The sequence below is a fragment of the Dendropsophus ebraccatus genome, chromosome 2, assembly GCF_027789765.1.
Source record: "Dendropsophus ebraccatus isolate aDenEbr1 chromosome 2, aDenEbr1.pat, whole genome shotgun sequence".
NCBI lineage: Eukaryota > Metazoa > Chordata > Amphibia > Anura > Hylidae > Dendropsophus > Dendropsophus ebraccatus.
The window spans coordinates 93,282,484-93,389,531 of NC_091455.1; the positions used below are offsets into that span (position 1 = coordinate 93,282,484).

The 107,048-nt window shown below is 46.5% G+C and overlaps 2 protein-coding genes across 5 annotated transcripts; one reads left to right on the forward strand and one right to left on the reverse strand.

Annotated features, from left to right (window-relative positions):
• Positions 1–12,239: 12,239 nt before the first annotated feature.
• On the forward strand, positions 12,240–73,602 carry RANBP9 (RAN binding protein 9). Of its 3 annotated transcripts, none has more exons than XM_069957991.1 (15): positions 12,240–12,518; positions 44,801–44,912; positions 49,566–49,618; positions 57,791–57,958; positions 58,384–58,406; positions 60,453–60,628; positions 61,928–62,040; positions 63,373–63,481; positions 63,939–64,030; positions 65,264–65,411; positions 66,467–66,588; positions 67,994–68,068; positions 68,605–68,756; positions 70,053–70,164; positions 72,384–73,602. In XM_069957991.1, the coding sequence occupies exons 1-15, from the start codon at positions 12,260–12,262 to the stop codon at positions 72,512–72,514; spliced, it is 1,845 nt and encodes a 614-aa protein (XP_069814092.1). In that variant the 5' UTR covers positions 12,240–12,259; the 3' UTR covers positions 72,515–73,602. The 3 variants fall into 3 exon arrangements, with proteins under 3 accessions (XP_069814092.1, XP_069814093.1, XP_069814096.1); XM_069957992.1 differs by having other exon boundaries at positions 67,994–68,062; XM_069957995.1 differs by lacking the exon at positions 67,994–68,068 and having other exon boundaries at positions 12,243–12,518.
• Positions 73,603–80,668: 7,066 nt separating this feature from the next.
• On the reverse strand, positions 80,669–96,629 carry NOL7 (nucleolar protein 7). 2 transcript variants are annotated; one of them, XM_069960170.1, is made up of 8 exons: positions 96,455–96,626; positions 95,125–95,185; positions 91,712–91,770; positions 91,374–91,414; positions 86,660–86,711; positions 84,622–84,743; positions 81,570–81,647; positions 80,669–81,143 (listed from the first exon to the last, which is right to left on the reverse strand). In XM_069960170.1, exons 1-8 carry the CDS (start codon positions 96,571–96,573, stop codon positions 81,079–81,081), a joined length of 597 nt encoding a protein of 198 aa, XP_069816271.1. In that variant the 5' UTR covers positions 96,574–96,626; the 3' UTR covers positions 80,669–81,078. The 2 variants fall into 2 exon arrangements, with proteins under 2 accessions (XP_069816271.1, XP_069816272.1); XM_069960171.1 differs by lacking the exon at positions 84,622–84,743 and having other exon boundaries at positions 81,055–81,143; positions 96,455–96,629.
• Between the last annotated feature and the right edge of the window lie 10,419 nt (positions 96,630–107,048).

Here is a 107,048-nt window from a genome sequence, read left to right on the forward strand (position 1 = left end):
TCCAACAAAAGCTTTAACTGGCGCCTTAATGATAACTTGTTGAATGACGAGTCGTGCCTGACGGACATTAAAAAGGCCATTGGGGACTTTGAGGCTATCCATGCGGAGGATCCATCCAGCCACCCAATAAAATGGGAGGCCCTAAAGTGCGTCCTCCGGGGTGTTTTCATCTCCCACGGGGCCAGGCTCAAAAAGGCCAATGCCGCGAAACTGAAGAAATTATTAACGGATCTGGGTCAGAGAGAGGCTTCTAACAAGGCTTCCCCGACACCTGCTCTGGAGGCGGAACTCCTAACGCTCCGACAGAATATCCTAAATATTTTAGATAAGAGGTCGCTGTGCATGCGAGACAGGATGAAATGCAATTACTTTGAATACGGTGACAAATGTGGCAGGTTGTTGGCCAGGACCATTCACCCCAGGACTCAGCAGTCATACCTGTTCTCCATGAATTCCCCATCCAAGGGTGTTGTTTTTTCCACGGCAGATATCCTGGAGGAATTTAGGTTCTATTATTCTGCGCTTTATAACATAGGCCCCGGTGTGTCTGCTGACTCCGGGGTGGAGGCGGAAGTGAAATCTTACCTATCCGAATTTGCACCCCCACGGGTTCCTGAAGAGGCGGTAGGGGAACTGGATGGGGATTTTAGCTCTGAGGAGGTGTTGGGGGTCATCAAGGACCTGAAGGTCGGTAAGAGCCCGGGCCCTGACGGGTTCACTCCTCGATTCTACAAGGTCTTGGGGGACTTGATCACCCCCTTTTTAGTACGCTCTTTTAATGCCATTTCTGCAGGCAGTCCATTTCCGCCGCAGGCTCTAAGGGCACATATAACAGTCATACCGAAGCCCGGAAAAGACGCAAGAGTGTGTGGTAATTTCCGCCCCATATCCCTGATTAACATTGACCTTAAGGTCTACTCCAAGATCCTGGCTCTCCGCCTCCAGCCCTGGATACCCGGTATGATTCACTTGGAACAGGTGGGTTTTGTCCCTGGCCGTGTCGTTCTGGGAACCCCCTGTGCCTCCTGACGGTAGACGCCGAGAAAGCTTTTGATAGGGTGCACTGGGGGTTCCTGGAGGAGACCCTCCGAGCGGTGGGGTTGGGCCATAAAATGGTGGACAGAATTCTCGCCCTATATTCATGCCCGACAGCCCAGGTGCGCATAAATGGTTCTTTATCTAGCCCTTTTAGGGTATCCAATGGCACCCGTCAGGGCTGCCCCCTATCTCCCTTTCTATATATTCTGGTTATGGAAAGCCTAGCAAATGCTCTTCGGCGAAACGCGGCTATCAGGGGTGTGTGCGTGGGGCAGAGGGAGCATAAATTATCATTATTCGCGGATGACCTCATGATATACATGTCCTCCCCCAGGGTGGGTCTCCCTAATGTTATGTCTGAATTCAGACGTTTTGGTTCTCTTAGTAATTTTAAAGTGAACCTACAGAAATCAGAGATCCTAAATATTACTGTGCCGATCCGGGAGGTGAACTTGTTGAGTACCAGTTTTCCTTTCAACTGGAGATCGGATCACATCAAATATTTGGGCACTCTTATTCCGGCTGATCCCTCCCACATATATGACCTCAATTTTAAACCCCTCTTACCTGCCTTAGAGAGGGACCTTCGGAACTGGGGCGCCTTACCACTGTCCTGGTTTGGCAGAATTAGTGTGTTAAAGATGGACTCCCTTCCGAGGGTTCTGTACTATTTCCAGACCCTCCCAATCTGTCTCCCGTGTTCATTCCTGAGGCGAGTGAGGCGTATGTGTTCAAAATTCGTGTGGGGGTCGTCCAGGGCGCGCTTGCGGCACTCAATCCTTATTAGACGGAAAGACTGTGGTGGTGCGGGCTTGCCCGACTTCACCCTATACTACAGAGCTTCGGTTGCTGCTTGTGTCCTGGACCTCCTCCACAACACGTCTACCAAACTCTGGGTCGAACTGGAACACACCATCAATACTCATGCCGCCCAGGGTATCTTTTGGATTCCCAAACGAGTGGATGTGAGGGCCTTAGACCTTTCCCCGTTGTTGAGGACCCTATACACCCCCGGGAAGGGCTTTGCTGTCAAAGCTGGCCTGGTTTCTTCCCCGGGCCCCCTCACACCCCTCTTACATAATCCCCACTTCTCTGGGTTAATGAGCGGCTCCGCGTTGTTCCCTCTGTCTGCCGCGCACACACCCAGGGTTAGGGACGTGATCCTGGCCACTGGGCTAAGACCGCTCAGGGACCTGGTGGGGGACGGAGGTGCCAGATCAGGATCCTGGCTGCATTACTTTCAGCTACGCAGTCAGATAGGTACCCTGGCGCCAGTGGGGGAGCTTTGCACCGGTTTGACCTCCTTTGAACAGATATGTATGGCTGCTGAGCCTCCTGACCATAGAATTTCTCTGTTATATGGCATAATGTTGTCTGAGGGGACCGATGACCAGCTGTTGGGCTTCCAATCGGCCTGGCATAGAGAAATGGGTAAGACATTTACTGGGGAGGAGTGGCTGAAAGCCTTTACACTAACTCATAAACTTACTGTCTCCTCCAGATTACAAGAGTTGAACTACAAAGTGGTGTCCCAGTGGTACAGGACTCCTGAGCGCCTCCACAAATGGTTCCCCTCCGTACCTGATACGTGTTGGAGGTGCTCCCAAGCCGTGGGCTCCATGCTCCACATTTGGTGGACTTGTCCGCCCGTACACTCTTTGTGGCAAGGTGTTCAGACCCTGTACAACGCGGTCACATCCTGTAACGTGACTCTGACACCGGAGATGGCTCTCCTGTCTATCTTGCCTGGTTCTTTGTCTAAAATTAAGAAGGGCCTACTGGGCTCCTTTCTTTTGGCTGCTCAGCAAATTATTCCTAGGCTTTGGCGGACGACCACTCCTCCCTCTAGACTTATGTGGGCCGAAGCTTTTTCTGCCCTGATGCACATGGAAGAGATGAGAGCAGATGAACATAATATGAGCAAGAAATTTTCCACTAAATGGAGGGTTTGGATTCTGTTCCAATCTTCCCCTGAGATGGCCAGATGGCTGGCCGGAGATGACCCCCTGAGAACTACATAAAACATTTAGCTGAATCCCTGACCTGGACACCTTAGGCGCTGGGGGACTGAGCGGCGACGGGCTACTACTATCAAGACCTCTTCCTTCTCTCTTTTTCTCCTTCCATTTCTTTTCTTTCTCCGTTACTCCTCTTGCTTTATTCTACTCAGTCCTCGTTGGACCCCTAGTTAGCTCACCAACGGTCAGCTCAACACCTTTTCCTACTTCCTGTCTGATACTCCCACTCGTACTCTCTCCCCCCCCCCCTCCCTCTCGCCTTCCCCCCCTTACATGTTCAGTGTTTGTCGGCGTGCACTGGTTCCACAACTTTGTTTCCTGTTACTGCTGTGTGTTTTCAAGGTAGTGTAGAGTTCCATACTGCCTACACGGTTTATACGCCACAGTTATAGCCAAGAGCCGTTGGCAGCATGACTTACCATTCACGTCATGGCGGGCATTGTATTATAAGTCTTGAAGTTATTTTACCTACTCTTGCTTGTGTACCATTCTGTTAACATTTACTGCTTTATTGCACACACGCGTGGGGTGTATACCCTCTACACGCCTATCTACTTTGGTTGTTATGTAAACTTGTCTATTATGTAAATTCTTTAATAAAAACAAATTGAACCATAAACTAATTTTGATAGAAAACTATCATTGATTCTGATTGGTTACTATTAGAAAACAGGAGGCAGAACCCCATAATAGTACACATTGACATCCTTTATTTGACAGGAAACCAACACATACCTGGTACGTAAGGCAATAATGCTGTGTGAACAAAGCCTTATATTTGACATTTTACTGCTGTAATAGGTATAGCTGGTGGTGATAGTGGTAGTTGGAGGGGGATGTTAGGGTAGAAGGGCTTTCCTCTGTAAAAGTTATATTTACCCAGACCTGATTTGGTAAAGTTTGGTTTACATTGCCTGAAAGAACACTTGTCTCAGTAGTAAAAACATTGCATATTTCCCTGTAATGATGTGTAAAGTTTTGGTGTCAGGTACTATTTAGGGTATGATGCCAAGAAACAGAAGATAGTCAGCTCGGTTCCCTTTTGAATAAGGTGCGGTGTTCTTTTTCTGGCTGTATGCCACTCTGTAAGCATGTGAGAGTAGTCCCTGGACCCAAGGGCTACCAAATGAGGATAAACAAAAGATTCTCTCCAGCTCGCTAAAATTCAATCCTTTATTTGTATAATTTTCTAAAAAGGCTGACGCGTTTTGGGCTTACTCGCCCTTAGTCATGGCTCTGTTCTGTCGGGTCATCTGAAACTCACAGGCAGTGTTGGACTGGGGTATTTGGGGCCCACCAAAGAAGAATCATTAAAAAGCGACATGCTGACCCGGCCCTATCCTGGATTCATCTGGATCTGTGATAACTCCCTTGTAAATGACATGTTTTCAGTCGAACTATAACTCTCAGAATACCCTACACTTATGAAGCTTTAATGAAGGGTATGTTGGGAGTTGTAGCTTCAGACAGAACAAACCTTTAATAATTGATTGTTGTGCAGAAGCTTCTGGTGGCCGTAATCTGTTACATCCATCAGCCCTCATGGTCCAGCACTATATGTCTCTACAGTGGCAGCTCATATGTACTACAACTCCCAGCATATCTTGAGGGATGCAGACTATCAGTAAATGCTGGGAGTTGTAGTGCTTGCAGCTGTTGTACCTGGAGGATTCTTGGTGTATTGTATACTGGAGGCTTTGTGGGAGATCAGAATACAGAGTTATGTGGGGGCTCAGTGTGTGGAAGTGACCCCAGAACAGCACTAAGATATATATTATCACCATAGTGTACCACTCAACATACCATCACACTGTTAATGACCAAATCATCCATCATCATACTACTACCCCCTTCATCCTCCTGCACCTCCATCATCATACTACTACCCCCTTCATCCTCCTGCACCTCCATCATCATACTACTACCTTATTCATTCTCCTGCTCCTCCATCATCATACTACTACCCCTTCATCCTCCTGCTCCTCCATCATCATACTACTCCTTCATCCTCCTGCACCTCCATCATCATACTATTACCTCCTTCATCATCCTTCTGCACCTCCATCATCATAGTACTACCCCTCTCATCCTCCTGCTCCTTCATCATCATATTACTACCTACTTCATCATACTACTACCCCTCTCATTCTCCTGCTCCTCCATCATCATACTACTACCTCCTTCATCATCCTCCTGCACCTCCAAGATCATACTACTACCCATTCATCTTTCTGCCCCTCCATCATACTACGCCCTTTATCATCATACTACTACCCCCCTTCATCCTCCTGCCCCTTCATCATATTACTACCCATCCATCATCCTCCTACCCCCTTCATCCTCCTGCCCCTCCAACATCATAGTAGTACCCCCTTACCCTCCTGCCCTTCCATCATCATAGTAGTACCCCCTCATCCTTTTGCCCTTCCATCATCATAGTAGTACCGACTCATCCTTTTGCCCCTCATCAGCATACCAGTACCTCCCTTATGATTCTCCAGCCACTCCATCTGTATTTAAAACAACAAACATATATACTAACCTCACCTCTAAGGTTCCTCTTGTGCCCCAGCGACTCCTCTCCCCGCTCTGCTTGAGTGAGAACGAACGCAGGAGGAGGCGGGGCTTCCTGTGGCGGGGGCGGAGCTTCCCGGGACTACCCAGGACATGTTTTTGCCGGGGCTGTCTCCTCAGAGTCGGGCAGACCCAGCAAAACCATGTATTTATCCTGCTGCAGCTGCTGGACAAGCAGGGAGTGGGGGAGGGGCCCACCGGAGGATCCTCCAGTGGCCCAGTCCGACACTGCTCACAGGTAAAGCGGCCGTCACCTGGTATAAGGTGGGAAACAATCACAATTTAGTCCCTACAGCGATAAGAAGAAAGGCAGCATGCATGTTCACGCCACGTCTGACTCTTTAGGGTACGTTTATACTACGGAATCGGCAAGGAATTTGATTTAATGGGATATCTCAAGTGCAATCAGCCACATTTGCTTTAATTCCACATTGGTTGGCTGTAATTCCACTTTCGCTAATCGTTCACTAATCATTCAGTGAAATTCCACATCATTCGTTCATTTGCTGGGATCATAGTACCGATCGTAACTAACTGCTATTGTTCTGAGCAATATTGTGAACAATTTCAGGTAGCTCTTATGTATGTTTATCGTTAAAATTCGGACCCTATTACACAGGCCGTTGTTGAGGCGGAAACGAGCAGCAACCTGTAAGGGGTGTGGAAAGCTGCTCAGTGTGTATAGCTGAGTGTAAGTGCAAACACATTATAGCAGAAGTGTGTATATCTGAGTGTTAATGTGGGCACATTATAGCAGCAGTTTGTATAGCTGAGTGTAAATGCTGGCACATTATAGCAGCAGTGGAGAGGATAGGAAACACAAGGGCTGACAGAGACTGCAGGGAGCAGGGCCGGATTAAGGTTGGTGGAGGCCCTGGGCGACAATTTTTTTTGGGCCCCCCCCCATTCCCCCCCCCCCTCTCAAAAAAAATAAATAAATAACTATACTGCAATCTATACAGGTGGCTGATTACTGTAGGCGACTTAGCACAGACCCCTTCTCACTCCTGTCTGTGTGGCTCAGCATCCTCCTATGTTGTGCATGTGATGGTCACTGGAGGCTGCAGTGCAGAGGAAGATGCCAGGCCTAGAGACAGGAGCGGGGAAGGCTGACTATCAGGGTGTGGTCTCACATTGCATTATTATCACAAACACAATGTGAGAACCCAGCACCTTCTGTGTGTTCTTACCCACTGGGTAAGTAGCGTCGTTCTGCTAAATTGGCGCTCGCTTACAGAGCCTTTTATAAGGCTGGATCAGCCATCGGTCGCACATCACTATTAAACGTAGCGATGCACGGCCGGTGGCAGATTTTTGAACATGTGGGGACATTTTGCTAGGGAGAAGCAGTGTGGGTATTATGGCTTAGAGCAATATAGTCTAACATTTTTTTTATTTTACCCTGGGGCACCCCTACCGAATAATGTGCTAAAAAATACAAAAAACAAAACAAAACCATCATTTTAGTGACTCACAGGTGATGTCTTCTTTGATCTGAAGTGTCACTTTCCTTTTCCTCTCCATCTGGCCTGGACCACCATGATGATTTCTTCCAGCTACAATTCGTCTCTTTAGAACCTGCGCGACAAACATCTTAGGCTCCGCACTTTTTCAACAACTTACTTCCTTTTTCCCAACCTATAAGGTCTCAAACAGTAGTAATTCCACTTTTTGGTGTGATTTCCAGTAAAGTGAGTAAGTACTGTATGTGAGTTGCCCGTGTATGTAGAATTCCCTTGTTGTGCGCCCAAATAGTTATAAAGTCCCTATGTCCCCATATAGTAGTAATGTCTCCCGCTGTGCCTCCATATAGTAGTAATGTCTCCTGCTGTGCCTCCATATAGTCATAATGTCCCTGGCTGTGCCCTCCATATAGCAATAATATCTTCTGCTCCTGCTGTGTCCGCACTTAATGTTATACTGTGTGCAGATGTGCTGTGTGTGTGGGTTAGCTGCACCTGGGGCAAGGAAAAGTACTTGCGCCCCCAGTGCCCCTAGCATTGTAATTAACGATTTAGTGGTGCTCATGTAGCTATGTAGTTCTCCCCCCCCCCCATCCCCTGTGGTGTGCTGATAGCTGTAGTTCTCCACCCCCCAATCCCCTGTGGTGTGCTGATAGCTGTAGTCCCCCCCCCCCAATCCCCTGTGGTGTGCTGATAGCTGTAGTTCTCCCCCCAATCCCCTGTGGTGTGCTGATAGCTGTAGTCCCCCCCCCCCCCAATCCGCTGTGGTGTGCTGGCAGCTGTATCCCCCCCCCAATCCCCTCTGGTGTGCTGGTAGCTGTATCCCCCCCCCCCCCCCAAATCCCCTCTGGTGTGCTGGTAGCTGTATCCCCCCGCCGCAATCCCCTCTGGTGTGCTGGTAGCTGTATCCCCCCCCCCCAATCCCCTCTGGTGTGCTGGTAGCTGTATCCCCCCCAATCCCCTCTGGTGTGCTGGTAGCTGTATCCCCCCCAATCCCCTCTGGTGTGCTGGTAGCTGTATCCCCCCCCCCCCCCAATCCCCTCTGGTGTGCTGGTAGCCAGTGGCGTAGTGATCGCGGTCGCAGGGGTCGCCGCCGCGACCGGGCCGCTACCAAGGGGGGGCCCGCGAGGCCCCCCCTTACCACTGCACTGCCCGCCTCCCACTCCCTCTTGTGACCGCAAGCAATGTTTTGCTTGCGATCACAAGAGGCAGGGGCCCCCGGCTGTCTTGCGGCCCCCAGGGTGCTCTGTGTGCGGCGGGGGGGGGGAAGTACTTCCAGCGCAGGGAGCATCGCGTTAAGAAAAAAACAGGTCCAGCGAAGTTCCGCCCCCTCCGCGCTAAGCCCCGCCTCCCGACGGGGGAAGCCCGCCAGCGCCTGTGACCTGGGGGCTACAGAAATCATGCAGGTGAGTATAGATTTTTTTGTTTTTTAAGGGGATGATGGGGGTGTAGTGGTATGATGATGGAACAAGAGGATGATGGGGGTGTAGTGGTATGATGATGATGGAACAAGAGAATGATGAGGGGTGTAGTGGTATGATGATGATGAAGGAACAAGAGGATGATGGGGTGTAGTGGTATGATGATGAAGGAACAAGAGGATGATAGGTGTAGTAGTATGATGATGATGATGGAACAAGAGGAAGATGAGGGGTGTAGTGGTATGATGATGATGATGATGATGATGAAGGAACAAAAGGATGATGGGGTGTAGTGGTATGATGATGATGATGGAACAAGAGGATGATGAGGGGTGTAGTGGTATGATGATGGAACAAGAGGATGATGGGGGTGTAGTGGTATGATGATGGAACAAGAGGATGATGAGGGGTGTAGTGGTATGATGATGATGGAACGAGGATGATGGGGATGTAGTGGTATGATGATGGAACAAGAGGATGATGAGGGGTGTAGTGGTATGATGATGATGGAACAAGAGGATGATGGGGGTGTAGTGGTATGATGATGATGGAACAAGAGGATGATGGGGGTGTAGTAGTATGATGATGATGGAACAAGAGGATAATGAGGGGTGTAGTGGTATGATGATGATGGAACAAGAGGATGATGGGGTGTAGTGGTATGATGCTGATGATGAAGGAACAAGAGGATGATGGGGTGTAGTAGTATGATGATGATGATGGAACAAGAGGAAGATGAGGGGTGTAGTGGTATGATGATGATGATGAAGGAACAAGAGGATGATGGGGTGTAGTGGTATGATGATGATGATGGAACAAGAGGATGATGAGGGGTGTAGTTGTATGATGATGGAACAAGAAGATGATGAGGATGTAGTGGTATGATGATTATGGAACAAGAGGATGATGGGGGGTGTAGTGGTATGATGATGAAGGAACAAGAGGATTATGAAGGAACAAGAGGATGATGAGGGGTGTAGTGGTATGATGATGATGATGGAACAAGAGGATGATGGGGGGGTGTAGTGGTATGATGATGAAACAAGAGGATGATGAGGGGTGTAGTGGTATGATGATGAAGGAACAAGAGGATGATGAGGATGTAGTGGTATGATGATGATGGAACAAGAGGATGATGAGGATGTAGTGGTATGATGATGATGATGATGATGGAACAAGAGGATGATGGGGGGGTGTAGTGGTATGATGATGAAACAAGAGGATGATGGGGGGTGTAGTGGTATGATGATGAAACAAGAGGATGATGAGGGGTGTAGTGGTATGATGATGAAGGAACAAGAGGATGATGAGGATGTAGTGGTATGATGATGATGGAACAAGAGGATGATGAGGATGTAGTGGTATGATGATGATGGAACAAGAGGATGATGAGGGGTGAAGTGGTATGATGATGAAAGGGCAGGAGGATGAAGGGGTAGTAGTATTATGGTGGAGGTGGTTGTAGTATGATGATGGAGGGGCAGGAGGATGAAAGGGGTAGTAGTATGATGGAGGGGCAGGAGGAGGGGACAACATGGGGGGCATCTGTAAGGGGGATAAAATGGGGGGCATCTATATGGTTGATAACATGGGGGCAATCTATATGGGGGATAACATGGGGGGCATCTATAATAGGGACAACACAGGGGGCCATCTATAAGGGGGAAACATTGGGGGGCCATCTATAAGGTGGACTACACAGGGGGTGTATACAATAGGGGGATATGTACTATAAGGGAGTCACATAGAGTCAGGCTACCCACTAAATGAGGGTGTAAAGGGGCCAATACAGATGTGCAGTTTGTAGAGAGATGAGGATGGTGTCAGTGTGAGGAGCCTAATATGTTTGTCTGGCAGATTCTGTGGATTCGTGGCTCCAAAAAGTTCTCATAATGGCCCTGGGCAGATGGAGAAGATGAAAAGGGAAGAACTCCGATCAGAGAAGACGTCCCCTGTGAGTCACCTGATATATTTGCACTGTAATGTATATGGTGTATAGAGCCTGTGTAGAGCTGGGGCCACCTCTATATGACTGGATGAGGTGATATTGGTCTATGTACAGAGGATTTTATTCAGTAGCAGCGGTTGTGTTAGTCAGTATGTGGTAAGGGGGGGGGGGGGCCCAAGTTGACCTCTTGCACCAGGGCCCAAGAGACATTAGCTACGCCCCTGCTGGTAGCTGTATCCCCCCCAATCCCCTCTGGTGTGCTGGTAGCTGTATCTCCCCCCCCCAATCCCCTCTGGTGTGCTGGTAGCTGTATCCCCCCCAATCCCCTGTGGTGTGCTGGTAGCTGTATCCCCCCCAATCCCCTGTGGTGTGCTGGTAGCTGTATCTCCCCCCCCCCAATCCCCTGTGGTGTACTGGTAGCTGTATCCCCCCCCCCCCCCCAATCCCCTCTGGTGTGCTGGTAGCTGTATCCCCCCCAATCCCCTGTGGTGTGCTGGTAGCTGTATCCCCCCCAATCCCCTCTAGTGTGCTGGTAGCTGCACCCCCCCCCCCCCCAATCCCCTGTGGTGTGCTGATGTAGTAAAAAAAACAAAAAACACTCCACTCACCTTTCCTCGCTCCTAAGCTGGCCGGGCCCTCTGCCATCTTCTGCAGTGCACGTCTTCTCCGGCAGGCGGCGCACGATGAAATGACGTCATCGCGCACAGCCCGCCAGAGAGAAGAGGCGTGCGCCGCCTCACAGGAGCTCACAGGCACAGCGCTCTCCTGTGTCTAGCGGCAACCAGACACAGGAGAGCGCTGGATGCCATAGGCTGCATTCCCACGTCCGTGATCCGACAGGATCATGGAACGTGGAAATGCAGCCATAGATGCACCAATCTGAACCCGGAACTCTGCTTCGGGGTTCGGGTTGGTGGGGGCCCCTTTGTGGTGGGGGCCCAGAGGCATGTGCCCCTGGTGCCCATTCCTTAATCCGGCCCTGGCAGGGAGCATGAAGGAATGAGCAGGGCAGATGTGGGTACATACATACAGCACTCTCTCTCCGGGGAGAGAGGGGTTACAGCTATGGAGAGATTAGCTCCACAGTCCTGTCCCCTGATGTAAGCCCCAGCCTGAAGTGGATCTGCTATGATTTGAAAGGTGAGGGAGACTTCCTGGGTCAGAGTACAGGGCTGTAGACCCCACTATACGGATCATGCCCCAACCCCACTCGCCCTCCCACCCAGTACAGGGAGCTCTTACACCAAAGCAATGAATGCTCTTAAACCAAGTCACAATTTAGAAAAACTGTAAGCTCTTCTTGCAAAATGCTCTCAATCCAAGTTACTCTTAAACCAAGGTACCACTGTGTATCTATTATTTTAATAGTGACCAGGCTTGGAAACGTAAAAGGAAACCCATAATCACCAGCCATTTCCCTGAGTGGAGGCGTCACCCAGGGGTGGTGGGCTACGTGGACTGGGCACCGCCATACTGGCTTCAGCCATGAATTTCAGCTAGTGAGTGAGGATTTATTTTATTATTTATCCTTTATAATAACTGAATACAACGTCCATTAATCCTCATTATACACCTAATGCCAGTGAGTGGGGTGTATGACCGGATAGGCCCACAGCCATAAGCCTCTATTTCTCATCAGCCCCAGTGTATGACAATAGGTTTCCAATAAAAACCCCTGAATGTGCCGCAGGGTCTCCGGTAACCTATACAGGGAAATCCGTGCTGTGTGACCATCCCCTCCCGGGGCTGCTGGCTGGAGCCCTGTCCACGCAGGGGGGAGGAGATGGCAGCCCGTGGATGTGTCAGTCACAGTGCGCGTCCTGTGGGCGGCTCCTCCCGCTTCCTGTGCCGTGTTATGTGCTCCGCTCGGCCCCCGTGTGGTTGTGTCTTGTTGTGTTGTTGTGTCTCATGTCGTCTCCTCCTCTGCTCGCCCCTGTAGTCGGGGGATCCCCGGGACTTCTCCTCCCCCGGGACCCGCCACCCCGAGCCTGGAGCCCCCGGGACAAGTGCAGCTACCTGGGCCTGTCCCACGGAAACCTGCGGGTCCACTACAAAGGTCAGTACGGCACCGGGGGAGCGGGGGGGGCTGCCGGGAGGCGACGATTCGAGGGATCCGGGGCTCGGGCGGCGGTACGGGGGTGTCGGGGGGTATGTGGGAGATCGTTATGGGAGCCGGGGGGAGGGGGCAGCAGGATTGTCATGGAGGGGCTCGTGTTTACTAGGATTCCGTCTAGCACCTATAGGAGCACGTATAGTCAGCTGTACACAACAATGGAGGCCCGGGCCCCGTACACATTCGTCTGGTTACAGGCGCGTTTCTTAGGGAACCCTTGGCTGCCTGAGCTGGCGGATCATACAGCAGGGGGGGGATGGGTTGTTTGTGAAGCTGACAGCCTATAGCTCCTGCAGTACTAACCTCCCTATGATTCACTGCTAACCACCATCCTCCTCCTTACTACAGCCACCATCCTCCTCCTTACTACAGCCACCATCCTCCTCCTTACTACAGCCACCATCCTCCTCCTTACTACAGCCACCATCCTCCTCCTCCTCACTACAGCCACCATCCTCCTCCTCCTCACTACAGCCACCATCCTCATCCTCCTCACTACAGCCACCATCCTCCTCCTTACTACAGCCACCATCCTCCTCCTCACTACAGCCATCATCCTCCTCCTCCTCCTCACTACAGCCACCATCATCCTCCTCACTACAGCCACCATCATCCTCCTCACTACAGCCACCATCATCCTCCTCACTACAGCCACCATCATCCTCCTCACTACAGCCACCATCATCCTCCTCACTACAGCCACCATCCTCCTCCTCACTACAGCCACCATCATCCTCCTCACTACAGCCACCATCATCCTCCTCACTACAGCCACCATCATCCTCCTCACTACAGCCACCATCATCCTCCTCACTACAGCCACCATCATCCTCCTCACTACAGCCACCATCCTCCTCCTCACTACAGCCACCATCCTCCTCCTCACTACAGCCACCATCCTCCTCCTCACTACAGCCACCATCCTCCTCCTCACTACAGCCACCATCCTCCTCCTCACTACAGCCACCATCCTCCTCCTCACTACAGCCACCATCCTCCTCCTCACTACAGCCACCATCATCCTCCTCACTAAAGCCACCATCCTCCTCCTCCTCCTCACTACAGCCACCATCCTCCTCCTCCTCCTCACTACAGCCACCATCCTCCTCACTACAGCCACCATCCTCCTCACTACAGCCACCATCCTCCTCACTACAGCCACCATCCTCCTCACTACAGCCACCATCCTCCTCACTACAGCCACCATCCTCCTCACTACAGCCACCATCCTCCTCACTACAGCCACCATCCTCCTCCTCCTCCTCACTACAGCCACCATCCTCCTCACTACAGCCACCATCCTCCTCCTCCTCCTCACTACAGCCACCATCCTCCTCACTACAGCCACCATCCTCCTCACTACAGCCACCATCCTCCTCACTACAGCCACCATCCTCCTCACTACAGCCACCATCCTCCTCACTACAGCCACCATCCTCCTCACTACAGCCACCATCCTCCTCACTACAGCCACCATCCTCCTCACTACAGCCACCATCCTCCTCACTACAGCCACCATCCTCCTCCTCCTCCTCCTCACTACAGCCACCATCCTCCTCCTCCTCCTCCTCACTACAGCCACCATCCTCCTCCTCCTCCTCCTCACTACAGCCACCATCCTCCTCACTACAGCCACCATCCTCCTCACTACAGCCACCATCCTCCTCCTCCTCCTCCTCCTCCTCCTCCTCACTACAGCCACCATCCTCCTCCTCCTCACTACAGCCACCATCCTCCTCCTCCTCCTCACTATAGCCACCATCCTCCTTACTGCTAACCACCATCATAATCCTCAATATTACAACCACTACCACCATCCTCCTCCTCTCCCTCCTAGGCCCAGCTGATGGCTCTCTCTGTGTTACATCTGTCATCTTGTTCTCTACATGATCTGATCCCCTGCACAGTATTTGCCGCCGTCAGCCCCCTGACATGTCTGCTGGTGGGGTTGTCACTGTGAAGGAGGCTGGGGAAGTTGTAAGGCCTCATTCTCTCAAACACACACACACACACACACACACACACACACACACACACGCATTGTTGTAAGGGCGATTTGCACTGAACACCATTTTCATTGTGTTATCCCAGCGGTTCTAGAGGCGGCGCAGTGTTCCAGCAGGACTGGCCTCTGTTGCCTGTGTGCACATTACACAATCCCATGGACTTGCTGTGTGTTAGTGCAGATTTGCTGTGTCACTACCCAACACTAAAGATAATCCAGCAAACCCCTGTGTGCTGCCTTCCCCGAGCCCTGAGCCTTACATTTGCATATCATCTGTCATCATACATCTGACTCACATATGTTTGCTTTTCTAGTTTTCTGGCTCTGCCTTTAATTCTAGAGTTGTTTTCTCAGTGTGTCTGAACAGTCAGCTAGGCGATAATGTCCCCATCTGGAGCCGCTGTGTGGATGTATAGGTATGATGTCACCTATACCATGAGGGAGAAGAAGCCGCAGTGTTAGCAATGCCATTGCAGCAGAGAGGCCCTATAGCTCCTGGGTTCAGGGTCAGGGACAGTTTAGGAGCCATGATACTGAGGCACGACTAGGCTAGTGAAATCATGGCGTGTGACTAGTGACCCGCTCTGGGGTTATGGCAGGTCAGGAGAGGCTTTTGGAGGTCACTTCATAGTAAGATTACACGGCCATTTGACTCTCATCGAAGCGACCCATGATGGATTCTGGCACAGTCTGATGTCTGAAAGGGCAGAAAAATAGCATAGCGCTGCAGTGAGCAGGCCGGGGTTCACACGCTACCATTATTTCATGCTATTCACCATTTCACTATTGAATCTTGCTGTCCAAACATGTAAATGACTTGTATGGATTGTCTCATAGAATAGAGGAGTTTTATGGTTTCTGAATAGAAATGGCTGGCATCCTGTTTTTATGCGCAGGTCATTGTTAGGCCTCATTTACACAGTGTGTGAGTCAGTATTTTGTATGTGTATTTGTAGGCCAAAACCTAGGACCTATTTCTGATTTTAGCTTACAGATACCAATGCAGAATACTGCAATGTAAATTATTCTCTGAAAGGAATTATCTCCCTCTATCCACGCAGTTTTCTAAACAATATAAAATCACTAGATTGTGTTTTCCCCCTCTATATGGCTGACTGATTGGATCATGTATGTTATTTGGCCAATTTTTTAGGAGGCTCTTGTATACCTCTTTCCTTGTGCTGAATACAGCAATACTTGGCTGACAGCCTGCAGGGCTGTAGGGATTTAGGGAAAAATAGAAGTGTAAAGAAATGACTAATAAGGGTCTATTTACACAGAAAGATTATCTGCCTAAGATTTGAAGCCAAAGCCAGAAAAAGACTATAAACAGAGATCAGGTCATACAGGAAAGTCTGAGATTTCTCCTCTTTTTAAATCCATTCCTGGCTTTGGCTTCAAATCTTTGTCAGATAATCTTTCTGTGTAAATGGACCCTTACACTGTCTGATATTAGCCAAATTGGCCGATTATTGACCGTGTGAGGACTCTCATACCCACTGCAGTGGTGATAGCACGGCTTGTAAGAGTGTTTTTTTTTTTTTTTTTTTTTTTTTTTGTTTGTTTTTTTTTTTATTTATTTATTATTGCTGGCAGGGATGCTCACTGGCCACAATCGCTACCAGCAATGAGCTCTTGTTAATTGGCTGATTGCATCTTTTTTGCAGCAAGGTAAATTTTCTCTAGTCAGCCGCACATCTTTTAGTATAAATGTGTGGCCTGTGATGAAATGAATTGGCTGCACAAATGATCCAGTGATTATTTACTTTTTCCCCTCTGGAGTACCCCTTTAGCTAGGGATGGTCTGAACAGAGTTCGGTTCGGGTTCGTATGAACCCGAACTCTCGGTAATGATTCCCGCTGTCTGCCCGCTCTGTGCAGCGGGCGGATCCGGCGGGAGGACCGCCTGGAAAACTGGGATATAGCCATAGGCTGTATCCCAGTTTTCCAGGCAGTCCTCCCGCTGTATCCGCCCGCTGCATGGATCAAAATTTTACTAATAAAAACTAGAGATCATGACGCAAAAAATGACACCCCATACAACCCCATAGGAGAAAAAAAATAAATGCGCTATAGGAGTTACTATAGGGCCATTTTAAGGTTCACCCCATAAATTATATTTTAGGGGTTTCATCATTCATTTTATGGCAGATTAAAAGATATGTCATTACAAAGTACACCTGCTCCTGGAAAATACAAACCCTAAATGGCCCTGTAGGTGGAGAAATATGGGTGGAGTTATGGGTCTTAGAAGGTGAGGAGGAAAAAATAAAAACGCAAGTGTGACAATTGGCCCTGTCCTTAAGGCCATGTCAGGCCCAGTCCTTAAGGGGTTAAAAAAAAGCAGTATACAAAAGCAGACATTAACTATATATTTCCTATGGGTTTTTATTTATTGTTATGAAATGTACATGTTTATTTAAAGGGGTACTCCGGCGCTGATTTAAAAAAAAAAAAAAATCAGTCAATCATAAACATAGTTTTCCCATTTACCATCCCTCCTCAGTCTGTCTCCGTTTGAATTTCCTGCTGTTTGCAGGTCCCTGAACCTTCAGTTGGTGTCTTCATTTTTGCTTCACTTTTTGGTTTGGGCTTTCCCATGATGCACTTTGTTTCCTGTGATGTCTAACTGACTAGATGGCTTACATCTTGCTCAGCCAATCAGAGCTGAGGAACCTGAGTCATCTGACAAAGGGAGGCTGGCCTAACAGGGCTTAGACCCGCCTCCCTCTTGATGATGTCATTGTCACATAATGGCTTCCACAGAAAAGCCTGGGGTCAACAGTCATTAGGTAAGAATGAGTTTACTTCACTTCCTGGTGGGGGGTTGAGGGGGGGGGGGTAAAGATAGGGAAGAGAGGCAGATAGGTGATTAAAGCATATTAAAAAGTTATATAACTTTGTAATGTGTTTCAATTACTGGGAAAAATCTTTTCGCTGGATAACTCCTTTAAAGTCCCAAACTGCTGACCATGTTCGATAGCTGTTAGGTTAAGGAGACACATAGTACCTTTTGATATATCTGGCTGTGCTTCCATAATGTAGAAAAATGCTTTTATTCTATAGTATAAAGAGTCAAAGAGGCTGCCTGAGCTCCTGAAGAGCAGGAAGTTGTAACCCCTCCTTACTTCTCCTTAAGGTTACAAACACACTTGGCGGGTCTGCAGCGAGTCTCCATGCTGCGTTTTTGCAGCGAGACTCGCTGCAGATCCCGCCCTGTACTTTTAATGGCAGACAAACACGCAGCAGGGATGTACATCCCTGCTGCGAGTTTGTCTGCAGCCCACCCCATTAACCCCCGGGTTCCCGATGTCTTCAGCAAGCCGGAGCGGGGACCAGGTGAAGTATATGCTCCAGCCAGCCGCCCGCAGCCCCTGCCGTCCGATCGCCCCCCCCCCGCAGCACCGATCGCACGCCCCCCCGCAGCCCCGGCCGCTCGATCGCCCCCCCCGGGGGAGGGGGGGGGTCGATCGGGCGGCTGCAGGGGGGCGTGCGAGCGATCGGTGCTGCGGGGGGGGGGGGGGGGCGAGCGATCGGTGCTGCGGGGGGGGGGGGGGGCGTGCGATCGGTGCTGCGGGGGGGCGTGCAATCGGGCGGCCGGGGCTGTGGGCGGCTGGCTGGAGCATATACTTCACCTGGTCCCCGCTCCGGCTTGCTGAAGACATCGGGAACCGCCGGAGCCGGGATCAGGTGAAGTATCAGCTCCGGCGGCCGGGGGGTTAATGGGGTTGGCTGCTGACAAACTCGCAGCAGGGATGTACATCCCTGCTGCGTGTTTGTCTGCCATTAAAAGTATAGGGCCGGGATCTGCAGCGAGTCTTGCTGCAAAAACGCAGCATGGAGACTCGCTGCAGACCCGCCAAGTGTGTTTGTAACCTAAGGCTGGATTCACACACAAATGGATCTGCAGCGGATTTCACGATGCAGATTTGCGTCGGAGTCCGTTGTCGATCCTATGCCTTTCATTTTCAATGAGATTACATATCCAGAGCGGGACTGTCCTCCCGCTGCAAGTATGTAAAAGTCAGCCCCCTTAACACCCCTGCGGCCCGGTACATTACATTATATACAGTACATTATATATTTCATAATCTGATTCTGCCGTGTCTGTGCACGGACAAATATGGGCCCCACTGACTTCAATGGCCTAAACAGAATTGGATTTTGACCATGCCCTGGTCATTCAGAATTAGGGATGATCCGAACAGAGTTCGGTTCGGGTTCGTACGAACCCGAACCCTTGGTAATGATTCCCGCTCCGTGCAGCGGGTGGATCCAGCGTGAGGACCGCCTTGAAAACTGGGATATAGCCATAGGCTGTATCCCAGTTTTCCAGGCGTTCCTCGCGCTGTATCCACCCGCTCCACGGAGCGGGCAGACAGCGGGAATCTGATGCCGAGCGTTCGGGTTCATAAATGGTGTAAAAGAAAATCGCTTTGTTGCACATAACCATTCAGAGTATAGCTTTTATTTTTATACTGCTTTGGTTTGGTAAAATAAAAGCTGTGCGCTATGTCATCTGTGCACTGTGTTTGGTGTTTATGCTGGGATGGCTCTTGGTGCATGTGTTTAATACATCCATAGGCCAACATTTAACTGACAGGTCAAAAAAGTGTCCATCACACAGACGGACAGCAGTGCACCTTATTCCCCCCCCCCCCCCCCCCCCCAGCTTTCTTTAACGGATAACAAGAGGAGTGTTCTGTGCAATAGGCCATATTTATATAGAATTACAAGCAGAAAGCATATTGCTTTCCAGCTGTCTCCTCTTTATCATCACAGACAGAATTGCAGTGAAGCGTGACACCAGTGTATAAATAAAACACAATAACTGACAATAGCTCAGCCTCCCCCTGAATGACCTCTGTACAGATCACGGAGCATGACTAGAAAACGTTCCCATATGGCTACGGAAGTGCAATTCAGGCCTTAGTTTTTCAAAAAGCCTTACAAGCTGGGATGTCATGTCCTCTACATAGAATCCTGTAGCTGGGCAACCATTTTTTTCCCCATTGGTATTGTTCCTACATAATCCAATATAAACATTATATGTGAGCCCAAGCAGTCCAGTTAGGTGTGCTTGGTGACTCTACGCTCAAGGATTTCGTAGCTATGACTCCAGACATGTATATGTCTGATGATGTCTTCTTATATGCACGTACTAGTCTCTTGTAGTTTAGTAACTGCAGATTTAATAAACTGTCTAGTAAAAGCTTTTTGATGCATGTATGTGTGGCACCAGGCTGTCAAGGGGAATGATTGGCTGCATCAGTCATGTGACATCACTGCTGCATGACTGGCCGGGACAACAGCTTTAGAAGATGAGTAATGGTTATTTTATTAGTGTATATTATTTCCAGCAAGAAGTTCCAAGGAAAAGTCCTTCAAAATTTTTTTATTAAAGTATTGTATTGCCCCCCAAAAGTTATACAAATCACCAATATACACTTATTACGGGAAATGCTTATATAGTGCTTTTCCCCTGCACGTACTACTGTATCAAGGCTTCACTTCCTGGATAACATGGTGATGTCACGACGCGACTCCCAGAGCTGTGCGGGCTGTGGCTGCTGGAGAGGATGATGGCAGGGGGATGCTCAGTGTCCCTCCAGTGCCCTGTGTCCCTCAGTGTGCCCCTGCCATCATCCTCTCCAGCAGCCACAGCCCGCACAGCTCTGGGAGTCGGGTCGTGACATCACCATTTTATCCAGGAAGTGAAGCCTTGATGCAGTAGTAAGTGCAGGGAAAAAAGCACTTTATAGGCATTTCCCGTAATAAGTGTATATTGGGGATTTGTATAACTTTTGGGGGGGCAATACAATATTTTAATAATTTTCGCCAGACTTCTCCTTCAGTGAAGAAATCTCCTAGATTATGGTCTTCAATGTGCTCTGGTTGACATACTGTAGGTAACAGGCAAAATAATGTGGACATCCAAATGCTGAATACTCATGTGCTTGTTGAATATCTCATAAAGCACAGGCATTCTTATGGAGCTGCTCCATTCTGAAACATGGCTGTGGGGTTTTGCATCTATTGAACCACAAGAACATTCAAGTCAAGACAAGGTTTGCGGTTCATGTTTCAGTTTATCCCAAAGGCATTTAGTGGCGTTGTAGTCAGGGCTTTGTGCAAGTCAGTTTTACATGAAACTCCTCAAATTCTCATACATCATAGTAACAAGCGATCGGGCATCTTTATGGGCAACCCCGGGAGGAGTAGCCTTCAGCTGACGTACTCAGTATTTATACAGTCTTATTTCAGCAAACACTTGTTCTCAATGGATGAAACAGTCCTTTTCCCCTAAAAAAGTGTGCGTCTTCTCCTGTACTTTCACTAGTGTATTGTGCCCCAGAAGTGGCTGAGCTGCCAGTCCCTTTCTGCTTTTAGTAGCTCCTGTCTTTTGTGCCATAAATCTTCAGTTGTCTCTGCAGAAGATGTGTGGCTGTGGTGCCTAGGTCATTGGGGAGGCATGGCTGCTCTTATACTAGGGCAGAGAAGTATATTTACTTTTCCTTGTGATCACTAATCCCTATTTTTAGCACATCCCAAGCCCATCTGTGTTCTGTCAATTGCTGATGAACAGAACGCTGCGTTTAGTGGTAGTACACTCCATAATACAAGGTAGTCCTAGGAAACCATTAGATCCCATGGTATATAAAGGAGTTTTTACAGTTTTGCCATGTGAAGAGAAAGTTTGTGATAAAATGCATTAGGCTAGGGCTACATAGCGAATTTGTCTCTGACAGAAGTGGTATGACTAAAAACGGCTGCCTTGCTCGGCCTGGATCACACTGTATATCGGTGAATTGGTGGCCACTAGTGTTCAGTGGACTTGCCAAACTGTTCGGATTCAGCAACATTCTCTGAACCCAAATGCTTGGCATTGGACTCCCCGTGGCTGCAGAAGTTGTATGCAGCTCCATAGAGTCCTGGAAAACATGGATACAGCCATAGCCATGCTTTTCTGGTAGCCCTATTGGCGGCATCCAACTTTTCAAGCCGCCAGGAGTCAGATGCAGAGCATTTGGTTACAGAGAATGTTGCCGAATCTGAACAGTACGGCAAGTCCCCCCAACCTTAGTGGGCATCCCTTTACAGTTGAAGAAATACATCTCTCATAGATTCTTATGACTTCTGAGTTGCAACACAAACCCATTCACTGACCTTGGCTGTGATGCAACAAAATGCGCAGTGCAACAATCTTTTGTTGCTTGGCCGCTGTCAGGGCCACAATTGCCGTGTAGCCCTAGCCTAGGGTGTAGTTACATTCTTCATGGGATATGACAGATGTGCAGATTGAAGAAAGAAGACTCTGTGCACGAACCAGCACTCCCACCTGTGTAGACAAAAACATAACTTTTATTACATTTGTGCAGCTAAAATGTTAAAACCAATGCATTTTGTGCCATAGCGCTTAATCATGGTTGCATACAGCAATTTGGAGTCCTAGATTAAAAGTAAGCAACAACCAATAGATGGTTTACACTGCACCATATGCAAATACCATTGCTAATTGTGAGTATTCTTGTAGTTCCGTTATTTTATCCCTTTTGGATTGTTTTGGGGTATGTAGCATGCTAGGTGTTGGCAAGTCTCTGAGCGAGTGGCCTTAGTGGACGCACCGATGTTTTTGTTCCAGTATTTCTGCCAGAGTGCCATCCTGCCTCAGAATAGGTAAATTTTTTTAGGATATTGATGATTTCTCCATATTCTGGCGAGGATCAGGTAGAAAATGAGATGGGAGAGTTTTTGTGCCTGTCTTCATGGGATTCATTATTCTCCCCACTTCTATTCTTTAAAGTGACTCTGTACCACAATCTGACCCCCCCCCCCCCAAACCCCTTGTACCTTTGGATAGCTGCTTTTAATCCAAGATCTGTCCTGCGGCCCGTGCCAAACAGGAGTATCTGTGCCCTAACTTTGCACCACCCCTCCGTCCTTCCTCCCCACCCTCTTCATCATTAGGAATGCCACTGAAACATTTTCTACATGCTGAACATTGCACAGGTCCTTAACGATTCAGCCCATGTGCCGGGCTGCCACAGGTGGGGAATAGGAGGCAATCTGCCTGGATCATTCCTAATGATGAAGAGGGTGGGGAGGAGGGACAGAGAGGGTGTGCAAAGTTAGGGCACAGATACGCCCGTTTGGCACAGGGCTTCAAGTTATTTTAGGACAATAACTGCATCACCTGCCGAACGGACCGCAGGACAGATCTTGGATTAAAAGCAGCTATCCGAAGGTACAAGCGGTTTGGGGGATTAGATTGTGGGTCCAGAGTCACTTTAAGAGCCGACTTGCACAGATACGAGGTGAGCTGATCATTTCTCCCTATCACACAGTCCTTGCTGGTTGACCTAGAATAAAAACATTGTTTCACCCTCAATATCTCCAGGATGTGTCTGAGCTGATCAGCAGCAAATCTGGGAGTAGCTCTAGTCTAAATGTATCTCAGTACTTGAAGTTTTCATTACTCTATTACGTTACTTCATTGTTCTTTATGTGTAATCTGATTTTATTGACAACCAAACGCAAACAGCATATACAAAATCAATGCAATCTCAGTACATGACGACCTGCAAGTCGCCTGGTGTCACATTTTAAATTATTTAAAGAGCAAGAGAAAGAGCAGTGCAATGTCAACATTTCCAAACATCGGTACTACCAACACGGCAGTGCACTATAACGCAAACCGCAAGCCTAATAAAAAAAAAAAAAAAAAAGTCCTGCAGGTTGCAGGGGAGAGGAGGAAGAGAAAAGGAAAAGAAAAAAGAGGGGGGGGGAGGGGGGGAAAAGGGAGGCTGAGGAGGAAAACGGAAACTCAAAAAGAGGGGAGGAAAGGCGGGCAGGGGGCAGACCACTGAGCCAAGTGCCATAACAAGTACAGCGCTATAAGAGCATAAAGCACCCTTACCTAACGGGTGAGAGCAAGGAAGGCCTCTGAGTCCATAAACAGGCGCCAGGGGAACCACACCCTATCAAATTTAGTAGACTGCTCATGAGCCTCCGCAATCAGCTCCTCCATTCTACCCAATTCCCTGAGTTCACTAAGCCACTCCATTAGTGTAGGCACCCTGGGTGTTTTCCAGTGTCGGGGGATAACCATGCGTGCCGCAGTCAAAAAATGTCTCAACATCCCTTTCTTAATGGTAGCAAGGGAGCCCGGGATCTGTGACAGTAGGGTCAGCTGTGGGGAGTTGACGATGGTCCTTCCAGAATATGCATTGTAGATGGTCAAGATCTTATCCCAAAACTCTCGAATGCTCGGACATGCCCACCAAATATGTAACATGTCACCAGCTTCCGTGAGGCATCTCCAGCAGCGGTCAGAGACCTCAGGGAACATTGCATGCAAGGAGACTGGGCAAAAATACCATCGCGAGAGGATCTTGTAATTTTTCTCCTTTGCCTTAACGGCCATAGAAGCACCATGAGTAAATTCGCAAATTTTCTGGAAGGACTGACCATCAAGAGATACATTCAAATCGCGCTCCCACTTGTCAAAGAAGGAAGGTCTGTCAGGATTTTCGATACCAACCAGAATCTGGTATAGGACAGATATGCAATGTGGGATAGCTGAGGTGGAGACAACTAGATTGTCAAAGTCTGTGAGTGCAGCAACGTACGTGCCTCTTGGGAAGAGAGTACGTAGGAATGAAGCTAACTGCCCGTATTCCAGCCAGGACAGCCGATGGTCCGGGGACTGAGCTTGGAGTATCGCCACAGATGAGATGGCATCACCCGTCATGCAGTCCCTAACCCTAGGGCAATCAGACCGTTCCCACAGAAGAAATCTGTGTGTCCGCAGGCCAGGCGGGAATGATGGGTTCTGGAGTATCGGGGAAAGCGGTCCCGGTACCACAGATAGTTTGTATTTAGCAACGCTCCTATCCCATACGCATAGCGTATGTGGGATAAAGAAGGGGAGACCAGACAGAGAGTGGCGTATTTCAGGAGAAATCCATGGCAAGAGAGAGGGGGCAACCGGGCTCAACGAGAACTCTAGATCCACCCACCTCTTAGAGCCCCGACAATGTACCCTGTCCAGAACTCCACGCAGGACAGCCGCCTCATGATAGAGACGCAGATCAGGGAGCCCCATACCCCCCATGGACCGAGATTGAGTCAGGGTGGAATATGCAATCCTGGGCTTGCAGTTTCCCCAGATGAATTTTGAGATAGCCCTGCGTAGAGTCCTGAAGAAGGCAACGGGGACCACAATGGGAATAGTTTGGAAGATGTATAATAGTTTAGGAAGTATGTCCATCTTTACAATGGCCATCCTACCAAACCATGAGGTTGGTTTCAGAAAATAAGAGGTCATGTCTGCGAGAACCCTGTTCAGCATGGGGGCATAATTCAGATCAAAAAGAGAACTTAGCATAGGCGGGAGCTTTAATCCCAGATAAACTATGAAGTCCGTTTGCCACTGAAAGGAAAAGGAAGCCCTGACCGCTTCGAACACAGCCTGTGGGATGGAAATATTAAGCCCCTCGGTTTTTGTCAGGTTGACCTTAAAATTACTGAGGTCACCAAACCGTTGAAACTCCTGCAAAACAGAGGGAAGCATGGTGATGGGGGATGAGATGTAGAGCAGGAGATCATCTGCATATAATGCTAGCTTGTGGTGGTCCCGTCCAAACACGACACCCCGGATGACCGGGTTATGTCTAATAGCAACCGCCAGGTGTTCCATGGTTAGAATATAAAGCGTGGGAGACAAGGGACAGCCCTGGCGCGTGCCGTTATGAATCTCAAAAGAGCTAGACAACAGCCCATTGACTCGCACACGTGCCGAGGGACAAGAGTACAAGGCCATTATTCTTTCCACTATAAGTGGGCCAAGTCCCACTCCCCGTAGGACCATCCGCAGGAACCCCCAATGCACACGATCGAAGGCTTTCTCCGCATCGATAGAAAGAAGGCACAAAGGGGATCCCGAACGGCTAGCCCACGACATCAGGGTGAGAGTCCTCAACGTGTTGTCCCTTGCCTCCCTGCCGGGGACGAATCCCACCTGGTCAGTGTGAATGAGTTGGGGGATATGACAGTTCAGGCGCGTGGCCAGCATTTTGGAATAGAGCTTGAGATCACAATTAATGAGCGAGATAGGACGGTAATTCTTGCAATATTTAGGATCTCGTCCAGGTTTGGGCAGGACCACCACATGTGCCTCCAGTGATTGGCGAGGGAAAGGGCACGTCTCTGAAATACTATTGAAGCATTTAGTCATAATAGGCAGTAAAAGATCTTTAAAGGTCTTAAAAAAGCATGCAGTGAAACCATCTGGCCCTGGGCTTTTACCCCCCTTAGCGTCAACAATAGCACCCTTAAGCTCATTTTCAGTAAAAGGGGAGTCCAAACCCTCAACAGAGTCCGCAGGTACTTTAGGCAGCTCCGTATCGGACAGGTATGCAGATATTCTAGACTCCAAGGCCTGAGCCGGCATCTCCGAGAAGCGGCCCTTAATGTTGTACAGAGAGGAGAAATAAGACCGAAAGAGATCAGAGATCTCTCTGGGATTGTGTATAGCGTCGCCAGCATGGTCGAGGAGGCTAGGAATATGTGCAGCCTGTGTTCTCGGGTGGATCAGTCTAGCTAATGTTCTGCCACATTTATTGGCATGCTCATAAAGGTAGCTGCGGTACCGCTCCTGTTGGGAAGAGGATGCCTTATTAAGAAGGTCTTTTAGCTGTTCCCTAGCAAGTGTCAACGCGGTCAGAGCCTCGTCAGTGGGATTCTGTTTATGCGTCTTAGAAAGAGCTTCAACTTTATCTGCCAGCTGGACAATTTTAGCGCTCCTGTCCTTTTTGATCCTAGACCCCTGCTGAATAAGGGTCCCCCTGACAACAGATTTCAGTGCCTCCCACTGCATAGGAAGGGCCGTGTCATCGTTAGCGTGGTCAGTAATGAAGTTAGTGATCGTTTGAGTAACAGCCGCTTTACACGCTACGTCTTTGAGAAGTGATTCGTTCAGGCGCCATGTCCATTCCCTGGGTACCAACCCCGGCAAAGTCAATGATAGGAAAATAGGAGAGTGATCAGACCATAAGGCATTACCTATCGTGGCCGAGGGAGTGAATGTTAAAGCGTACTGGGCGATGAAAAACATATCCAGTCTGCCATAGGTGCGGTGTGCATCCGAATAGTGGGTAAAGTCCCTATCCTTGGGGTGAAGGATGCGCCAGACATCCACTAAACCGTGGAGACCAAGGACAGAACTCGCCATTGTATATTCAGAGCGCGGCACAGCTGTTTTGCCAGAGGAGGTATCCAGAGAAGGGTCCATGACCAAGTTAAAGTCCCCCCCCCAGAATCAACACGCCCTCTATAAACGTAGAAGCCACTCTGAGTATGGCCCTCAGGGAGCTGCCCTGACGGGAATTAGGGAGATAGATGTTGCCAATAGTATAGATCCGGGACTGAATGTCCAACTTGAGGAAAACGTATCTCCCCTTAGGACAAATCAAGGAATCAAGCAAAGTGTGCGGCAATGACTTGTGTAATGCTATGGAGACCCCCTTTGATTTGGCGTCAGGATTGGTACTATGTGTCCATACATTATAGTAGTTAAGCCGCATGCGAGGCGCACGAGCAGTCTGAAAGTGTGTTTCTTGTAGCAATAAGATGTGCACCCTCTGTCTATGCATGGAGTAGAGAATCTGAGACCGTTTTTGTGGGACATTCATTCCCCTAGCATTAATAGAGGCAAGCTTGATGTCGGCCCCCGCCATGTCGGCCCCCCTTCCACCCGCCAGGAACGCAGAAAGGGAGGAAAAGCAGAGGGAAGGAGGAGGGTGTAGGAAGAGAACAAGGGACGGAGAAGAGAGAGAGAAAGAAAAAAAGAAAACAAGGGGGGGGGGAAAGAAAGACTGAACCTGCAGTCAGAAAAAGAGGGCTACCAAGAGAGATAACCCCCGAATCCGGGTAGTTCCGTACTACCAGGAGAGACCCAAACGGGTACAAAAACGCTCTAAGCGTCTATTCTAACGAGGGACGGACTAACAGATGAAGGTCTGTAAATCCGTGACAGGACACCAGAATAAAAACTAATTATGTAACATAAGTACACCCTATAAACATATGCAACATTCTAAAATAAAGATTAGGAATTAGAAAGCACCCCTTAAAGAACTAGCCAAACTGACATACACAAAGCCCCCCCCCCTTCCCCTCTCCCCCCACCTCCGTGAACATAGAAACCAGCATAATCGTTGAACTAGGCCGCTGTAACCTAGTGACCTTGGGTATATACCCCATAAACAGAAAAAGGCATATGAAAAACAAATATGGGCTGAAAAGATATAGCCTATCAAGCTACGGCACCGTATGGCAGGACAGCATGGCCTTCACCGACCAGAATGTCCTCAGTCCCCGGAGGCCACTGGTCCAGGAGGGTGAGAGGATCTGCCCAGAGTCATCGGTGGAACCGGATCCCAGTCTGGTAAGGTCATCGGGGGTAAATCCAACGCGGATAAGAAGGCAGGCAGGTCTTCTGGCGTATGCAGCTCCAGTCTTTTGCCGCCCCTCCGGACCACCAGCTGAAAAGGAAAGCCCCAGGAATACTGGATGTCGCGTTCCCTTAACAGGACCAACAGGGGTTTGAGAGCCCGTCGTTGAGAAAGGGTGGTTCTGGAGAGGTCCTGAAGGAAAATCAGCTGGGCTCCGTCAAAATCAACAAAATCCATGTTGCGCACTGCCTTCATGATGTCATCCTTGGTACGGTAGTGGTGAAGCCTACAGATGACGTCCCTAGGCCGGTTTACATCGGTCGAGACTGGGCCTAGAGTACGATGAGCCCTGTCGATCTCAAACTCCGCCCCTGGTGGCCGGTGGAGAATGGAAGCAAACAGATCCTGAAGGGAAGGAATAAGATCAGCCGCTCTGGTCGCTTCAGGAAGTCCTCTGATACGGATATTATTCCGTCTACTGCGGTTTTCTGCGTCATCATGAAGCCTGTAGAGATGACGAATTTGCCTTTCTTGAGTAGCAAGCGTAGCCTGAACATCATCCACCGTGGTAGCTAAGGAGTCTTGTTCAGCAGCAATATCAGTAACCCTCGCCTCCAGGGTATGTACATCAGATTTGAGAGAAGTAAGTTCTTGTTTGTATGAGGTTTCCAAGCGCTCCACAAACTTTTCCATATCTGAGCGCGTGGGCAGCAATTTCATGTATTCTTTCCAGTCCCATTCTGAGCCATCATGTATAGGGTTAACAGATGCAGCAGAGCTGGTGCGGGTCAGATCACTGCCCCTAGTGGTGGAGAAGGGGAGTGCAGCAGGGGACAGAGAAGACATGCTGGCAGCTAACAGTAAATCTGAGGCTGGGAGACAGACTGTTTCACTGCAGGGAGAACAGTTTATGATAGTCTCTGTGTCCCTCTTGCTGGGACTGGGTGATAGTGCTGTGCTGGGGCTGGGAGCAAAGTCCACTGCTGCCCTGGAATGGATGCCGGAGGACACTGCCGCCCCAGGATGGGGGCTGGGCAACACTGCAGCCCGGAGGTGAAGATGAGGGGGTATTGCCGCCCCGGGGTGAGCTCCAGTGGATCCCGCTGTCTGGAGGTAAGAGCTGGGGCACACTGTGTCCCGGATGCAGGGACCAGGGAGCTCCGTCTCCCCAGCGGCAGGCGGCGTAAGCGAGTGCCGTTCCGCCACGGGCGCAGCTTCAGGGGGCTGATGGGAAGGCCGAGCCGCGTCCGTGTACTCGCGGCTGCTGGACCCCGGGGAACCAGGTGCCGACGAGGCCGGAGCCGGGGCTCTTACCGCTGTAACCGTCGGGCCCGGGAGGCGATAGCTGGAGGAGGCCAGTGGTTGTGGCGGCGCTGCGGGCGGGTGTGCAGCTGCCGCTGCGGCGGCCGCCTGTGCCCTTGTCACGCGGGACCCGGAAGTCTTGGAGGCCGCAGGCCGTGCAGGTAGGCCGCAACTTGCAGGGAGGAAAAAGCGGTCTAAGCTTCCCTGGGAGGGCTGGGGGTCAGATGGTCCTGTGCCTGGCTTGTTCCTCCGACGGACCCGAACCATTTGGGGTGCAGTCTGTTTGTTTTGGGGTGTAAAGGGATGCTGTCTGGTGTCCTGTCCCCGGAGCTCACAGAAGATGCCTGCTCACTCCTCCATAGCCAGGCCACGCCCCCCCCTTCATTGTTCTTTAAAGTGAACAGTCAGGTTTCTTGTATGCTAGCATAGAGTATCCCTATCAGACTTGATGACATAAAACCTTGTTGGACTGGCGTCCTTTGTTCTTTTTGGGAATATGACCATCTACTCTTACTATCTTCAGAAACTTTTCTGTGAAAATCACATTTATGAATCCGCCCATAAGAAATAGGCTTTAATACTAGGCGACTGGCCCCAACATTGGCTCCAGATGAGGTTGTCTTGTGATGGGCCAGATATTTTGTCAGGGCCTTGGCTCAGCTCGAATCCTCTGGTAGACAGATTCTGGAAGTGTACATTCGGGGGGTTGTCCCCGCAAAGATTGCCACTTTTCCCTTTGCCTACTTATTATACAGTATAATGTATTATTGGCTATCCGGAATCCTGGAGGACCGGTTCATGATTCAGACAGAGGAATTAGAACTGGTACTCCTTTAGTCATTAACACATTATTTCTTAGTGACGTGCTGTAAAGCAAGTAAAGAACATCAATCATAAGACAGACCCAAGGGCATGTTCACACAACTGAATTTTTTGTCAGGGTGTTTTGTCACAGATTTGGAAGAGAATTAAGGCTTTATTATACGAAGCGGTTTTTGGCCTAACTTGGCAATAATCAATTATATACACAAATAATATTACATAAAACAATAATCGTTTTGTGTAATAGGACACGTTAAAAGGCTATGATCAGCCGCATGCAAAATCTCTCTGATCGTAGTTTTAAACATGTTGAAAGAACGCGATTTGTGCAGCAACGGCCTTTTGCGAGTCGTCCTATGTAATAGGAGCAGCAGCGGCAGTGCACCACTGACTTCAATGGGCAGCCCGAATGATCTAAGGATTGTCCCTACAGCCCCTTCTGCTACTTCACGCTCACTGTCTGTATGTGTAATAATTTACAATTAGACTTAGGGCCCTATTACACCAACAGATTATCTGACAGATTTTTTTAAGCCAAAGCCAGAAATAAATTTGAGAAGAGGAGAAATCTCTTTCTGAAATATGGGTGGAAAAATATATATCCCCACGATGCTTGCATGTAACTGTCCTAAGACTAGGTTCACGCTTCTGTTCCTGAAGCCCCATTGTAAGATCTGTTTATCCCCTTGCCGCAAAATGACGTTCCAGGAACGTCATGCTGTCCCTGTCTCCTCCACTGTCCCTAGCGGCGATCGGGTAACAGAAGAAGGCTATCTCACACAGCCTCCTCCTGCTGCCCCTGCCCAGACGGGAGCCATGTTGCCATAGCAACCCAGACGCTGCTTAATGCATCTGGGCTGCTATGGATTGTAACGATCAGGCCCCTGCACTGAGGCAGGGGTCTGATCGTTTGAATGATCTGTTAGTGTTATTCACTCTATAATACATTACAGCAGGGGTGGGGAACCTCCGGCCCGCGGGCCGCATCCGGCCCCTGACACCTCCGGATGCGGCCCACGGCACCCCTGTGACATGCGCTGCTCTGGAGGAGAAGGAGCCGGCATTCACAGCTTCCTCCTGTGTCTGTGACAGTTACCAGACACAGGAGGACGCTGTGTATGCCGGCTCCTTCTCCTCCAGAGCGGCACACGTCTTCTGCGGTTTGCGGCTCTCCTGTCATGTGCGCCGCGGTGGCGAGGCAGGAGCAGGCATACACAGCATCTTCCTGTGTCTGTGCCGGCTCCTTCCCCAACAGAGCGGGCGATGACGTCATTTCACCGCGCGCCGCCTGCAGGAGAAGACCGGCACAGAAGAGAGGAGGGAGAAGAGGACCTGGATAGCGTGGGAGCGGAGGAAAGGTGGGTGGGATGTTTATTTTTTTTTTATTTGGGGCAGGCACTGGGGATTAATTAGGCCACCAGGGACATGACTGGGGGGATGGGGGGTTAAGAAGGCCACCAGGGACCTGACTGGGGGGTTAAGAAGGCCACCACAGACCTGACTGGGGGGTTAAGAAGGCCACCGGGGACCTGACTGGGGGGTTAAGAAGGCCACCGGGGACCTGACTGGGGGGTTAAGAAGGCCACCGGGGACCTGACTGGGGGGTTAAGAAGGCCACCGGGGACCTGACTGGGGGGTTAAGAAGGCCACCGGGGACCTGACTGGGAGGTTAAGAAGGCCACCGGGGACCTGACTGGGGGGGTTAACTAGGCCACCAGGGACCTGACTGGGGGGGTTAACTAGGCCACCAGGGACATGACTGAGGGGGTTAAGAAGGCCACCAGGGACATGACTGAGGGGGTTAAGAAGGCCACCAGGGACATGACTGAGGGGGTTAACTAGGCCACCAGGGACATGACTGGGGGGTTAACTAGGCCACCAGGCACATGACTGGGGGGTTAACTAGGCCACCAGGCACATGACTGGGGGGTTAACTAGGCCACCAGGGACATGACTGGGGGGTTAACTAGGCCACCAGGGACATGACTGGGGGGATAACTAGGCCACCAGGGACATGACTGGGGGGATAACTAGGCCACCAGGGACATGACTGGGGGGTTAACTAGGCCACCAGGGACATGACTGGGGGGTTAACTAGGCCACCAGGGACATGACTGGGGGGTTAACTAGGCCACCAGGGACATGACTGGGGGGTTAACTAGGCCACCAGGGACATGACTGGGGGGTTAACTAGGCTACCAGGGACATGACTGGGGGGTTAACTAGGCTACCAGGGACATGACTGGGGGGTTAACTAGGCTACCAGGGACATGACTGGGGGGTTAACTATGCTACCAGGGACATGACTGGGGGGTTAACTATGCTACCAGGGACATGACTGGGGGGTTAACTATGCTACCAGGGACATGACTGGGGGGTTAACTATGCTACCAGGGACATGACTGGGGGGTTAACTATGCTACCAGGGACATGACTGGGGGGTTAACTATGCTACCAGGGACATGACTGGGGGGTTAACTATGCTACCAGGGACATGACTGGGGGGTTAACTATGCTACCAGGGACATGACTGGGGGGTTAACTATGCTACCAGGGACATGACTGGGGGGTTAACTATGCTACCAGGGACATGACTGGGGGGTTAACTATGCTACCAGGGACATGACTGGGGGGTTAACTATGCTACCAGGGACATGACTGGGGGGTTAACTATGCTACCAGGGACATGACTGGGGGGTTAACTATGCTACCAGGGACATGACTGGGGGGTTAACTATGCTACCAGGGACATGACTGGGGGGTTAACTAGGCTACCAGGGACATGACTGGGGGGTTAACTAGGCTACCAGGGACATGACTGGGGGGTTAACTAGGCTACCAGGGACATGACTGGGGGGTTAACTAGGCTACCAGGGACATGACTGGGGGGTTAACTAGGCTACCAGGGACATGACTGGGGGGTTAACTAGGCTACCAGGGACATGACTGGGGGGTTAACTAGGCTACCAGGGACATGACTGGGGGGTTAACTAGGCTACCAGGGACATGACTGGGGGGTTAACTAGGCTACCAGGGACATGACTGGGGGGTTAACTAGGCTACCAGGGACATGACTGGGGGTTAACTAGGCTACCAGGGACATGACTGGGGGGTTAACTAGGCTACCAGGGACATGACTGAGGAGCTAAACTAGGCTACCACGGACATCACAGAGGGGCTTAACTAGGCTACCAGGGACATGACTGGGGGTATTAACTAGGCTAGCAGGGACATGACTGGGGGTATTAACTAGGCTAGCAGGGACATGACTGGGGGGATTAACTAGTTCTACCAGAGGCATCATTGGGTGTGTGTGTGTGGGGGGGGGGGTAATTAGGCTACCAGGGACATGACTGGGGGGTTAACTCAGGCTACAGGGTATCACTAAGGATTCACATCAGGTACAAGGGGCATCACAGAGGGTTAACTACAATAGCAGGGGCATTAGGGGAACAATACTTTGCCTTGCCCTGGGTGCTGCAAACCCACGCTACCCTGCTGCGCACGGTATGCGGCCCTCGAATGATTTTATAAATGCCCGACTGGCCCTCGACATGGAAAAGGTTCCCCACCCCTGCATTACAGCATGTAATGTATTATAGAGGTACCTGCAAAAGTTACTGTTAAACACACACATACATACATACATACATACATACATACATACATACATACATACATACATACATAAATATACACATTCCCCATGATCCCCTATAAATAAAATACACATATTTGGTATTGCCGCGTCTGTAATGACCCCGTCTATTAACCCGTTACATTAATTATCCCACCGATTAACGCCGTACAAAAAAATAAACTAACCAAAATTACATTTTTTTTTGTTAATCCCACCACCTGAAAATTAGAGATAAAAGCTAAAAACATCATCTTATTCTGCAAAAAAAAGCCCTCACATAATTCCATTGATGAAAAAATAAAAATATTAATTCTCTTACAATATTCAAGACAAACAGTTTTTATAGTATAAATGCCATTAACTATAATAAAAGCTATATAAAATGGATATCACTGTAATCGTACCAACCTAAAGAATAACGATAACATTTCCTATGTTACGTATAGTAAACGGCGTACAAAAAATGATAAAAAACAGCTGCTAAATTGTGCTTTTTAATCGTACTACCTCATAAAAAATGTATTAAAAAATCAGGGTGTCACGTGTCTCCCCCCTGAATGGCACAGATGGAAACGTCAACTTGTCTTACACAAATATTTTGGCACTGCAAGTCCTCTGTGACATGGTATTTCAGGTTTTTTATAGCCATTATAAGAAAAGACCCCAAAATTCACCAGGTCTCTGTCATGTCTGAGGACTGTGGTTGAGTCAGGTGACGCACAGCGGCCACATATGGGGGATTTCTAGAAACATTGAAACATGGAGAATAAATATTGAGTTCCATTTCTCAGTTAGTATTTGCTGTGTTAGATGAAAAAAATTGATTAAAATGGAATATCTGCCCTAAAGGGTTAATAATCTTATGAAATGTTACTTTGAATACTTTGAGGGGTGCAGTTTTTACAGTGGAGCGATTTATAGGGGTAACTAACATTCAGGCCCCACCAACTTCAGAACTGAACTGGTCCCTAATAACAACAGAACTTAAAATTTTCCTGAAAATTTGAAAAATCGCTTCAAAATTTTCAAACCCACTAACATCCTAACAAGTAAAAGGACGTTTGGCAAATTACGTCACCATAAAGTAGACATGTTGTAGATGTTGCAGTAATAATTAGTTCATGTGGCATTGAATGTATCAACCAAGGTTACCACAAACATAAAGAGGAATATGTCTCGAAAAAACAGTCTCAGAATAACCGCGATAGTTAAAAGCATCTCAGAGTTATCACTACATGAAGAGAGGTCAGATTTGAAAAATAGCCCCCAAGCATTAGGGTCAAAACAGGCTGCGGAGGCAAGGGGTTAATTAGTAGGATCTGAGCAGAAAAAATGCTGCACGCAGTAGTTTTCTTTTGTCTGACTAAATCTTGTAAAATAAATTGACATCATGTGAAAACATGACAGACCCCATTGAAGTCCATGTGATCGTTTGGATATCCATCTGTACCAGAAACAGATTATAAACAGAGATTGGGTTATAAAGGAAAGCCTGAGATTTCTCCTCTTTTCAAATCCATTCCTGGCTTTGGCTTCAAATCTTTGGCAGATAATCTGTCAGACAATCTTTCTGTGTTAAAGGACCCTTAAGTGTCTGTTCCTTAATGGCCCATTTGACTCAGTTTTGTGGAGCGTAAACTCCTGAGATTACTTCGATACTTATGAGTTGAAAGGAGAACTTAGTTATGCTTAAAATAAATAGAAGCCTCATATTAGAACCATTGGGGAGATTTATCATCATTATAGACCATTTTTTTGGAGTGAAAATGTCGCAAAATATGTGCTATCATAGGGGTGAATTGATACCGAATCCGCAGCGGTTCTCGCTTCGAATCCGCAGAAGTGAGATCCGCTGTGGATCTAGTAGGTGTTAAGGCACCCTAAAGCGTAACTGTCATTTCAGGGCCATTTTTTTTTTAAAACATTGAATATCAACTGTTCAAGCGATTTTAAGAAACTCTGTAATAGGTTTTATAAACCAAAAGAGTTTCCTTCTGGACTGAAAAAGCAATCTCCCAGCCTCCCCCCTCACTGCAGAAGCAGCAGGATTTCTGTCTCCATTATGTGGCTATGGAGAGGGGAGGGGCTGTTAGGAGTGACTGAGCACGGAGCAGTCCTGCAGAGCACAACACCCCGCAATCTTCTCTCAGTAAGTTCATAGATAAGCACTGACCTTTCTGACCTCTGAATCCAGCGTTTTAGGTGCCCAGACAGTCTACAAACAGCTGACCTTCATGTCACCTCTTCCTGCTCCCTCATCTCCCTCGGCCCCTCCCCCCTCCATAAGGATATGTAATGAATTAAAAAAAAAAACGCATAGGGTTCCCCCTATTTTTATAACCAGACGGGTTAGAAACCAAGCAACAGCAGCCTGGTAACACCAGGGTGGGAAGAGCCATTGGTTTAGGCCCTCCCCAGCCTAAATATTACCAGCCTGCTGCCGCCCCAGTCCAGGAGCGCCAATTTTGATGCTACGGGACCACTGGCACCCGGCTCTTCCCAGTACCCCTGATGGCATTGGGTACTGGGGTAATGGGGGATAGTGTTAGCCATTTTATACCGGCTAACACTAAGCCCATGCTTAGTAATGGATTCCGTCTATTAGACAGCTTCCACTACTAAGCCTGTAAAGTAATAAAAGAAAACACAACACACCGAAAAAATGTTTTTATTCAAATAAAAACACCCCCACACCCCTCGTTGACTATTTTATTGAACAGTAAAGTCCGCCGGTCATCGACGTAGTCCAAACGAATCCGACGTAATCCTCTGCGTGCCGGTATCTGGAGAAGAAAATGCTCATTACCTAGGAGGCAAACCAGGGCCAATGAGACTATTTAGAGACAATTCTGAGCCAAACAAATCAGCACCACAGAAAATAGACCAGGCTTATCCCTGATAGTAAATTGCACTTTAAATAGACCATTCTATTCATGCCAAAGCAGAAATTGACCACATCTAGAAAAATCCCCTGTTGATAAATCTCCCCCCATGTGTCTATTGGTAACTGGTCAATCGGTCATGTCTTCAGGATTTTCTCAGGTCATGTAACCTATAATGCATCTGGCATCACCTCTGGTGGTCTTTGTAGGCTTGGTGGCCTTGAGGACTAGAGTTGAGAAACACTAGTCTGAAATAGTGAAAGATATAGCGACCCCATTATAGGTAAGGGAAATAAATTAGGATCTGTTTGAAAAGAAGCCGTGATGCTAAGGTGAAAACAATTCTATATGTCGACAACATGTTTGGCGTAGAACAATTTAGCTTCATACAAAATGGTGAGGGAAATGGTTTGAAGAGGGGGGTAAGTATAAGGGGCTCCAGTAGGGGTGACAGGTTCCCTTTAAAGGGCCAGCGGCAGCACCCGTTGCCACCTGCATGGGTGCTGATACTAATCCAGGCTGCTACGCAGTACCTCCGGAATTCTGGATGTTACATATCCTTTGTTTTCTGGCACGGATACCCTTCAGGAAAAATCCCCATGCCCAATTGAAACCTATGGGTCCGGAAATTTACTGAAATCTGGGTAAATTTCCCAGACGTGTGAAGGGGTGTGGACCGACTTGGTCAGTATTTTTGTCCATATTTGCAACTAAGTTCCATGCGGTCTTAATAGGGGTGCGTTTTTGCATACAAATTACAAGTCCTGTCTCTGCCCCAGGTCTAATAACCTGAACTAACACCATCTCACTGACTGATAATGCTGTCAGTCCTGATTTATAGACCCCCAGGTCAGACTAGGACTTGTAGCCTTATTTCAAGCTGCCCTTACTTACAGGCATGTTAAAATTGATTTGGTATTAATTTTTTTTTTTTTTGTGTGTGTGTTTAACTTTCTTTACAAAGAAAGTTGCCAGTGTGGTTCAGAAACAGCATAAAAGGAGAAGCACAGCCTTTAAAAGAGGTCCACAGGATAGGTCATCAGTCACTGATCGGTGGAGGGAAAATACCCGGCACCCACGAAGACCAGCTTTTCGGAGTTTGCACTACACAGTGAACAGGTTGGCAGTTGCTGGCTCCGTTTAGGGTACGTACACACTACAAAATTTAGGGCATGACCAGGGAATCCACTGGCAAATATGAAGTCTTTGAAACAGGCTGAACTTCAAGCGTAGGCTGCCCGAAGGAATCCGCTTGAAATCTCCGGAGATTCCATAGTGTGCACGTACCCTTACTGTGTAGTTTCCACTTAAACAGGAGCAGAGCTGCAGTTACACTCGGCCACCGCAATACAGTGAATGGAGCCTACTGCTTATGGCCCATTCCCTGGGTAGTGCAGGCTCTGAACAGCTGATCTGCGGGGATACGGGGGTATCTGCACTCCACCGATCAGTGATTGACAATCTTTCCACTGGAGAGGTCAATCTTTTTTTACCCCTCTAGGTTATCTTCATACATACAGGATCCAAAGCGGATTTCCTGCTGCGAGTTCTGCAGCGAAATCCGCAGTAATCCTGTGTCCTGTGATTTTCCTTGGGTTTACATACTCGCAGCAGATTTTTCATTCCGCTGCGAGTATCTAACCCACCCTTAAAGGGATTGTTTGGGTTAATAACATTAAAGGCCTATCCTTTTTGTGAAATTTACACTGTTTCATGTTTATGGTTAGTTGATTTGTTTGGTCCTAGTGCAGATCATTAAGGATCTGTCAGAGCTGGTGCATACAGTCTTATGGCAGCTTCACACATAGTGAATCACAGCGGATTTCACGCCACAAGTTCTGCAGCGAAATCTGCGGTGATTCCGCTACTGTGAGTTTAAATGAAATTACATACTCGCTGCGGAACTTACATTCCGCTCCAAGTATGTAAATGCTGGCCCCCTTAACCAGCCCCCGCCCGGAGCAGCATACTTTACCTGGTCCGCTCTCCGGCTGCATCTGAGGCTTTCGTAGGTCCCGCCAAGCCAATCAGTGACTGCAGTGGGAGCGTGTACTGATTGGCTGTGCGGAACTTACCAGAGAACGGACCAGGTAAAGTCTGCTCCGGAAGGCGGTTGGTTAAGGGGGGTCAGCATTTACTCGCAGCCAATTTGTAAATTCTGCTGCTAGTATGTAATTCCATTTAAACTCACAGAAGCAGAAATCACACCCGGAACTCTGTGTGAAATCCGCTCCGGTACTGGCCGAGTCCTCTGCAGCTAGTCTGAGAAGGCAGATGACCTGCGCTGCCCTGGTGTACAGGAGCTGGCATGTACAGCACCCTCCTGTGTCTGGTGGCCACCGCACTCAATAGTATACTATGTGCAGCACTCACTGGACTCTGTGCAAGTCCCAGCCTTTAGGCTGGAGATTCCCCACCCCTGTTGTAGATGCTGAAAGCTTAGGCCAAGTTCACATGTGCTTCAGAGGCTCCATTTGGGGCCTCCGTCACAAAGCCCATTCAGTGCTTGAAAAAAGAGCCACATGGTCACTTGCACAACAGGCACCAATGTCTTCTGATGGATCCCATTGACATTAATGGGCCCCTGAGTGGTGTCCCCTTATTTAGCAGGGAAAAAAACAACAAACTCCCCCCCCCCCCCCCCCCCCCCCCCCCATTTTTCTATTCAGATCAGGCTAAATAAATGGACTCTGCGACAGTTTCCCGTAGGGAGCTCTCTTCGTAGTAGGGTTGTCGTTTGTTCACAAAATGTTACAATCCAATATAAACAATTATATATATTATACAAAAGGCATTATATAGTTATACTATGTTCTTCAAGGTAACACGTATTAAGCTTTCTGACACAACCCCTTTTAAGCAACAAAGTTTAAAGCAGCCATCCCCAAACTGTGGTTTTCCAGCTGTTGCAAAACTACAACTCCCATCATGCAATGACAGCCAGAGATTGGGGATGGCTGTGCTGAAGTATTGAGTTCAGCAGGGCGCTGTGCTGCACATCACTGCATATTATAAACAGTACTATGGCTTGGGTGGATGGCGTCTTCACGTTACATACAGCTTCTGTTACATTTCCTTGAGGTCACCCAAGTTGTAAGTGGAACCAGTCGTTTCCAGTGTAAGTAAATTATACTTTGCAGTGTGGCGGTGCTATTTTTAGTTTGCTTTCACAAAATGGTTTCCTGAGTACAGCCTGTTCAATAGTTGTGTAGAAGGTGTGGTGTTCTCTACAGCTTGTTTTGTTAGCATACAATGTGCTCTTTGGTGGGTAACAGCTGTGTTTTCCCTTGTCTGCTTAGTGTTACGTACTACACTGTCCCGTCAGATTGTAATTCCTACGTAGGGGAGATGAAAGCAGCGTGCAGCCATAGTCACCAGGCATAGCATGTCCTTATTGTTGTACCCTTACTATGTACTAAAGTGTAGATTTCTTTACGGTTCTACATGGCTCTGCATTAGCAGCTGCTCTAAGGCTTCTTTCCCACACACTTTTTCTATAGTATTTTAGTCTTTATAGGCTGGAAAATATATAAAACCCAAAAATAAACTACAGCAAGATTTAGTTTTTTCACTTCTTCACTTTAGTTTTTCCCAATACGATTTGTGTATTACATGTCATCTGAGTTTTCTTTTTGATGGAGGTACATAATAAAAACCCCCTGTGGCAATTTATGGGCGTGAAATAGCACAAGCACAAACTGGGTGAAACAATGGCATAGCAACAGCATGCCACATTTTAAAGTAGCTGCTACTGATACCTTGCCCCCCCCCCCCCCCCCAAAAAAAAAAAAAAAACCCAAAACAAAACACCGTATGGATTTGGGGGATTTTTAACAAATATAAATGTAAAATATTTAACATATATAACAATATAAATCCTTGAGGAAAACACACGACCACCGTACAATCTGCATCCGGGGAGGAGGGGGGGGGGGGGTTGTTTGGGTTGCAGTTTTTTGTGCCCAAAAAAATCTGCAGAAAGTATGTGTAAAGGATGCCAAATGGATTACTGTCATCAGAGACATCTCCAATCCTGCAGCAAACGTGATTGTACCAAGGGAGATGGTGGCTAACCAGGCATTACCTCTACAGCGGCCACTGCAGGTGAAGTGCAGCATTACATGGTGTCCATGTTACGCAGGGACAGCTTAAATGTGCCAGAACGGAACCATGTCTCATGCGGTTTGTATGGCTTTCTGCCTAACTGGGTTAAGTAGATCCTGTAGTCTGTAGAAGGCAAGGAAAGGACTGCTTACAGTCACTGACTCATGCAGAAGCAACTTTCTGCCAACATCTGTTCCCCCCTCCACAGGGTAAATTGACACTTTGTAATTCTGTTTGATTCTAGAAACACAAGGTGAAATGTTTCAGCTAGGATTGTTGAGCAATAGTGCTGGGGGAGGTCCTGATTCCTGGTATAGTGCCCCTGCCAGCCCTAGGGCCCTAGTAATCGGACTCCAGGAGTTCCTGACAAGGTTTAGCTGTATATTCAGATGCTGCAACCTGGTGGATGACATACTGAAGTGCCATGAACGTTATGATGCTCACAGGGTTGCTTATTTTTTTATTAGGCTGCGTTCCCTCATTACGGTCACTGCATATGGATGAACCTATGCTTCTAGGGCTGGAAGATGTTGCCAGGATTGTTAGGCCACATGCAGTGACCACAGCCATAAATAAATTGCTTTTCTCATTCCAGGTACATGAGTATAATATACAGTGAGTCCAAGAAGTATTTGATCCCTTGCTGATTTTCTTTGTTTGCCCACTAATAAAGACATGATCATTCTATACTTTTAATGGTAGATGTATTCTTACATGGAGAGACAGAATATTAAAAAGAAAATCCAGAAAATAAATATAAGGAATATATATTAATTGATTTGTATTTCATGGAGTGAAATAAGTATTTGATCCCTTAGTATTCATTAGCAGTTCTGGCTTTTACAGACCAGTTAGACACTCCCAATCAACTTGTTACCTGACCTGAAGCTGTCTGTTCTCACTAATCACTTGTGTGAAAAACAACTGTCCACAGAATCAGACAGATCACACAGATTTCAAGTCTCCAACATGGGTAAAACCAAAGAGCTGTCACAGGACCTCTAAGTCAGAATTGTTGACCTTCACAAAGCTGGAATGGGCTACAAAAAGATTAGTAAGGTGTTGGATGTGAAAGTAACAACTATTGGTGCAATTATCAGAAAGTTTAAAGAGTATAACATGACAATCAACAGACCTCGGCCCGGTGCTCCAAAGAAGATTTCGCCTTGTGGGGTGGCAATGATGCTGAGAACAGTCAGAAATCGTCCTGCAACCACTCGGCAGGAGTTAGCAAATGACCTGAAGGCAGCTGGGACCACAGTTTGCAAGGAAACAATTGGCAACACTTTGCGCAACAATTGATTCACATCCTGCAGTGCCCGAAAGGTACCCCTGCTGAAGAGAGCACATGTGGAAGCGCGCCTCAAATATGCCAATGATCATTTGAAAGATGAACCAAGTTATTGGGAGAAGGTTTTGTGGTCAGATGAGACCAAAATTGAACTTTTTGGCCTCAACTCCACCCGCCATGTGTGGAGGAAGAAAAATGCTGCCTATGACCCCAAGAACACTGTGCCCACCATCAAGCATGGAGGTGGAAGCATAATGTTTTGGGGGTGTTTCTCTGCCAAGGGTACAGGGCTACTTCACCGCATCACTGGGAAGATGGATGGAGCCATGTACCGCACAATCCTGAGGGACAACCTCCTCCCCTCTGCCAGGGTTCTGAAAAATGGGCCGTGGTTGGGTCTTCCAACATGATAACGACCCTAAACATATAGCAAAGGCAACAAAGGATTGGCTCAAGAAAAATCACATTAAGGTCATGCAGTGGCCCAGCCAGTCGCCAGACCTCAATCCGATGGAAAATCTATGGAGGGAGCTGAAGGTCAGAGTTGCCAAGTGACAGCCCACCAACCTTCATGATTTAGAGAGAATCTGCAAAGAAGAGTGGGCCAAAATTCCCCCTGGTGTGTGTGCTAAACTTGTGGTTAACTACAACAAACGTCTCACTGCTGTGCTTGCAAACAAAGGCTTTGCCACTAAGTATTGAGTGTGTTTGGCAAGAGGGATCAAATACTTATTTTCCTCATTGAAATACAAATTAATTAAAATATATTCTTTAAAATTATATTCTGGATTTTTTTCTTGATATTCTGTCTCTCCATGTTAGAATATATCTACCATTAAAAGTGCTGAAGGATAGTGTCTTTATTAGTGGGCAAACAAAGAAAATCAGCAAGGGATCAAATACTTTTTGGACTCACTGTATATTACCAACACACACACAAGCTTACACACTACTGTTAGCGAACACTGAGTATCCGTACAATGTAACTCACTGGAGCACAGAGCAAGAAGTGTTGTCATCTTCATGTACTGTCTCCACTTATTTGTTGCTTTATAAGGCAGTGTTCACACATAGTATTTCCTTCAGTCTATTTTCAAACAAAACCGATAGTGGGTTGAAAACACAAAAAGGCTGCAACTAGTGTTTGTGGTCCTGATAACTGCAGGCAGGAGCTGGACTGGCAAGTGTTGGTGAATAGCACGTGCTAGCTGAAGTCTCACTGATACATTTTGGGGGGGGGTGTGTCACTTACCTGGGGAACTGATGGCACCAGGATCCATGATGAGAAGCAGTCATCCTGTGGGCATTGTTTTTCTGGAAACTTTTGGTCCTGGCATTCATGTGGCTGTCACTTTGACACATACCAGCTACCCAAAGCAGCTACACTAATGGCAGTGCTATTCCCTAAAATACTGTGGCCTATATTAGCAGGAATCTGCCGCAAATTATTCACCTGCTATATCCCCTGCTGCTCTTGTGCTGCCACACCAGTGATAAACACTGGGGACAAACACTAAAGACCTTATTACAGGTAGAGATTATCGCTTTTAAAAATTAGGGATTTTAGTAGTGAACGATTCTGTGAGGTTATTACATTCACTGATTGCTGTTATGAAAGATCATTTTTGCATTGTTATACGGTCACTAATCGTTCCTCAGGATGACCCACACCACTTTTTTTTTTCTGCAAACAACTTATTAAACAGCAATCTGAGCGATCGGTAAACAACAATTATAACTTTACAACATGTTAAAAGACAACGATTAACAACTTTTCATTTGTTGTTGGATTTTTTTTTGGTCGTTATAGCAAGTTTTTCACAACCCGACTCCCAGAGCTGTGCGGGCTGTGGCTGCTGGAGAGGATGATGGCAGAGGGATGCTCAGTGTCCCCCCAGTGCCCTGTATCACTCAGTGTCCCCCTGCCATCATCCTCTCCAGCAGCCACAGCCCGCACAGCTCTGGGAGTCGGGTCGTGACATCACCATTTTATCCAGGAAGTGAAGACTTGATACAGTAGTAAGTGCAGAAAAAAAGCACTTTATAAGCATTTCCCTTAATAAGTGTATATTGGGGATTGGCATAACTTTTGGGGGGCAATGCAATACTTTAGTAAAACGTTTCGCTGGACTTTAGGGTAGCTTCACACGTACCGGATCAGCAGCAGATTTCACGCTGCTAGTTTGCAGCAAAATCCGCTGCGGATCCAGTAGTGTGAAGCTAAATGGGTCCCATACACGCAGCTGTGGATCCGGTACGTGTGAAGCTAATGTTATGGCTGATTGGTTTATGTTGGTGTATGCATTGGCTAATCTGTATACGTGTAGTAGATGTTCTAATTCCTGGTTATACTAAGGATGATCTGCCTTTATTAATAGATTCCTAATTGTACTGTCTGCACTATATAAACAGTTAGGCTCTTGATGCTGTATAAAAGAACAAAAGCACTATAGTGGCTGCCTTATCTGTATAGTGACAGCTCCCAGCATAGCTATGTTATCTAGAAATGATCTGTTGTTTGTATAAACAAAAGATAAATCTATGCTTGTATATCACCTGATGCACCACCAGGCCCATTTCTGCTGCTTATGTGTACAAGCACATAAGTACAACCTGCTGTATGTAGTGTCTTGCTTACTGTTGGCACAACATCATTACAATGCAGTTTTCTGTCAAATATATTATTAAATCCACAAAATAATTCTATTTTTTCCCCCCTGCACAGGACATGGAAAAACATCAAGAGATGCTGCATCAGTGCGGGCTACGCATCCTATTCCAGCGGCATGTGGCATATACTATTTTGAAGTGAAAATTATAAGTAAAGGAAGAGATGGGTAAGCAGCTCTGCTTTGAAATTAAAATAATGCTGTTAGAGAAGCTGTGACTTGGCGCATATGAATCCACTAATCTGGCAATGCAGCTCTGTAAGCAATAAGACTATTGGTGCCTCTATTTAACCCCTCTCTTGCAACATCCTTGGAAAAAGCTGTCCGGAAGGGTCAAAGAAGTGTGTCTGGCAAACTGAAGTGCTTTGGGCCGCAATGCCTCTACCTACTCCCTTTCGTTGCCTTCCCCCCCTAATATTAACAGCCAGGGTTTTCCATGCAGTATCTCGAGCGGAGTCTGCATTGATTCGCCACCTGTGTGCTGTTAGTGACAGTGCTAGAGCTTGTTCTCCCGCTTTTTAATGTGACTGCTTGCCATGAGTCGTTAAAGATGTTACTTGAAGTAAAACAAGGATGCATGGCACTTGGAGAGTCCTGGCTGTCAATCAATTGGTGGAGAGGCTTGAGAGCTTTTTTCCCATGGTGATGCAATGGAGAAGTTAAACCAATAGTTTTACTGCATACAGAATTGTATGCAGCAGCTCAATGTGTGATTTCTAAGTGACAGTTGCAATACAGCAAACTTTGCTGTATTATTTAACCCAGTGCTTCTCAAACTTTTTCTACTGGAGCCTCACCCAACAGACCAAGGCAATGCCTGGGCCTCACCAGACTGACCAGGAGGATGCCGGGCCTTACTATCTGTGGTGAAAGACTATTTAAAAGCTGAAAATAATGCTAAGGCTACCTTCCACCTGTTTCCCAACCTCTATATGCTAATAAAGCAAGTACAAAATAAATTACTAATGTTGCTAAAATGGAGATTTTTGAAAACAACAAAAGGACTGTGCAGATCATAGTTACTTTTGTGAAAACTGGCTCCCCAGCTGGGCCTCACCAACAACTAGGGGGCGCCTCAGTGGTGAGGCCCACCTCACAGTTTGGGAAGCACTGATTTAACCCATAATAGTAGACTGCTGAGATTACAGTTGACTGCAATACATATGCATTGCAGGGAACCATAGGTGTTCAAGCAGTTGCCTCTAGGGGCACTAAAAATGTTATCAAATTGAAAAATATGGTATAAAATATATATCTATGGTATAAAATATATATCTATATATAATTTTTTATTTTTGTTTTTTTAAATATGAAAAAGTGTTAAGAATTAAAATTGCCCCTTTCCCCATTTTGTAAATAAAATACTGTTCTGCTACATTATAACAGCAGTGCTTAAACTGCTGCATTTCAGTAACTGCACTGCTCAATGTATCCCATTGACTTTAATAGTGTCCCTAGGATTTCTGTCATAATGTCCAATAGTTTGTTGCACTATTTGTTGTGGGATTTTTGACAGAATCTTCGACAGAGATATGATGGAGACCTTAGCTGTCTTCATGACCGGTTCTCTTTTGGTTTAGGACATGATCCTACCCAGGAACTTGAAACATTACAAAAAGGCTACCGTATTTTTCGGACTATAAGGCGCACCTTCAATTTTAGCCTGCTAAGCCATCTAGGTTCATATATAATGCGCACCGGACTATAAGGTGCACCAGACTATAAGGCGCACTGCATTATAGTGTATAAGTTTGAACGAACGAAAAACGTAAGTCACCTGCTGATCACAGTCCTTACTGAGGCTCCTTACTATGTCACCTGCTGATCACAGTACTGTATTTACTGAAGCTCCTTACTATGCCACAGTACTGAGGCTCCTAACTATGGTGGCCGTAATGCACCATACAGGATAGGCAGAATTCTGCCAGCGAGTCCCGTTGGCAGAATTCTGCATGGAGCATTGTGGCCACCATAGTTAGGAGCCTCAGTACAGTACAGTGTTGCCCTATAACCTCCGGCCACTAGGTGGCGCTATTGAATGAAAGTCTATGCCTGACCCTGTATCCGGGCTGCGGAGAGCAGGGACAGCAGGAGAGCGGTACAGCGCTACAAGGGGAGAGCGGGACAGCAGGACAGGCCTGCAGAGCCATGGGCCGGGAGTCCAGGTGAGGGAGCGCTGCGCTGTGCTATGTGGCGGGGAGATGTGAGCTCAGCAGCCTATCTGTGCCATGGAGGCCGGAGCTGTCCCGGTCCATATATAAGGCGCACTGGACTATAAGGCGCACTTACAATTTCTTAGAAAATCATAGTATTTAAGTGCACCTTATAGTCCGAAAAATACGGTACATAAAAAAATTACCCATAAATGAAAATTTAGAGGCTGCAGAACGTGCTAGGGTTGTGGAAGTCTGAAGGAAATTGTTGCGTCATCCCTTATTTTATTACAGTAGGTATGCTAGGTAAAAGACAAACATGTATACAATCACAGCCAACTCAGTAGTGACAGCTCTTACCATGATTTGGATGCTGTTCAGTAAACTCCCAGTTTCTAGGGCTGATGGAGAACAATAGGATATAAATCAAAGCTCTGAAGTTTCCCATATTGAGACCCACAATGGAGGATACTCCACTTCGGTATAAAATGAACCAAACCAAGGCTCTGTGGCTAAAGAAAGACTGAGCTGGATAAGAGATGAAGGAGAAAGGGTGCACTATTACCCATAGCAGGAAAGCGATTTGCCTAGATGTGGGACTTCAAGATGTCTTCCATCTTTCTTAGTGCATTTGTAGGTAACCTTTTGTTATGTGAGTGAAATGTAACAACCGCTCATTATTCACAATACAGTTCCTTGTGTGTCCGCCGCTCACATAATCCTGTCGCTGTGTGAACTGCAGACACAACATAAATACAATTCATTTACTTTTCATTCTCAGTTTTAAATCTGTTCTTAGAAAACAAGTAGAAATCATTGCTGTGTGGTTATATACTGTGTTTTCCAGCACCTGGACATTAGAGTAAGCAGTTCTTCTGTCTGGAGGCCCTCCAGGTAATGAATAGACAGCGTGCAGTGTGCTGTACTATCACTAGGAGCCAGACACAGGACTGCACCGTCACCCTGATAATGTGACCTTGCTGCATTCCTCCAGATAGCGCGGCCCCAGTGTAGCCGCGCTATGTCACATTCTGCACAAATGTCCACTTTAACCCTATTAAAAAGGGCTACTCTGGAGATTACTGAGGAGCAACACGACCCCTCTGTTGCCAGCAATGTTCATGTGCTGGTCGGTGAGGCCCCTTCACCTGGTCGGTGAGGCCCCTTCACCTATCAGGAAATTCTATCTGGATTTCTAATCAGGAAATGAATAGATTTCCTGACCTATAGGGTTTTGTTGGACACACACACTTTTTAAGGTGGACATGGCCTATAATTGTCCGGAATTCTGTCACAGATGCCCCATGGAATCCTATAGGGGCATCTGGAAATCCGGACAGCTCAGGATGTGTACTGCCTGCCAGACCGGGCTGGCAGGTGAGTGTAGCTTTTTTTATTCTCTTCCATTTTTTACAGTCAGGAAACAGTAATGGTTTTGTGAAGTCAGTGTGTCTCTCTGTGTTTCTATCTTTCCCCTAGCCCTCCCTCTCTCCATAGACTTGTATAAGTAATGTAACTTGATCTCTCAGTCAGCTGAGTCTTCCTCTTCTCTCCTGAATGGAGGGGGAAAGCATTTTCCTTAAAGGGGTTGTCCGGCGATAAAAAATTATTCACAGAATAACACACATTACAAAGTTATACAACTTTGTAATGTATGTTATGTCTGTGAATGGCCCCCTTCCCCGTGTTTCCCCCCACCCACGCTAGACCCGGAAGTGTGGTGCATTATACTCACCGCATCTCGTGTCTTCCACGGTCTCCGATCCTCAGCAGTGACGTCTTCTTCGGGAGGCCAGCGGATCTTCCCAAGTGCCGGCCACCCTCTGCAGCGTCAACCGAAGCTCAGCCGCGATTGGCTGAGCATAACTGTGCTCAGCCAATCGCGGCTGAGCAGCTGATGAAGATCCGCCGGCCTCCCGAAGAAGACGTCACTGCTGAGGATCGGAGACCGTGGTCGGCACGTGACAGGTAATGTATAGCGCACCACACTTCCGGGTACACGGGTGGGGGTGGTGGGACACGGGGAAGGGGGCCATTCACAGACATAACATACATTACAAAGTTGTATAACTTTGTAATGTGTGTTATTCTGTGAATAATTTTTTATCGCCGGACAACCCCTTTAATTTCCCTTTAATAAGATATCTTACAAAGTCTGGCTTGTACTATTGTTTTAGGCAGAGTTGTTTGTAAGAACAGCTAGGTAGGTCCTAACACTGGAGGGAATGTGTACAATTACAGTAGTTTCCTTTTCTTAGCTATAGTGTTTTTAAAATCTAAAAATGTAGCAGCTTTACAAGGAGAAGTGATTAAAGCTCTCCTACAGTTTTGTGTTTATAGAAGTCCTGTATGTTTCCATGGTTATAGACTACAAACAAACCCTGTGTAGTCTGATCCTGCAGTCACAAGTTACTCCACTCCATCTGTCCCCCCTTTTACTCTATGTAGGTTAGCAAGAACAAGGGACAGATGGAGCAGAGTAACACATGACTGCAGAATCACACAGCACAGGATCTGTTTATAATGAAGGTCTGATTAGGAGCTGGGACATTAAACAGGATATTCATATTATTTTGTTTTGTTTGACTGACTGTTTTTTTACTATTATTTGACTTAACCTGGTTCAAAATTAACCTTCTGGAATTTTCTTTCTATCTGTCCATTACAGCTATATGGGCATTGGGCTATCCACACAGGGTGTCAATCTGAACAGACTCCCAGGTATGTCCCAGTGTTTGACCTATAAACAGATATGTTTAGTAACTCCTATTCTGCTCAGGCTTCTCATATATTAATATACACTTTCTAGGGATTTCATTGCTAAGTAACATGTTCAGGTAAAAACATTTTAGGAAAAGCCTTATATTTTGTAATCATTAACTGTACTGTAATAATTTTAATTTAGTAATGGAAGTGTTAACTTTTCGAGTGTTACATTGAAAATTTCTTAATATTAAGTTAAAGGAGAAGCCTGGCTGTTGCAAAAATAATCAGTCATTGCTTACCTCCCCCACGTCCTGCGCTGCGCTGCGCAGCGCAACCAGCTGAGGGACCCCTGCCGGAAGGCATTTACCCCTGAGTTGTGATGATGTCACGACTTGGCTGAAAATCTCTGTCCCGGCTGATGGATTGCATGCTCAGCCAATCAGGGATTGCAGCTGCACCCCGTCCCAGTCACTGACTGGCTTAGTGGCCAGTCCATCAGCCGGGTCGTGATGTCAGCCTGCAGAGGTCCCAGAGCAGTGATTCAGCACTGGAGAGGTGATTTTGGATATTTTATGTTCCCATAATGCAGTTTCCACTGCAGTTTCACTTGCTGCAGTGGGTTCAGAGTGTTGTCAGCATCATCCAGGAAAGTAAACAGGGACCGGTGCAGAACAGAGAGCCTGATCAGGTGAAGGTAGTATGGAGCACTTTGTTGCTTTATACACACTATACCTCATTAAGCACTGCTTTCATCTTTTTTTGGCTATTCTTTTTAATATATTTCTTTTATTATTCATATTACAAACAGTTAACAATGTGAAAAACAGTCGTTTTCGTTTTTTTTTTATAAATTCTTTATTTAATACAAAGGAAGAGAAAAACAAAAGAAAACAAACACCATAGAGATACAAACCAAGACAATAAAATAAAATACACAACAATAAAGAAAGCAAAACACAATTTTCTTGCAGATAAGAGCCAGAAGTGGGGCCGTATCCCCCAGGGATGGCATAGGGATAACCCCACAAACCTGGCGTACGTACCAATGGGAGCTCTGTATATCGTGTACTCACGGTGCAACGGGGAGTGTATCGGGATGCTGCACAAAGCTATGATCATGGTCGGTGGTACACAAGAGAGGGCAAGCGGGAAGGCCATCCCAAGGGTGGGCCCACACCCGGCTCCGCTGCTTTCCCAGAGAAAGAAGAAAAAGAGGTCCCATGGGTAAGGCGCCCACGAGACATCAAGTACAGAGAAAGGGGTTAGGTAGGAGAGAATGCAGGAGGGAGAGAAAAGAGGACCAGGTGAGAGGGGCGAGGGGTATTAGAGGAGGGGGAGGGGGGGGGGGGGAGGGGGTCAGGACCCAGATGGCAACTTCCAGAGCAACCCAGGGCTACCTCTACATTGGTGAAGGGGCAATGTCCCCAGCCAGGAGGGTAGCATATTCGGGAGTGGTCTGAAACTCCATCCAGGCGAACCATGTCTTCGTGAAGCGGGAGTTGGAGTTGTGCAGGGAGGACGTCAGATCCTCCATCCTCATCAATTCATTAACTTTGGTTACCCACAGCGACACAGGGGGAGGAATCGAGCGTTTCCAGAACAAAGGCACACACGCCCTGGCAGCCATGACCAGAAAGCGCAGCAGAGATCGCCTGTATGTCTGTATTGCCATCCCGCTGTGATGTAGGAGGAAGAGAGCAGGGGTGAAATCCATGGAGGCTCCCGTTACACGCCTCGAGGTCTCAATCACCCGGTTCCAGAAATTGGATAGTAAGGGGCAGGACCAGAAGATGTGCAGGAACGTACCCTGAGAGTCTCGGCACCTCCAACAGAGCGGGTCAGACTCAGGCCAGATCGCGTGTAATTTCACCGGAACCTGGTACCAGCGCATCAGGATCTTGTACCCTGCCTCTTGGAGACGAGAGCTCACCGAGCTCTTATGTGCGAGCGTCAGGATATTGGTCCTTTGGGTCGAGGTCAAGTTCAGATTCAGGTCCTCCTCCCATCTCACCAGATAAGGGGGGGGGTCCTGGTCAGGTGGGGACACCAAATCGGAGTAAATCAGGGAGAGAGAGTGTCGCAGTGTGTCAGAGCCATCACAGAGGGTCTCGAAGTAAGTCATTGTGGTAGAGAATTGGGACGGCGGCGGGAGGGACCTAAGATAGTGAGTAAGCTGTAAAGTCCTCCACATTCCCAGGGGCGGGGTGTCAGAGTTGGACCTCAGAGCCTCCGCAGTAAGCCAAGAGGAACCCGAGGAGAGATGTTTCACCCTAAAGACCCTTAGGGATATCCACCTCCGAAAGACCGGATCTGAAAGGCTCGGCACAAAATCCGGGTTACCAAGGACCGGCGTCATCAAGGAGCCCCTTGGTATGAACCTGTCTCGGACCGTGGGATGTCCACAGGCCTTAAATGTCGGGCCGATCGTGGGGTGCGGGTAGAGAGCTTGACATGCCTCTCTAGGGAGCCATGGTGCACAACTTAGGGGAATGTCCGTCGAAGCCTGTTCTATGGCGACCCAGGGTTTTGTCTTGGCGTGCCTAGTCCAGTCAATCACTCTGGTCAGGTGGGAAGCCAGGTAGTACATGTAGATGTCTGGCAAGGACACTCCTCCACACTCCTTCCGTCTACACAAGATTGTCCTTTTTATGCGGGCAGGTTTTGCTCCCCAGATGAATTTCAGCTGAATGGATGTTATTGCTTTAAAGAAGGATTTAGGGACCCCAATTGGCAGGCATTGGAAAACATACAGCAACTTTGGCAGGAGCGTCATCTTAAATATGGCGCATCTACCAAACCATGTGAACGTCCCCTTGCTCCATTCGGAACAGCAGGATTGGATCTGGGCTAAGAGAGGTGGGTAGTTGAGAGTGTATAGGTCCTGGAGAGAGGCAGATAGTACAATACCCAAGTATTTGATGGACCTCGTGGCCCAGCGAAAGCCAAAGGAGGGTTGGATGGAGGACACCACCTCCGTTGGGAGGGAGATGTTAAGTGCCTCCGATTTGGAATAGTTGATCTTGAAGTTAGACAAGGAGGAGTAAACCTCCAATTCTCTCATCAAGACTGGCAATGTAATTCTCGGGGAGGAGATAAAAAAGAGTAGGTCATCCGCGTAGGCGGCCACCTTATGAGTGGTGCCCGCAACGCGGATCCCCTCAATATCCCCATTGGCCCGGATGTTACGCATGAGGGGCTCAAGGGTGAGTACAAAAATTAATGGGGATAGGGGACAGCCCTGTCTGGTCCCGTTGTGGATCGTGAAGCTCTCGGAAAGGATACCATTCACCCGGACCTTGGCTGAAGGGTTGGAGTACAATGACAAGACCCAGGATAGGAAATTTGAGCCTAGGCCCAGAGCTCTCAATGTTTCCTCCATGAACGCCCAGTTGACCCGGTCAAAAGCCTTTTCCGCGTCGGTGGATAACAACATCAACGGAGTGCGGGAGACTAGAGCTCTATGGACCAGGTCAACTGTGCGCAGGGTGTTATCGCGGGCCTCACGGCCGGGCATGAAGCCTGATTGGTCCGGGTGAATGATAGTGTCTAAGTGCACCACCAGTCGGGTCGCCAAAATTTTTGCAAAGAGCTTCAGATCCACATTCAGGAGCGAGATCGGGCGGTAGCTGGCGCATTGGGAGTGGTCTTTACCTTCCTTGGGAATGACAACTACCGTGGCCCGAGTACTATCTCTAGGAGGAGACAATCCCTGTGCTAAGGAGTTGTAGGCCGAGAGGAAGTGAGGGGTGAGGATCTGTTCCAACTGTTTGTAGTATGGCAGAGTGAGGCCATCAGGGCCCGGGGCTTTGCCCGTCTTAGAGTCCTTGACGGCAGCTTTGAATTCTTGTTCAGAAATCGGGGCTTCTAGGGAGGCTATAATTTCCTCCGTGAGACTGGGAAGGCCCGAATCCGCAATATAGTTTCGGACCCGGGTACGGAAAGAGGGGGATTGGGTGAGGGGGTTGGAGATGTCCGCATTATACAGGGTGGCATAGAAGTCCCTGAATGTCCTTGCAATGCCCGCCGGGAGGTGCTCCCTGGTCTGAGTGGGTGTCATGATATGGGGGACATATGTCTTAGACCGCTGAGAACGGAGTGCCCTTGCCAGAGTCCTACCACATTTATTCCCGAATTCATAAAAATGCCTACGGCATTTAGTGAGTTGTGCTTTGGCCCTGTCTATGAGATGGGAACGCAAGGCGTCTCTGGTCTGTAACAATTGAGTTTTGGTGACGTCAGAGGGGGAGGATTTGTGCACGAGCTCTATGTCCCGAAGTTGGTCTAGGAGGCGTTTAGTTTTGGCGGCTTTGTCTTTTTTTAGGCGCGTTCCGTGTTTTATGAGCACACCTCTGGCCACACATTTATGCGCCTCCCATACCGTCATGGGAGAAGTCTCGTCGGGGGGATTCAGGTGGAAATATTCCTCTAAGGACTGTTTGAGGTCCGCAAGGACCGCTACGTCCTGAATCAGCGTGGAGTTCAGTACCCACTGCCATTGTGTGGGGTATGGTTCGGGAAGGGAGATGGATAACGTAATCAAGGCGTGGTCGGAGAACGTAATGGTATCTATAGTCGCATCAGTCAGTAGGGTCATGTCACGGTGCCTCAGGAACAGATAGTCCAATCTGGAGAACATGTCATGGACCGGGGAATAGAAAGAATAGTCTCTGTCTCGTGGGTGGGTCAGTCTCCATGTGTCAAGGAGTTGGTGGTCATGCAGTAGAGAGCCTACTCTCCGTAGTGTTGCACGATTAATATGGGAGGAGCCTCTGGAGGTATCTACCGTGGGGTCGAGGGCCAGGTTGATGTCCCCACCGACGACCAGGACCCCTTCTGCAAATTCGTCTACCCTGTCCAGGTAAGAGGCGAGGGCCCAAGCCTGACCCGCATTGGGGAGGTAGAGAGAGGCAAAGGTGAACATCTGAGATGCGATCCTACCTTTCACCAACATCATTCTCCCCTCCTCATCACAGCGTGAGTCAACCAGCTCCCACGGCAGCGACCTGGAAATTAAGATGCTCGTTCCTTTAGCCTTGGGGATGGGAGAGAAGCTGTGATAGACATGAGGAAACCAAGAGTTAGACAGTGTGAATTTGTGAGAAGTCAGCATGTGAGTCTCCTGTACAAAAGCAACATGTAGGCCCTGTTTCTTAAATAGATTTAACATGATAGAGCGCTTCCCGCAATCGTGTAGGCCCTTGACGTTCAGGGAGCCCACTTTTAGGGATGTCTGTGAGCGGGCCGCCATCTGGGTATCTGGGGAAGGGAAGGACAGTGGGGAGGGAGGGGACAGGGGGGGACTAAAGGTGGAGGAGGAGAGAAGATGGGGAAGGGGGGGGGGACAGAGAAAGGTTAGTAGATAATAGAGAAGAAGACCCTAGACGGCTAGCAACCAGAAGAAGGGGTCTGGGGAAGAAGGGTAGGCAGATAGAGTAAGAGAAAAAGCACACAGATGCTTAGAATAGAAACACCGCTCCAGGAGGAGGGGCAAAGAAAGATGGAGACGTGGAAAACCAGGGGCGGGGGGACCCCCAGGCCGGCAACACAGCTTAAAGGATTCACTGAGAGCTCACCGCCCCATACCCCACAGTAGGGCACAGCGCGAGTGAGGATCCCAGGGCACAAACTTTAACTTTCCTTCCAGAACTTTAAATAGGAACCTGCAAAACGGAGGGGGCCACAGGAACCCCTAATTCCAACAGTAAGATTAGCGTGAATGTGGCACAACACGGGTAGGGCAACCGGAGGAGGGGGGGAGGGGGAGCAGGGGCAGAAGGGGAGGGAGGGGAGGAGAGGAGGGGAGGGAAAAAAGGGGGGGGGGAGGGAAAAAAAGGGAGGGGGAGGGAAAGGGAGGGGGGGGAAGGGAAGAGGAAAAGGGGAGGGAGGAAGAGGAGGGGGAAGGGAGAGGAAAGGAGGGAAGGGAGAGGGAAGGGGGGAGGGAGAGGAAGGGGGAGTAGGAAGGACGGGAGGGAGCAGGGAGGGAGGAGGGGGGCGGCACCAGGCAAACCAACTGTTAAGGTAGTGCCACAGTCGGCCACCACTGGAGACAGCAGGCACACATCAGGGAAACATGTGTAGTGGGGGCCACATGCAGCGCCTTAGATCTCCCCTTTCACCGCTAAGTGTCTCCTCGAGACGCCCCCCAGCCACAGCCGCAGAACACAGGAGTCAGTCAGAAAACCATAACTTGCAGCTGGAGGCGTCGCTCCATCAACCCCTCCCCCCCCCCCCCCCCCCCAGAGTCCCCAGAGACATGCGACAGTACAGGTAAACCTGTGTGAATATACGGTCCTGAGGGAAAGCGTAAACCACCGCATCCCCTCCGATGATGTGCTGAGATGAGTAGGTGCTGAGATGGGTATGCAGGGCTCAGATCAGGCTTCCATCGGGAACCTCCCAGACAGATCTTCTCCCATGGGCCGAGGGGGGGATGTGGATCGATCCGAGATGACGTGTGCTCGCGATCCACGACGGCGAGGTGGTGCGACCGGGTCCGGCAAATCTACCGACAGCCAGTCGGGTACCTCTACTGGGGAGATCCCTAGGAAGCTGAAGAGTTGCGGCAAGTCCTCATATCTTCTCAGGGGGAAGATGTCCGTACCCCGCCGGACCAGCACATGCAGTGGGTGTCCCCACCTGTATGATGCTCCCGCATCTTTAATGGCAAGCAGAAGTGGGCGGAGGAGACGTCTCATATGTAAGGTGCGTATGGAGACGTCAGGGAACAGACGGATTGTCTCTCCCTCATACTGAACCGTCTCTGAATTGCGCACTGCGAGCATCAGGGCTTCCTTGTCCACATAGTTGTGGAGGCGACAGAGGATGTCCCTCGGTGCCGGATTGTCACGGGAGGAGAGCCGCGCCACCCTGTGCACTCTATCTATGTGGTAGGTCGAGTCCAGCGGCCTGTTTGTCGCTCTATTAAAAATTTCAGTCACCCGACGGAGCAAATCATCCTGTGGGTGGTTCTCGGACAGGCCTTTAATGCGCACATTGTTCCTGCGTCCCCGGTTCTCCTGATCATCTAGGAGGAGGGTTAGCCTCTGCGTGTGTGCGCGAGAGCGCGCCATCTCTTGCTCTAGCGTGTCCACCCTGTCGGACAAAATGGCGGCTGCATCCTCTGTAGCTGTCGTGCGGGCCGCCAGCCCCTCTACGTCCGCCCTGACCGCCTCCAAAGCTTGTTGTTGGGCGGCCTCAATCCTGGCCACCACAGCATCTAAGTCCCTTTTAGTCGGGAGTGCCTGAATAAGTTCCCTGAGGAGCTGGAACTCCGATTGTGGGACAGTACCTTGCGCCTGCGGGCTCACCGGTGAGGCGGCTCCATGTGCGGAGGGCCAGTCCGTGGGCTCCTGCCCCTCCATAGGAGCACCCCGATCTGCGGTGGAAGTTGTCCCCTGCGCGGAGTCTGTGGCCTCGCGTCGGTCCCTAGGCGGAAGTGGCTGCAGACGGGCCGTCGCCATGTTGCAGGGCCGCGGGCCGGGTCGTGAGGAGGAGGACGGCCGCAGAAACCTCTCAATGCGGGGGGTGCCCGACGTGGATCTCGTCACCGGTGGGTTCGGGGTTCCTGCAGGCTTTCCCCGCCTGACCGGCATCAGGTATGAGGTGAAGGAAGGAGTTATGCAGCTGTGTCTGTGTCGCGCGGTCCGGAGCTCCACCGAAGTGCGACCTCACCGCGCCATCGCTAAGCCACGCCCCCTCGTTTTCGGTTTTGTGCTGCATGCACAAATATATATATATATATATATATATATATATATATATATATATATATATATATATAATTCTTTATGCAATTGTCTCAGCTGTATGATTCCTGTACAGCAACTGCCCCTTCTTTTACCCTATTTAAGGGCAATAACTGCTGTTTGGTAGGGTTCACGCCACCAGGCATATCCATTACAAAAGTACGGACAGTATTGAGGATAGCAGGTATGATGGTACCTATACCTCTCACATTTACCATGGTAGAGCATCCATAGAAACCTTCATTTATAAGGCTGAAAAAGTATCATCGTCTTACCTATTACTATGACCAATCCTGAGAAGAGGAGGAGCTGATAACAAGTTGTAATATCAATATCCATAATAATTCCTACACATCCTCTCACTAAAATATTATTGAAATGTTTTATCTTTTTGAATTATAATATAATTGTTTTCCTTTTTTTCCACTTGGGCACCAAAAAGGTTGGGATAAGCATTCCTATGGATATCATGGAGATGACGGACATTCATTTTGCTCTTCTGGAACTGGCCAACCATATGGCCCAACTTTTACAACTGGCGATGTCATTGGATGCTGTGTTAACCTAATTGACAATACATGCTTCTACACTAAAAATGGCCACAGCCTAGGTAATAAGCAGCTATTTCTGTGGTGGTTTTTTTCTATATGTAATATAGTAGTAGAATTCATAAACTCCCATTAAGGATGCCTGTGAATAGAATATGCTGAGTGATTTATAACATCAGCATGTAGAGGAAGAATGCCTCCATTATTCCACCATCAATCTGATCTCATTTTCTTTGAATGTAAAGCTGTGTGCATTCAGCAAAGATGTGGACCCTCCTCTAAGCCCCTGCACTGGTTATTGGCTACAGTAGAGGGTGGTGGTATGTATTTTTTTTAGAGAAGATTGCGGAGGAGCCACAAGGGAGGATTCATTTATTTCAGGCTGGCAAAGGATGTTTGTGAAAGTCAATGTGGGGTGGAGAGGGGATATTCATGTTCTCTATGCAAGAACATATTGTAATTATTTTTACTTTTTCTTTTTGAATAGGTATTGCATTCACAGATCTTCCGGTAAGTCTTATTTTTGTCATTTTGGTTTGGTTTATTTAAAGGGGTAGCCAAAATTATATATAGAAAGATTACAGCCTGCTAGGTTGGTAAAGTAACAAAATACACCAGGCTCATCTGTGTTATCCTTGCTGAGTCCATTGCCACTGCAATAGGCCACTCTGCTGCCTCTGGTTTCTTCCCTGCATAATGCACTGTCCCTCTACCCCTAGAACACCTTGCAGCCTGTGACTGGTCTTGACGGTAGTCTGCATGAGACCATTGAGCTTGGGTGCAGGGAAGTAAACAAAGGCAACAAGGAGGACCAACGCAGTGGTGCTGGATGCAACAAGGAGTATATCATGATCTGTTTATCACCCTAGCAGGCAGTAAAACAATTTTTATATATGTCATAAAACCCCTCTAAGTACTATGTACTTGTCATTTGGTATCTGAAGATTTTTAGATCTTCACAGTATTTGTGAGGGGATAGTACAGAATGAATTTGCCTTAATTAAAAAGTTTGTAGTTGATCTGTGTAGTAGCTTTATTCCTTATGAGAAAGTCTCTAGCGCTTTAGAAAATGTTGGTGCCAAATATATATATATTTTTTAATCAGATACTTTATTAACTTTTTAAATACATTTTACAAATAAAGTAGAAACAATAAACAAAAATTTAAAGAAAAATTCTGTCGCAATTCTGACACCAACAGGTGTCAAATCTGTACAATTATGTATCGCAGAACATCATTACAATAGTAACCGTAACTCTGTTCCACAAGTAGATATAAATCAGAATAAAAAAAATTGCAGTATTCAACGTGGAACAGTGGTAGGTGCTATACAATTAATGGGGGAAAAATCCTGTGTGTTTTGGAATTGGGCACAAGCATGAAACAACTCGCTTTTTGTTAACAAAAATGGCTTACAGTTAACACAGCTTCCTCCAAATCCACATAACGCAGCGCTGTGAATGGATTTAGGTACAATTTGGTTTTGTATGTTACATCATGGCTGTGGAAGCCTGGAGAATAATAAAAGGAGTCCATCAATTCTATCCCATACTTAGAGCTGCAGACAAGGTGACATAGCTGATAAGTGAGGCCTTGCTCTGAATCGATGGCTGTTTGCAGTGTTCTAACACCATGTTAGCTCTACATCCTATCTATCTATCTATCTATCTATCCATCTAAACACAAATTTCTATTTTACACTGCAAATCAAATGCTACACTGATGACTTTATAAATGTAACGTAACATAGAAAGGCAGAGCCTGTTTGTAGGAGGTTATCAATACCTGATCAGACCACATGCTGTACCATCACACAGGCCACAACCCATTGGGAAAAATGTACCCCTTGTGTTCTACTCTTAGGGTCCATTTACGCAGAAAGATTATCTGACAGATTATCTGCCAAAGCCAGGAACAGACTATAAACAGACATCAGGTCATACAGGAAAGCCTGAGATTTTTCCTCTTTTCAAATCCATTCCTGGCTTTGGCTTCAAATCTTTGGCAGATAATCTTACTGTGTAAATGGACCCTAAGGGTCATTTTACACAGTTCTATTATTGGTAATCCGCTCTTGGTTAACTGAGCCAGCAATAAACCGACAAACGAGCAAACGCTTGTTCGGCGTTCGTCAGTTGATGATTTTTATTTTTTTTGGCCTTATAAATTATACTTATCGCATATCTCTCTGTCTAAATGGGATGTGAGGACAATAACAGTGCATTTAAATGGTCGCACAGTTCGAGTCTTGTGAAGCTGCTGATTGGCATTATTTAGCAGTCTTAAATTGGGCGGCGGAAAAGGGGCGTCAGTTTGCGCACAATGACCATATCACCTAGTCCCGTGGTGCCTCCTCTTGTAGATCTGTAGCTGTGATCTAAGAATGAGCTTTGAAGAGCATTATAAGAAACCCAGCTCTAAAAGAATCCTAGGAAAATTATCAACGGATTTTGTGCAGGTTTTGGCAAAAAAAATGGTATTTAGAGTGTTCTTTTAATGAAAGCAATAAATTAATAAATCCCAACCCACCCCCTTTCCCTTGTCTTTTTGTTCAGCCCAACCTGTATCCAACAGTTGGACTTCAGACTCCAGGAGAAGTGGTTGATGCAAATTTTGGGCAGAGTCCTTTCGTTTTTGACATAGAAGACTACATTCGAGAGTGGAGAACTAAAATTCAGGCACAGATTGAGAGGTTCCCTGTTGCTGGTGACTGGCAGTCTATAATACAGAGGTATGGAATCGACTCTCAACTGCTATTTATTCCCTTCACTTTTGGCTGATTTGTAGCTGTAATGCTGTAGTGCACAGCTATGATCGGTGACTCGGCTTAGCTACAGGTGTTACAGGAAAACTGAAGTAGTCTTATATCAATGAGGGGGAAAAAAACTATATATATATATATATAATCTATAGGACAAAAAAAGTAATTGGAATTTCCGCATCTTTTCCTTAGTGTGAATGTATCCTAAGACCACAAGCGCATAAGCAAAACTATAAACCTATACACTTTAGTCATACACTAAAACCTATGAATCTGCCGGATAATACACTTGTTTTTTTTTTTTCTAAAATACAAAAACAATTATCCTTGATGGATACCTCAAATGTGATCCAGTCTTAGACTAGTCCTTTGAAGGGGTTGTCTCACTGACAGTCAGCTAAGAAGTTGGTTTTGGCTATTACAATCTATTGTTACATGCAGCCATTCAAATGAAATATGAATGAACAACCATTTAATGTATGGATGGCTGGAAAGGGGCCTATGGATAGACATTATTGTGAGACCATCCCTTAAAATAAAGAAGTCCTGCATCAAGGAATATTATGTTTATATTAAGCAGCCGCTTACTATATAATAGTTGTCATTATACGCTTCATACAGTTGATACTAGCTTTCCCTAAGCAGTAATGACTTGCATGTGTGTTGACTGCATGTGTATTTCTGGTTGTAGGCTTATGTAGAAGCTTATCTATGCATAGGATAAGTGCACATCTGTGTCATCACTTCTGTCATAGAAGCAGGAAATCTAAAAGTGCAGATCCATCATGTGAAGCATACCACCATCACGCAATAGAAGTGCCTTTTAATGGGGATCATTGTGGTCCATTGTTGTGGCTTTCATTTTAAAAGCTTTATCCTACATCCTATCCTATCCTGTGCTGTCCTTCCTGTCACATACCGCACAATCTGCTACAGCTGCAAATTTGACAAAGCTTTTATTGAAGATTGCGTCCACCATTCTTTTTACCTTTTAGTGCAGTTTGCAATATTATTTTCTACATTTCAGTCTTTGAGATTAAGATACAGTATTATCAGTTTATCTTCATAGGGATTACTTCAGATCATGGACAGGCAGCAGCTGTAACTTGTTTGGAATCCTGCCCCTCCACTCTTTTATTATACTGTTGTCTTAAATTCAACCTCAATTTATGTTTTCCAGTTTTTTTTTATTGACTTTGTACTATTTTACGAGCCTGGTTATATCTTTTATTATTCATCTTCTAATTTTCATGTTGTTCTCTTGTTTAGGATGGTGTCTTCTTATCTTGTGCATCACGGCTACTGTTCTACAGCAGAGGCCTTTGCTAAGTCCACAGACCAGACTGTTCAGGAAGAACTTGCTTCTATTAAAAACAGACAGAGTAAGATGACATATTGTACACACACTCTGTAGTAATACTTAGTATGCCTTTTGTGTGGTAGTATCAGGATTTTAAGCTATATCTGTCCATGATCCATGCTCTGTATTCTTCCATACACATGTGGTCAGACTATCCACAGTTTACCTGTACCACTAAGTATATTATAGGAAACTCTGTGATGTGGTTAAATGTTTCCACACAACAGCAAGCAGTAAATTGAAGTGATTCTGTCAGCTGCAATTCGCATTTCAAACTGCTGACACTGTTAGATAGTTGTTAGGTCAAGGAGGCACGTGGTACCTTTCACATATCCAGCCGTGCATCTATAACATAGAAAAATACTTTTATTCTCTGGTACAAATTGCCAAAGAGGGGCTTACCCAGGCTCCTGAACTCCTGCAAGCAGACTTGCCTTCTCCCCCTCCCATCCCTATCTCTGCTTGAAGCCCCCAGCAGGGTCAGGGATGGGAGAAGCAGCAAGAAAGCATTCCAGCTCTCTCTAGTTTAGGAGATTGGGAAAGCCTCTTAGACACTTTTGTACCAGAGAATATTTTCTCTATGTTATGGAAGCACAGACAGATATATGAAAGGTACCATGGGTATTCTTGATTTTAACAGTTATCTAACAGTGTCAGCAGTTTGGAACCTGAATTGCAGTTGACCTACACAGAATGCTATCTTTAAGGTGAACAGAACTTGCTTTATCTTCCCACATAAGACTTACAAGTAACTCCAAGCGTCTCTGTCATTATAAAAACTTTTCACATGTCATATAGATGTATGTTCAGAAAGTCTTACAGCATCAGAAGGTGTTAGCGCCCAACAGATCAAAACTGCTGACATGGTGAGTGGTCAGCCCTCATCCATCTGTACATACTGTCTGGAGAAGAGTGTGGCTGAGCACTTCACTCTCTGGCACCCTTCAATTCCCATCTTACTGCACAAGACTAGCTGCATTCTGCGGCTAATCTCATGCAGCAAGTCAGGGGGCAGGGTCGAGTCACAGCTATCTCTTGCGTAGTGGGGGTCTGACCCTGACTTATGAAAACTTTTGACATATCTCTGCAACATGTCTAAAGGTTTTTTCTTATGACACAGATTCTTTAAGAAATATGATTTTTTGTTTTTTTGTCTATTAAATTGCGAAAACCTTTTTCAAGGTACCTAGCCATTCTGACTTGTACATGTCTACTATGCAAGTTTATTTGCCTAGGCTTCATTTCTAGTGCAGATATAAGAATTATCTTGGTATTTAATGCTATATGTTTTACTACTTTGCTACTGGAAATAAGCATTGTCTGCAAACTGAATTTCTATATGTTTATTTAACAGGGATTCAGAAATTGGTGCTGGCAGGAAGAATGGGAGAAGCTATTGAAACCACACAGCAGTTATACCCCAACCTGCTAGAAAGGAACCCCAATCTTTTCTTTACCTTAAAGTAAGTGTCCAGTGCATTCTGTTATGTGTATGTGAAAGGTTCCTTAAAGAAGTTGGCTAAAATGAGAAAGCAGGGCCTGCCTTTTTCTCCCTAGGAATGTGTATTAATGGTAATGTTAAACCTGGTAAGAATGTGCATGAGTGTGGCTACTGATGGGGGATATCCTGTCGAGCCCCATTCACATCACTTTTTCATGATGTGTTGATAAACATTACAGTTAATGGGTAGTACACCATGTTATATGCCGGAATACCCTTTTTTGGTATCCAGATGTATCCTGGCAGCGAAGCCCAAAACTATGCATTCAGGCTGCATGCCATATTTTCTCCATCAAGGCAGTGGTTCTATCCAGACTCTGGAAGTAAGCTGTCTTGTTTTCTCTGGACCACAGCAATATGGCCAAATGGAAGGCCAAAGAACTGTTGTGGATAATGTTCAAATTTTTTTGTCTTTTCAGAGTTAGGCAATTCATAGAAATGGTGAATGGAACAGACAGTGAAGTGAGATGTCTGGGCGGTCGCAGTCCTAAGTCACAAGACAGTTATTCAGGTAGGCCGCTGTAAATTTTGAGCCAGTCCAACGTCCATCCATGGACGTGACTTCATAAAGAGCTGCCCTGCTGGGACTTCCTGTGGACTAGAAGGACTTTTACAAACATTGGAGATGCCTGTGATTCCAGCTTATAACTCTTGCTCTGTTCATACTCTTGCTCTACTTTCAAAATCCTGTTGTTTGCCCTTAGAAACGCAGCAATATGTTGTCAGACATATGGCCTAAGTGTAACTACCATTTAAGCTCCCATAATGTACTGCTTTCTGGTAGCAGAAAATCAGAATTCTGAATTCAGCCTTATGTTTGAAGGTTTAGCTTTGTATTTAGGGCTGAAGCTGTGATATAGCTTCATTGTTAGCCACAGAATGACCAGATATTAAAGGGGTTATCCAGCGCTACAAAAGCATGGCCACTTTTGCACCACTCTTGTCTCCAGTGCAGGTGTGGTCTGCTCCATTTACTTCAATGAAACTGAGTTTCAAAACCCTCCCAATCTGGACACAAGAGTGGTGCAAAAGTAGCCATGTTTTTCTAACACTGGATAACCCCTTTAATCCTAGCCTTCAGGGTGAAGCTCTAACACTCTAATCAACTTACTTGCATTTTGATTCTATAAATGTGGTTGTACAGGATATAGTCACTTTGTAATCACACCACAAAGTGAAAAAGCTGCATGTATATTATTTTGTGCTGCCTTTTTTATTTAATTATGTTCATGGTTTAAAGGATACCTGTCACCCCCCGTGCCGGGGTGACAGGCTCCCGACCCCCCCATTAGAGCGCCCTATACTCACCTAATTGCGCCAGGTCACGGAGATATCCGCTCCCGAAGCCCGACACGTGCGCTGACAGGAGAGTCCGATGCCCATAGAGAATGACGGAGCATCGGACTCCCCATTCATTCTCTATGAGCGTCGGACTGTGTGTGCTCACGCGCCAGGCTTTGGGAGCTGATCTCTCCGTGACCGACCGCATCAGGAAGCGGGACCCAGCGCGATTAGCTGAGTATAGGGGGATCTAGCAGGGGGTCAGGAGCCTGTCACCCCGGCATGGGGGGTGACAGGTCCTCTTTAAGAAAACCATAGTAAAAGCTTTGTATAGTTCTTGTATGATGCAGTAATGTGCTAGCTCTCTCCTGCATTATTATTCTGCCACTTGTGAATATGCCCTTTCTGGGTTTTCCCATTTTCTCTCTATAAAGCACTTATGCCTCGGCTTTACTCTCCTCAGGTTCGGATAGCAATTGCAGTAATGGTGTAATATCCAACAAAAGTCACCAGTCCCACAGTCGTAGTAAACACCAGCCTTCCAGCCTTAATGTAACAGAACTGAACAGTATAAACATGACTATGTCACAGCAAATTAACAACTACACCAGGTACGGAGCTCATGCTGAGAGTAAACGGTCTATCTGATAGCAAGTATTTCCTGAGATCTGTCAGCTTGGATTTGTGCAGCTCATGGAGCAGCCTGCTTTGTGACTTGTCTCTCACTGCAGCAAGGCAGGCATAATGATGATGGTAGCACAGCGCAGGCGGATGTATATTGATGGCTCACAGTCAGAATGCTGATGTTAGTCTGATGCGCACACAATGTAGCTTTATTAATCTGACCCAAAATCAGTACGAGGAGCAGTCACATCCCTAAATAAATAAAACTTAATAATACACTGTAAGCCCCCTCGTTCTAAATGCTCTATTCAACGGAACTGTTATCGGTCATATTCAGCCGATATCGTCTCGTGTAATAGAAGGCAACGATCAGCCGACATTGTTCATGTCGGCTGATCGTTGCGTCGTTTGTCTTTCAAACATGTTGAAAGACAAACGGCTGATCTGCTGACGTCGCTCTGTGGAATAGGAGTGGCTGCAGCAGACCGCTGCTGTATGCTATACGCTGCCCGGACGATCTAGTGATCCCCCGGGCAGCACCCCCCCTAATAGCTAATAGCGCTCGTTTGCTCCCTCTCAGTTGGCCCGTGGAATAGGGGCTTTACAGTAAGTGTCCAGTATATTGATCAATTAAAACAGGTGGGGCATCTTTACCACCCACTTGTCGAAGGGGCATGAATTTAATCCACTTTGTCACTGTAAAATCAATATATGAGATCCCCCGCCTGCCTTCTGATAGTAGAAGCAGAGGAGATCTACCATGGAGCGCTCTGCACTGCTAACAGAAAGGGAGAGTGATATTTTCCATGACATGACCTTTTGTTTTTCTTCTGTGAAAAATGATTTATTGAATGATAGTGTCTATAAGAAACAAGTAACAAGCAAAATGACTGAGCAAACTGTATCAGTATGTATTGTTTTTAGCCATGTAGATGCAGATATTAGGTGTGCGTCGGCTTGTAGTGCTCTTATTAAATTTCATTTACATAAAATAAAAATACTTTCCGTACCTTGTACTAACAGTTGTTTCTTTCCCCTTCAGCAATGATGTAGAAATGGAGACTGATCACTACTCCAACGGTTTTGCTGCTGCTTCATCTAATGGATTTCTCAATGGCAGCACAAAGCATGACAACGAATTAGAAGAATGTGACACTGAAATGGGTTTGCTCTCATTTATTGCTTTATAAAATGTAGCTTCTCAAATTGTTTTCAGCAATCGGTATCCACTCACAGGCAGCCAGTGCACGCCACAGCCTCAACAGTACAACTGAGCATGTGCAAGCCTCATACATAAGTTCCATCTTCCTTCATTCCTAAATGAAGTTGAAGTTAACAGCTTGACACCTAAATATTGGTTATGTTAAGATGTGGTGGATATTATTGAAAAGTTGATTTCAGTTCTAATTCTTTACTAGCGAACACCATATTGATATCTGGTGGACATTTTTACTACAACTGAAATGACTATTCCAGATAACAGAATTTCATAAATGTTGCTGGAGAAGCAGTGAAAATTAAAAATAAATAACCTGCCTACCCCACTCCCTCAGGGGTTCCTCTTGTGATGCCTAATGGCCCTATTCCACGGGTCGTCATAGAGGAGCAAACGAGCGCTGTCAGCGCTCGTTTGCTCTTCGTTCCCCGCTCGCTGCCGCCGCTATTCATCGCAGCAGCAGTGAGCAAGTGAGTGCGGGAGGGGCGGCGGGGAGCTGCGGTGGGGGCCGCCCGGGTGATCGCTGATCGTCCGGGCAGCCCATAGGATATAGCAGCGTCTGCTGCCGACGCTCCTATTCAGCGGGGCAACGGCAGCAGATCGCTGCTATATCAGTCGCTTGTTTTTCAACATGTTGAAAAAGAAGCGACTGCAACGATCAGCCGACATGAACGATATCGGCTGATCGTTGCACTCTATTCCACGGGACGATAATCGTCCGTAGCAGCCGATATCGTCCGATAATCGTTCCGTGGAATAGGGCCTTTACAATCCCCGACGTATGCTAGGTGTCATGTATCAGCTGGGCGTGTCATTAGAGTTGAGACAAGTCCGTCTCCGAAGTAGCAGCCAAAGGATTCAGAAAGGGAGCATAAGACATTGCAGAGGCAGCCCTGAAGGGAACAAGGTAGGTAAGTATGTGTTATTTTTTATTTTTACTGCGTCCCTGGCAACATTTAAAGAATTCTGTTATCTGGAATACTCCCTTTAACGAAGCTTTATGCAGCCATTTTAACACATGCAGATTTTGACATGAATTGGTGGCAGGATTTGCTGCCTATAATATGATCCAAGGATTGGAAACTGTAGATACCCTTGATATACCCATAAAAGCCCAAAACTACCCCAAAAAGGTTCCACTGTGTGCCATGTTCCAGTACATTTGACTACCAAACAGATGTCATAATTGGCAGATCTTACCCTTGAATCCCTCTTTTCATCCTAATAGGGTGTATGGGAGTTTATTTTGTAAAGTAGCTGCTTTATAAATTTATTCCCAGTGATGGCAAATGATGATAAATTGATAATAATGCTCATAGCATAGTATGAAGAAGGCTTATTGTGTGCTTGCAGATCATGTTGAGATGTCCCTGTCTGGTTCACTTACAGCATCTTCTAGTCCAGTGCTGGAGAATTACCAGGGTAAAGGTAGTCAATTGGTCCAGCAATTTGTTTGCAGCACCTTTTTACTTTTTTATTTGTGTTCTATGTGTAACTGTATAGCCTCTTATTTCTGAGAAACTTGTCACAAAGACGCATTAAAAGTTTTGATTTGGGTTTGGGCTTTCAGACCCCCACCGATCTTTTAGAACATGCTAGGAGAAGCATGTGGCTGAGTGCTTCTCTCCTCAGCTCCCAGTGCTTCCCTTTTTGTAGTAAGTCTATGATGCCAGTCTGCAGCGTGACAGAGCTGCTATCCATGGAGTGTAGTGCTTTTCCTGGCTGGTTCTATTGATTGTGGGGTTCTAAATGCCCATACCCTGACTAAATGCCCATACTCAAAACTTATGACATGTCTTTTAACATTTCACATTTGTTATTTTAAATGACAGGGACACTGTAAGCCAGCTACAATATTTGGCCTACTCTTATTGTCCACATATGTGCTTAAAAAACCAGTGAGTTTTCAAGGATCACAAGGGTGATGATGCAGCCATGTGACTTGCCCTCTTTTCTCCTGGCAGAGGTTGATTCAACTCAGGTGAGACGCCAGCTGTGTGGAGGAAGCCAGGCTGCTGTTGAGAGGATGATCTGTTTTGGGAGAGAACTACAAGCCATGAGCGAGCAACTAAGAAGAGAACGTGGGAAAAATGCCACTAACAAAAATATGCTGAAGGTATACTACTGCCTTAACCAAGATTCTTTCTCAATGTCCTTCCAGTCATGCTTAAATCCAGTTGTGTGATCATTCCAAGTTTAGGAGAGTAACAGATTGTTACTCTGACAGCAGCTCTTTCTAAGTGAAGCCGCTATCAGTGTGATGGAGGTCATTTAATACTTTTCCTGTACATGCATTCAAAAGGTGTGGAGTCATTGGATGTTATACAGTGGCTCTGCGTCAAGGAGTTGTCTTTGTCACAGCAGTGAGGGTTGTCAATCATAACGCAGGAGGTGTGCTTGCAGCAGAGGGAGAGAGGAATCAAGAGAGATGGCTCCTTGACTCATAACTGCTGTGTAACACCGAAATGGCTCCAGGTACTTTATTTACATTCAGGACAGACAGCAAAGTTTACTATGATGGGTAATAAATTTACATTGCATTGCCAGTAGCTTTACACTAAAAAAAAAATCTACACACTGGTTCCCTTTAAAGTGGATGTCTGGAGAATTAAAGGAGAAGTCCATCGAACATTTTTATTAAAGTATTTCCCCCCAAAAGTTATACAAATCACCAATATACACTTATTACGGGAAATGCACATAAAGTGATTTTCTTCCCGGCACTTACTACTGCATCAAGTTTTCACTTCCTGGATAACATGGTGATGTCACGACCCGACTCCCAGAGCTGTGCGGGCTGTGGCTGCTGGAGAGGATGATGGCAAGAAGACACTGAGGGACACAGGGCACTGGAGGGACACTGAGCATCCCTCTGCCATCATCCTCTTCAGCATCCGCAGCCCGCACAGCTCTGGGAGTCGTGTCGTGACATCACCATGTTATCCAGGAAGTGAAGCCTTAATGCAGTAGTAAGTGCAGGGAAAAAAGCACTTGCCTATTTTCTTGCCTTTTTACACACACACACACACACACACACACTTACTTGTTTTTTTTTTTATTTTTTTTATCTCATCCCACTCTAAGCCTTTTTTATCATACAATATTAATTCTCCAGAGGACTCTTTATTTACATTCTCAGTTGAATCAACTTGAATTTCCTTGATAATTGTCAGACATTAGGTAATTTTGAGCTTGTATGTGTGGCCACATTGTGCCAGTTGCCCTGTAGCAGTGTTCTGCTCATGTAACCACTCTGAGAAATGAATATTCACTAATAGTCAGTGTAAACTGTAGGTGCTATTTTGTGTGAGCCTGTCAGTAGTTCTCCTGATGTTTGTAGATGTGTTATTATGTGTTTTATTTTTCAACAACCAACACCTCCTATTTATATATATTTTCTTTCTTTGAACAGGACGCATTTAGTTTACTTGCATACTCCGACCCCTGGAACAGCCCAGTTGGTTACCAGCTTGATCCTATACAGAGGGAGCATGTGTGCTCATCTCTTAATAGTGCAATACTAGGTAAGAAGTACCAGCCTGGGCTCTTGCTAGATTTCTGCTTCTACAACATTAATCCACAGGTAACATGGTACAGCTGAAGCAAATGGGGGATAAGGCCGATCCCACTCATTGATTTCAGGTCACACTACAAGGAACCGCCATGTCAAGTGATTCCTTCAACCATAAAAGTACATGGGTTCTTATTGTGACCCACAAGCCCCCGTAAGCAATCCATTCAGGGTTTATCTGCAACCCCATTTCTGGCGGTTCCTTGTGTGACAGGAAATCACTGTGTAGCCCAAGCCAAAAGAAAAGGGTATGGGTATAATTTTTTTTTTAAAGAAAAAGCTTTGTTACCCTTTTATGTTCTCAAAAAGCAAAACAAGAGGTTTTACGATCCTGTCCTTGGATATTGTGTCTGTTCCTTAGCTCCTGCTATCTCCCAGCAGACACTGCATGGAATTTAAACACAAAGCCTGATATTTTTATACAGTAGTTTGTCATGTCCCAGCTTTGGTTACCATGGAAACCTTCTGGGAATGATGCCAAATTTGCTGCAATATTGTGGATGTATGTGTGAATGAGGGGGATGTCTGTTCGTGCATACAAGCAGCCATTCTTTCAGGGACTACATACAAGCATCTTGTACCCCATGTATTTGAAAATGTCAATTTGCCCTTGGAGCTAGGTACCTCTAACACTCATCAGGGCAATGAGGATGCCACTACAGAATCTAGCGCTAGGGATTTTTGTAACCATCAGCAATAAGTGATATTAATGGAAGGGGATCAAGCATAGTCCAACATTGCCAACCAACCATTTACCAACCACACCAAGAGGAAATACAAGTAGGGTCACAGGTTACAGATCGGTCCCCTGAATGTGCTTATACCAGTTCTAAGTAGGGGTTTGTCCTTTTTCTTCTATGGGGACATGGAGGAACATGTGACTATTGTGGCCTAGAGCATTTGTGCCCCAGGTCTGCGACGCCTCTCCTTTTTTTCCTCACCACCCTCCTCCTCATTAGGAATGCCCCCAGGCAGGATTTCTCCCATTTATCACTTGTCTAAACTACACCTGTGCCGTAGTGACACAGATGCAGTTTATACAAGCGATGAATAGAAATCCATTTCTTTTTACTTGGCATTACGTAGATTTCTTTGTGGATGTTTAGGCATAACAATAAAAAGGTTCTCTACTTCTGGTGATGCTGCTAGATGTTGCTACACTTATTATATTTTTAATAATGAGCATATATATGTTATCCCCATTCCCAAACTAATTAGTGTATATTTAAATGGAAGATAACAGCAGGTTAGAAGACTCTAACACACTGTTATGTTTCCATAGTAATTTTCTTACCTTCATCCCCAGTGCAGTTTTACTTTACATATTGATTAGAGGGAGAAATAAATTAGGCAGCTTTGTGCACTGGGGGTAAAAACCAATCACCGGTTTGCCTTGCTGATCTGCTGCCTCAGCATCCTGCGCTATGGGAACATATCGGCAGGTTACTGTCTTATGGCCTGCTGTTAGTTTCCCTTTAATTAATCTTGAAAACTTTAAAAGAGGAACCTAATGCTGCGTTTACACGGAGTGATAATTCACCCAATCAAACTATTTCAAAGTAAGGGCCCATTTACACAGATTATCTGGCAGATTATCTGCCAAAGATTTGAAGCCAAAGCCAGGAATGGATATCAAAAGAGAAGAAATCTCAGGCTTTCCTTTATGAACTGATCTGTGTTTATAGTCTGCTCCTGGCTTTGTCTTAAAATCTTTGGCAGATAATCTGTCAGATAATCTTTCTGTGTAAATGGACCCTAACAATGTGTTTTTTTATAACGATCAGCGTTTAGACGGAACAGTGTATCATTTGGAAAATTTGTTATTGCGATCGCTTAAGCCTATCTCATACATAGGGTAAATCTGTGAAAGACTGTTTACACGAAGCAATCTGTGAATTTTCAGTGAAGGACCAACGATGGTTTGAGAACTTGTTGAAAGATCACGATGAACGATTTATCGTCCGTCTGCAGTGTTTGCACAAGCCGATTATCGCTCAATCACAATCGTTATCGCGAAAATTCGAACAATAATCGTTCTGTGTAAACACACCATTAGGCTATTATTGCTCACAGTTGTCTCACATCTGTGGTAGGTCTGTGATTGCAGTCGTTGCTCTTTTTGTAAGTGGTCTGGTAAATTTCTAACCATATTTTGTTTATTTAATCCTATAGATATTCACAACCTGCCAAAGCAGCCGCCTCTGTCCCTGGCATTAGAACAAGCTGCGCAGTGTTTAGAGATGATGGCCCACTCTGGCATCGGTTCCTGTGCTTTTGCTAGGTTGAGTGATTACTTACATTAGCTATGCAGTAGAAGTCAACAGACTACATGCAGTATGGAAATACTGTAAGACACATAGACCAGCTCTAGTTACTTGGAACACATTTGTTTCATTTATTACGTTTGTAACAAGCACGTCCCTATCATTTGACTTAAATAGCTTTTTTTTTTTTTAATTTTCTTTCAGTTTTAAGAGGATGTTGCTTTGTTATTCTGGTTTGCCATACCAGCAATAATTTGATTTGACTATATTAATCTATGTTAATCCTCTTACAGTACATGAGGTACAGTGAAGAATAACTCATCACAGGGCAATGCTAACATACAAGCAATGTGCTTGCAGCAGTCCTGTGATTTTATTTTTTTTTCTATTATTTTGGGATGCATTATAGACATTTAAATGCTGTGCTGCAAGGATCCTTGTGACTACAGGCTATGCCCTGTTCTTTTTTTTCTTGTTTATTTGCAGTTCCTGGCCTCAAGGTCTTTGCTGGCCAAACTGAATATCTTGAACCTGCACGCACTGTGACTGAGATCACAGGAAATATGTGATACATATATAAGACTGCCAGTGTACAGGTTGTGTATGGCATGTCTCATGTGTAGACATCAATCTGCTTCTGTTTTCCCCTCCAGAGGGCACAGTTAAAGGGGAATGACATACAGTGTAGACTGCAGTGTCCACCCGTGTTATAAAACTTGAAATGCCCCAAAAGGAGTGTTGTTTTTTTTTTCCTTTTTTTAATCTGCACCTCGACTCTATAGTCCCAGGGCGCGTTGATACGGCCAGCTTCAACATTTGTACTTGCAATGGGCTGTGTCATTGTTTTTTCCTGTTGTGTGATAATCTCTTTATTGTAACATGTCAGCACAGCGTGTGACGTGAAGAATTCTTGACTCCTTCTGTAACAACAGGACAGCTTCTTCACACTATATAAATAGGGATTGGTGTGTCTTTAATCATTTATTTATAGAAAAGAACCAAATATTTAGTCTTCTTCTAGGTATCTTAATTTCACCTTTGTACACTTTAATTTTTAAGTGCTAAAATATTGAATAAAAATGTAACTGTACTTAAATTAATCTGCCAATAAAAATTTAATTCGGAAACATCTGGGGTGTATTTTTTCATTTTTTTTTTTGTATTTTAAAAACTATAGAAATGCAATAGTGGTTGCAAATGTTCTGTAAGGAACAGTGATGTTTAAAGTCATCCTGTCAGTGACAAAACAACCACCATTTTGTGTGCTTTCTGACAAAATATCTGACACTTGATACAAGAATGATTGGTGTATGTATGTATGTGTGTGTATGTATGTATGTATGTATGTATATATATATATATATATATATATATATATATATATATATATATATATATATATATATATATATATATATATATATATAATATAAAATATTTAGATTCCTCCAAAAATGCATGTGGTATTTTAGCTGGTACAATGCAGAATACCTGACAGACGACATGAAAGTCAATGGGGTGTTTAAGGTACCATTGCTTTTTGGAGTGCATTGGATCCAGGATTCGTTTTTTCTTTTCTTTTTTTGGGGGGGGAATATGGGAGCCTTTTATAAATAATGTGTCATATGAGTTGGGGGTCCGCTGACTTGGGCTCTCTTCACACTGTATTCTCGCAGCATATGGTGAAGGTATAAAAAGCAATTGGATTTTCTTTAAGGGTATACACCCACACACCGTATACACAACAAAAACGCAGCAAATACGCAGCAGATGTGAAGGTGAAGATTTGATGCTGTGTTCAGTTATTTAGATCTAATCTGCTGCGTATCGCAGTAGTAAATACGCTGCATATACGGTGTGTGGGTTTGTACCCTAAGGGTAGGTTCACACATACAGGATCGCAAGGTATTTCACACTGCGAGTTCTGCAATTAAATCCGCTGCAATCCTTTTGTTCTGCCCTTTTCTATAGGCTTACATATTCATAGCAGGTTTTTCATTCCGCAGTGAGTATGTAAAGCCCCGTCCCACTTAACCCAGCCCTGCCCTCCTAATACATTACCTGGCCACGCTCCTGCTTGCTGCTCAGGCTCCCTGTTGTCCCGCTCAGCCAATCTGTGCGCTGCCACGCCACAGCTGCGGAAATCCACTGAGATTCTGTATGTGTGAAACTGGCCTCGGCTGTATTTCTGGGAATGCACAGCAGCATCTAATATGATATTCTTTAAAGTGACATGGCAATTCATTGGCGCAATCTGAGCATAGAATAGAGTCCATGGGACGGTTGCGGATTCCGAAGTTTGAACGCTTTAAATTGTTTCATCTGGTTACAGAACATAAGGTTAGATGCAATTTGTATGTGCAATTTTTTTTTTTTTCATAATTTCTATTTTCTTCTAGTGGAAGACACTAGAGATGAGCGAATTTACAGTAATAAAGGGAAGTGCTTCATTATCTCTGCAACTCGCTCATCAGCCTGCTGCCTTCTGACTGTCACTCCTCTCTTAGAGAAGTTTCCCAGGACTGGATCTGGCATGGAACGGCAGTGAGTTAGAAGCCATCAGGCTGATGAGCAGATCGCAGATTCAACGAAGCACTTCACTTTATTATTACTGTAAATTCGCTCATCTCTAAAAGACGCCAACAATCAATTGGTATGTTACCTCTCTGTTTAGTTGTAAACAATGCTATTACACTAATGATTTGTAACACATAATTTGATGACCACAGGCACCCCAGATATGAAAAGCATTCTGCAGGAGCTACTATAATACATTATTGTACAGCCTTCATGTTTACAGTAATCACCCACACTGATTATACTTTGAGTATAGCCAACATCCGTTTTTACTCATGCAGTTGGATTCAGTAGTTGACCAAATGTCATTGGCTAGTGTCACGACATCTGTCTGCTCTATAATAGCATCTGTTTGTACAGAAGCAAGCTGAGTGAATCATTATGACACTGGTCTGTGTAATCCAGATAACAGGTGTTTCAGAGCCATCACCAACTCCTGATGTTACTGGACCTGAAAGGCCAGGTTCACACTGCATTTTTGCTGTCAATTTAACTGTGGCGGTTTTATATGTTTAATTTTAACCCCTTGCCTCTGCCGCCTACTTCGGCTTTAATGACTAGTCCATCTTTCATTTTTCCGTTTTTGTTTTTTCCACCTACAGGGATGGTTAGGGTGTCATCTTTTTTGCACCGCTTCCCATACAGGAATAATATTGTTACATTTTCCTAGACAATTACACATGGTATCATATATAATGTTTTATTTTTACATTCTATTTCTAAAATAGGAAAGGGGGTGATTTAAACTTGTCATTTTTTTTTTTATTACATTTTTTAAGTTCCCTTAGGGACTATTACATGCAATCATTAGATTGCATACACTGACCAATAGCAAGGCACAGCCTGACCCAGACTTTATTAAAAGATCACCAATCAAACTGCAAGGGGGTAAGTATTTTACCTCCTGCAGTCACACAAACCGATTGGGACCCCTGCAAACGCACTGTGGGGATTCCAATCGGTTTGTGACGGTGGTGTGATCGCAGTGGCCCATCATTAATGGTGAGGACCCAGCTGCTATTCTCAAGTTCTATGAAGCAAGCTCGGCTCATGAGCTTGCTTTATAGGGCCCTGCACATCAGGACTTTCTGGTAATGTCATGATGCAGGAACTACCTGCTGTTCTTTTGTGGCAAGGTGTTAATGTACAGAAAAATGTGATCATGTTTTTGTGTATGCTTAAAAATACCGATCAATTTCAATGTTTTTTTTTTTTTTATTATAAAATTCAATGTATGTAAGTCAATAGAAATGGATTCTGATGGATGGTATAAAATTACATCCATTTTTGCATTATTTATTTATTATTAAAACTGTTCTGTTAAATGGAACCTACCCTAAGAAAGGAGAGTGGAAGGAAACGCACAGGTAGAATGCTGCATAGGGTGAATACATATAAGAGTAAGCGAGCAATGTAATTATGTATCTTGTGTGCCTTTTAGTCCAATGATTATTTATACTTATATCTGTCTATATTCTTTACATGTAATTGTATTCCCCACTCACACAGTTTTGATACAATATTTGTTTGTTTAAATACAGCAAATAGAAGCCTTGCTCATAGGTGGCTCTTATTGATCTGACAAAGGGGATGTTCCCCGAAAATCATTATCATATCAGCTGTACATTTTTAACTCCTAGGTTGTATTTATGCAGCGTTTTTTTTTGTTGTTTGTTTTTTTTTAAGTTACGGCTGTATTTTCACCTTAAAATGATGTTACAAAATACTGCTGAAATAAGGCCGAAAAAAAAAGTTGAGTGAACGTAGCCTAATTTGTACATGGTGTGTACGGTAGATTACAGAAAAAAATGTTATTTGGGATATAGCACCCATATCCTGTTTTATTTTGAGTCTAAGGGGCATTATATACATTTTTTCTAGACCTGTCATCTTCCTGCACTCTTGTTGGGTTGAAAAAAAAAAAAAAAAAAAAACCACTGCGTTCCATGCCAGAAAAGTTATTTTGGTAATTTGCTCATCATAGAACACCTCCCCTATTTGTCTAATGGTGCGTTTACGCGGAGATTTATCTGACAGATTTTGGAAGCCAAAGCCAGGAATGGATTTGAAAATAGGAGAAATCTCAGTCTTTCCTTTTAATGACCGGTTCCCTGTTTATAGTCTGTTCCTGGCTTTGGCTTCTACAATCTGATCTGTCTGTGTAAACTCACCATAAGAAATCACACACATCGTTTCTAGTGTTTTTACCTTTATTAAGCCCCACTTAACTCATCACTGATGTTATACACCCGTTATTGATATAAACAAGGTGAGGGGGAAGTGAGAGATCCAATGTAATAAATAAAAGCTTAACATAGCCACTTCAGCAATTCAGGGATCTGAGGCACACACATAACCTCCTACACAGTATCCTTTGGTATCAGTATACCTGCAGTAAGCTTGGAATCATGTGCACAAGTGACATTGCTACCAACCAGCCCCTACCAGCTAAACAATGTACGGAGTGCTTGTTAAATCAGCAATAGCAGAAGACCAAATTTTAAGTATTAACCATAAGCTGGTGGACAAAGATTCATACATAGGTCTCTAAAAATGGTAGAAACCAAACAGAGGAAAACTTTGTTTCCTCCTTCCACCAGCCCCTGGTTTGCCTTACAAATGCTGTATGTTAAATGGCCTTATGGTTTATACAAAAATATAACAACTCCTGGTTGTACAGGGCCATTATAATGTGAATAATAGCTTCTCAGAGATTTTGTGTATCCCGGCACCCAGCCCTGCTTTATGTATATAGCCTATAAAGGGGTTGTTCCAAAAAACGTTTTCAGTCATTTAAATAGATTCCCCTCCCAAAAAAAGCATTGAGCTCATGGCAACCAATCGAAACGACGCTTTCATTATATAAGTGCAATTTTGAGAAAGGAAAGCGGAGTTCTAATTGTTATTAACAAAATCTTTGTCTCCAACAGATAATAAATCTGGGCTATCCTACCGAAAAGGCAACCCATAACCATAAAAATTCTAATCAACATCATGGTATAGAGCAGGAAGAGCTATGCAGATTGATTATATATCCTTATGGAAAAAGAGTATACAGTATAACTTGTACCTTATTGACTGAAATCCTTGCTGTTTGTATTCTTCCAGTGGACAGGGCCACTCAATGCTTAGACCACCCACTGAAGCGTAAAAAGAACAGAGATTCACTCAATAAATGACAAGTTATAGGTGCTGTCAGACTAGAAGTTTTTTGGGGCTTAAAAACTCTGTAGTCAAATGTTAGCTGAGGGAAACCAAAAACGCTGTACCCACATAGCGCTTTTGTGTCAGTTCCCCCCCCCCCCCCTTCTTTCAGTTTTGCTAAATTGCAGCATGCTCAGCGTTTGGTGTTTTGTCACATTTTTTTTCCTTCCTCACAGTTCTACATAGGTTAAAAAAAAAAGAAAAATCCAGAATAAAAGATATATGTATCTTGTCTTGGCATCCCCCGCTTTCCCAATTATTCAATTGAAATCCTAGAATCCCCAGATAAAAGAATGATAGGACATAAATTTATTAATTTACCCTAAAAAAAAACCCCACCAATACTAAGTTATACTAAAATAAAAGCAATAAAAATTGCCAAAAAGCAGGGGTACCTTACTGGCATTTTTCCAGCCCCACCAAAAGCCATGTGAAAAGCTAAGGCCAGATTCACACATTGTGCTCAGTCCACGATCTGTAAGCTGCCACAAACCTAACTCTTGGCTTCCTACATTATAATTAATTATGATACAGTGAGCTCCACAACAGCTCAAACCCTCTGCTGCTGTAATGACATGGCTGTGTCAGTACAGCAGTACAGAGATTTAAAGTGTCCCTGTCGTTATAATTTTTAAAATTTAAATCAACACTAGAAGTGATATAAAACAAGTTTGCAATATACATTCATTTTTTTGTTGTTATGCTGTAAAACAAAGGTGAACTTATATCCAGGTCCAGTCTCCTGAAGGCAGATTTTCTGACTTGTGCTGGTTGTAAAAAAACAGACTAAACACAGGAATTCTGGCCAGTACAGAGAGTCACGGCCCAGCGTGTCCATCAATCACATGACTGCCTTCTCTCTGTGAGCGCTCAGATGGCCTGGGATACCCATGACGTCCTGTTTTTTGAGGGGAAAAAAAGTGTCAGAAAACAGGAAGTGCAGTGTTTTTCATAAATAAAAAAAAAAAAAAATTGAGTGTAAATTGCAAACTTGCCTCATATCACATCTACTGTTGATTTAGAAAGTTATAACAACAGTAACACTTTAGTGCTTCATTATGGAGGGATACAATTTAGCCAATGAGTAGAAGATATCTTAGTAAATCCTCCACTTACACTATGGAGGGAACAGCCTTTTCTAACCAATGATGTAAGATGCCTTTTACAACAACTGACTCAGCCTGGTATGGTGTAATAGAAAAGACATCCCAGGGGCATTTCTTCCAAGTATGTTTAATAAATGAGATAACCTTTCTCTAAAAATCATGTAGCATGGGTCAGTGTCATGGGTATTGCATTTTCTCTCTCATTCATATAGAAATCCTTGATGGAAAACAATTACATACCTTGTAATGAGAAAAACACCATTGAACAAATGCAACAACAAAAACCCACAAGTACTACAGCAAGAAGTTGCTGTTATTTTTCCATGATGAAAAAAAATGTAAAAAGAAATTTGGCAAGTGGAACCCCAATGATACAAACAATAAGCAAGTCCTAACCTGTTCTCAATCATCATGGATCACCACTTTTTATTGAAATGAATGGGAGTTGCAGAAATCCCTCAGAGGCTTTTGTGAGACCCTATTGATTGCACTTACTCATAAATGCTTTTCAGCAGTGGTCCTCACTATGAATATTTATATCCCTGATTATTTGGTGACTCTGTTCAGTGGTCAGCTGTGTTGAATGTTTTAGGCCTTATTCCCATGTTCTCTGTTGCACGGACGTGGAAGGCCTGGTGTGGAATTGCCCTTCCCCCACCTTCACGGAAGCATCTCCAACATGATGCTGGGAGCAGGGAAACTGTATAAAAATGCGCAGCTCTGTAATGAAGCAGCCACGCGGGGGAGAGGGGTGGATTCTACTACAGGCCTTCCACGTCTGTGTTGTCTGTGAAACACAGAGCATGGGAATAAGGTTTTAGTATACGTGTTTTTTTTTTTTCCATGCAGAAATGCAAATATATTCTAGCCATAATATATGTAGCAGGTGTCGCCTACTTTCAGTACAGGTAACAGGTTGCTGTCAGTATTCACGGTATCATTCTCAATCAGTTATAACTTATGAGGTTGCCACATTCTTTTAGTAGAGTGGTGTTTTGCACTGAACACATACTGCAGCACAGAATTATTAGTGCAGCAAGACACAATTCAAGCTGCTTACTGCAAATCTGGCTGACAGCCCAAACAAAATCCTTTGCCTGTAGATTGAGCAAGAAAAAAAATATAAGTATGTGATCTGCCTTCAGCAGTCCATCTGCTATGCTGTGCTTAACTGCTTATCTCCAGTGTCTTCTGAGAGGTCAGCGGGAGGCAGCCGTCCTATTGGCAGACACAAGTAAACCTTTCACACAACAGTTAACCTCCATTCAGAAAGATGATTCAGTAATTCACCTCCAATACATGTAAGCAGAGCTCACACATACCTTTAATAAGTAGGAACAGAGGATATGACCTGGTGAATGTTACAGTATAAAAGTGTTATAATAGAATACACAAAAACAAGCAGCTGGAAGAGACAGTGGATTCATTGTTTCATCATTCATTGTGTGGAAAGAATTAAATTTCAACCCAAAACGCTTTATCCTTAAATAAAAGCAGGTTCATGTTCCCAGTTGCACATTTTCGGATACTTGTCCATCTGGAAGTTGTGTGCTGTCTGTAGAACGTAGACTTCTCACTAATGAAACAGTCCAACATACACAGTCTAATATAGCTGTGTGTATACAATAGAAATCTATGTTACAGATAACATCAGACCACATCACAGGTAGGAAGAAAAACTACATTTCAAAGACAAATTTCTAATTCCGAGAATGATCAAAGTTTCTTTTTGTCCGCCCATTGGAGTTTGAACTTTGTTGCTTTCTGCTTTGTCTCTTCATCTGCAGAAATAAAGAATTATTATTGGTCAATGGCTAAACTAATAGGAAACACAAATGATCTTGAACTGACAAATGCCATCATATCAGAAGGCTGCATGTTAGTGGATTCCTCTCAGGTGTTACTGTATTTCTAAGTAAATCATAGACTATTATAATAAGGAAGCCTATCAGCATTTAGTACTTTCATATGGACAGAAGTACTGGCCTGAATCAGGGGTACACTGAGTATCATGATGTGCTGAATGTCAATAGTAATAAGCATTGCTACAGACAAAAGTTCTGTACCTGTTTAGAAACAAAATTTCCAAATAGCTCACAGAAAAATAGGAGAGAGTGCTTGGATAGCAAGAAAATCAATTTGGGCAGATTTCTCCAGCTTCCGTTTTAACCTCCAGAGGATACAGCAAGTAAGTATTTTATACATACCCCAAGTGTTACCCATAAACTGAACTGCTGGTTTTTTTACGACACCCCTTTTCCTTGATAGTGACAAAAATTCTGAAGCTGTAAAAACAAAAATAAAAGGAAATGTAATAACATATGTCTATTGCTAATAGAATAACCACTCCTACAACAGAATCACGCCAGTCGGAAATGCAGTCAAATGTAGGAGCACCACAGTCTCTTCTTCATGTACTGTACATCAGTGATGGACTCAGCTCAGACTACATAGGTTTTTTTTTTTTTTTTCGAATACAAATGTTGGCATGTAGGTAATTTTGTTTTTTAAAGATTGCATCTTTAGGCTGGGTTCACACTACGTATATTTCAGGCAGTATTTGGTCCTCTTGTCAGGTCCTCATAGCAACCAAAACCAGGAGTGGATTGAAAACACAGAAAGGATCTGTTCACACAATGTTGAAATTGAGTGGATGGCCGCCATATAACAGTAAATAACTGCCATTACTTCAATATAACAGCCATTGTTTTAAAATAACAGCAAATATTTGCCATTAAATGGCGGCCATCCACTCAATTACAACATTATGTGATCATAGCCTTTCTGTGTTTTTAATCCACTCCTGGTTTTGGTTGCTATACAGCCTCAAATATACAGCCTCAAATATACGTAGTGTGAACCCAGCCTTAAAGTGTACCTGTCCTTTGTAAAATGTATTGACATGTCATAAAGACACAAAAACAGAAAAAAAGGCCGCAGCCATCCGCAGCATTAGAATGTGCGGTAGAATAAGCAAATAGAATGTCCCTATTTGCTAAGAACTTGGCAAAAAACAACAACTTTAGAACAGGTTTTTATCATGTGTATGACCAAGGTAGTATATGTGGCTAGTCCTTACACTTGCACGTTAGTCAAGTGCTGGCTATTTCTCTGCTTTTAATGTCATAGAGATATGTCAAAAGTTTTGATAGGTACAGCTGTGTGTTCAGACCCATACCGATCAGGAGAATGAGCGGAAGAGAACATGCTGCAGTGCGGTACACTCCCGCTCTGTGTTAGAAGAAAAAAAAAAAAAAGTTTGGCTCATATTGTAAGTCTATGCAGCCGGCTCTTGTTCTCCTTAACTTTGTTTTTTACAAATGACAGGTACACTTTAAATACTCTGGGCCAGATTCATCAAGCTGACTGGTTTATCTCACAGCAACCAATCACAATCAGGTTTAACATCTTAACAAGCTCTGGTAAAATGAAACCAGAGATGCGATTGGTTGCTATGGAATAACCCAGGCAGTGTGGATATCAAACAGCTTGATAAATATATGCCTCTGTAGTCAACAGGGCAGCAACACACACCAATGAAAGTGTTTTCCTCTGCCAAATAATGAAAGTTTGCATAGAACCACCTTGAAAACACAGGTAATCTACACAACAGTGTCTCCGATCGATAGACTAATATCTATAAGTATTAACCAACAGCGTGGGATTTTAAGTGACACCAGATATGTCTGAACATGTCCATCCCCAATGATTACTAACATACAACTGCACATGATAAAAAAGGAGTCAAATATGAATGCTGTCAGCTGAGCACAAATAGGTCATTGACATTAAAGGACAACTCCGGCGGGATTCCCCCCCCCCCCAAAAAAAAAAAAAACAGACACACACAGACACCATACTCACCATCCCTCCGGTGACGATCGCCACTCCATTCGCCCGCCGTCCACTTCACCGTCACCTGCGTCCGCCGTCCAGCGATGTCTCTTGCTTCGGGGTCCATGAGAGAGAAAAGGAGGGCTGAGCAAGCTGGAAGCCATGTGATGCGCTCCAGCCAATGAAAAGGCTGCTGGTGCGCATGTGCACCAGCAGCCTTTTCTCTCCCATTCACTCTCAATGAAGACGCCGAAGAGGAAGAAGACCCGGACCGCTCCCCAGCTCTGACGTCACCAGTCACCAGATGCCGCCCGGGAGAAGAGGACCGTGACGACCGTAAGGGTATAAACCCACACACCGTATACACAGCGTATTTACTGCTGCGATACGCAGCAAATACGCAGCAGATTAGATCTAAATAACTGAACACCGCATCAAATCTTCACCATCAAACTGCTGCGTATTTGCTGCGTATACGGTGTGTGGGTTTGTACCCTAATAGGTAATGTATACATTCTTTAATTCTTTAACTGCCCACTTGGCCCAGTAATTGTCTGAGTGGGTAGTTTTCACCTGCTCTTAAAGTGACTCTGTACCCACAATCTGAGCCCCCCCCCCCCCCAACCACTTGTACCTTCGGATAGCTGCTTTTAATCCAAGATCTGTCCTGGGGTCCGTTCGGCAGATAATGCAGTTATTGTCCTAAAAAAACTACTTTTAAACTTGCAGCCCTGTGCCCAACGGGCGTGGCCTAGATTGTGTATGCATTAGGCTGGCACACCCTCTCTGTCCCTCCTCCCCACCCTCCTCATCATTAGGAATGCTCCAGGCAGATTGTCTCCTATTCCCCACCTGTGGCAGCCCGGCACATGGGCTGGATCGTTAAGGCACCTGTGCAGACAGGAGAAAATGTTTCAGTGGCATTCCTAATGATGAAGAGGGTGGGGAGGAGGGACGGAGGGGTGGTGCAAAGTTAGGGCACAGATATTCTAAGCCACGCCCGTTGGAGAAACTGAAAGGGCACATGTACAGTGGCCCTTCAAGTTACAATAACCTCAGTTTCATGATACATTGGTCTTTCCTGGACCACTTAAACTTAAAGGAGTACACTGGAGAACAAATATTTTTTACAAATCAACTGATGCCAGAAAGTTATACAGAGTTGCAAATGACTTCCATTTAAAAATCTCAAGTCCTCCAGTACTTATCAGCTTCTGAATGTCCTGCAGGAAATGGTGTATTATTTCGAGTCTGACATAGTGCTCTCTGCTGCCACCTCTGTCCGTGACAGGAAATGTATAGTGGACTGAAAACTAATCATAAAAAATGTGGTCTAGGTAAGGGGGTACTCTTCTCGAGAAGTTTCAATATGTCAATGCAAACTTAAATATAGATGAAAGCTATAGAAGTCTGCACATTAGTCACCTGTTGTCCTGTTCTTGGTCTTCCCGTATAACTTTCCCCGGAGAAAAGATTTTGCTCTTTGCTGCAGTAAATCTCTTTTACTGTAATCGTCTAATTGTACTACTTGGTAGTTAATTTGCAACCTAAGCCAGAGGGGAAAAAAATGATCAGGACACTACAGGTAATATGTCAGGCTTATACTATTAGACGAGTTTTACATTGCCACACATACATATGACCACAGCAACCACACTTATCTATCCAGACTAAACACTTGCACACCTATTGTGAATTATGATAACATTCTGCTGCTCAATGATCCAACTAAGCATCAAAATTGCTTACATAACTTGCACCACATTTTTAATATGATAAGACACATTTTCTTCGTAACAAGGGGGGGGGGGCTGGTTTAGTGGAAAGTGGCAGTGACTTTGCAAAAAAGGAACATCGCTTAAAAGCCGCGGTGGTTCGTGGTTAGCACTGCTTCCTTAAAAATTCTCCCTTAGTTTGTGTGGCACTCCTCCGCAGATTACTTGGTATTTGGAAGACTGTGAGCTCCAGTTAGGACAGGGACTGATTTGAGCAATGTAAAGTGCTGTCAAATAAGTTAGCGCTTTATGAATAAAGGGCTAATAAATTAATGCAATGCCATGCCGTGTTGTCGTATTTGTTGTGTGAAAGTAGCCAAACTAAAAATGGTCTAAATTTACAGAGAGTGTAAAGGGGTTATCCATCCTTAGGGGGGGGGGGGGGGGGGGAAATGGCCACTTTTTCTCTCATAAGCAGCATCCCTCCTGTTCTCAGTTTGTGTAAGGTTTTTGTACCCGAGTACCAATAAAGGGACTGGAGCTTCTGCAGCGTCATCAGATGCTCAGCCGCGATTGGCTGAGCACAGTTATGCTCAGCCAATCGCGGCTGAGCATTTGATGATGCTGCAGAAGGCGGCCGGCACTAGGGACGGTCGGAGCGGTTCGGCCGTCCGAAGATGACGTCCTGGCACAAAATGGCGGACATGCTCGACACTGATCAGGTAATGTATAATGCACCACACTTCCGGGTACACGTGCGGGGGTGGTGGGACACGGGAAGGGGGCGATTCACAGACATAACATACTTACAAAATTGTTTAACTTTGTAATGTGTGTTATTCTGTGAATAATTTCTTAGCGCCGCACTACCCCTTTAAAATCACTCCACTCCCAGGCGTATAGCGCTTTTATCCTTTGGTCTGTAGGGCTGTGTGAGGTGGCATTTTTTGCGCCATGATGTGTTCTTTTTTTATCAGTACCTTGATTGCACATATGCGACTTTTTGATCCCTTTTTATTACAATTTTTCTGGATTTGATGCGACCCAAAATGCGCAGTTTTGCACTTTGCTTACGCCGTTTACCGTGCGAGATCAGGAATGTGATAATTTAATAGTTCAGGCGATTACGTGCGCGGCGATAACAAATGTGTTTATTTATTTAATTATTTTTATTTATAAAATGGGGAAAGGGGGCGATTCATACTTCTTAGGGGAGGGGATTATTTATTAATAACGAAACATTTAATTACTTTTTTACACTTCTAGAATATCCACACTGATCTCTCAGAGATCTATGCAGTATAGATATACTAGACACCAGGGAAGTGCCAAAGGAGCATTTTAAATGCAGTTGTCAGCTTTGACAGCTGCATTTAAAATGCTAATTAGCAGGCACGGCGATCGGACCGTGCCCGCTGATTGCCGTGGTCAAGGCCGCAGATAGCACCTGGGATCGCGGCGGTTCTGAACTCCCCCACCCGCATGAGGACGTACAGTTAAGCCCTTATTGCGGGAAGGGGTTAACGATGTGCCACATTCTCAAACAAACTGAGTCGCTATATAAATCTGGCGCCCTCTTTATTTATCTGCCCCATTGTTCTGGTTACACTCAGGACAAGTACAATTCCATGGCTCTCTCACGTAAAACAATGTAATAATAAATAAATCATGGGCTGGTATGAAATGAACCTTTCCCACCAGGATAACTATATACAGGCTCTAAAGCACATCTCGAATAAAACACGTACCTTTTTCGAGGAACAACCTTGTTTGCACGTTTTTTCACGACTTCTTCATTAACTGTGTATGAGAAAAAAAAAATTACCATTTAATTTATATACACATGATCCTTCTTTTAAAAGGGGTATTACCATCTAATTTAGGCACACTTGTAGTCTTTAGGGCAGGCATGGGGGAACCTTCTTCTCTCTAGCTGTTGCAAACTACAATTCCCATCATGCCTGGACAACCAAAGCCAGGCATGATGGGAATTGTAGTTTTGCAACAGCTGGAGGGAAGAAGGTTCCCCATCCCTGCTTTAGGGCTTATCAAGTTAAATATTTTTGCAATACTTTAATACCTGCCTACCTCTCCCTTCTCCTGATATACTGCCCTTTCCTTTCCGTTGGTTCCCATTGGTTGTTACCGACCACTGCTCTGCTACACAATTGCCACCGACTAATAGGACCATAGTAGGACTTTCACCAATACCAATTAACTCTTAAATCATAACACTTAAAGGACAACTCCGGCGAAATTTTTTTTTGGCTTATTTAACACACATTACAAAGTTATATAACTTTGTAATGTGGTTAAATACCCGGTCTGGCCCCCTTCCCCCACTTTCCGACCCCCCACCCCGGAAGTTAAAGAATATATACATTACCTATTACGGTCGTCACGGTCCTCTTCTCTGGTGTCGGGTGATGTCAGAGCTGGGGGTGGTCCGGGTCTTCTTCCTCCTCGGCGTCTTCATTGAGAGTGAATGGGAGAGAAAAAACTGCTGGTGCACATGCGCACCAGCAGCCTTTTCATTGGCTGGAGCGCATCACATGGCTTCCAGCTTTCTCAGCCCTGATTGGCTGAGCTTGCTGGAAGCCATGTGATGCGCTCCAGCCAATGAAAAGGCTGCCGGTGCGCAAGCGCGCTGGGAGCCTTTTCTCTCTCATGGACCCGGAAGAAGGAGACATCGCTGGACGGCGGACGCAGGTTACGGTGAGGCGGACGGTGGGCGAATGGAGTGGCGATCGTCACCGGAGGGATGGTGAGTATGGTGTCTGTGTGTGTCTGTGTTTTTTTTTTTTGGGGGGGGGGGGGTCCCGCCGGAGTTGTCCTTTAAAAAGTCTTTACATTTTTATGATTAAAAATTATATTATATTGGTGTAAGTCCTACTATGGTCCAATTAGTCTGTGACAACTGTTTGAAACTGACCAATGGGTCGAATAAATAATGGAGGGAGACAAATTGATTAATGCTTACATAGACTGATTTTTAATTATATACACAGGGGCTGGGAGATCGAATTAATTAACCCAGTCACTGCCGTACAATTTAATTCAATTTTGTCTCCACCTACCACAAAGGAGCAGGTAGTGCAGCCTGGATTATATATGAACAACAACTGTGTCCAAGTTAAAGGGGTATTCCAGGGAAAATTGATAAATTGGTAATGGAAAGGGTTAACCAAGGTTAACCCTTTCCTAATATACTTACCTGTCCTTTATTGCTCCCCCAAGGAGATCTGCGGTCCGGCCACGTGATCTTCCAGCTTACGACTCGTGGATCCTCTTCTTCTTCCGGTTCGGTGACGTCACCATACCCGGCCGGCGTGTGGCTCTCTGTCTTATTAGCGGCAGAGCACTGAACCCTGACTGGCTTGGTAGCGTGTAGCCAATCAGGGTTTAGTGTTCTGCGTCTCCACACACACCAGTTACATCTGCAGGGCCGGCGTCAGCACGTCATTGTGAGGGGTCCCTGCGGGGTGCCATCCGACATCACTCTGCAGGACACCACCCCACCCCCCCACCCCCGTGTCAGCGATGCCGACCTGAGTCCCGGGAGGGGAAGGGATACGGCGGGCGGCATCGCTGACACGGGGGGGGGGGGGGGGGGGGGATGTCACACAACAGCACCCTGCAGGGACCCCTCACAGTGACCTGCTGTACAGTTAGCTGATTCCCCCCGGCCCCCCTCCCTGTGTTATCATTGTGATCCCCCCGGCCCCCCTCCCTGTGTAATCATTCAGATACACAGATCACTCACCCCCGGTGTAATCATGCTGCAGCGGCGCTGGACCCGATCTCGGCGCCTTTTTCAAACAGCTATTCTCAGCTGACAGGCGCTGTGTACAGAGCAAGGAAGAAATCTCTCCTGCCTCACACACAGCGCCTGTCAGCTGAGGATAGCTGCTTGAAAAAGGCGCCGAGATCGGGTCCAGCGCCGCTGCAGCATGATTACACCGGGGGTGAGTGATCTGTGTATCTGAATGATTACACAGGGAGGGGGGCCGGGGGGATCACAATGATTACACAGGGAGGGGGGCCGGGGGAGGATCGCAATGATTATCCAGGGAGGGGGGCCAGGGGGATCACAATGATTACACAGGGAGGGGGGCCGGGGGGAATCAGCTAACTGTACAGCAGGTCACTGTGAGGGGTCCCTGCAGGGTGCTGTTGTGTGACATCCGACATCACTCTGCAGGACCTCCCCCCCCCTCCGTGTCAGCGATGCCGCCCGCCGTATCCCTTCCCCTCCCGGGACTCAGGTCGGCATCGCTGACACGGGGGGGAGGGGGGGGGGTAGTTTGGGGCGCTGTCCTGCAGAGTGATGTCGGATGGCACCCCGCAGGGACCCCTCACAATGACGTGCTGACGCCGGCCCTGCAGATGTAACTGGTGTGTGTGGAGACGCAGAACACTAAACCCTGATTGGCTACACGCTACCAAGCCAGTCAGTGTTCAGTGCTCTGCCGCTAATAAGACAGAGAGCCACACGCCGGCCGGGTATGGTGACGTCAACGAACCGGAAGAAGAAGAGGATCCACGAGTCGTAAGCTGGAAGATCACGTGGCCGGACCGCAGATCTCCTTGGGGGAGCAATAAAGGACAGGTAAGTATATTAGGAAAGGGTTAACCTTGGTTAACCCTTTCCATTACCAATTTATCAATTTTCCCTGGAATACCCCTTTAAGTTTGGGTTAAGGGGAAGGGGGACTCACAGAGTCCCAAATCACCACAGTGACTTGGAAGCACAGCCTGTATAGATAAAGCTTCAGTCGCTCCACACACGGCCTGCTGAACTGTGTGCTAGACAGGTTATTACATAAATCAGTCAGCTGTATGTGGGGGCAACTAGGTATTATCTGTAACACAGGCCGTCTTTCCCCATTTGGTGTGGTGACCTCTGCATAGTCAGTTTGCGTCCTCCTCAACCTCTTAGTGCAGCATCTAGGATCCTCTGCTACCCTCCCTGCGCCCCTGCTGTTTTTTTTAAATAAGTAAGTCTGTGTATCACCCATTTGTCCTCTCTCTTCTGTCTGTCTACAGTATTACCTGTCTGTAATATCTATCTGTCCTCTCTCTCATACATACATGAGATAGTATACACTGCTTGCAGAGCAGAGGTCAAGTAGTGATAAAGAGGATAACAGGAGAAGGAGGCAAGTTTGCTAAATTAAAGTATTTGCAAAAACATTTCACTTGATGAGTCCTACAAGTCATGTGTCTCCTACTGTAATGAAGTGTCAAAGAGGAGTTGTTTGTGCCACACTCTGGCACACCTCACAATGCCATGCTCCTCCCTCTTCATGAATAATCAATGCTGCCCGGCCTCCTGCTCACTCAGCTGACAGCCAGTGTCTCTGATTGCAGATCAGTCCTCTGTAGGCAGGTTATGTCTGAAAGAAACACTCAGATGAAGTTGAATGTCTGGGCCTAAATGGGTTTGGGTTGTGGTCTAGAGGTAACTATCCTGTCTAGAGACCTGCCAGCAGTTCATTCTTTGGATCAAATCCCTGTTGAAATTGAGTGGATGGGCACCATTCAATATCAAATAATTGCTGTTATTTTAAAACAACCACCGTTGTTTTGAAATAAAGGGCGTTATTTGCCATTAAATGGCGGCCAGCCACTCAATTTCAACAGTGTGTGAATATAGCCTTCCTGTGTTTTCAATCCACTCATGGTTTTGATTGCAAAATACTGAGCAAAAATACTGAGTGTGAACATAGCCTTAAAAGGGATAGAATAATGAGGAAAAAAAGAATAAAAAAATGAAGACCTATATTTCATTTCCATCAGGGGACCAAAGAATGAACTGCTGGCAGGTCTCTAGACAGGTGAGTTACCCCTAGACCACAGCCCCAACACATTTGGGCTCAGAGATTCAACAATATCTGAGTGTTTCTTTCAGGCATAACTGCGTACAGAAAACTGATCTGCAATTAGAGACGCTGGCTGAGAGCTGAGCAAGCAGGAGGCCGGACAGCATAGATTATTCATGAAGAAGAGGGAGGAGGAAGGAGTGGTAAGGTGTGCCAGCACTGTTTTGCCTACAGCAGCTGCATCTTGGCCATTACTAAATGTGTTTGTACTATATACACTTGATCTAGTACAACCTAAACAGTTATCCCTAATGTGCATTAATTTTGCAATATGTTCAATTTCTGTATCAGGAAATCCCTTATTGATGAGGAGTTGGACAGCTGTATTGTTTGCTCTGACACCATCTCATCTTCACACCCAGACTTAGACATACAGTAAAAAACTATCCTATCTCCTGCTTAATGTTCATTGTTTCATCCTCAATTCCCTGGGAAGTAAAGCTTCTGAACACTTATAGGGTGCCTGTAGGCGCCATTTGTCCTCTGAAAATGGTTTAAATTTGCAATAAACCTTTCAGTTCTGTTGATGTTTCGACTGGATGGCACGCTAGCAGCACATCTGAATGCAGTAAATAAGTACCTGTTGTATTCAGGTCTTCGTGCTGTTTACTTGGTTCCTCCCTTAGAAAAAAAAGAGAATCATTGCTTCAGAAATAACAGTCAAGAGTTTACGAAGCTTAAGTAAAAGCAAAAAGCAATATTTCCACCAGCTTTTCTCACCTGATAAACTGCTTATAGCAAAACCTTTGCTAACTATATGTAAAATATGCTGCTTTAGCTTTTCAGCAGTGTACTTGGATGTTCAATGAGAGGTGCAGCATTACCTTGAAACAATGGAGCCAATTACCCTTCCCTTACATTCCCATTCTATTGCAGTGTAAAAGCTGATACCCATGTTGCCCCCCATTCAAAATGTACCGTTTTTCTGGATGAGCGCTGATGCTCTGGAGGATGTCATCTGGGAGTAACTTCTTTTTCTAAAACAAGAAAATGTATCTGTACATGAACCGAGAGCTTATACTAATGATGAGCCAATAATATACAATGACCTGCTCTCTGATCTCACATGGTAATTCTGTATCTGATGGAGCTGAGACAGGCACACATGTGGATCTGCAGCAGATTTTACATACAATGATTAGTTTTGGTGCAGAAACACTGTACAGCAGATCCGCAGCATAAAATCTACAGTAGATATGGCATATGTGAAGATAATGCACAAAAAAATGAAGCCATATGTGGGTACACAGCATGGCACAGACACTTAGCCCATACCCCTCACACTGTTAATGATAATGCTAAACAGTGTGAAATAAGATAGTAAACATCTGTGATACCTGGCATCTGTATCTACAGCAGAAAAGCACAAGTTATTGTAGGACAATGTAATGTATTATCAGCTAAGCAGCAACCTTAAAAAAGTACCTGTCGACACAAAACAACAAAAAAACACTATTGCCATGTCAAAAGTTTTGATCAGTGAGGGAGTCACCAGGGACCCTCCCCAATAAGAACAAGCCGGGAATAAAAGGCTGTCTAGACAGAGATCATGGGTGGGGTACTCCGCAGTGGGACCCCTATCAATCAAAAGTTTTGACATATCCCTGAGACAGTTTTAATAAATCTGCCCCAGTGTCTTTTAGTTGTGACCAAATCCTGTCAGAATGCATGAACAGCAGGACAAGACTAAACAGATACGTTACTGTTTCTGTGGTACAGCTACACACAATCCGCTATTCCAACTGCATGTTTCAAATAATCTAAAAAGTCACAAGGGATGAGCATTTGCAAGTGAACAAAAAATTTCCTCTTTATTGAGTGACCCATAAAATCAAAAGGTACATCACTTTGTCTACTCCAGGATTACATCAATGTGTTTCCGGTTCACTTGCAAATGCTGATTCCTTGTGACTTTTTGTTAAGGCTCTACTTACACCTGGTGGGAGGTAGCAGAAACCAAGAAGCATTGCTGGCTCTGTTTGAAAGGTGCCACATTTTAGATGTAGTTTTCCTTTTAGAGACATTTTAAGCTTTAATATATGACTGAGGATAAGCCAGGCCAGAACTTGTCTGGAAGGAGAAGGAACCCTTCTGTACACAGCTGTATGGGGTTCATGACCCCAAACAGCTCAGTACAGAGCAGTATGCTGGCTGGCTGCAGAGAGGCAACATCCAAGGACTAGAGGGGCAATGTTTCTCTATGAGGAGAGCACTGCATATACAGCACTGTATGTATCACCGTTCTTATTGTCAAATAGAATGGGCAGGGCTCCAGACTAAAAAATTTACCTAGGAGCCATTGGCTCCTAACCTGAAAAATTTAGGCGCCAAATAGAATATTTGGTCGCCAACATTTTAAACCATGTAAAATTAATGTTATGTTAAATGGGACTTACTGTGTGCAGAGGCCACGGCAGCCTCCTCCTTTAGATCCTTTCTTAGTTTAAAAACGTTCAACATGGAAACTTGCAACTTGACAACCATATACAGTCTGACTCAGTACTTCAGCTTCACTTGGCTAGCCTTTTAATGAGGCTTACTCTTCTGAACTTGAACTTAAAGGGAACCTGTTGACCCCCGTGCCAGGGTGACAGGCTCCCAACCCCCCGTTAGAGCCCCCTATACTCACCTCATCGCGCCGGATCCCGCTTCTGAAGATGGTCGGGTCACAGAGATCTCAGCCGCTGCAGCCCGGCGTGCGCTGAGAGATGAGTCCAACGCTCAGAGAATGACAGGAGAGTCCAGCACTCCGTCATTCTCTATGAGAGTTGGACTCATCTCTCAGTGTGCGCGCCGGGCTGCAGCGGCTGAGATCTCCGTGACCCGACCATCTTCAGAAGCGGGACCCGGCGGGATGAGGTGAGTATAGGGGGCTCTAACGGGGGGTTGGGAGCCTGTCACCCCGGCACCGGGGGTGACAGGTTCCCTTTAAAAGCTTGCAACAGTCTATACATACTGAGCTAGACTTATGACTGCAGCCATAGTGACCCCCCCCACAAGATGAGTATATAGATAGATATATCTCTCACCTAGTGACTAATGCAAGTGACCCCCTACAATACAGACACCTGAGGGGCCCTGATAATAATAATTGTGCATATATCTATCTCCCAGTGTCTGCAGCCAGTTTGCCCTACACTTATAGATGGCCCCCTCCCCATTATAGATGCCCCCTCCCCCCCCCATTATAGATGCCCCCTCTCCCCCCCATTATAGATGCCCCCTCTCCCCCCCATTATAGATGCCCCCTCTCCCCCCCATTATAGATGCCCCCTCTCCCCCCCCATTATAGATGCCCCCTCTCCCCCCCATTATAGATGCCCCCTCTCCCCCCCCCCATTATAGATGCCCCCTCTTCTCCCCCCCTTGTAGATACCCCCTCCCCTTATAGATGACCCCCTCTACCCCCATTATAGATGCCCCCTCCTCCCCCCCATTATAGATGCCCCCTCCTCCCCCCCATTATAGATGCCCCCTCTTCTCCCCCCTTATAGATACCCCCTCCCCTTATAGATGACCCCCTCTACCCCCATTATAGATGCCCCCTCCTCCTCCCCATTATAGATGCCCCCTCTTCTCCCCCCCTTATAGATACCCCCTCCCCTTATAGATAGCCCCCTCTCCCCCCCTTGAACATGGCCCCTCTTCTCCCCCCATTATAGATGCCCCCCCTTCTCTTCCCCCCCATTATAGATGCCCCCCTTCTTTTCCCCCCATTATAGATGCCCCCCCTCTCCCCCCATTATAGATGCCCCCCCTTTCCTCTATGCTAAGCAGTATTTAAAAAAAATAAACACACAAACTCACCTGACAACCCGCTCCCCCGGCGATCCTCTTCTTCTTCGGACGCTGTCCCCGGCTGATGTGCGGCTGCCGGGGGTGTCCCGTCCTATCCCCGGCAGCGCGGCGCGTCAGTGAGCTCCCTGTACGCCGGGGCTGTGACTTCTGACACAGGAAGCGTCTCTGACGCGCGCTTCCTGTGCCGGAAGTCAGGGCCCCAGGCAGCTCACTGATGCGCCGCGCTGCCGGGGATAGGATGGGACACCCCCGGCAGCCGCGCATCAGCCGGGGACCCGGACTTAAAGAGACAGCGCGCCGCCGCCGGGGCCAGTCGCAAATGGCGCCCAGATTAATAAATCTGGGCGCCATTTGCAAAATATTAGTCGCATTGGCGACCATTTTGGTCGCCATCTGGAGCCCTGATGGGACATGCAATAAAGGCTCCAAATGACGTCTATGCACAGATCTGAAGACCTTACAATGTCTATACACTGTATGAATGTAATACAGTATCATATATTCAGCCTGATAGAAGAGAAAACACATGGTACCTTTTGTTCTTTAAACAGCTCTTCCTTACGCTTCCTCTTCTCCTTCAGTAAAGCCTTCTCTCTGGTAATAGGATGTCAGAAAGAAACAACCAGTAACTAAGACTTTAAAGACACAAATGACCAAGAGCAGAACATTAGATATGTCCGGACTATACAAAAGACAAACTAAAAAGAACTAAAAGTCACCCGCAAAATCATGATTTTAGTCAATTGCAATTAAAGGAGGTCTCTGGTAATGTATACAAATAACTTGTGCAGCATTCACTCTAAGATATATATATATTTATATATATATCCAGTGACAACTGCTGAAGTCAGGTGACCAACTCTGGGTATAGAAATACACAAAATATACCCTTGGATGGACAGTATAGGGTAAACCAAAAAGCCCCAGTAATACTCTTATTGTATCCAACCCTTAAAACCTAGCATTATCATCGTTAAAGGGGTACTCGGGCTGGGGGGATTTTTCGGCATCCCACCTCTGCCACTGACTGGCTGAGCGGACTTGAACCGTCACATCTCAAGCCCCTGCAGAGACCAGGAAGCGGCAGGGCAGCGTAGACCAGAGCAGTGGGATCCGGGACACAGCGCTGGAACCAGGGAGGTAAGGGGACGTCATTGCCCTCATCCACCTCCTCCCGGTCATAGCCAAAAAAAGCCCCCCAGCCCGGAGTACCCCTTTAAGATAAAGAGTTCAAAGAAATTAACAGCCAAAATAAACAAAAATAACATCCGGTGACCTAGTATATGTACATAATGACCAATATGGTGGGGGATGATGATAATAATAAGGTCATGAATGCTTCCCTATAATCTGGGGTAAATTGAATCTTATTAGCTCTTTTTTAGATTAGAAAGTAGAAATTTAGCTCTTCTCACCAATGTGTATAGGGAAGGCAGGAATGAGGATGGGGAATTCATCCCAGAATATAGGGAACCAAACTGATGGTGTGTTCACACAGACAGATTTATCTGACAGATTTCTGAAGCCAAGACCAGGAATGGATCTGAAAAGAGGAGAGGAGAAAGAGTCTTTCCTTTATGACCTGATCCCTGTTTATAGTCTGTTCCTGGCTTTGGCTTCAAAAATCTGTCAGATAAATCTGTCTGTGTAAACGCACCATTACCTTATTAGTCGTTCCCAACAGTAAAAGCCTCTGGGTTACAATCCAGTCTGTACTAATAACATGAGGGTATATCCTGCAGCCACTGCTGTTCCCTCACGTGGAGGCGATTATAAGGAGGACATCACAGATAGAGGATGCTGCAGGATCCACAGCACGCGGGCCCGGAGAGGATCACGTGACGTCCCTCTCCCCTGTGTTACCTGATGGCCGCCTCCCGTCTCGCCCGTGCATTTTCCTGCGCCCGGGTTTTAGCGCTCTGGAACGTCACCTCTTCGGGGGCTTCATCGTCTTCACTCTCTAGTTCGTGCTCGGGAGTCATGCTTCTCCACTGCTAGTCAGCTGACCAGCGGAAGAGGAACTGCGCACACCAACAACCTGGTGACCGGTGTAACACTGAGCGCTAGAGCGCCCTCTGCTGCCCCGGAGGAGCAGTCACTGTATGATTAGAGCAGGATAATGTTCTGGGTGCGGACTCCTATTCATACCTAATAATTAGTCAGTGTGTCAGCAAAACGCAACATATGGCTTCATAGCACCTAACAGTATATACTGCAGCTTTCTAATACACTCTGGGGGAGATCTACTGGATGCCGCCCTGCAAAATCCAGTTCTCATTAACTTATGTTATAACAGAACTGAATTGCAATGTATAGATGCATGCAGGGCCCTGAAGGTAACATATGCTGTCCTACAACTTGCTTTACAGACACACAACTGCACAGAAAGTGTGGACATTGAGAAGGCCAGGAATGGGGCCATACATTCTATTCTATGGTAACATAAAATGTATTGAGCCCAGCAGCAGCTTCAGGTTTCACAAAGCCATAATAATAATTAGTATTTTTAAAGCGCACTTGATCCCAGAGCTCTGTACAAGCGATAGGAGGTGACAGACAGAACATTACAAGATCTAAACCCATTACATGAATGAGGTAAATGGCGGACTGGTACATGGGGGGAGAGGACCCTGCCCACGAGGGATTACAGTCTACTGGGTAATGTCACTGCAAAGGTTAGAGACAGTGCGTGACAGGTGAGTCATACCTCCCAACTTATGGTCAGAGCTAAGAGGGACATGTGCGCTGCAGCCCCCATAGTCACGGCCGGGGGAGCTCCAAATACTGCTGTAGAAAAGGTGGTAAAAGCCAGAAATGGATTATACAGAAAGAGAAGCATAAAACCTTTCCTCACCAATCGCCTGCTTATTCCCTATCCTGCAGGGGTCCCAGCAGTCAGACCCCTACAATTCACCTGGTTCTCCTCTATCCTGCAGGGGTCACAGCCAGTGTCGGACTGGGCCCCCCAGCTTTAGAACCTGCACTAACACTGACTGACATGTCGTTTCTCACTGGTTCTTCATTGGTTGGCCCCAGATACCCCAGTCCGACACTGGTCCCAGCAGTCAGACCCTCACTAATCACCTAGTTATCCTCTATTCTGAAGGTCCCTGCAGTCGGACCCACACTAATCACCTACTTATCCTCTATTCTGTGGAGGTCCCAGCAGTTATACCCTCACTAATCACCTACTTATCCTCTATTCTGTGGAGGTCCCAGCAGTTATACCCTCACTAATCACCTAGTTATCCCCTATTCTGTGGAGGTCCCAGCAGTTATACCCCCACTAATCACCTAGTTATCCCCTATTCTGTGGAGGTCCCAGCAGTTATACCCCCACCAATCACCTAGTTATCCCCTATTCTGTGGAGGTCCCAGCAGTAACACCATCACCAAACACCTAGTTATCTTCTATCCTACAGGGGTCCCAGCAGTCAGACCCTCACTAATCACCTAGTTATCCTCTATCCTGAAGGTCCCTGCAGTCGGACCCACACTAATCCCCTACATATTCTCTATTCTATGGAGGTCCCAGCAGTCATACTCCCACCAATCACCTATTTATTCCCTATTCTGTGGAGGTCCTAGCAGTCACACCCTGCCAATCACCTAGTTATCTTCTACCCTACAGGGGTCCCAGCCGTCACACACTCACTAATCACCTAGTTATCCTCTATCCTGAAGGTCCCTGCAGTCGGACCCACACTTATCACCTACTTATCCTCTATTCTGTGGAGGTCCCAGCAGTCATACCCCCACCAGTCACCTAGTTATCCCCTATTCTGTGGAGGTCCCAGCAGTCACACCATCGCCAATCACCTAGTTATCTTCTATCCTACAGGGGTCCCAGCAGTCGGAACCTCACTAATTACTTAGGTATCCCCTATTCTGTGGAGGTCCCAGCAGTCATACCATCGCCAATCACCTAGTTATCTTCTATCATGGAGGGGTAACAGCAAATCGGACCCTCACTAATCACCTAGTTATCCTCTATCCCTGCAGGGGTCCCAGCCAGTGTTGGACTGGCCCACCAGAGGACTGGAGAATCCTCCGGTGGGCCCCCAGCTTTGGAACCTGCACTAACACTGACTGACACGTCGTTTCTCACTGGTTCTTCATTGGTGGGACTGGGGTACCTGGGACCAGTGGCGGATTATAATGTGGGCGGTTTGGGCGGCCACCCACATTATAATGCCGCCCGGGAGGCCCCCTTCCCCTCGCCACTGTACTCTTGTGACCGCAAGCATTGTTTCGCTTGTGGTCACAAGAATCTCCGGCTGCCTCCGGCTGATGCGCGGCTGCCGGGGGTGTCCCGTCCTCTCCCCGGCAGCGCGCGCATCACACAGCTCCTAGTGCCGCCTGGGGCCCTGACTTCCGGTACTGGGAGCGCACGTTAGAGACGCTCTGTTAGCTGCACATCAGCCGGAGGCAGCAGAAGGAGAGAGGATCGACGGGGGAACGCGGGGTAGGTGAGTTGTATTTTGTTATTTTTGTGTTATTTACTGACTGGGGGGGCATCTATAAAGGTGAGAAGAGGGGGACCATCTATAAAGGGGGGAAAGAGGGGGACCATCTATAAAGGGAGGGGGGAGAGGGGGACACCATCTATAAAGGGAGGGGGGAGAGGGGGACACCATCTAAAAGGGAGGGCAGAGGGGGACCTTCAATAAGGGAGGGGGGAGAGGGGGACCATCTATAAAGGGGGGAAAGAGGGAGACCATCTATAAGGGAGGGGGGCCATCTATAAAGGGGGGAAAGAAGGGGACCATCTATAAGGAAGGGGGGAGAGGGGGGCCATCTATAAAGGGGGGAAAGAGGGGGACCATCTATAAAGGGGAGAAGAGGGGGGGACCATCTATAAAGGGGGAAAGAGGGGGACCATCTATAAAGGGGGGAAAGAGGGAGATTATCTATAAAGGGGGAAAGAGGGGGACCATCTATAAAGGGGGGAAAGAGGGGCCATCTATAAAGGGGGAAAGAGGGGGACCATCTATAAGGGTGGGGGGAGAGGGGGACCATCTATAAGGGTGGGGGGAGAGGGGGACCATCTATAAGGGTGGGGGGAGAGGGGGACCATCTATAAGGGTGGGGGGAGAGGGGGACCATCTATAAGGGTGGGGGGAGAGGGGGACCATCTATAAGGGTGGGGGGAGAGGTGGACCATCTATAAGGGTGGGGGGAGAGGGGGACCATCTATAAGGGTGGGGGGGAGAGGGGGACCATCTATAAGGGTGGGGGGAGAGGGGGACCATCTATAAGGGAGGGGGGAGAGGGGGACCATCTATAAGGGTGGGGGGAGAGGGGGACCATCTATAAGGGTGGGGGGAGAGGGGGACCATCTATAAGGGTGGGGGAGAGGGGGACCATCTATAAAGGGGGGAAACAGGGGGACCATCTATAAGGGAGGGGGGAAAGAGGGGGACCATCTATAAGGGAGGGGGGAGAGGGGGACCATCTATAAAGGGGGGAAAGAGGGGGACCATCTATAAAGGGGGAAAGAGGGGGACCATCTATAAGGGGGGAAAGAGGGGGACCATCTATAAGGGAGGGGGGAGAGGGGGACCATCTATAAGGGAGGGGGGAGAGGGGGACCATCTATAAAGGGGGGAAAGAGGGGGACCATCTATACAGGGGAAAGAGGGGGACCATCAATAAAGGGGGGAAAGAGGGGGCCATCTATAAAGGGGGAAAGAGGGGGACCATCTATAAGGGTGGGGGGAGAGGGGGACCATCTATAAGGGTGGGGGGAGAGGGGGACCATCTATAAGGGTGGGGGGAGAGGGGGACCATCTATAAGGGAGGGGGGAAAGAGGGGGACCATCTATAAGGGAGGGGGGAAAGAGGGGGACCATCTATAAGGGAGGGGGAGAGGGGGACCATCTATAAAGGGGGGAAAGAGGGGGACCATCTAAAAAGGGGGGAAAGAGGGGGACCATCTATAAAGGGGGGAAAGAGGGGGGCCATCTATAAGGGGGGAAAGAGGGGGACCATCTATAAGGAAGGGGGGAGAGGGGGACCATCTATAAGGGAGGGGGGAGAGGGGGACCATCTATAAAGGGGGGAAAGAGGGGGACCATCTATAAAGGGGGGAAAGAGGGGGACCATCTATACAGGGGAAAGAGGGGGATCATCTATAAAGGGGGGAAAGAGGGGGACCATCTATAAAGGGGGAAAGAGGGGGACTATCTATAAAAAGGGAAAAAGGGGGACTATCTATAAAGGGGGAAAAAGGGGGACCATCTATAGAGGGGGAAAGAGGGGGACCATCTATAAGGGGGGAAAGAGGGGGACCATCTATAAGGGGGGAAAAGAGGAGGACCATCTATAGAGGGGGAAAGAGAGGGACCATCTATAGAGGGGGAAAGAGGGGGACCATCTATAGAAGGGGACCATCTATAAGGGGGGAAAGAGGGGGACCATCTATAGAGGGGGAAAGAGGGGGACCATCTATAAGGGGGGAAAGAGGGGGACCATCTATAGGGGGGGAAAGAGGGGGACCATCTATAAGGGGGGAAAAGAGGGGGACCATCTATAGAGGGGGAAAGAGGGGGACCATCTATAGAGGGGGAAAGAGGGGGACCATCTATAGAGGGGGAAAGAGGGGGACCATCTATAGAGGGGGACCATCTATAGAGGGGGAAAGAGGGAGACCATCTATAAAGGGGAAAGAGGAGGACAATCTATAAAGGGGGGAAAGAGGGGGACCATCTATAAGGGGGGAAAGAGGGGGACCATCTATAAGGGGGGAAAGAGGGGGACCATCTATAAAGTGGGAAAGAGGGGGGCCATCTATAGAGGGGGAAAGAGGGGGGACCATCTATAAAGGGGGAAAGAGGGGGACCATTTATAAGGGTGGGGGGAGAGGGGGACCATCTATAAGGGTGGGGGGAGAGGGGGACCATCTATAAGGGTGGGGGGGAGAGGGGGACCATCTATAAGGGTGGGGGGAGAGGGGGACCATCTATAAGGGTGGGGGGAGAGAGGAACCATCTATAAGGGTGGGGGAAGAAAGGGACCATCTATAAGGGTGGGGGGAGAGGGGACCATCTATAAAGGGGGGAAAGAGGGGGACCATCTATAAGGGAGGGGGGAAAGAGGGGGACCATCTATAAGGGAGGGGGGAGAGGGGGACCATCTATAAAGGGGGGAAAGAGGGGGACCACCTATAAAGGGGGGAAAGAGGGGGACCATCTATAAAGGGGGAAAGAGGGGGACCATCTATAAGGGGGGAAAGAGGGGGACCATCTATAAGGGAGGGGGGAAAGAGGGGGACCATCTATAAGGGAGGGGGGAGAGGGGGACCATCTATAAAGGGGGGAAAGAGGGGGACCATCTATACAGGGGAAAGAGGGGGACCATCTATAAAGGGGGGAAAGAGGGGGCCATCTATAAAGGAGGAAAGAGGGGGACCATCTATAAGGGTGGGGGGAGAGGGGGACCATCTATAAGGGTGGGGGGAGAGGGGGACCATCTATAAGGGTGGGGGGAGAGGGGAACCATCTATAAGGGTGGGGGGAGAGGGGGACCATCTATAAGGGTGGGGGGAGAGGGGGACCATCTATAAGGGTGGGGGGAGAGGGGGACCATCTATAAGGGAGGGGGGAAAGAGGGGGACCATCTATAAGGGAGGGGGGAAAGAGGGGGACCATCTATAAGAGAGGGGGGAGAGGGGGACCATCTATAAAGGGGGGAAAGAGGTGGACCATCTAAAAAGGGGGGAAAGAGGGGGACCATCTATAAAGGGGGGAAAGAGGGGGACCATCTATAAAGGGGGAAAGAGGGGGGCCATCTATAAGGGGGGAAAGAGGGGGACCATCTATAAGGGAGGGGGGAGAGGGGGACCATCTATAAAGGGGGGAAAGAGGGGGACCATCTATAAAGGGGGGAAAGAGGGGGACCATCTATACAGGGGAAAGAGGGGGACCATCTATAAAGGGGGAAAGAGGGGGACTATCTATAAAGGGGGAAAAAGGGGGACCATCTATAGAGGGGGAAAGAGGGGGACCATCTATAAGGGGGGAAAAGAGGGGGACCATCTATAAGGGGGGGAAAAGAGGGGGACCATCTATAGAGGGGGAAAGAGGGGGACCATCTATAGAGGGGGACCATCTATAAGGGGGGAAAGAGGGGGACAATCTATAGAGGGGGAAAGAGGGGGACCATCTATAAGGGGGAAAAAGAGGGGGACCATCTATAGAGGGGGAAAGAGGGGGACCATCTATAGAGGGGGACCATCTATAGAGGGGGAAAGAGGGGGACCATCTATAGAGGGGGACCATCTATAGAGGGGGAAAGAGGGAGACCATCTATAAAGGGGAAAGAGGAGGACAATCTATAAAGGGGGGAAAGAGGGGGACCATCTATGAGGGGGGAAAGAGGGGGACCATCTATAAGGGGGGAAAGAGGGGGACCATCTATAAGGAGGGAAAGAGGGGGACCATCTATAAAGTGGGAAAGAGGGGGGCCATCTATAGAGGGGGAAAGAGGGGGGACCATCTATAAAGGGGGAAAGAGGGGGACCATCTATAAAGGGGAGAAGAGGGAAGAGGGGGACCATCTATAAGGGGGAAAGAGGGAAGAGGGGGACCATCTATAAGGGGGGAAAGAGGGGGACCATCTATAAGGGGGGAAAGAGGGGGACCATGTATAAAGGGGAGAAGAGGGGGACCATCTATAAGGGGGGAAAGAGGGGGACCATGTATAAAGGGGGAAAGAGGGGGACCATCTATAAAGGGGGAAAGAGGGGGACCATCTATAAGGGGGGAAAGAGGGGGACAATCTATAGAGGGGGAAAGAGGGGGACCATCTATAGAGGGGGAAAGAGGGGGACAATCTATAGAGGGGGAAAGAGGGAGACCATCTATAAAGGGGGACCATCTCCTATAGGATTAGCACCCTCCTCTCCTGACATCCTCTGTGCTGCTGGGACCTCCCCTATAGATCAGCACCCTCCTCTCCTGACATCCTCTGTGCTGCTGTGACCCTGGGGGGGGGGGGCAACATCAGGGGACCAAGTGAGGTGGCAATATGTTTATGGGGTGCAGCGGAGGTGGGGTGGACAATGCTTACTGGGGGTACCATCTATACAGGGGAAAGAGGGGGGACCATCTATAAGGGGAGAAAGAGGGAGACCATCTATAAAGGGGGAAAGAGGGGGACCATCTATAGAGGGGGAAAGAGGGGGACCATCTATAGAGGGGGAAAGAGGGGGACCATCTATAGAGGGGGAAAGAGGGGGACCATCTATAGAGGGGGACCATCTATAAGGGGGGAAAGAGGAGGACCATCTATAAAGGGGGAAAAGAGGGGGACCATCTATAAGGGGGGAAAAGAGGGGGACCATCTATAGAGGGGGAAAGGGGGGACCATCTATAGAGGGGGAAAGAGGGGGACCATGTATAAAGGGGAGAAGAGGGGGACCATGTATAAAGGGGAGAAGAGGGGGACCATTTATAAGGGGGGAAAGAGGGGGACCATTTATAAGGGGGGAAAGAGGGGGACCATCTATAAGGGGGGAAAGAGGGGGACCATCTATAAAAGGGGAAAGAGGGGGACCATCTATAAAGGGGGAAAGAGGGGGACCATCTATAAGGGGGGAACCATCTATAAGGTGGGAAAGAGGGGGACCATCTATAAGGGGGGAAAGAGGGGGACAATCTATAAAGGGGGACCATCTCCTATAGGATTAGCACCCTCTTCTCCTGACATCTTCTGTGCTGCTGGGACCTCCCCTATAGATCAGCACCCTCCTCTCCTGACATCCTCTGTGCTGCTGTGACCTCTCCTATAAGATCAGCACCCTCTTCTCCTGACATCCTCTGTGCTGCTGTGACCCTGGGGGGGCAACATCAGGGGACCAGGTGAGGTGGCAATATGGTTATGGGGTGCAGCGGAGGTGGGGTGGACAATGCTTACTGGGGGTAGCAGCAAGGGAGCAAACATGTTTATTGGGGCCAGCAGGGAGGGGAGGCAGGCAGTGTTTATTGGGGACAGTGGGGGGGGGGGGGGGCGCAGTAGCGGATTATAATATGGGCGAATTGACTGGGGGGGGGGGGGGGGCAGGTTGGGTGGACAGCCCGGGGCCCAGGGTACATTTAATCCGCCACTGCCTGGGACCACCAACGAAACCAATCTTGGGGGCCACCAATCAAGAACTAGAGAAGGATTTATATCATATTACCACCACACTGTCACTAGCCAAATCCAGTAAACCAGCACCAAAAATACAAGTATATAAAGAGACATATCACCATACCATGACCACTACCATGCAATCACATAGTGACGAATACTACCATATGATTACTAATTAACATCCACTATACAAAGGCCAGTGCCGCGCCCCCCCCCCCCAATACACAATTACCTATATAGAGGTAGATATGAATGGTACACAAGCACACTCTATATACTCTGCACACCATATATGTGATTACAGTGCAGTTCCGTCCAGTAACTCACAGGGGTTGTTCTCTCTGATCAGTCACTTACTTTTCCCTTTTAGGTCACACTGTCTACCAAGGAAATTAAGTGATTTTAGAGTGGAAAGAAGACACAGACAAGGTTTATACAGGTATATATCGAATGTGCACCATCTAAGCCACACATAAGGGGGTTAGACAATATTAAATGTGTGTGGGCCAAAGATAGCACGTTAATCTAATGGGTTAAGCCGCTGGAAAGACCTCATAAACGTTCCCATGTGCCAGATGTGCTGGTAGACTTGATAATAGCGCAGAAGCAATGTCCTTAAAGCCTTTACTGATGAAAGTGTGTAAAATAGTAAACATTATACTTCCCTCTCCAGGTTCCCAGAGTCCTCCTGCTTGTTACAAGCGTTCCCCACTCACCCTGATGTTGGCAGACTCTGAAGTGAGAGGCCGGTCAGCCAATTACTGGCCGAGACAGGATGGCGCTGCAGCCAGTGATTGGCTGAGCGGTCTTTCACTACACAGGCATGTTAGGAAGTGTCAGGGGCATCTACACTGAAATTAAAGGGCTTATGCAGCGCTACAAAAACATGGCCACTTTTCCCCTACTGTTGTCTCCAGATTGCATGGGGTTTTGAAATTCAGTTCCATTGAAGTAAATGGAGCTTAATTGCAAACTGCACCTGAACTACAGACAACAGTAGGGGGAAAAGGGGCCATGTTTTTGTAGCGCTGGATAGCTCCTTTCATGGGAAATTGGCCAGCAGTGCACACAGAGTATATACATAATTCACTACAAACGTCAAAATGCAAAAAATGGACGTTATTTTTCACCTGTACAGACGTAGTTTTATTTTCACTGAAAATTACAGCAGTGTTCTGGTATTATTTTACTGTGTGTAAACACAGCCAAAAGCTAATATGTATGTATGCCTCTTCTAGTACTTGATATTCCATTATTCTATTGGGGGGAGGGAAGAGGTATAACTTATTCTGTAACAGGTTACACTGGTCAACAAATTTTCAAAAGTTGTTTGGTTCAGAAATAAAATTAGCCATTTCTTAATGATTTTTTATGTGCTGAATTCAAATATTACAAGAAAAATGTTAATTGGCTCCAGTTTCTATGATATGGCAGAGTTCTCATGTTACTGTTTTGTGAATTGTATAGAATACAGTATAATAGCCTACATATTTATTACTTCTGCAACCATAAGAAAGCAAGTTTACTGTTCATAAACTTTTGAAATATATTCATAGGAAACTTAGTTCTATCTGAAATCAACTACAATTTACAGGCATATCCAAGAATTTTTACAAATTAATTATGTTTATTGAACTCTGGAATGTAGGTCCTTATTCAATGGCTTCTCGGTGCACTTACACATGTCTTTTGTATTCATACATGGGATTGTCTCTGATAACTGCCCAACAGTAATCTGCAAGCATTGATGGGTTCCATTTACCACAACACCTTAGGCTAGGTTCTCACTGCGTTTTTGCAATCCGTTTTTTTCATCCATTTTTTGCAAAAAACGGATGAATTTGTGTTCATCCGTTTTGATCCGTTTTTCCATTGACTTCCATTATAAAAAAAATAAATAATGGAAGTAAATGGTAAAGCAGATCAAAACGGATGCACACAAGTGCATCTGTTTTTTTCATCCGTTTTTAGCAAAAAACGGATGAAAAACACAGATAGCAAAAACGCAGTGTGAACCTAGCCTTTACCATAACTATTGGTCATTCTAAGATGATGCAATATACCAGTTGATGATGCAATACTGATGATTCAAACTTTTCCTAGTATTTTATCACAGGCTGTGAGAAGTATAGAAAGTACATCTATATCTTGAAAATTAGAGCCAATTTCAAAATTTGAACATCATTTTCGATCTCAGCATCCCAAAATTAGTTGAGTTCAACTGTTTTCATGTCGGAACCTTTTTGGCTGTTGACCAGCACTCAAAATTACAACAGTGTTCTGGTATTATTTCACTGTGTGTAAACACAGCCTAAAGCTAATA

Bases quoted from the DNA above. Each gene is read 5' to 3' on its own strand.
- RANBP9 (XM_069957991.1), top strand. From the start codon at position 12,260: ATGTGTCAGTCACAGTGCGCGTCCTGTGGGCGGCTCCTCCCGCTTCCT. The intron at 44,913-49,565 runs GTAAGCAGCTCT...TGTCCATTACAG, and splicing joins ATAAGTAAAGGAAGAGATGG to CTATATGGGCATTGGGCTAT. The intron at 63,482-63,938 runs GTAAGTGTCCAG...TTGTCTTTTCAG, and splicing joins AATCTTTTCTTTACCTTAAA to AGTTAGGCAATTCATAGAAA.
- NOL7 (XM_069960170.1), bottom strand. From the start codon at position 96,573: ATGACTCCCGAGCACGAACTAGAGAGTGAAGACGATGAAGCCCCCGAA. The intron at 95,186-96,454 runs GTAACACAGGGG...TCCTATTACCAG, and splicing joins AGACGGGAGGCGGCCATCAG to AGAGAAGGCTTTACTGAAGG. The intron at 91,415-91,711 runs GTACATTTTGAA...TTTTTTTCTAAG, and splicing joins AGCGCTCATCCAGAAAAACG to GGAGGAACCAAGTAAACAGC.